The following is a 113522-nucleotide window of genomic DNA, read 5'->3' on the forward strand; positions in this document are numbered from 1 at the left end:
CTCATCCACTTGTTCTTACAGATCTGCTCCATGCTCAACCGTCTGCTGGGCTCCAGGATTAACATGTGTCTGATCAAGTACTCACAGTCTGCAATCAAACACCAACACTCACATTAAATAGGGTAATATTTACCTAAGCAACTTAACTGTCTGAAAACATGTAAAGAGACAGCAGTTTTTACCTGCTATACAAGTTTGTGTTAGAAAATAAAAATATTTTTTCCCCACTTTGTTTTCTTAATAGAGGTAGTTCTATTTTATGTTCAGGAAGTTCACTTATGTGGCCCAGCTCTTAAAGCCAGCTGTACATGGTTTGCATTTCTTTTGACATTCAAAATTAGAAGAATACTAAAACTATTTTAATGAAAAAACAGTATTTCAGAATCCAAGAAAAATTCTTAAGCCAATACACTATAATATATCTGTTTATTCAACGTGACACAGTAGGGGTTTCAATTAACTGTTTATGTATATATTTTAGGGCTGCAACTAACGATTATTTCAATAATCGATTAATCGGTCGATTATTTTTTCGATTAATCGATGAATCGGATAAAAAAAAAGAAACATTTGTAAATGCCGCATCTTTATTCAAAAACTGAACATTACTTCAAATTCACAGTGCAGACTGAAGTGTCAAAACACCAGGTTATTGCTCCAACGTCCCGGAACAATTAAAAGTAATATTAAATGATAAAAAATTAATAATAAACTTAACTGGGATAACACAAAAAAAAAACATACAATGTATGATATACATTTATACAGTATAAGGGATGTCCATGGTAAACCAGTCAACCGATAATATTTTAACCGGTAAATAGTAACGGTTAAAAAAATTAAATCATCTTAATTTCTCTCTGATGACAGGAGATCGTTAATTTGTATTGATATTGATACCATTTTCAAGACTCCTTAACGATCCAAGTCTTTATTGATATCACAATTGATAATTTTCTATTATTTTGTTGAAATAGAACTTGTATTATTGCTTTAATTGCTGGTATGATCATAGCTCAAGATAGGACATTAAACGGGTCATAATTCCATCTTTACTATCTATTTTATATTGCTGGGAAAACAAGTTTCGCCAAAATCTCAAATTTCTTTTTTTTTGTGTTGCATTTGAACACATCAATCATATTACTGAGCCGGCCTGAACACATCACAGTTGATAGGCTATGTTTGCTACTTTTTGTAAGCTAACTAGCTCTATATCCTTCCGATTTTAACATGGATTTAAAATCTGGATCACTATTTTTAACTGACGGGACTTTCTACACCATTCGGTTGTGTGATTACTGCCGCTGCTTTGAATGACTGTTGATGCGCCGATGCCGACTCTCCGAGCACGTCTGCACACCGTCTGCAGCAGCAGCAGCTGACTGAGTTTTTTTGGACTAGACCAGGGGTGGCCAACCCGCGGCTCGCGAGCCGCATGCGGCTCTTTGCCCAGCTTCGTGCGGCTCTTCAGTTCATATCAAATTATGTGATTATAATTTTTTTTTTTTTTCTTATACTTTTTTTTTGTGTGGGCCTATGTGTGTGCATGTTCGCAAACGTTTCATGCGGCTCTTACGTTCGTTTTACATGTTGTCTATTATTTCATTTTTTATTTTATTAATGTGTAGGCCCTATGTGTATGCCTGTTCGCAAATGTTTAATTGAGGACGCAACATAACGTTCACAAACGTTTGGTGCGGACGCAACATAAAACTGCCCGCTCAGCTTGGAGGGAGGTTTTCCGTGAGTAAACTATTTGTGTCAAACAGAGTGGGAGAGTTCATATTTTTTGTTGAACGTTATGGCAGGCCATTCTGCCTTATATGCCAGGTGTCATTTGCGCATTTCAAGGCTTCAAATCTTCGGCGCCTCTTCAGCTCTCTCCATGCTAAAAGTAAGTCCCACAAAGCAACATGCATAGTAAGAGAAAAACGCTATTTTAAATTGTTATATTTTTGTTTGTGGACTTGGTTGAACTGAGAGTTTGTGTGTGAGGCAGTGCACACAATGTTCATTGTTGAAAATGACTGGCCTGTCGTCTTTAGTACTGTAGGAGTCCAGTCCTGTCATTATCACAGGGGCGGCCTTAACGATCTGGGGGCCCGTTTCAAGTCCTAGTGTGGGGCCCCCTGTTTTTTTTTTTTTTTTTAATAAATAATGCTTGTGCATGCATGTGCAAGCTCCCCGCGAAAATAAAAACGCCCCCCTCCCCCCCTGAAATCTTACTGGCCACCCCAGTGCCCCCCCCCCCCCCAGTTCAAATGTTATTTTTTATTTTCATTTTATTTCTTTAATTACATTTTTTTCCTGATATGTATCCTAGTTCAGAGATTATATGTATTTTTTTTTCCTTTCTTAACTTTTTTTGATAGGTAGTTGCCAAGTTCATCACACAAACACTCCAATCCACTGATATGAGATCAGTTTGCAATTTTCAATTACTAAATTAATGGTAGGACTGTGGCCACTAGAACTGGTCTCTGGTCAGCAAAGGTCTTGAAAACAGCATAAGTGTGCTTGTGACATGCGTGCCACCCATGCATGTGTATAGGCACGTGTCCCAGCAGATTTTTGAAATCTGAATAAAAAAAATAAAGTTTTAGTTAGCGAGTGTAACATGTTCTTAGCAAGGGCAGACTTTCATAAATAAAGGTTTATTTTTTTAGCAAGATATTTGGTCAAAAGCTAGTGGTCATCCGTCCCTCTGTGCAGTTGTTAGGCATCTGGCTGCTAGCAAGTTATGTTGTCTCGCTAATTTTACTATTCATCTGAGCTGAAATAAATATTGACTTTTTCCTTTATTATCTTCGCCAGAATGCACCTGAATGCTTAGATTACATGTTAAAAACACAAAAAAATCTTCTGGGGGGGGGGATGCCCCCAGACCCCCCTTCAGGGGTTTAGTTTTCTGACAAACATTACAATGGATACTAACATGATTTGGGCATGTGGGATTATAAATCATCTTTGAATTGGTTGTACAGCATATCACATGCTATTCATTCAGGGGTGCGATGGCCACCCCACTCTAACTCTGTGGCCCACCTTGGCCACCCCCAGTCAAAATTTCCTGGAATCGCCACTGTGTGTACCCGTGTGTACGATGTGGCTCTTTGCAGTAACACAGTAAAAAATGTGGCTCTTTGTCTCTGACTGGTTGGCCACCCCTGGACTAGACGGATACTGAGTTGAAGGAGTTTTTTTTTTACCCAAAGAAAGCAAAGGTACAACACTTTTATATAGGCCTGCAGTCCAGTGTTAGATGTGACCAAAATACAAACTGTGGCCGCTCACACTATAGCTTTCCCGCACGTGAAGCGAGCCTTCACGTGCGGAAGGCTCACTGTGGGTGTGCATGAACCTGTCGGCAGCTGGATGTAAACAGTGCCGCGCCTGCAAGTGACTTATTAATCGCGCGACTCAACGAATCGATGACCAAATTCGTTGCCAACGCTTTTAGTAATCGATTTTAATCGATTTTATCGATTCGTTGTTGCAGCCCTAATATATTTTCAATGTGAAACTTGTCAATACTGGATTCAAATAAAACCAAAATAAATGTGAGTTGACTGACAGTTGAAGTCACTGTTTAAAATGGTATTCAGTATATTTTTACCATGAAGAAAGTGAGAGCCATACTTTCACTAGTGGGTCCCTATTATACATTTCTTTATCCTGCGTATGTTAACTTTGCAAATGTTTTATGAGAAAAGAACTGTACACACTTGACACATGTATTAGAGCGCCAACCAAATACATTGTGTTTTGGAGAGGAAAATTTAAAACAAAACTTTTTTATTTGTTTAAAAGAAAACTCCACCAGCCACCTTTAATGGCAACCATTCAGGCTAACTTTGGCGAGTTCTTGATACTAAATAAATGTATGTTTTTTTACGATGGTTAACTGAAGAGACAAAGGAAACAGTATGAGTGGACTGGAGTCATACCTGTGGACATGAAGAAGGGGATGCGGAACTTTCCGCTGAGGACACGCGCCCGCAAATTTTGTAGAGTGCTGCCGTCGAAAGGCAGGGCGCCGCACACCAACACATATAACACCACACCTAAGCTCTGTACAGAGAAAACACAAGAGGGAAAAAACATGAGTAAATCATTTGTGAATAGGGCTTCAATACAAAAAATGTATTTAATCCAGTTAGCTACACCCTTGTGTTGCATACCTAAAGGCCTACTCACCCATATATCTACTTTCGGCCCGTCATACTCCTTGCCCTCAAACAATTCTGGTGCCGCATAGGGAGGGCTGCCACACCATGTCTTCAACAGCTGGCCTCGGGAAAACAGGTTACTGAAACCAAAATCTGGCAGGGAGAGGCAGAGGAGAGCTTTAGTCAATCTCATCACTTTCTTCAATAGAAAACAATTCAACCAACCAGACCAAAAGCTCATGTTGACACATGCCTATGCCCACTCACCGAGACAGGCCGAAACCACTACATTCAGTGTGCCACCCAAACGTTCTTAGGAGAGTAACACACACACACACACACACACACACACACACACACACACACACACACACACACACACACACACACACACACACACACACACACACACACACACACACACACACACACACACACACACACACACACACACACACACACACACACACACACACACACACACACACACACACACACACACACACACACACACACACACACACACACACACAGACACACCTGCAATTTTGATGTTGAGGTTGTGGTCCAGCAGCAGGTTCTCAGCCTTCAGGTCTCTGTGGACGATGCTGCGGCAGTGACAGAAATGGACCGCTGCCACAATCTGCTTAAACTTCTTCCTGGCGTCCTTTTCAGCCATACGCCCATGAGCCACCAGGTGGTCTGCGCACACACACACACACACACAAACAAAGTCAAGCTTACGATTCTGTTTAGATGAATTATACATGACAACATTTGTCATCAAAGAGAAATACTCAAGGGACTGTTGTGACTCTTTAGAAACAGAGAAATGGTGACGTAGGGGACGGGACATGACTCAGAGAGCCAGAGAGACGTTTTAACTAGGAAAAATAAGTGGGACAAAAAGGAAGTGCATAATGGTAAAGCATGAAATAAGCCGTGTTTAGTTCAACTTTTTTTAAACGCTTTAATCAAATTAATTGAGATTTAGACTCGTTACTCTACTGCAACATTGCCAGAATTCATTTAAAAAAAACTGTTAGGTTTAACATTTTAAAGGGATAGTTCAGTATTTTTGAAGAGGGGTTGTATGAGGTGAGTGTGTTTTTACCTTATGGAGATGGTGGTCAGTGCAGGCATTTTAAGGTATTTGGGGGAGCATTATTTAAAATAAAATGATGGCCCCCCCTCTACAACAGTACAAAGCTGACTTCTGCCACAGTGAGCTCTCTCCCAAACTCCTTAACATGACTGCACTGAGCGCCATCTCCATAAGGTAATAGACAAAAAAAACGAAAATGAAGAGGTGATGAGAAATATATTCTTCATCAATGTAACAGTGGGCAACTCCCCTTACCGAATATCTCTCCACCGCTGGCGTATTCTGTTACCAGATAGATCATCCTCTCTGTCTCCATCACCTAAACACATTAAGAGAAGATAAGGCTGACAGGCCAACGCATATAGTGATGGGGTGGTTAGCCCGTTACACAACACAATGAGTAAGCATTGTTTGGCATTCAAACAGGAAGATTTAAATAGAACAAGAAAAAACTTGACATTTACTCGTTGAAGTGTGTGAATAATGTCAGAATCAGGTTGTAAAGTGATCAGCTTTTGTTACAACAGCTTGGGGCTGCTCTAGACAAGATGCTGTAAAACGCTGGCTCGTGACCCTTTGATGTTTTGGTGACGAAAATAAATTGCGGTAGAAGAGATTTTTCTGAGTATCACCAGTTCTTAGTATAGGCTGAAGACTGTTGTTGTGCTGGGCAGTCCCCCAGATATGTACAACAATGAAGGTGAAAGAGAACGGCCAACTTCCCCCGTGATAACTATTGCAACTGCATTTCTTTTCCAGTTTTAATACCCACAAATGGCTATAATATGCAACACCTTGGTACAGTTCACCCAGAAAGAAAAAAAACAATGGCAGGCAGTTTACATCAAATCCTGCCACACATTTTATTTGGCCATTTCCTATTGGGCCACAGGTCTCAGGTGTAAGATGTGACCAGGGTGTGTCATTGGCGCTCTCTCTCTGTGTCTGTGTGTGTGTGTGTCTGCGTGTGTGTGTGTCTGTGTGTGTGTGTGTGTGTGTGTGTGTGTGTGTGTGTGTGTGTGTGTACGTGTGCATGTGTACCTGGTATAGTCGGACAATGTGGGGGTGCTTCAGTAACTTCATGATTTGCACTTCTCGGAAGATCTTTTTCAGGTTCTCATCGTCCAGCTGGGTCTTGTCTACTATTTTTATGGCCACCTGGAGACGGAGAGATAGAGGAAGGGATGGAGGAAGAGATAAGAACCAGTGATGAGAGATGGTGAAGAGAGAGAGAGAGAAATGTAGGATAAACAGGGAGGAAGAGGGCAGGTATGGAAGACAGAAAGAGAGTGAGGAGACAAAACAAGAAATAATTCATGAGGATTACATTTGTATCTACCAGCTCCGGTGGGCTCAAACACAGACAATACATTCACATAAAATGGTATCTAGCTGACATTTAAATGATAGGCAACAATTCCAGGGCAAAGTCCCAGTGCCCTTGCAATGTTGCTGTGATGACAGTAATCATAAAACAGGGCAAAGGGCCAGGGAAATAACCAGCAGAGCAGCTAAGGTGAGGGTTCCAGTAAGACAGACTCAATATTACATGACCTGGCACAGCTCATCTAATAACACACGGAGATAATAGACATCAACACAGAGAAATATCTGACAACGGCAGGGTTCAAAAAAACAAGATTCTCCGAGGAGGCGATACTGGCAAGTGTTAAATTGATGCATGTCCAAAACGGTGTGTTATGAAACACAGGGATTCCAGCTTTGTTTGGGTAACCTGACCTAAACGGTGACCTTCCACTGCCAGCACGACTCTTGCGTAACCGCAGAGCCCCGGACAATGGCTCCGGCAGAGGGGACGGTGATGGGGTGTGACAGGAGCTTTGGCCCGCCACTTAGAAATGGGTGGACGGCTTTAATGACTTAATCAAGCAGAGATAAATGGGTTGCCCCCAAAACCCCAGTACTTTCCAAAAATAGATGAGCGGTCCTCCATTGACACTCTCACACACACACACACACACACACACACACACAGCACCTCATCATCCGTTTAATTCTGTTGAGTGCCATCCTGTACTGTCCTTTTCCTGATAACAGACATGAGGAAGATGAGGCCACCTGACTTCCTGTTGCAGACAGGAAGGGGAAGAGAGGGAGAGCGGGAAAGAGGGGGCTCCTGAGAGAACACACAACCACATCTAACACTGGCATCAGTCCAGTTCACTGAGAGTGTGTGCGGCTTCCCATCAGAGGCAATGTACAATTGTGGAAAACATGACCTTAGATGTACTTGCTTATAAAAAAAAATCGGAAAAGTCCATTTTCAAAAGTTGATGTGGTTATTTATTCATTGGTTATTCTATAACTATTGTGGATGAGCTAGGAAGTTAAGTGACTGTGATGTACCCTGTTTGGGAAATGTCTTTATAATTAAAATAGTCTTAGCGGCCTTAAGAGGCTCATAGTCCACTTTATTCAATCACACGTTTCACATTTGCTTTTTGTTGTTGAAATCTATATGCCCTGTATGAACTGAAGACTATCAACATCAGCATAGTAAGTATAAGACTCATTTGATAACACAACTCTTGCCATATATGTGTGTATGTAACGCGTCTGTTTGGAATGTGTCTATGTGGTATTTTAAGCTCTAGGAATCTATTCTTGCCATTGGCTCTCGTCCAGTTTTGTTGATGTAATGGCTCCCCTCTGCATCTTCTGGTGGGTAACGACGGGACATCTGGATCACATACACACTGACTGACTCCCACACTCAATGTGTGTGTACATCTACGCGTATCACATCATGCTCATTTTGAGGACAGTAAGCCCATGTGAAAATGGGGAAACTGGGCTACAGTTAGAATTCTAGAGGGGTTTTGGAGATTGTCCAGTGGCTAGAGGACAAGACAGAGACAGTGGAAGACACTGTGGAGTTACAAACGTTTCAGGTTGTACATAGTCGGTCAATATACTGCTGTGTATCTCAAAGCCATTGATGCTGGATGATTGTTAACATGGCAATATACTAAAGCTGCAACGATTAATCGACAAATCGATTATGAATCGATTACTAAAATAATCGCCAACTATTTTGATAATCGACGATTCATCGTTTCGAGTAATTTTTTAACAAAATGTCCAAATTCTCTGATTTCAACTTCTCAAATGTGAATATTTTCTGGTTTCTTTAATCCTCTTATGACAGTAAACTGAAATATCTGTTTGTTTTGGACATACAAATACATTTGAGGACATCAACATGGGCTTTGGAAAATTGATAAAAAAAATTCACCATTTTCTGACATTTTACGGACCAAAACACTAATAATCGATTAATCGAGAAAATAATCGACAGATTAATCGATTATCAAAATAATCGTTAGCTGCAGCCCTACAATATACAATCAGTTTCTTGAGACGTGCATCAGAGACCATGCTAGCAGGCATAGGTCACCCTAGATGATGCTAGCTGTTAAGCTGTAGTACTCCATCATCATGTGACTGATATACTGTACATCTCACAGGTTGGGTTTCCTGCTTTAGCACCAAGCCACTGTACAAGTAAATATGTTGTGAATGAGGGTCTGTATCTTAGCAGCCTCGGGGTGTTCAGTCTTCTTTGCACTAGCTACCCATGACTCTGGAATTTTCCATCAATAGATCTAGGATACCACAGACAGACACAAAGACACACACACACACACACACACACAGGCTCCTGAGTCACAAAGCCCCTCCGATCACAAGACAGTGAAAGGTCAAGGTGAAGAAAAATCCACTATATTTTCCTTCAGCTTTGAATACTTGCTGGCAATGTCACCACCACAGACCATACGAGAGGGACAAGAGCTTTGACTTTCTTCTTCCACTTTGACTTCTTCCACACTTGGCTAATTTGTGAGGGTGTGTTTAAAAAAAAAAGAAATGAATAACTGCTGTTCCAACTCTGGTCTGAAATGTTTCACTTGATTATATCAGCATAGCCACTGTGGCCTTTGCTGTGTTAATGTAGCTCATTTGCGCATTTAAATTCAATTTATTTTCAAGTGGCACACTTCAACTAAATAAATACTGCAAGAAACACAGCAATATGATAAGAAGAAGAGAACGTGCTCGAAGTTTAGCTCAAAACGGCATGGAAGTCGACCTCTCTTATCACAATGCCATATTTCATTGTACTGATTATTTGACAGGGTTTCAGTTGATAGAGATTGTATGCCAGTATACACCGATGGGGTCAGTATATAGGAGCAAGCAATACTGGGATTACTGGGAGCTTGTTAGGATCTTAGACACAAGCCAATGACACAGCAAAGGGGGCTAATTGTCCTCCTGTATCATCATACATGGACATGTGAACGCTTTGGCGGTAGGAGGTAGACACAGCAGCAGCTAGCATGGTGTGGAAAATGTGATTGTGCAACACACACCTGCCGAACTGCAAACATGTGTTTGTTCTGTGACAGGGAGGATTTCATGGTCACTGGATAGCACAAAAACACCTTAGCATTGTGATGTTTGAGAAAGATAATACAATGGCTTACCACTATATGTCAGTCAAATAGGGCACGCCACTCTCTCCTTCTAAAGAACTGTCTACACAGCAAAGCATAGGTTTGCCTTTACAAACCACTACTGCCCGTAAGCATAAGACATGTTTTTGACGATGACAGGCAAGTCATTTATCATTTAGCCTACCTCAACTAAAATAGGAAGAATATATTCTAAACATATTTTTTGCAGAGCTGCTGTATATATATGCATCCTTCTTCCGAAAAATATAAAAAATTAACTATCTGAACCCGACCATAAAGCTATAAGGTCTAAAATTATACAGCACTTAAAGGAGAAGTAAGTGATATGGTCCTTTTAGCTAACTTCCTGTCAGTGACTGCAGTTGGCAGTCCCCTCCCTCGTCCCTACGTCACCACCACATGAAGGCGCAGCCAACTTGGTCAGATAGTACCGCGATGGAGAGCAGCGAGTCATCGTTCACGGGCACAGAGACCCGCCTCTTTATAGCGCTCTGTACTGCAAAGCTGAATGACTGGGAGACCTGTGTTATGAACTGTGCATACTATTTAAGTGATTGTTGTATAAATATAGAGTGATTTAAGACAACATAAAAACATCGCTTACTTCTCCTTTAACGTTTAATTAGATTACATGTATTATGTCCATAAAAACGTCTGTGACAAGGGTGCGCGCACATACACACTAGGGATGCACCGAACATTCGGCCACCGAAAAAGTTCGGCAGAAAATGGCAAAATAAGTCATTTTCGGTTTCGGCCCGAAACAGTTAAAAAGCCGAACAACATTACCGAAAATTGGCGAACTAAATGACACTAAGGAAATATGTTTTTAAAAGAGCTGCGCGCTTGTAAACCAGGAAATGGCAGTAAAGAGAGACGTAACCGTGTATGCGAGTCCACTTCTCTTTGTGAGCGCGCAGCAGGTGCAGTTTGGTGCGTGCATGAAAATGTCAAGAGTCCAGTGTGGGAGCATTTTTTCAAACTGGATGAAACACGGCGCAGTGCAATGCTTTATGCAGCATAACGTTAAAACGCTCGTCCAAGACTGATGTTTAATCACCATAGAAACACAAAAGCCTTGCGCGAGCGAAGCAGCAATTCACCCGGTGAAACTCTGTGACAGTGTGACAGTTGGTAACGGTGTCACTCACAGTGACACCTCGCCGGTGAGGGCCACCGCGCAAAAAAAACTTTAGTTTGACAGCTAAAATGATAACGGGAGATATCCTGTCCGTTAGCGCTGTCGGGGGAAAAGGCTCCTACGGTCTGATTGCATTTCTCGAGCCTGAATACACAGAGCCATGTCGGCAAACTGACAGCGCGACTAAATATATGTCCAGCGAGCCGCCTCCCCCCGTTAGTTTCAGTCTACAGACGAAAAAGTTACAATCACCTCCTAAGCATGGACATCGTTTAAAGCCTCTCATTGTTATGATCAGGGCTTTGATGCAAATTCTGAAGTCTGAACATTACGGTGGGAGCTGTGGTGCAGTTTTTTTTAGAGCAACTCAACCTGCACTGCAAAAAATTAAAAAGGGCAATAAGTCGATCTTTTTGTAGATTCATCCTCATATAAGTCAAGGTAAAAATCAGTGAGTGGCACAAATTAATTCCTAGGAAAATATTAATTTTACTCTTAGAATTGAAGGTTTTACTGTTAATTTATTTATTTAGGGTTGCTTTTTAGTTGTAGGCTATGTTTGAGGAGAACATTGACTAAATAATAAACAAAACTGCAAAAGCCTCTTTTGGTATTCGGTTTCGGCCTTTCGGCCAACTGTTTAATTTTATTCGGTTTCGGCCAATAATTTTCATTTCGGTGCATCCCTAATACACACACACACACATTACTCTGAGGTTACCTTCATCAACAGGTGACACATATTCTGACACCCTAAGGGGCAGTAATGCTCAGGGCTTAACCCATATATGCATCATGTGAGAGTTAAACACACACACACACACACACACACACACACACACACACACACACACACACACACACACACACACACACACACACACACACACACACACACACACACACACACACACACACACACACACACACACACACACACACACACACACACACACACACACACACACACACACACACACACACACACAGGAGAAAACATGGCATCACAGCTATCTGTTAGCCAAAATGTCACTGGAAGCTGCTTAGTATGAAGCTAAAAGACCGTGCTGTGTTTGTATAACGTCACAGGCATATGGCACACTGTCATACACAAGAGAAGGTCACAGCAGGTCAGCACTATGACGGCATTATGCGCATGCACACACAGAGATGAAAGCGTACTGGCAGGATGAGTCAGCACAATGCCTTTGAGAGATGTTCTACTTGTGTGTTGTGCATGTGTATGGGTTTGGGTTTATGTGTGGAAATGACTCGGTTAAGTGTGTCAGGCTGAAAGAACAAGACTGGGAACAGTCTAACGCCTGGAGAAACTGGACATCACACATTCATCTGTCGTTTGCAGTTTTTGTTCCCCTGGCATAGCAAAAACCACACATGACTGGTGATATTCTGAGGGACATACAGAGCTTAAATCCTGCTACGAGGTACTTTTAAATGTTTATGAAACGGGTGAATTTTTCCACTGATGATTATAATGCCTCGTTTCCCCAGAGCGGAGCGGCTCGGTCAGCTTTCTATTGGCGTTTCCATTGCCAAAAGTTGGGTAGGGTCCCAAATTAAGCAAGCTGAGCCGCTCCTATTTTCAGTACACCTCGGTTGGGGTACCAAGGTGGCTGAAAGGGTGGAGCTACACACTGCAGTCCGTTGATTGGTTGAAAGAATCATTTCCGCGTTAAATCGCCGTGTGTAGTCACCTCTGCAAGCGTGAAAATGTTGGCGCAGCTCTGTTTATTGTGTGGTGTTTTACTCTTTATTCAAAGACTCACTCACTGTGTCCCACTGCTACGATGTCACCATAGTTATGTAGCTGCCACAGCCAGCGATGTTCGCTCACTGTGCCTGTCGCCTTGCACCAAACTGTCTCTGTGCATTCACTGTAAATGCGCTCACAATACGGGGGGAATACATATAAGAGCGGCCGGTTTGACCAAGCAAGAACGAGAGACAGCTGGCTTGACCGCAGTCATTCCACAGCCCGATACTTTTGACCCATATTCTCACTAGATCTTGCTTAACAGAGCTGTCCCGATCCGAGCTGACCTGAGCCGCTCTGCGGAAACGAGGCATTAATGACCTTTTACGGCAAACAAATGACGAGGTTATCATTGAACACAATGCTATTTGTATTTCCTCATTACTATCACTGCCTTTGCTCAGGTTCGATTTCGCAGGATCATAGACAAAAGCGATTTACGGCAAGCAGACCGGAACATCCCGTGTTTCACAATATACAACGTCATCGTGGTGCATCATGTGGTCTCTCTTTCACTCGCTTCCTAAACAAATGCATGCTCAATGACAACAATGACTCAGAAGCAGGAATGGGATTAATTAAAGTCATACACTGGAGGTGCTGCATGCCACACCATTACCAGCATTCCAAAGTGATTGTAGTGAACCAGCACTTCCAGTTTTGCAGTTCTGGTTCAAGATCAGGCTTTACAACATGGCAAACATAGTTTTTTTTAAGTTACGCATTATAGCTTTAATTTCTTTATGTTTTGGATTTGACAGGGTTATAGACCACTCAATGATTAATTGGGAAAATGATAAGCAGATGAATGGATTATGAAAATAAAGATTTGCCACCCCTAGTCCACGGTAAGGGTGAGAGAAATGACTATATATCATGTGCCATGGCTGAAACCATATACATTTAAAATACTTGCACCATGCAGAGCTACAACAACCAATACTAATCGCGTTGCATCCACATTAAAGCAATGGTAAAGAAAAACATCACACAATGTCCTCATGACAAACAATCAACCCAGCCGCTTGGAGAGTCGGTTCCATTACTAATTTGGTTTTTGTGAGCTTGAAACCAGAATCATCGCTACGGAAACCAGAAAGACCTAAATGGAACGACCTTTCTCATGCTAGTAGCCTTGGCAACACATGGACGCCTCTGACAACAGGCAGCACTTTTATTTTTTTTAAAGGGGCACAATCATGCTTTAGCGTACTCTTCACACAAACGGCTGTCATCGGTCTGGGACAGAAACAGTGGTGGAGATATGTTTCACAAAGCCCACGTTGTACACGCACACACATACACACACCGTGACAAACACACACACACACACACACACACACACACACACACACACACACACACACACACACACACACACACACACACACACACACACACACACACACACACACACACACACACACACACACACACACACACACACACACACACACACACACACACACACACACACACACACACACACACACACACACACACACACACACACACACACACACACACACACACACACACACAAGCTGCGTGCGTTCTACTCCTTTTGATGTCGGCTGGCTGCGGATTCACGCCAACTAAGAAGATCGCAGCAGAAGACGACTGGAGGGCAGGGAGATAAGTCGAGCAGAAACACAGCCTTTGTCATATTACTCACCCAAATGAAATCACATTGGAGTGCGAGTGTGTGTGTGTGTGTCTCTGAGAAACACAGGGAGGAGAGGGGGGGGGGTGCTGTATGTTGTTTGAGAGCTGTTTCGTGAGTGTGTGTCACTGAGCGAGTGAGTGAAATTGTTACACAGTACATTAGGCCTGTTACCTAACGCTTGCCATCCTGCCTGCCCTCTTCTTCCTCCTGCTGATCATTTAGTTTTTGTGTGTGAAAAACACATGAGAGGAAAAAGGATAGAATACGGGACAAGGAGTGAGGAAGAGAGTGGGGAGGAAAGGCCTGCTGCTTCCCCGCAGACAGGCAGGTCAGGACATGCCACACGGTGCCATCTTTTACCAATCTAGCTGTGGGCACAACAAGACAGACAGCGGCTTTTCAAAGTCTGTCTTTTTTTTGCTTGACGGCACTGTGGCCATACCTCAGTGTCTGCTCTTGCAAAACTAGCACGCACCGGCAAAAAACACACAATGGCATGTCATGTCCAGTCGCTGGATTTCAGTGGGGGTTTTCTAAACATTATACACTGTTCAAATATCCACTCTAATATACTTTTTTTTTTTTTTAAATATGACATAAAGGTGCATCACTGAATACAAAATGTGTTGTGTGCATTACTAAAACTGAAACAATTAGTCAACTATGTGGGACAGAACATTCATTTCTCCCTAGTTTTATATTATGAATTGGTCTCCAGGTCCTAGTAACCTAACCAGCAATCAATTTTTTTTTTACAATTTCAACAAATACATGCATAAGTATGAGTCAGTATGGAAGGGGAATCCTTTTCAGAGCCAGAATACAGTTGAAATATTCTATTGACTCAACCACTCAATTGTGCAGAGAAAATAAAATTCCATTAAATGGCTGATAATGGCCGTAGAAAAAGGATGTGTGCACATACGCGCTGGAAGGTGGTCAGGATGTGAAATATCATCTCTAGTAGAGTGCATTGCATAAACTACAGTACTGATTAATAGACATTTAATCAAATTGTGGTGTGGGGGGACCGGTTCCATAACCTCTGTCAACAGAAAAAAAAAACGATTCTATATGCGTCTTTGTTACCAATAAGTGATGACATTGTATGAACTGAATATTTATTTAACAGACTCTTTATAAGTCCTTCAGTAGATTTCAACTTATTTTATAACATTTTAGCATGTTTTTTTTACAATGCAGTTGTGCTTGAAACGAAGGAGAAATGAGGGGCAGAGATGAAATTTTTTTTTTTTTAAATGGCTTTGACTAGATTACAGTAAATAATACTTGACACAGACTTGACAAATAAAATTGCAACATTCTGTATTGGAAGTAGTTTCAGTGTCACTCAAGAGAGTTAGTAGAAACTGTCTGTCTTGAAAGGTCACAACCAGCGATAAAGTTTATGGATAGCAAAGTGTGGCCCAACTGCCTCCAGCACAACCCCTGAGTGTTTTGACTTCCACTTCGCTACCTGATGGTTGTCGTGAGAATACCAACTTTCACTATTACAACATCACACACAGAGGCGGCACACTGACATCAAAAGCTCTGTGATGTGTAAGCGTCTCTGTGTTACCAAGCATAATGCACAAACAACAGCTCCTTTCTCCACAAGAATTTAAAAAAAATACAGGGCCTACACGGTAGTTTGTAATTTTGCAACAAAAATGCCTGCTGAATGTTTTAGGTTTAACTAGACAAGCAAATGAGACATAAGAGGGGGGGGGGACTGTCCCTTTCTGGGCTTGTACGCAACCAAGTGTAAACAGCCAGGTCCTCTTTCTGTGTGACTGCATTGCAGGATATCATCCAGCTCCGACCAACAACGTACAGAGTTGGAAGGCTTTTTTTTTTGTCTAGTCAGCGTTTCTCATTGGATCACTACAAAACCCGGGCCGTAGAGCAAGGCTCCGAAACGTATATTTCATCTGCCGTCTGATGGTCACATCCATATTCATGCTATCCACAGGCATGGAAAAGAAAGCACACTCCTTTTCTTCTGATATTCATGAGCTACTGGGGATGCTAAGCTACCAGATGAAAAACCATGAGCTCACTGGTCTGTGAGCACCATCAACAGACAATAAACAAGGCCTGTCTTTCATTTATGTCAGTCCACTGTCATTTCTGTCCTCTGCCTGTCTCTCACACTAAGACTGCCAAACATACACACACACACACACACACACACACACACACACACACACACACACACACACACACACTAGGGCTTCATCAACAGCTCATCAAACTCTCACTAGAACGTTGCTACTGTCTTTGTGTTGTATACTCATAATAGGTTTACCACACTGCCTCCATTACCTACTAGTCTGTTAATTACATTGTAGTCATAACACAGTTTAAGTCCTTCAAGACAAATGTCTTGTGCAGTGTTGAAAAACACCACATGGCAGTCACACTGACCCAGGTTAATGTTGGCCTCATGGAACTAAATGGCAGGTTCTGGGCTATGTGGCGCAAAGCAGCCGAATGACGCGCGTCTGCCTGTCTTTGTGTATGTCTAAACAGGCATAGAGGTAAAGCTGCACATGCGGCCGCCTTGACACACCTTTATTTGCGTCATTAAAATGAAAGGCTCTTCATCGTGTTAAAAAGAAAAACAATGACATAGCAGGAGCCGTCTGTAAGCGTATGGTCATGGCTACCCCTATGTGTTGGGTATTCAACCCAGCATCCCTCATAGGGGATGTGACTACTGATCACAATAAGTCATAGCTTCAGAGGAAGGCTTCACATGTACACATATTTAAAGTTTGGTGACGAGTGGAAGCTCTTCAACAGGCTGGAAATCAAAGCTTACCATAGAAGAATTCATACTGATGCTTGCTGTTGACAAGCGCAGCAACAACTGAGACTTTCTGATGAGTTATTTGTTTTGGCCCCTTTTTGAGCTTACACAACCATGCCAGCCAAAAGGACATGAGCAACATATCTGACTGGAGTGACAACCGACTGCTCACATGCAAATAAGGCCATGGAACATTGAGAGGCATGGGGTAGGCACATGATCCAACGGGGCATATCTAGGGTCCCTTTATCATGTTATGGCCCAACGCTTAACCCTATAATTTCACTTTATACGATGAATAAAGTATATTTCTATACATCTATAATAATGATCGCAACCACCGTTTTTTTTTTTTTGTTTTTTTACAATGGTACAATGTGTCAAGATCTGTATTATAGATTTTCAGCACAGGACTGACTTGTGGGATAAGACTAAGTGTAATACATCTACTTATCAAGCATAGTGTATTGCTTGGATGTCATTTATTGATAAAAAGTGTCTGCTAGTGAACGGGTCAATAATCCAGTATACTGCAGTCCTTAGTGGCTCCCACTCAACACTCAAAGTGTATGGTGGCAGATTTGAAGCCCCTACTGTTGCCTGTCTTCTTGTTCGGGTGACTACTTGGAAACGTCATTTGGCTATTAACTGTGATGTCCAAATACCACAAGAAACCGACAACGAAGCCCAAATACAACTTTTACAAATGGGTAAAGTTACAATACCGACCAAATGGTCGTTATTTCACTAGAATGACGGGATACATTTTCCTAACGCGCACTGATACAAGCACATTCGTTTGTTTATTTAAACCCATTCCGTCAAGTTGCTAAATGAAAAATCTACTCTCTGCCATAGTTGTCGGTTGTAGTTTTCGGTGATACTTTAGGTTGTAGGCTTCACACAGAGCTACACTTGCTCGGGAAACCTACACCCAGCGAATTAATAAGTTCATCTTTCATTTGAAGTTAACCAGTAAGCTGCAGCAAACTTGCAACGGTGTGTGTTGGCATCTTTCTGAAAGATATCAGCATCTAGCCAAACAGCTAATTAGCTACGAAGCTAAGCTAGCTACCAGAGTGGGAACGTAGTGTCTCCTCTTTTTCATCTTCGTCAGTCCCCTTCCCTCCGTCCTCTGCCACACATTAACCCCGGGCCCCGCTGGCTTTCCTTCAAACGGGCATTAACCTATTTACGCGAAATTATATTTATTTAAAGGGAAATGTGGTTATATCCGGTAGCTGTAGGTGATACCCCGTGTCGAGCGGACCCCCCAACACCAAGCAGCGGTGTCACCATAGCTGGCTGGCCGCTGTATCTCCCACAGCCTGAAGGCCCCAGCGTCATCCCGAGTACATGGCTTTCAAAGGCTTGAAATTAAATAATGACAGCTTGTAATTGTTCACTTCTAACGCTCGGAGACCAGCCGTCTTACCTTTGCTTTGGTAATGATGTGTGTGGCTAGTTTAACAACGGCAAAATTTCCCTTGCCGATGGTCCGCTCGATTTCGTAGTGGCCCACTCGGGCTGGGGGGGGCCTGGTGACCGTAGTGTGGCCAGGATTGGTGATGCACCCAGCGGCCGCGCTGGTTCGACCGGGGTGGCTGATCCCGGAGGGTGGCTGGGCTCGGTTCTGGGAGGCCATGCCTGCGTGGGTCGGTCGGGCAGAGTGCGTAATCCCGGCCGCAGCGGACCCAGCAGCTCCTCCGCTTGACACGGCCGCCATCTTCTCGCCTCTCTGCGGGAACAACAAGCAGCCTTGCGCAGCGCGCATAGCGGGCACGCCCCCGCCCTGCGTCATTTTACGTGGAACGCTCCTCCGCAGCGCCCTCTCTAGGTTGTAACCATGGTAACGATCGGCGTAACAAATGACTTCATCGCATCCACAAAAACGTATTGTGGTTGCCGTGGCGACGGAGAAGTGCGCATTACCACACTGGTTCCCATGATTCAGTGATTCCCTGCAAATTGCTGCACTATGTAGGGCCTACGTTGTAGGCTATGATCAGAAGCTTTCGTTAGGGACACAACATTACAACAAGCCTACATAGCCTATAAATCATTGGATTGAGGGAAACAAACACAAGTCACAATTGTACTCCATCATCATGACATAGGCCTTTTAGGCTAAAGGATAGCCTATGGTAGTAATTATGGAAATATCTCTCCCTTTGGATTTTAGAGCTTGTTAATTTCTATAATAATAAAGTCACTCCAAAATGTGTTGTCCTACAGTGACCACAAAGTAGAGGCTAACTCTAGCCTAGATAGGTTAGGCTACTATACAACTGCAACAGCAGATGCAGTTGGAACGTATAGCAGAATGTGTCCCCCCTCAAAGCATTGCACATTTCACAGACACACGTTATTTGCATAAAGATGAAATGTCCCCTATGCAAATGTAGCAGTTTCCTTTCTTGGCCCTTCATGCTGTGCACGGCCCTATGACTGCTCTTCATTAAACTGAAATCATTCAAATAGCCTAGGCATAGGCCTATGCTATCATAGACTATTTCATTTATCAAATAAATAATTTATTGTAGGTTAAACCTGCAGTGTGTAGAATGTGGGGATTTTTTTCATAGAAAACTTGGTAGAAAATAATTATAATATCCATAAGTATGTTTAATTTAGTGCATAATAGCTACATTTTTTTTTTAGAATTATTATTTTTTCCCTTAGAAAGGGTCTTTTATCTCCGCATTTCTCCATACCACTAAGGCATGTGCGCCGCCATTTTGGAAGCGTCATAGTTGGAATGTCATCAGGTGCATTGTTTTGAATTTAGAATTGTTCTTGTCCTTGAAGGCCACTGCACCTTTTGTTATTATTCGAAAGGGGTGGGGTTACCCAGGGAGTGTATCATTCTAGAACTTTGTTGAAGATGTTATATTACACACTGCACCTTTAAGTGTCCACTGTAGAAACATAAAAGCAAATATGTGCTGAAGTTGTGAACACCAAAACACCTGATATTAAAACATGAATGATAAAAAAGGACAATGGAATCAAAAGCAGACACCAACCCCTCTAATAAATACACATAGGCCTATGTGAGTGAAAAAAAAACGTCAACATATATTAGGCAATTCAAATTTACCAAGTCCATTTATCAATTTAAACCAAAATAATTTAAGTTAAAAAAGGAGGGATTTTATATAGCCTAATGCTGCAGTGTATACTCACTGTTCTAAATGCTTTACAAGGCTGTTTTCTAGGAGGGCTGTAATATGTGAGGAAAAATAGGATTGTTCAGATTAGTATTCCTGCTTCAACAGGTTGTAGACAGCACCACTCCATGGTAGAGAGTGGTTCCTGCACCCTGTTTCTGAAAGCTGCCTTGAGTCCCCAACCACCCAGAAAGAACCCTGTCCACTATTTGTATACTTTGTTTTGTAGTGATTTTTTAAATAAAAATTTGATTTTGTTACAGGCATATTAATCATAAAATCAGCTAAAATGATGTGTCCCTTTTTGCCCAGCCTGCATTAAGCTACCTTAACTGGAGGCCCTGCATGGCTTGCAGGTCCGCCCCGTGTCCGGTAGACTACTAGTTTTGAGTAAACACAGTTCATATTCTTAAATAAACATAGGCCTATTTAACAGACCATTTGAAACACACACAGACAGAGCAAACCCGGGGGATTAGGCGGCCTATAGTGCTTTTATCAGGAAGTAAACTAAACAAAAGTGACTAGCACAGGAGTAGGAGTAGGCCTACTGGCGGATTTCAGTGGCTTTGGTTCTCATCCATATTGAACAAATGTAGAAACACATATAGCCTAGTCTATAAATAAAAGTTGGCCATAAAGGCGTGAATAAACAATATTTCTGAAACATACATTTGTAATGGGATAAACAGTAGGCCTACATCCCCTAAAAAGGGTACAATTCGAATATATAGCCTAGGCCTACGCCATATGAATAAATAGAGGATCTCGTCAAATAAAATATGCTACATTCTTGCAACAGTCTATAAAACGTTTCCTTATATAGGCCTATATATTTATCAGGAAAAGGGATTTGAGAAGGAAGGCTACATTCCACTACAAAAAGATGGAATGAGGACTGAGACTGGGAACCAAAGGATATTTGTTAATGAATGAAAACTGTAGCCTATTTTAGGCCTACTCGTCAAATTATAAAGTAGGCCTAGTAGACCTGCAGGCCTACTGACCTTTTTTTTCTTCCTTTATTCACAGTTTTGAATATACAGAGATAGGAGATCAAATCTTCTGCACATCTCCTGAGTCTACAATACCAAATTCGCCAGGGGGACGAAAGGCTTTATGGATGTAAGATTTGGTCAAAATAATAAGCGAATGCACTCATTTGAGTCTTTGCGGGCAGTTAAATGACGTCATTACGTCCACTCAGTTTGTTTACTGTCTGAGCGTGGAGCGGCGGAGGGGGCGCTAATGGCACTGCTCTTCATACTGTAAACACTGATTCTCTTCACCTCCGCGTCTCCTCGGACGCAGGCTGCTAAAGACCCGTTCACACTGGCCGGACTTGAAAAGCCCCCCGTGTCCCTGCTGTTTTATTATTGACACGGTCTGCGACAACGGACCTGAACACCGATATGAAATCATGGAGCTGCTTAACCTGCGATGCTAACGTTAGCACAGCTAACTAGAAGCCTGCCAAGCTTTCAGGTGAAGTAAAGGGGAACGGCGTGTCGTCGTCATATTGTTGTCTCAAAACGTGAGTCACTGGTTGCACAGCTGACTGCTTTGACTTGGTTGCGGATGTCAATAGGGCGAGGAGCAAGGAGCACGTCGTAAACACCTCGCTGTCTTCATTCACTTTAGCTCGCCTGTTAGCAGCTTCTGTTATTGTTGATTATTGCTTGTGGGGTGGCACAGTAATGCTAGCCAGCTTGCTCCACGAGTAAGTGGAGCTGAATGGGTTGGAGTTGTCAATAGTGCTGCCGCACAGGCTAAAATAACATTGAGGTAGGCTATCGGCTGCCCGTTTTGGGAAGACGGGGAACACAATGGTGTTGAGGAGCTGCTGGAAATCTCGACATAAAAACAGCTGTGGACCTGTGTCTGCGACTGGATCAGGACTGGCAGCCCTGCTTTGGTTATTATGTGTGAGCCAGTTTGTTTGCGGCTGCGGGGCGCAGGTGGTGACCAAGAACGTGGTCCAGAAAGATGCAGAGTTTGATGTCACCTACAACGGCACGGTTACAAGCGAGAACCAGACCATCTATGCTTTCAATCACACTGTCTCCAGAAACAAGGTGAGTGAACATATTCAGTCTTATATATCAGATATATTATTATTGATAATAAGTCATATGAATTGGGTATAGTAATGTGGCCTTATCTTTGGGTTTCAGACAGAGGGAGTGCGTGTGTCCGTGGATGTGATGCTACAGGGGTTGGAGAGTCCTATTCTGTTCGTGGTGCGACAGAAGCAAGCCGTGCTGTCTTTCCAAGTTCCTCTCATACTAAGAGGCCTGTGAGTAGTAAACTGGACTCTTCCGGAAGCAATATCTTTCCTTTCAAAATCCGCCCAAAAGAAACTCCAACATCCCACGAATCACTTCTGTTCTGATGTCCTAAAAGTGTGGGCAATATTTCTTGTCTGTAATCTGAGATAACCAGCATAATATTAGATTTTTGTTTTGTTTTGTTTTGAGTACTAGCAGCCTATTAGTAGCCTACATCCTCTGAGGTCTGCTATAACATTCTCTAAATGGTAGAGCAAGGCTGAGATTAGCCAGCAAAGTAAATTCGGTTGAAAGTGAGTCTCAGTTTTTGCCTTTTACAATTTACTATATACTCAAAAGACCGCTGACCTTTTAACCCGATGTCACAAGGTCAGGTTCGTCTACCATATATGCCGAACACACGCTAATGGCTCATGGACTGAGGTTTATGTATGGAAAAATGAGCTACTGCAGTACACATTCAGATGTTGGATATGAAAGTCTTATATGGTCTGCACTTTCCTCCCTAGAGAAAGAAAAGCAAAAACATGAGCCGTTGGTTCGGATTTATCTGCATGTCATGACATTTTTTGTCACACACCACCTGAACTATCCAAATCCACTCTGAGTGAACTGTTAGGCACGTGTTCACACCACTGAACCAAACTGTGTCTGTACAAGTTTTTATACCTGTCCACCTTATGTACATCCTTGTGACATACTGCACAACACACGCACATGTGACATAAAGTAATAATCCAAAGTTCCTCCTAGGGAGTGTCTTGTCAACAGCTCTAATAATGAGTGTCCTTGTTTCGTAACGAGAGCTGCGTATTTGCTTAATAGCTTTGTCAGAGTACAGAGAGAGAACAATTGTACTTGGACATTTGATTTGATTTGAAACCTTTATTTAGAATCTCGAGGGGGAAAAACAACATTGAGGTGTGGTCTCCCTCATGTTCAATGATACCGAGATACAATAAACAAACACATACAGATATTAAAAAAAATACTCAAGGAAAACAATTGCACACTGATGTGAAATGCCTTGAGACAATCCTCTTGAAATCTTCAAGCGTAGTAAGAGTGTCCAGCTTAAATAAATGTTGTAATGCAAGGCAAGGCAACTTTATTTCTATAGCACAATTCAGACACAAGACAATTCAAAGTGCTTTAACATACATCAAGATTAGACATTAGGAATAGCATTTAAGAGATAATTAAAAACAAAGAACAAATACCGGCAGACAAATTGCCAAAGTGTGGTAGGTGGTACCATGTCAAGCCGAATTACAGAGTTAACCTCTGGAACTCGAGCAGTTGCTGAGATTGCAAACATATCTTTCCTGGACGAAAGAATCGAGGTCAACGGTTAATGTACTGAACGTCTTAGACATGAAACGACAAATTCCACAGCCCTTTACTATGCTGGGGTTTTGTTCCTCAGTGGTGGCAGCAGGGCTCACAGCTTCTTTAACGGGCCTTAATCAGGTAGGATTTCACAACAGGTTACAAGTCCAGCTGCAATGTGATGTGTGTATCCCACACTCTGATGTACTTATGCAACAACAGAATCCTCCCCCCCCCCCACCCCTCCCCCTGCCATTAGCCCATGGCCCAGCACTTTCCAGCTAATCGCTAATGAACCTTTAGACTCTCACTTCCTTTCAGATTGGAGGAGGCCAGCTTTACTGTAAATGAGCAACTTCAAAGTCATCGGCGGGAAGTTACTTCTTCTTTCTCACTCACGTGTTTTCCTTTTTTTTGTTGGGAAAAACTCTACTTCCATGTTTTGAGCTATGCCATGTGCGTTTGGCAACATGCTTCTAGGGCCGGGGGGTCTCTCTGGGGCTTTATTGATTTTGCTTAGAGATTATTGAAGCTCCTGCATTATCTAGCGAGGTCATCGGATCCTTAAACGGCAATCCTTTAGGAATGTATTACACTCTAGAGTCAAATAGATTATTCATTATCATCAAGCAACGGGTACATTTTTTTCCGTCTTGTATTTCTGTCTTCATACAATCATTCAGATATGTAGTAAAATCAAAAATCTATGGAAAATAGCTTCAGTATGCATACTATTAAATCTAATTTATTTCCAATAAATACAAATGTAAGGCTCAGTTAAAAGCATCACTCCAACCTATCTCTCTCTCTCTGTCGCTCTCTTTTTCTGTCTCTGTCTCTCTCTCTCTCTCTCTCTCTTTCTCTCCAGCTACCAGAGGAAGTATCCTTACAACCATGTGGGGCGGACCCTGTGCCAGCCTCCGACCCGGGTCGCCCTTGAGACCCAGTACTTCTTTGTGGACGTGTCCACCCTCTCCAGCCTGGGCACCAACTACCTGCTCAGGGTCAGCCGCGTGGAAAGCTTCACCCTGCAGTGAGTCATACATCTGGGAAAAAAGCTCATATCCACAGCTTGATACATTTCTCCCGCATGCTGGGTTGATGTAGTACAAACAACAAGTAGCTTACTGGCTATGTTATGTTTTTACCTTGTCAACAGGACGGACAAGAAATTCACCTTCACGGCGTCACCATCCCAACCCCAGGTATGCGGCTCCCTTTAACACAGTGTGCTCTGTTTGTTTCTAATAAATGACACCCAACAAGTGATGGTGGAAAGCTCAAACAAGTTCTGTGAAGTACAGAAAGAGGATGTAAGAGTGAAGGGACATTTCAGATTTTCCCCTATCTTTACAGTCTGCCGAAAAAAAAAAATGCTTTCTTTCCCTTTCTCGGCCAAGTTCTGCTTTTCAACACATGAATAACACATCATAAACATTGTGATCTATCAAGTCAGCCATGGTTGTTACTAGAGATGCACGTAGCCACTCATTTCCCTAATGTTTCAACGGAGGTTTTAATTTAGACTAGTTGACTTGTCTATTTAAAAACAGTAAGAAAACCAAGCACAATGTCAAGGCTTTAGGAGCAATTCAGCCTTAACCTTCTTAGAGACAGTTACCAAGCCGTAAAGGTAAATCCTGTTGTAATGTGTGGCGAGCTGTTTTATTAATAATATAACGGCCCGTCACCAGACACACCTACCGGATGGATTTACACATCGATCGCTCCGTCAAGTTATCCAAGGCAGAGCAGGGGAAAACGTTTTGCTTTGTGCTGCTCTCTACTTTTGTATCTCTCTCCCTCTTTTACTAGCCCACACCTAGGCCTACACACACACATTCATTCTCACACATTTTATGTTGTGATTGCCAATTACTAACAGCCTAGTATATCTGGTGCCGACTAGTAAGGTAGTGGACGTTTAACCGTTTAACACACTAGTCCTGTGCATCCCTTGTTACCTAGTACTGCAGTTTATCTAACTTGCTTTTATCACGTGGTGGTGTTGTTGTTTTTTTTATCACATCATCCGACACACAGTAAACCAGATATATAGTGGAGAAGGACAGTGAATAGAAAAGTGGATAGATCTTGTCTCTGCCTGACTCCTGTATCCGTTTCCCCTCCTCTTTCTCTCAGTACTTCAAGTACGTCTTCCCAGATGGGGTGGACACTGTGATCGTCAAGGTCAACTCAGACATGACCTTTCCTTGCTCCGTCATGTCCGTCCAAGACATCCAGGTAAAATGCCTGCCCGTACCCCTTACCTCCTCCCATCCCTTCAAACCAGACGGCTGATGCTGCTGCTGTCCTCAACTGGCCCCTGTGTGCATTGACACTCTTTGGCCATATGAGGGCGTCATTTATTGCATTGCAGCATTGTCATTCTAATGCAAATTTAACCATTGTCATGTTCTTTAATGATTTAGCTTAGACTTAGCTAGTTTTTCTTTAAATTCTGTTTTGATATTACTGTTCTTTTTTTATGTGATTCTCTTCATCTCTTTTTCTGCCTTGTCTTTAATCTTTAAATGCTTAAGTCTTTCTTGCTTCATTTTTTCTCTGTCTTTTCTTCCCCCTCTCAGTGCCCTGTTTACGACCTTGACAACAACGTGGCCTTCCTTGGAATGTACCAGACTATGACCAAAAAAGGCGCAATCACCGTGCAGGTCATTTTTGACACACACACACACACAGTCACGTAAATGAAATACAAACCGTAGTGACAAAGCCTAGTATAATAAAGACTCCCCCTCCCCCTTCCCCCTCCCATCTTCCTCTTTAACCACAGGCATATAACATGTTCTAATATCTCTTTTCCCTCATCCAGAGAAAGGATTTCCCCAGCAACAGTTTCTACGTGGTGTTGGTGGTGAAGACGGAGGACGAGGCGTGTGGCGGCCCGCTGCGCTTCTACCCCCTCCGCCCCGACGAGCTGATAGACGCTGGTAACAGGACCAAGGTCATAGACGTGGTGGTCTCCCCCGCCATCAACTGTAAGTCACTTGACGCGTTAAACACATATGAACCGTGAATTATGCACCCCATCGGATTTGTGTGACAAAGAACTTGTTATTAGGGCACAGGCTGGTATGATACATTATAAAAGTATGCAAAAGTGATACACGGTATTGCAGCTCTCATACGTTTTATTTTGAAATGTCTGGGCAAAAAAATTATAATTAAAATTCTGCCTGAACTCAAATCTTTTTTATTTTTAAAACATATAGAATATTCTGAACAGTAATACACTTGTAACAATTATATAATAATTCTAAACACCATTTAAATAAAAAGCAGTCCTTCAACAAGGTTTTTTGTAAAGGCATGCTCACTTTCTACACATTTCTCTTTTACTAAAAGTGGCTATGATGCAGGACTATTTTGAACATTAATACACTTTTATGTTAACATTCTGTGTGTTCTAGTACCTTAGAACGCTATGACAGAGATAATGGTATTGAAACATTGACTTTTTCATACCGCACCGCAGTACTCCCTTGAAACCAGTTATAGTCCCATGCCTACTTCTCATACATTTTTATGCCCAAAGTCAAAAAGCTTACATACACATTCAGGTATGAATCATTAGGCTCACGATTGTGTCATTGTGTTGCTGTAGACTTTTATTTATGAGAACAAGCTTATTATTTGTGAGGTGCATTCTGCATACGCTGTAGGTTATAATGATGCTAAATCATTTCATACGGCAGTGCAGCCAGGCTTGTGCAGTAATTAGCATGTGAGAAGTAAAGGCTAGAAGGTAAATCTATCGTGTCTGGTTGTCTCCACAGCGGAGGTGTACGTGATGGGCATGCTGTTCTGTCTGGGTATCTTCCTCTCTCTGTATGTGATCACACTGCTGGTGGCCTGTCTGGAGAACAAGCGGTAAGATTTAGCTCCTGTCTGTCTGCAAGCAAAGCAACAGTTAGCCACATCTTTAGCAGATATCTGTGTGAATCTTTCCTTTGTCATGACACACATGTATTCCGCCTCAGACACAGATAAGCCTCATTACTGTGATAGTGCTACTGCAGATCCTATTAATTTAAGTGAGGGTTTCATTTGGTTAAATGCAGGCACACCATTAAACAAGCACTATCTTTTTCAATTACAATATTCAAATGTGTGTGTGTGTATATATGAGCGATCACCTCGGGTTTGCATCTCTAATCAAAGAATGTTGATATTCTCAACTGCAGTGCAAGAACACTTTGGTGAATACAAATGATTAGAATTAACATGTTTTCCTGTGTGTGTGTGTGTGTGTGTGTGTGTGTGTGTGTGTGTGTGTGTGTGTGCGTGTGCGTGTGCGTGTGCGTGTGCGTGTGCGTGTGCGTGTGCGTGCGCGTGTGCGCGTGTGTGTGTGTGCTCGCGCAGGACGAAGAAGAGAGATGCCTTTCAGATTCCTGCTGACATGTCGCCCGCTGAGACAGGTAACCCAGCAACAAGCTCTGATGGACCGGTCCATTAGGGGCTTTGTTAGAGGGGGCTTGGAACATACCATTTACTTCAAGTCACGTACCTGCACTGTAGAGCAGATGCCACAATTATATATATACAGTATATATATATATTCAGTTTCAAACTAAACTTAACACACAACACAATAATCATGATTTAAGCGATATTTGTGGAATTGTAACATAGACTGTGTTCACTAAATGTGTCTTTTACTCTCTCTCTCTCCCTCTCATGCTAATGTGTGGCTCAGCCTCTTTGCTTGGAAAGAACGGAGATGGTACAACGACAAGAGTTACTTCTGTCTTGCAATGGTGTCCTGTTGTCATACTGTGTTGCTTGTCTGCAGTTGCCCTGCATGCATTGACTCACTTATTGTTACTATCTCCATATAAACATCATAGATAGATCGGGTTGACTAGAGTGCAAACATGACACTCGTCATCCGAGACTGTTGGTTAAGCTTAAATGGCTAATGCATCGTAGAGATAAAACAGACATGACTCCCTTGGGTACTTGTTATCCAGTTATTTTGCCTCTTTTGTTACAGCTGTGTTCTTCCCAGTTTATTGGCTGAAGAAACACATTACGTTTAATACATTATAGTGGACAATGATAAATACATTATAGACCAACAAAAGCATAGAATAGATTTTCATTCTGTGAAAGTATAGTGGAGATATATGTGCACACTGCTCTCCGGCTTAAGGCTTACCTCACCACAGCTTCCACTGCAGGACACTCACACTTCCTAAACAATCCCCCCCCCCCCGCCCCCCCTCACTGCAGCAGTCACCGCTCTTCACCAGAAAAATAAGCCACTGCACCGTACTGATCAAATGTGGGTTTTTTTTCAGGCATTTTTGTGCCTAGAAAAACCATTGGATAGCCATTTCCTAACTGGATCCCTGCATGTGTTGTTTCCATCTAATCACCTGTGTGTGTTCATGTTCTAACATTTCAGTTGCAGTGGTGGTGTAGTATGCAGTGTTTAGATACTAACGAGTGCTAGTGGTAGCTGTGCTTGTTTATGTGCATGTTGGTTAACACACACTGGGAGATTTAAGAGTGTGTATGTGTGTGTGTGTGTGGGCGTGGATGTCTCCACAGGCAATGCTCCAGCCTCACCATATGAATACGGCTCCTTTGGTGAGTGTTGGACAGCACTGGTTTGGGTTAGGTCTTATATGTGTGTGTGGACATTGAGTTGAATAACCATATTTTCACCTGTATCCTTCATCTCCAGCTGATAACGGCAGCACACTCAGCTCAGACGCCATCACTGACAGCGCCACGTCGACTGACAACAACTATGGATACACTGGTACGGACAAGCAATGCACACACATGTATCTTCTGGGCCACCACCATTGCCACTCTGCAGTTATGTCTCTACACAGTCTGCCTCACAGTTGGCTCCCTGGCCCCCTCACTACCTTTCTGTGTGTCTATTGTATTTTTCCTTTAACACAAGTTGAGCTTTTTACACTCCTACGTTTTTTTGAATTTTGAACTTTCATGTATCTTATATGTTGTTTTGTATTGTATCTTGTACAGCGCTTTGGTCAACTGATGTTGTTTTTAAAATGTGCTATAGAAATACATTTGACTTTGACTTTTGTTCATCAGGACAGGAGCCTTTCAAACGTCGCCCATTCCTCAATCACCTTCACCACATAGCCATCCGCATCGGTGACGTGCTGCCACGTTATTGGCCGAAATCAGTTTCAGAGATTTACACTTAACCAATCAGCACCATGGGAATCAAAAAAAAAAAAACCCTGCCTTCCAAACCAAATACTTTGTCTTTTTACTATACCTAATATTAAAGCATGCAAGTGGATGTATTAGGGCATCCTGCTATTTTGGGACAATCATCCAATCTTTTTTCTGGCATACTAAATAGTATGGAAGTATGGGAATTGGAATTCAGGGATAGATACTTACTTGTTGATGCCAGGAAGTGACCAGATTCCTAATCTGATGACAATGAAATGAACAGCAAATCAGCAATACAATATCGATGGTACAAACAATCAAGTCTGTCAAATGTGTCAAAAATGTCAAAGTGATTCCAAAAAGGTGTGATGATGTATTAGAACACCTTTTGCATCCTTAAAAAAAAAAAAAATCTTTAAATCCAGATGTCTGTCTAATCGATCAGATCATCCCTCCAATGAATTGAAATTCTCTTTTCTTTCTGGTTTTCTTTGCGTTTATCTCTTCCTCCCCCTCCCCCTCTCTCTCTCTCTCCTCCCTCCATCAGAGCGCTCTCTGGAGAGTGTTGGGCGTAGCAGACATGAGTCTCTGAGCTCTGTGGAGGAGGACGACTATGACACGCTAGACGACATCGACTCAGACAAAAACATTGTCCGCACCAAAGTACGCCTCACGTCCCTGTCTTAATTGGTTTCTTGATATAGCACAAGATCAACTATCCTTGGAACATGATTAAGACTAGTTGCCAGCCATGTAAATGTCACCATTACTTGTTGATTCCAATTTGACTTGATGGCGATTAGTAATAACAATACCCTCTCTTTATTGCAGAAATTTCTATGTGTGTCCGACCTGGCCCGCAAAGACAGGAGGATCCTCAGCAAGAAATACCAAATCTACTTCTGGTGAGGACACTGGTTACACCCGACAATGACAAATACTTCATCTATTAGCATCTACCACAAACATTTCTTTACATCCCAGTCCAGGAAAAATACATCCACACTACATTAACACACTCCTAGTTAGTGACTTTGCGTTGGCACGTGAAATAAAAATAATGCTGTGCTGATTATTTAATTTTTTTAATCAAATCAAATCAGCTTTATTTGTATAGCCCAATATCACAGATAAAACATTTGCATCAGTGGGCTTCACATTCTGTACAATATGACACCCTCTGCCCTCAGACCCTTAGCTCGACTGAGAAATAAATCTCCTTAACAGTCAAGTAATACCGCAGTGACACTATGCCAGTTATAACTCTGGGGGGTTATTACAGTAATACAAAAGAAAGCATGATTATTTATTGGTTGAAGAGAGAAGTGAAATAATGTAACACAGCATCCATTCAACAAACCTCGCATCACATACTGTAGCATGTCTAAACGAGTCTTCGTGATCATCATCTCTCCAGGAACATTGCCACCATCGCTGTCTTCTATGCGCTGCCAGTCGTCCAGCTCGTCATCACCTATCAGACGGTACGCTGATCAGACATAAACTCTTATATGTAAAGCATGGTCCATTTAAAAAAATTTAAAAAAGCAATAAACACACTGATGCCTGTATAGATGGATGCTAAACTGTCTCTCTGTTCTTCAGGTGGTCAATGTAACAGGCAACCAGGACATCTGCTACTACAACTTCCTTTGTGCCCACCCACTGGGAGCTCTAAGGTGTGTGTGTGTGTGTGTGTGTGTGTGTGTGTGGTGCCCAAATGTATTGTACTAGCCCGCACCCATGTGTAAAGTATGGTAAGGTTGTCTGACTGTCAGCCATTGTCACACACACACAGTGCGTTCAACAACATCCTGAGCAACGTGGGCTATGTGATGCTGGGACTCCTCTTCCTCCTCATCGTCCTCAGGAAAGACATCGTACACAGCCGAGCCTTGTTCCGCAACGATCTCAATGCACATGTAAGGCACACACACACACACAGACAGACAGATGTGTAGTAAATACGTTAGCTTTCTGTGTGTGTGTGTGTGTGTGTGTGTGTGCGTGTGTCAGTTAATAAGATGATTCACAGCTCTATTCCTAAATTGAACCATCAATACCTCTTTACATCATTGTAATACAATAGCAGTTGTAATATTAATTTCCCTTTTCGCCCGCCGCCCCAGGAGTGTGGCATCCCAAAGCACTTTGGTCTGTTCTATGCCATGGGAACCGCTCTGATGATGGAGGGCTTGCTCAGTGCCTGCTACCACGTCTGCCCCAACTACACCAACTTCCAGTTCGGTAAGACGGCTTGCTTTTTTATAATCGAACCGTGTGTAAGAAATGTGATGCTGTATGTTTTCCACTGGATTTTTTATCCCCATGTTGGGAGTTGGTGGCTCACTTGTGAGGTGCAGAAATCTGAGCTGTATTTCAGTTCCAACAATCTGCAGTGATTTACCTTTTCATTGTTTGATATAATACAATTGGAAATATATGTGTGTGCCATCTTCCATTTGCAGACACCTCCTTCATGTACATGATTGCCGGACTGTGTATGTTGAAGCTGTATCAGAAGAGACACCCGGACATCAACGCCAGCGCTTACACAGCCTACGCCTGTCTGGCTGCGGTCATCTTCTTTTCTGTGCTGGGAGTGGTATGTTAAAAGACAGACAGACAGACAGACAGACAGACAGACAGACAGACAGACAGACAGACGAGTGTTCAGCGGACGGCAGAATCCATGTAGACATTTTCTTGATTGTTTGTGACTGGTGTGTTTGCAGGTGTTTGGGAAAGGAAACATGGTGTTCTGGATCGTTTTCTCTGTGATCCACATCGTGTCCACTCTCCTCCTCAGCACACAGCTCTACTACATGGGCCGATGGAGGATGGGTGAGAAAATACAGATTTATATTTAAAAATAATGAATGTGTAATGTTTAGCAGCATAGAAGTGCTTCATTGTATGACATTCCGGATTAAATGTTGACTCTAAAGACTGTATAATGATTTGACTCGTATACCATTGTATTTTAAAGCGTCTCATTGAAACGTTACTGTGTGGATTTGATCCTCACATTGGTGGACTAGTGTTTAACCGCAGCTTAACACTTGTCTCTGTCTATGTGTGTCAGACTCCGGGGTCATGCGCAGGGTCGTTTACATCGTCTACACAGACTGCATCAGACAGTGCAGCGGGCCCATGTACATTGTGAGTAGTAATCACCAGAACCAGGTCTCAATATGTTTTAAATGGGCGGAAATATAAAATGATATTTCCATAACACTACATGAAATCTACTGAATATGATCAACGTTGTTCAGTAGTTTAACATACATCTAGGTATGGTGTTACGATTGTGTCATGTATATGCTTCAACGTGTATCCAGTGCGTGATTTGTCAATATTAAGTCATCTTGAACACACACTGGTACAGTATCAAAATCACCAGCTGATCTGCTTATAAATAATCTCTCCCCATTTTCTCTGTCTTTTTAACAGGACCGGATGGTTCTCCTTGTAATGGGGAACATAGTCAACTGGTCTCTGTGAGTAAACAGTGTGTTTATTATTTTACTTGATGCTATGCTAACTATGATGTAATTGTCCTTTGTTGGTGGACCAAATGATGACGTCATCTTCGCACTCCCTTCTGCAGAGCTTCATACGGCCTCTTAGAGAGACCCAATGACTTTGCCTCCTACCTGCTGGCCATCGCCATCTGCAACCTGCTGCTCTACTTCGCCTTTTACATCATCATGAAGGTGTGTGTGTGTGTGTGTGTGTGTGTGTGTGTGTGTGTGTGTGTGTGTGTGTGTGTGTGTGTGTGTGTGTGTGTGTGTGTGTGTGTGTGTGTGTGTGTGTGTGTGTGTGTGTGTGTGTGTGTGTGTGTGTGTGTGTGGCTTTTTTTTTTAAAGCAGAAGTTACATTAAAAAACAGATGCGTTTTGTATATCTATCTAACTATCTATATTCCTCTGTGTTTGTGTTCAGCTGCGGAGCGGTGAGAGGATCAAGTTTCTGCCGCTGGTGTGTATCCTCTTCACAGCCGTGGTGTGGGGCTTTGCACTGTTCTTCTTCTTCCAGGGCCTCAGCACCTGGCAGGTCGGCACACACACACACACACACACACACACACACACACACACACACACACACACACACACACACACACACACACACGTCTACTGAAGAGTCACACAGAAAGAGCATGAGTCAGTTTGGCCACACACTGACTGTTTCTCAAAGCTCGCAATTCCAACATAATAGGGCACTTGTTCAGTGTGTGTGTGTGTGTGTGTGTGTGTGTGTGTGTGTGTGTGTGTGTGTGTGTGTGTGTGTCTCCTGATACAGAAAACTCCAGCCGAGTCCCGTGAACACAACAGGGACTGTATCCTGCTTTCCTTCTTTGACGACCACGACATCTGGCACTTCCTCTCCTCCATCGCCATGTTTGGATCCTTCATGGTATGATCCTGTATAGAAAATGGGAATACAAAGTGTTTAGAATTTGCTCAAAGGCACAATGTGAAAAGGGAATTGGCGTTTTTCAGAACAGACTTGGCAAAAAAAAAGTTGTTATTTCCTTTATGACCTTAGAATGAGTCTTTTATATCTACATAGTTGGAAGAGGAAGAAGTACTGTAGACTGAATAACTAAAATACATCTTCACCTCGTCACTTGATAGTGTAGAAAGACTTGAGATGCCATCTTTAGTAACTAGCTTCTGGTCCTAGAAAGACACCGTAGCGTCTGTACATTCTCCAAACAGGAGGGGTAGAGAGGAAGCATTGATGTAGAACTTTGAACACTAAATTACACCAAAATACAGTTTTACTACACAATGTATCTTTAACACTCATAAAACAATGAATGTTTTAGCTAACAACAGTACAACACAAAGTTGCAGTTAGACAGGACATTAAGGGCAGAGACAACCAGTTTAAAGTTGACCAGTTTAAGACTCACTTTTTTGCATTAGCCTTTAACACAAGTTCAGCTTTTGGGTAACTTCTGTCTTTTATATGTTGCTAATTGTATCTGTTGTGTTTTTTAATTATTTAAATTTTCTTAGTCGTATTTACTAGTATTTTTTTTACTATGCTTTTATCTTCTATGCACATTGTAAAGCACTTTGTGACCCTGTCTTTACTTACTTACAAATCCATCTTATCTCTCTGTCCCTGTCAGGTCCTGCTCACCATGGATGATGACCTGGACACCGTCCAAAGAGACAAGATCTTTGTCTTCTAGATCTTCTGTGATGACCTCAGCTCTTCCTCTCTGCCTTATCGCCCCTCATCTCTCTCTCCGTCTGCATCTCCTTTTGTGTTTAAAGAAAGAAAAAGAAGAGAAAAAAAGCACAGCCAGTAGCCCATTTCTCCCAGGCTGTACAGTGGGCACCTCCTCTGCCTCTCACAGCCAGCCAGCCAGCCAGCCAGTCAGGGAAGTGGCAGCGGCCCTTCCCTCCACCTATTATGGACACAAACCGTGCCAACCACGTCCAGTGATGCTGAAGTGTTTTCGTCCTCTCGCTGCCATCATCAAAACATAACTGTTGTTATCAATGTTTACCTACTGCTGACGATGTAGATAACAATGTACACGCTTAAAAGAAATATCCGAAATAACTTATTTTATACCTGCCCGCATTACATTTGACCCACAAGTCAACGATGCATTTTGAAATAACTGTTTGTATGCTGTTTATATGCGTTGTATGTGTATGCTGTTTGTATGCCGTGCGTGTGTGAATGTGCGCGTGTGTTTTCAAGCATAAATGTGAGAACATGAATTATGTCTGTCAGTGGCCTTTAATGTTCTAATCACGTTAGTCACATACTGTGCTCTGATTGGTCAGATCCTCCTCATTGGAGAAAATTGATGATGATGATTGTATTTACTTGATTGCCCTCAAGTCTGAACGCAAAGGGTTTATTTGCACTGTACTGTATGAAAAAGAAAATTGGTATTAATGTCAAACGTTTCAATGAGCGGTTACTGAATAAAAGTCTCATTTTCAGATGTCTTTTTTTGTGTAGAGGGGTGTATATTTTCTGCATTTTGTGATGGTGACTCCTTTTTAAACCTGATGAACTAGAGCATCTAGCCAATAAGTGTCAGTACGCAAGAAAGACATTTAAAATATAAAAAAGTAGATTTATTTAAAATATTTTATAGAAAAATACAGTATTTACATACACAAATACCTATGCACAAAATACATGTTTCTTGTCTATCTGCACACGTGTTAAAAGTTTACAAGACTACTGCTGCTAGAGCTGTGCTAACAGCTGGAGTTTGGAAAATTGATTAAAAAAAAGTAATGAAAGGGCTGGCTTCACATTAAGAAAACAGTTATTCTAAAAACACAAGCCGCTCACAGACCCGTGGCATAAATACAAATGTAACTTGTCATAGACTGAAGCTTGTGGACATCAGTGCAGCTGTAAACCACTGTTTAGTGTTATGTCCGGTCTGCAACAGCAAATGGCTTTCACAACATGAAGATCAGTCAAGGAGGACTTCAGTAAAACTATATAAAAAGTATGTAAAACAAGCCTTCACATATTTTTGATTGTCTTCACTAATGAGGCTCAGTTGGTATCAACCCTCTCCCTTCGTACATCAATCTAAAAAGCTTTTAAAAAAGAACCTTTGGCCAAAGTCTGGCACTGAGCTATAATCTGTAAACGTGACATTGAAGTGCTTTAAAAAAGAACAAAGAATTCCCCTGTTGCCTGCAGCCAAAACTAATGTTGGAGGGTAAAAGTCCTCAGCCCTGTGTGACACTTTGCTCCTTGAACTGCCTTGTCATCAGTAGTCAACTCGTCCTCCAATCACAGCACAGGAGGCGGGACATTCCCTGGTAAAACCTTTGCACTACACGTTTAAAAAAAAGCACCAAATCAGAGTGGACTCTGCTTGTAAACGTGCCCCCGCGCACTGCCCCGTCACAGTGGTTAATGCTCCAAAGTCCTGGGTGAAGTGGTTCATGGTACAGCGGGCTGACCTGGGATCAGTGGTGTCCTCAGTAATGGTAGACTCTGATCTGGTTGTTATCGTCCAGGCCCAGCTGCACCAGGCCGCTCTTAGAGGAGGGAGCCTGATAGCGAGTGAACAGAGGTCTGGAAGGCTTGAGTTAAAGATGATGGCAAGCACAACACTGGCTTCATAAAACAGTCTGACAAGTCATATAAGGTTATCAGACAAAAATATATGGAAATATAACGGAATACATTACGCAATACATTTAGCAACTTCCCTCTCTCAATCCCTTGATTATACATCATTCTGACGATAGAGACACACATAAACACACCCTGAACCAGCCACTGCTCTAGCCGGGACATGTATTGGAAGAAATCAGGGACATTTGAAAATGCGGGGACATTTTTTATAGATAAATGATATACGTGTACCAAGCCTTGAAAACATAACAGTACAAAATTGTGAGAGATAATTAAAAAAGTAAAATATGTGAAAATAATGTTTTCTCCTTTTTTTACTGGAAGACTAGAGGTTACTGCATTCTGTCAGTGTCAGGGTTGCGTATTTCACAGACTTGTCAATTGTAATGGTACAAACATACATTACATTGAAAAATCAATCACTAACAGGTACACCGAGATGAGGTTGAAAAGCAGACATGAGGATTGTGTGCTCTTTGTTTATATTCAACACAATACTAATATGTACAGTATGTGTATCAGTGTGTGTGTGTGTGAGAACAAAGGATACATGCTGGTGTCCTTCTTGCGTATCTCCAGCCACCTCTTGTTGCCGTCGATCAGCCCCTGCAGCCTCTGGCCGTCCACCTCCACTGACTTCTGCATGGAGCGCAGGCTGCCCCCATGTTCACTGAGACACACACACACACAAACAGCTTTTCAGAATTATTTGATCAGTTTTTAGGTACAGTGTGTAATATAGGAGTAGTTGGTACCATCTAGTGGTGAGGTTCTAGATTGCAACTTTTCGTGTCTACCCCTCCGATTCTGAGAATTTACAGAAGCTAAGGACGCCTTCTAGTTACTACTGCTTCAATTCTTTAAAGAAAATCAAGTGATGAGGTGAAGATGTATTCAGTTAATCCATTTGGTACTTTTCTGTCTTCCAACAGGTCCGTCTCTGGCAGACACCCACTAAAAAAATGTATAAGGCTGTTAGGTTTGTCCGTTCTGTGCTACTGTAGAAACAGACACATGGCTCCGCCGCTCCTATGTAGATAGAACACGCCATTCTTTTTTTTTTAAAGATATTATTTGGGCATTTTTATGCTTTATTGATAGTGCAGAGAGACAGAGGTGAAATGGGGCAGAGAGGGGAGTGACATGCAGAGAATGATCGCGGGCGGGAATCGAACCCGGGTCTGCTGCTGGGCCTGGCCCGGGGAGGGGGGGGGAGGGACGCCCTACCAACTGAGCTAAGGGCGCCCCGAACACGATCATTCTAAGGTAATAAAATACACATATTTTATTCTAAAGCTCATATACACTCATTTAAACCTACCTAGGAATATTAGATTCTAAGCGATGGCGCCACGAACGGCCGCAGTCTTTCAAGCTCCTCCAAGATATTGTTTTTTTATCTATATTTTATTGTTTTTTCTTAGTACTTTCGTCAGGCAGACGGTATCGGAGCATCAAAACCAGAACCACCAGGTTCAAGAACAGCTTTTTTCCGAGCAGCACAAGAATGTTGAACTCCGCAAGTCCCTTAACTGCTGTCTGAGACACTTATATATATGTGTATATGTATTCTTTACATACATGTTTACATGTTGTGTGTGTGTGTGTGTATGTGTATATATATATATATATATATGTATATGTATGTATATATATATGTGTGTATGTGTGTGTATATATGTGTATATATACTGTACATATATTCTAGGTTTATTTTATCTAAAATTTGGTTCTTATTGCACTATACGTTGATACTCTTTTACTCTATATACTCTATACTATTTTTACATTTTTTATTGTTGCATTATTGAGGAGAGCTTGGAACACAAAAATTTCATTGCCAGCTATGACTGCTTGCCTGTTATGTTGTGCATTTGACGAATAAACTAACTAACTAACTAACTAGATTCTATTTCTTCCAGGTCTGTTCTGAAAAACGCCAATACCTGAAACTGCCCCTTTAAGACAGCAGGGAAGTATGTCATCTATAATAACAGGTAATCACATCACAGCTTACCCAGCCGGAGTGTATGGTGGGTAAGTTGATGTTGACCTCATAGTGCTGGTGGCGGTTGGCTCCATAGCTCCTCCTGCACAGCACAGAACAGGAAATTAGTACAAACAACAATGATTACAACTAATAAAATATATATTTAGTTTATTTAATCCCCATAATTGATGTTTCTAAGTCTACAGTAAAATGATCCATCTGTTGGCATACTGGGGAATATCTGGCTCCATCGGCTGTTGATGAGGTCGTCGGAGGCCCTCAGCCCACTGCCGATGGGGGTACTGTAGTAAGGAGTGGCTGTGGAGGTGGCTTGGGGCGCCCAGCTCCAGGCTGGTTCTGAAAGCCCCAGCGGGGGAGGCGGGGCTAAGGAGCCCAGGCCCAGGTTGAGCATCTGGGGCATGGCTTGGGACGAGGAGGCAGCGGTGGTGGCGGGAGCCGGGCTGGAGTGAGGCACAGAGAAGGCTGTGTAGGGAGTGGCGCTCTGCCTCTGGGCCAGCGAACCCAACGCACCCAGCACAGTGTTGAGCTGGCCTGAGATCTGCTGCAAGGAATCTGCTAACTCCTGGACTTTGTCTGGGACAGTGTGATGACCTCCTAACGAGAGAGTGAGGGGGGAATGGCGAGAGGAACACAACCTTTACTAACAGGGATTATAGCAGCAATCGTGGTTTCTTTGGTTAAAACTGTGAATGTGTGTTACCTGTCCCGTACGGTGGGTCCGCTGTGCTGCTGAGGTCAGACTCGGTCACATCAAAGGTCACCTTCCTTTCTCCTGCCATGCGGGACAGATCCTGGAACAGCGGCTGAATGAAGCAAGAAACAAGACACAGTAGAGAGTCAATAGCTATGATTTGCCTGTATCTCCAGTATTACCTGTTGTATGATTTATTTTTTTAAACACTGGGAAAAGCAGATGAAAAATATCAGGAACACAAAAAAAATGTAGATGGCCATTCTGTATAGAAATTAGGTTTGAAGTCATGTAAGCTTATATACAAAATGTATCACTGCCATTGTGTTACACTCAAACATGCATTGTTTAATTTCATCCTAATGACCTTCAATGCAGTTTACTAGCAGCAAAAATATTCACGAGAATAGAAATAAAATAATCTCCCCACTTTGACTTTTCGAAGGTGTGACTAAAAGCGCTGTTTGACATTCGTTGAGTCCTTTGCACTGACAATATGGTAGCGCTTCACCAAAGAGACGTATCACTATAACTGAGTGTACTCTAAATGACTACAGATACAGGGCCTGACGTTATATGCTCTGACCTCTTCTGTGGCTATGGAGCTCTCCAGCTGCTGGAGCTGCTCCTCTTTCCTCCTCAGCAGAGTGTTTCCTCTCTGCACCGTCCGCTGCAGCTCCACCACGTTTCTGGCCTCCTGAACACAACCAGGAGGAAAAAAGCAACCGGCAATGCACAATTTGTCTTTCAAAAAATAATCAACTCTGGCATTCTCATTGCAGCAATTACTATTGATGTGTATCTGAGTGACAAGCCTCGTCCTCCCTACCTGCTGGAGGTTTCTGATCATCTCCTCAGTGCCCCCTCCCTCGTGGTGGGGGTCATGGGATGAGTTGACCTGGGCCGCCCGCAGAGCCGCCTGTCTCTCCATCAGCCGGCTGCTCTCCCTATCCAGGAACTGTTTGGTTTTCTGGATGGATGCACCATGCGAGGAGATGTATCGCCGGAAACTGGTCACATAAGAGGTGTGGGGGGGGGGGATAGGGGCTTGTTTTAGAGGTTTGCAATCCAGTAATTTTTTTTTGACCGCTATCAACTACCCCTTTGTCTCCACCAACACCAATGTCTCATTATTTTTCCCCTTTACCTTACATGGCATAGGCTCTATTCTTTACTTGCTGTGTTTTGGTATTCCACTATATAACAGTCCCTGGTCAGTGACTAAAGACCATGTTGCTTGTCATGACAGCCGTGGAGAGACTGATATTGGCACTAAGACATCGGGTAAGTACCTCTCACCTCGTTTGCCTATCGCCCCAAGTTTGGAGTAAAAGACGTCATAATCTACCTTCTTTAGTGAACCCATTACCACCTGAACACTATTTCCGTGCTGGGAGATGAGGTTCAAGTGGTGGAGGGCTACAAATACCAGAGAGTTCAACTGGGCCACCAACTTGACTGGAATTGTAACATGGAAGGGACAGAGCAGACTTCACTACACGAGGAAGCTTAAATAGATGATGCACACATGAAGAATGTATCAATCTGAAATGAAATAACTAAAAAACTAAAAGATAAAAAATATAATTTGTCACATCAGTTAAATCTTTAACATGACATGTGAGTTTGACATTTGAAGAAAAAAGACCAATAGTAAAAAGAAAGTGAAAATTGAAATGTTTTAATAAAAAATGTGTGTTTTTTGTTGCTTTTTGCAATATTGCTGAAGAGTTGAATTTATAGATGCAAGAGGATTATGGTTCTCAAAGGACCGTAATGAATAAGGAATCAATAGCACATTTTAAACCTGTTTGGAATGCTATTAGAGGGGCAGCCATGTTGTTTACATTTGAATAACAGGTTGTGCTCTTTTAAATGTAAAGATCAAAGGAAAAGGAACATGTGACTTTGAAGTTACATCAAAGGAATAATTATGATGTGCGTACTATGACATCATCAATGAATTCTATTTCTGCTGTTAAGCCAATCAGATGATTGCAAACCTTCCAACAAGTGACAGCACTGACAGAGAGCGAACATCTTACAAAGATAACAAAGGCAGACCACTAATACAGAAGACATCTGTTCAACAGAGAACACTTTCAACAGCAGCACTACTTTGACACATAAATAGCCAAAGAAAATGCAGCAAGTAAATGACTCCAGAGTTTACAATAGGACCTATAGACAACAGGGCACAGCTAGACCTCAGAACAACTTCAGGGAGTGTGATGAACTCCGTAGAGAAGTTAGGCAGCTTAAGGTTCAGCTGGATGAAACAATCCAAAAGTTGAATAGGCAGAAAGAACTTAAAGAGGTGTTCATCAAGAAGGAAAATGACACAAGAACAGAGCTAGAGAGGCTGCAGAAGTACAGCAATGCAGAAACTCTAAACACTGCAAAGATTGCCACTCAGGTGAGGGACACGACCAAGAGGAAGAAGAAGAAGCTCCTTCAAAATGAATACGAGGAGCTCAAAGTGGCACATATAATCAGCCAGGATAAATTCACAGCTGAGCTCCAGGGGGAGAGGGAGAAGAATAAGCTTCTCCAACAAGAACTGGATTACATCAGAGTTGCACACTATGAGATCAGCCTCATGTATGAAGCTGATGTCCTTGCTGTCAGGCAGCAAGCTCAAAACCTTCAGCGTGAACTTGAGAAAGAAATCAAGTCTCACGCAGACAAGGTTATCCAGGACTGTAACATAATCAAGAACCTGCAGGCTGAGCAGGAAGCCCTCTGCCAAACAATGGCGGAGGATATCAATGTCCTAAAACACAAAGCCCTTGAGAGGGAGAAGTGTTTTGAGAAAGAGCTAGAGGAGCAGAAAACTAAGCTCAACAGCCAGATATCTCTCAACTTTGAGCTTTTCAATGAGCTCAAGGCTAATAGAGAGGAGTCTCTCCCCTATGAACCAGCCGTTGAAGTCCTAAAAGAGGCTGAAGTCTCTAAGGAGAAACCAGAGAAGCTAGAATATTCTCTCTCTATTGGAGAAGAGGCAATGGTCAACAAGGAAGAACCATGCCAGCAACAAAAGTCCCTCCATAACCAACCAGCTCTGGAACCCCTGGAAGAACGTGAAGTTTATGAGGAGAAACCATGTTGGCAGGAAGAGTCACTTCCCCATGAGCCAGCCCTTGAACGTCTGGAGGAGACGGTAGTATCGGAGGAGAAGCCCTGCAAGCAGGATGAGTCCCTCCCTAATGGTCCAGCTATCGATCTGCTGGAAGAGGCTAAGGTCTCTGAGGAAGAGCCATGCCTAAAGGAAGTGCCCCTCCCAAACAAACCAGCTCTTGGACTTCAGGAGAAGGTTGAAGTAGATGAGGAGAAGCCCTGCAGTAAGGAAGAGCCCCTCCACAATGAACCAGTCCTGGAACGTCGGGAGGAGGCCGAACTATCGGAGAAGAAGCCCTGTAAGCAGGAAGAGTCCCTCCCTACTGGTCCAGCTATCGATCTGCTGCAAGAGGCAAAGGTCTCCGAGGAAGAGCCATGCCTAAAGGAAGAGCCCCTCCCGAACAAACAAGCTCTTGGACTTCAGGAGGAGGTGGAGAATCGATGCAGGCAGGAAGAGCACCTTGCCAACAAACCAGCCATTGAAGTCCTAAAAGAGGATGAAGACGAAAAAGCCCTGGATATTCTGGAAGTGGTCACAGTATCTGAGGTTGAGCCGTGCAGGCTGAAAGAGTCCTTAACCAAGGAACAGGCCCTAGAATGTCTGGAAGAGGCAAATGTACCTGAGGATGAGCCGTGCAGGCTGGAAGAGTCACTTCCCCATGAGCCAGCCCTTGAACGTCTGGAGGAGACGGTAGTATTGGAGGAGAAGCCCTGCAAGCAGGATGAGTCCCTCCCTGATGGTCCAGCTATCGATCTCCTGGAACAGGCTATGGTATCTGAGGAAGAGCCATGCCTAAAGAAAGGGTCCCTCCCTAACAAACCAGCTCTTGAACGTCCGAAGGAGGTTGAAGTAGATGAGGAGAAGCCCTGCAGTAAGGAAGAGCCCCTCTGCAATGAACCAGTCCTGGAATGTCTGGAGGAGGCCGAACTATCGGAGGAGAAGCCCTGTAAGCAGGAAGAGTCCCTCACTACTGGTCCAGCAATCAATCTCCTGGAAGAGGCAAAGGTCTCTGAGGAACAGCCAAGCCTAAAGGAAGGGCCCCTCCCAAACAAACCAGCCGTTGAACTTCAGGAGGAGGTGGAGAATCGATGCAGGCAGGAAGAGCACCTTGCCAACGAACCAGCCATTGAAGTCCTAGAAGAGGATGAAGACAAACAAGCCCTGGATATTCTGGAAGTGGCTGAAGTATCTGAGGACGAACCGTGCAGGCTGAAAGAGTCCTTACACAAAGAACAGGCCCTAGAATGTCTGGAAGAGGCTAATGTATCTGAGGATGAGCCGTGCAGGCTGGAAGAGTCACTTCCCCATGAGCCAGCCCTTGAACGTCTGGAGGAGACGGTAGTATCGGAGGAGAAGCCCTGCAAGCAGGATGAGTCCCTCCCTAATGGTCCAGCTATCGATCTCCTGGAAGAGGCTATGGTATCTGAGGAAGAGCCATGCCTAAAGAAAGGGTCCCTCCCAAACAAACCAGCTCATGAACTTCAGGAAGAGGTTGAAGTAGATGAGGAGAAGCCCTGCAGTAAGGAAGAGCCCCTCCACAATGAACCAGTCCTGGAACGTCTGGAGGAGGCCGAACTATCGGAGGAGAAGCTCTGCAAGCAGGAAGAGTCCCTCACTACTGGTCCAGCAATCAATCTCCTGGAAGAGGCAAAGGTCTCTGAGGAACAGCCATGCCTAAAGGAAGGGCCCCTCCCAAACAAACCAGCCGTTAAACTTCAGGATGAGGTGGAAAAACGATGCAGGCAGGAAGAGCACCTTGCCAACGAACCAGCCATTGAAGTCCTAGAAGAGGATGAAGACAAACAAGCCCTGGATATTCTGGAAGTGGCCACAGTATCTGAGGATGAGCCGTGCAGGCTGAAAGAGTCCTTAAACAAGGAACAGGCCCTAGAATGTCTGAAAGAGGCTAATGTATCTGAGGAGAAGCCGTGTAGGCTGAAAGAGTCCCTCCCTAAAGATCAGGACCTGGATACTGTGGAAGAGGCCGAAGTTAGTGAGGAGAAGCCGTGCAGGCTGGAAGAGGCCCACCACAAAAAAGAAGCCCTCAATAGTCTGGAAGAAGACGAAGAAGCTAAAGAGACGCAACATGAACTCCTCCTGTTGGAAAAGCTTCTCTTTAGCCTCCCAAATAAACCATCTGTGGAACATCTTGAGTCTGCAGTCCCTGTGGAGAATCTCCCAGAGACATCAAAGAAAGCCTCGTTCTGGAAAAGAACACGCCACTTTCTGGGGTTGCGGAAACCACAGAAGTGGAAGTAGAAAGTTTCTACATCTAACACAGGCACTTGAGCTGACTTTCCCTCCATCAGCTAATACAAGTCAACAGACCCTTTCCACAGCAGACAGTTTGACTTGCCATAGCACGACAAGACAATATTGTTGTTATGGCTAAAACCATCTGCCAATGGACTGGAGGGATTTAACATAAAAAAATAAAAACATATTAAAATAAAATTCCTTAAATATACCTGTATTTTGTAAAAGTTGTAATTTCATGTCGTATGATTATCCATAGTTAGCTCGCGATTAATTGCATATTTTTCTGTTCTAAATGTTACCTTATTGGGATACATTAAAAGTTTTTATTACTCTTATCAGGCAGTGGACAAATGTGCTTGCTTTACAAACTTAAGGACACAAGATATGTATGAACAGACAACGGAAAGAATATATTGGAGCCGAGACCTCTATGATTGTTACTTAGAGGACTGTTAAATACTAAAGACCAAAACTCCATAACAATGATGAATCCTGTCCAGAATATTCTCCAGAATAACCTTAAAGGTACTGAATGCTCAAAATATATTCTGAAAGCATTTGCCTTTGGCGAGGGGGGAAGGCTCTCTGCATCAGCTGTATGGTTGGTCAGCCAGTGTTATTTGAGAGAGATATTTGCATGGCTTAATCTGTGAAGTATAGAGGCTACAACTGAGAGGATCATACAGGTAGCCCCTCACGGCATTGTGTGGGCAGCGGTGACGCCTGCCCAACCGCTTGCAGAGGGATGTATCCTGGTTGAAACGCAACAGTAAATGCAAATAACTTTGGTGTTGTAGTGAGAACAATCTGGCAGGGCTCTGAGGCTGAACTTTCCATTCTTAAGAACCTTTACTTTATCCATTTATTTTCACAGAGGCTTAGCGACACACAACGTTACTGCTCCAGCACTTCCTGATTTACCAAATTACGGGGCGAGCAGAGGATCATAATTACAGAACACATGCTTTAATCTCCCGTTAAAAAAAATGAAGGGCGTTAAAAGACTTTGGGACAGCACTGTACGTGATATGCCAATATTAAAATAAATTATTTAGAAATCACAAAGTTCTGCAAACAAAATGACTGTAGTTACAAATATTTCTCTCCCGACTCCCAGATTTACAAAGCTTGTGTTGTGCGAGGCTACATTACGAGTCAGCAACTGCGGGAAATTATGGTGTTTTTTAGTTCCGTGGGTATTTATTCTGTGATCAGTGCAGGCAGGGTTCAACACAACTTATTTTTCCTACTGGCCCGCCGGGCCAGTGGATCCGAGTTTTACTGGCCCCTTGTACTGTATATTTTCACTGGCCCTGCACACACTTTTTTTTTCTTCATAATTTAGTGTCAATAATTATAATACCTGTATTAGAAAAATAACCATCTAAAGGGAATATCTATACTGTAACAGTATAGATATTCCCTTTAGATTTGGGTATTTTTCTTTTAGTTAATTATATGAAATGTTGAGATTGCTCATACACATAATATAAAACCAGGCAAACATATTGAATTTGAAGCCTACGACTGAAAGTATGTGGAAGGGGTGGGCCAGTATTTTAAAGTCCAGTAGTTTGATGATTGTTTTTATTCTTGAATTTGGGCAGTTTAATGAATAGTTCACCTGCAGAAATCATGATCAAACATAGGGAAAAATAAGAGATGAAGGTCTGATCAGTCTTTGTGGTGTGGTAGGCTGTTTTTATTACTTTTTCTGTATGCATTAGGGATGTGAATGTGTCGACCGAATGACCGGTTTTCCACGTGTGCTCAAGATGACTTTAAAAATAGAATAGAAATCCGAAAATTAGGGAGTTATGCCGTTTTTTAATGGGAGATTTCACTGTGTATGCGATTTCACGTCTGGTTGTGAGCGCGCTGCAGGAGCGTCACTTCAGCATGAAGTGTCAGCTTCACATTAGGAGTCTGGTGTGGGACCATTTTTTCAAACTATTGATAAAAAACAATGCAGTGCAAAATATGCAGCATAAGTTAAACGCTCGTCTAAGACTATGACGTTAAATCACATTAGAAACAGATAATGCCTTCGTCCGAGCATAGCAGCGTTTCACCGTGAGATCTCGCCAGTGAGTGAGCGAGTGAGCCGCCGCGCAGAAGAACTGTGGTTTGTGGCTAAAATAATAACCGGGGATATTCCCCCCGTTAGCGATTTCAATGGGAAAGACTTCCGCGATCTGATTGTATGTCTCGAGCCTGAAAACACAGAGCCATGTCGGCAGACACACTGCCCGACTAAAGGAACTGTCCAGTGAGCAGAGTCCCTCCGTTAGTTTCTGTCTACACCCGACACAATCACCGGAGACGCATTCACAGCGGTTAAAAAAAGCCTCTCATTTGTATTACCATTACGGCTTTGATGCAAATACTGTAACATTACGGCGGCAGCTAAAGGAAAAGCACAGTTATCACTTCATTTTCTGCACCTCAACCTCTGCTGTGGGAAGAAAGAAAGGGGGCAAAGTAAGTCGATTGATTTGTCGACTCGCAGGTGGACGGTAGGCAGCTCTGCCAACGGAGCGAGAGTGCGCCCGCTTGTTTCTCCGCCTGTCAAAACGCCCACGCATCGTTTGTCCACTGGCCTTTCATTAAAAAATATATTTTATATTATCTTTATTATATTGATAAACACTGCTTTCATTCCGACTCTCAACGCGCATTTCAATGATCCATGATGTAGTCTACAAAAAGATACTGAACTGTGATTGGCCGTTACTGGCCCGGGCGGGAAAGTGACTGGCCAATCAACTTGCCCTGCATATGATTTTACTGGCCCCGGGCCAGCGGGCCATTGGTTATGTCGAACCCTGCAGTGCAACGCCATTTCATGTTTACATACTACCAATAGAATTCCAGGGGAAGGACTGCTGTCCTTGTTATTGTACCTCTCACCTAACAGTTTGCCTATCGCCCCAAGGTTGGAGTAGAAGACGTCATAATCTACCTTCTTTAGTGAACCCATTCCCAAATTAACACTATTTCTGTGCTGGGAGATGAGGTTCAAGTGGTGGAGGGCTACAAATACCAGAGATTTAAACTGGGCCACCAACTTGACTGGAAATGTAACATGGAAGGGACAGAGCAGACTTCACTACACAAGAAGCTTAAATAGATGATGCACACATGAAGAATTTATCAATCTGAAATGAAATAACTAAAAAACTAAAAGATAAAAAATATAATGTGTCACATCAGTTAAATCTTTAACATGACATGTGAGTTTGACATTTGAAGAAAAAAGACCAATAGTAAAAAGAAAGTGAAAATTGAAATGTTTTAATAAAAAATGTGTTTTTTGTTGCTTTTTGCAATATTGCTGAAGAGTTGAATTTATAGATGCAAGAGGATTATGGTTCTCAAAGGACCGTAATGAATAAGGAATCAATAGCACATTTTAAACCTGTTTGGAATGCTATTAGTGGGGCAGCCATGTTGTTTACATTTGAATAACAGGTTGTGCTCTTTTAAATGTAAAGATCAAAGGGAAAGGAACATGTGTCTTTGAAGTTACATCAAAGGAATAATTCCATGACATGCGTACTATGACATCATCAATGAATTCTATTTGTGCTGTTAAGCCAGTCAGATGATTGCAAACCTTCCAACAAGTGACAGCACTGACAGAGAGCGAACATCTTACAAAGATAACAAAGGCAGACCACTGATACAGAAGACATCTGTTCAACAGAGAACACTTTCAACAGCAGCACTACTTTGACACATAAATAGCCAAAGAAAATGCAGCAAGTAAATGACTCCAGAGTTTACAATAGGACCTATAGACAACAGGGCACAGCTAGACCTCAGAACAACTTGAGGGAGTGTGATGAACTCCGTAGAGAAGTAAGGCAGCTTAAGGTTCAGCTGGATGAAACAATCCAAAAGTTGAATAGGCAGAAAGAACTTAAAGAGGTGTTCATCAGGAAGGAAAAGGACACAAGAACAGAGCTAGAGAGGCTGCAGAAGTACAGCAATGCAGACACTCTAAACACTGCAAAGATTGCCACTCAGGTGAGGGACATGACCAAGAGGAAGAAGAAGAAGCTCCTTCAAAATGAATACGAGGAGCTCAAAGTGGCACATATAATCAGCCAGGATAAATTCACAGCTGAGCTCCAGGGGGAGAGGGAGAAGAACAAGCTTCTCCAAGAAGAACTGGATTACATCAGAGTTGCACACTATGAGATCAGCCTCATGTATGAAGCTGATGTCCTTGCTGTCAGGCAGCAAGCTCAAAACCTTCAGCGTGAACTTGAGAAAGAAATCAAGTCTCACGCAGACAAGGTTATCCAGGACTGTAACATAATCAAGAACCTGCAGGCTGAGCAGGAAGCCCTCTGCCAAACAATGGCGGAGGATATCAATGTCCTAAAACACAAAGCCCTTGAGAGGGAGAAGTGTTTTGAAAAAGAGCTGGATGAGCAGAAAACTAAGCTCAACAGCCAGATATCTCTCAACTTTGAGCTTTCCAATGAGCTCAAGGCTAATAGAGAGGAGTCTCTCCCCTATGAACCAGCCGTTGAAGTCCTAAAAGAGGCTGAAGTCTCTAAGGAGAAACCAGAGAAGCTAGAATATTCTCTCTCTATTGGAGAAGAGGCAATGGTCAACAAGGAAGAACCATGCCAGCAACAAGAGTCCCTCCATAACCAACCAGCTCTGGAACCCCTGGAAGAACATGAAGTTTATGAGGAGAAACCATGTTGGCAGGAAGAGTCACTTCCCCATGAGCCAGCCCTTGAACGTCTGGAGGAGACGGTAGTATCGGAGGAGAAGCCCTGCAAGCAGGATGAGTCCCTCCCTAATGGTCCAGCTATCGATCTCCTGGAAGAGGCTAAGGTCTCTGAGGAAGAGCCATGCCTAAAGGAAGTGCCCCTCCCAAACAAACCAGCTCTTGGACTTCAGGAGAAGGTTGAAGTAGATGAGGAGAAGCCCTGCAGTAAGGAAGAGCCCCTCCACAATGAACCAGTCCTGGAACGTCGGGAGGAGGCCGAACTATCGGAGAAGAAGCCCTGCAAGCAGGAAGAGTCCCTCCCTACTGGTCCAGCTATCGATCTGCTGCAAGAGGCTAAGGTCTCCGAGGAAGAGCCATGCCTAAAGGAAGAGCCCCTCCCGAACAAACCAGCTCTTGGACTTCAGGAGGAGGTGGAGAATCGATGCAGGCAGGAAGAGCACCTTGCCAACAAACCAGCCATTGAAGTCCTAAAAGAGGATGAAGACGAAAAAGCCCTGGATATTCTGGAAGTGGCCACAGTATCTGAGGATGAGCTGTGCAGGCTGAAAGAGTCCTTAACCAAGGAACAGGCCCTAGAATGTCTGGAAGAGGCAAATGTATCTGAGGATGGGCCGTGCAGGCTGGAAGAGTCACTTCCCCATGAGCCAGCCCTTGAACGTCTGGAGGAGACGGTAGTATTGGAGGAGAAGCCCTGCAAGCAGGATGAGTCCCTCCCTAATGGTCCAGCTATCGATCTCCTGGAAGAGGCTATGGTATCTGAGGAAGAGCCATGCCTAAAGAAAGGGTCCCTCCCTAGCAAACCAGCTCTTGAACGTCCGAAGGAGGTTGAAGTAGATGAGGAGAAGCCCTGCAGTAAGGAAGAGCCCCTCTGCAATGAACCAGTCCTGGAATGTCTGGAGGAGGCCGAACTATTGGAGGAGAAGCCCTGTAAGCAGGAAGAGTCCCTCACTACTGGTTCAGCAATCAATCTCCTGGAAGATGCAAAGGTCTCTGAGGAACAGCCATGTCTAAAGGAAGGGCCCCTCCCAAACAAACCAGCCGTTGAACTTCAGGAGGAGGTGGAGAATCGATGCAGGCAGGAAGAGCACCTTGCCAACGAACCAGCCATTGAAGTCCTAGAAGAGGATGAAGACAAACAAGCCCTGGATATTCTGGAAGTGGCCACAGTATCTGAGGATGAGCCGTGCAGGCTGAAAGAGTCCTTAAACAAGGAACAGGCCCTAGAATGTCTGAAAGAGGCTAATGTATCTGAGGAGAAGCCGTGTAGGCTGAAAGAGTCCCTCCCTAAAGATCAGGACCTGGATACTGTGGAAGAGGCCGAAGTTAGTGAGGAGAAGCCGTGCAGGCTGGAAGAGGCCCACCACAAAAAAGAAGCCCTCAATAGTCTGGAAGAAGACGAAGAAGCTAAAGAGACGCAACAGGAACTCCTCCTGTTGGAAAAGCTTCTCTTTATCCTCCCAAATAAACCACCTGTGGAACATCTTGAGTCTGCAGTCCCTGGGGAGAATCTCCCAGAGACATCAAAGAAAGCCTCGTTCTGGAAAAGAACACGCCACTTTCTGGGGTTGCGGAAACCACAGAAGTGGAAGTAGAAAGTTTCTACATCTAACACAGGCACTTGAGCTGACTTTCCCTCCATCAGCTAATACAAGTCAACAGACCCTTTCCACAGCAGACAGTTTGACTTGCCATAGCACGACAAGACAATATTGTTGTTATGGCTAAAACCATCTGCCAATGGACTGGAGGGATTTAACATAAAAAAATAAAAAACAATTCAAATAAAATTCCTTAAATATACCGGTATTTTGTAAAAGTTGTAATTTCATGTCGTATGATTATCCATAGTTAGCTCGCGATTAATTGCATATTTTTCTGTTCTAAATATTACCTTATTGGGATACATTAAAAGTTTTTATTACTCTTATCAGGCAGTGGACAAATGTGCTTGCTTTACAAACTTAAGGACACAAGATATGTATGAACAGACAACGGAAAGAATATATTGGAGCTGAGACCTCTATGATTGTTACTTAGAGGACTGTTAAATACTAAAGACCAAAACTCCATAACAATGATGAATCCTGTCCAGAATATTCTCCAGAATAACCTTAAAGGTACTGAATGCTCCAAATATATTCTGAAAGCATTTGCCTTTGGCGAGGGGGGAAGGCTCTCTGCATCAGCTGTATGCTTGGTCAGCCAGTGTTATTTGAGAGAGATATTTGCATGGCTTAATCTGTGAAGTATAGAGGCTACAACTGAGAGAATCATACAGGTAGCCCCTCACGGCATGGTGTGGGCAGCGGTGACGCCTGCCCAACCGGATTTAGAAATCACAAAGTTCTGCAAATAAAATGACTGTAGTTCCAAATGTTTCTCTCCCGACTCCCAGATTTACTAAGCTTGCGCTGTGCGAGGCTACATTACGACAGTTGGCAACTGTGTGAGGTTATGGTGTTTTTGAGTTTTGTAGGTATTTATTCGGTGATCAGTGCATAGCCATTTCAGGTTTACATGCTAACAAGAACAGAATTCCAGGGGAAGGACTGCTGTACTTGTTATTGTGGCACGAAAATCACATAAAAGAAGATGCATTCTTTAATGGCGCATTAGCTACCAATAGTATATTTAAATCAGCATTCAGTAAAAATTAGGGCTGTCAAAATTATCGCGTTAACGCGGGGTGATTAATTTCTTGAATTAACGCGTTCATTTTTTTATCGCAATTAACGCAATGATCCGCCCCGTGCATCCCACCGGCTCTGTACTACAGTCACTCTAAGTTGTGGCTGACCCAGGATCAGTAGCTGCGCGCAGCCAAACATAACAGCACGCTAGCCCATGCCGTGTTTTAAACTGCTAACGGTCACGTCTGTGTCGGGGGCATAGATAGTATATAAAATCAACTGCCGCGGGTGACAGTTGATGTCGAAGCAACAGGAGGAGAAACATTGTCCGCTCTGTTCAGAGCCCGAGAGGACACAAACGTCTGCAGTTTTCAGAGGTGTGTGTGAGTAGACATCAACATAACGTCAGCTTCCTGGTACAAATGAACAGTCCCTACGACGTGGTCACGCTTACACACACACACACACACACACACACACACACACACACACCGCAGACTGTAATCAAGTTGTATTCAAGAATGCACAACCTATAGATTCACAAAGTAAATGCCATTATATAGCCTATATTTGCCCAAAGACATAGTAAAGAGACAGACCAATTGAATTATGGTGTGGTAGGTATATATTTTAGTTTGATTTAAATGTATTTTCAGTATTAAAACTATCGTTTGGATTTATAATTGTAGGCCTACATATCTACCTTCTGTCCTTTATCTTTCCGTTCATACAACAATATACAGAGAAAATTAGAATTTTTCGGGCATATTTCGAATGGTAAAATTAATCGTGATTAATCCACAGAATCCTGTGATTAATCTGATTAAAAATTGTAATCGTTTGACAGCCCTAGTAAAAATATTAGGACCAATAAGGATTGCCAACTTTGCAATGCTTAAGAGTTCTAAAAAAAACGAATTACACATCTTCCTCTGTTAGTATCAAATAGCCAAAAGGTTGGCTGTGATAGTAAAACCACACATTTTGCTCTGGTTCTATATGACTGTCTGTCCTTACTCGTCCACGCTGCTGTGGCTGTCAGGTACGGGGGATAGCGGTGACTCGTCCAGGTCTTCCACATGTAGCGGTGAGTCTCTCCTGACACTGGAGGGCGCCGTCACCTCGGCTTTCTCTGTCTTCTTTCTGTCCTGCTTAGGTTCCGCTCTAGGGGAGGCACTCGCTCCTTCACCTTGTTCCAGCTCACTGATTAGACAAAATAAGACAATAATCCTTTTTAAAACCTAGCAACAGGAACACTAGAAATCAATGCATCAGCCTCCGTTAAAGGTGCAGTCAGCGATTCAGGAGAGCAAGTTTTAATACACAGCCTAGGTTTTGTAAATGGGCATTTTGCTAGCTACGATGGGCCCCTTTGTTTGCGTACCCTTTGTTTACATACCACTTTACAGAGCCTAGGCCGCGTACTAAAATACTTTTCTTCAGCGTACAAACAGTACCGAGAGGTATATCAAAATCAGTGTATTTCTCCTCACGATACGCTACCTGTCTGTACTATGTGTGCGCTGGAAAAAAAAACAAGTGTTAATACACAGCCTAGGCTCTCTAAAAATGGCCATGTAAACAAAGGGGCTAAGACAGACCCACCGTAGCTGGCAACATGCCCGTTTACAGAGCACAGACTGTGTATTATTTATAACACTGGATATTTTATCAGAGCACACGCAGTTTGTACAGGTGAGGTAGAGAATCATGTGGACATATTCACTGATTGTGACAAATAGTGATCTTGTCAACAAGCATGCTCCAGACCAGAATCGCTAACTCAACCTTTAAATATGTTCCATTGGCTTACTCACTGAACTAAAGCAAAGGCAATGTGTGTGTGTGTGTGTGTGTGTGTGTGTGTGTGTGTGTGTGTGTGTGTGTGTGTGTGTGTGTGTGTGTGTGTGTGTGTGTGTGTGTGTGTGTGTGTGTGTGTGTGGAAAGATGTCCTGTTATGTAACCTTTACCTGACTCTGCGGCTGAGACGGTCACACCTGTCCTGCAGCATAGCCACCTTGGTCTCTAGTCTCTCCTTGTCCTCCCTGGCCCTCCTGCTCTCCTCCCTGGCTGTGTCTCTCTCCTCCCTCACCCTGCCCTCCTCCTCCCTGGCCTGACTCCTCTCCTCCCTCCCTCTCTGGAGCAGCTCTCTGGCGTGACGTATCTCCTCTCTCAGCCTCTCCAGCTCCTCCTTCAGCTGGTCTCTCTCCTGGATCAGCCGGGGGAAAGCCTGGACACACACACAGACACACACACACACACACACTTATACACTGTATGTGGGGAAATGGGTGGTTGTCGACAGATGGACAGGTGGATGAAGACAGGCTTCTTATTAAAAAAATAAAATTAAAAAAATGGGTGGTGTTAGCAAGTTTTGTATACATAGGTATATGTGTGTAAATATTGTTTATAATATATATATGTAAATTGTACATTGCAATTGTATGCCATTTGGAAAGTGGGGTCATTCTCTTTTATTCATAGAAAATGAGTGGGATGTCCCACCTCTAGTTGTCTGTCCACTTCGTCCTCTTCCTCCCCAAGCTTCTTCCTCCTCCTCTTCAAATCTAGAGCCTAGAAAGAGACAACAACCATCAGTTCACGTGATTCAGGTTCCTGTTTATAGTTATAGTAATAGAAGAAACGATGTGGACCTTGGTCTGCAGCATGGCCTCCTGGCTCTTCAGCTCTTTGGCTCTCAGCTCCATCTGATCAGCCAGATCCCGCAGTTCTGACTCCTAAAAGAAGAAATAAAAGGGATGCTTTTTATTCGTATAATGGAGACATGTTTAATAATATAATTTATTTAAAGGGCAGACACACATTGACAACAGGAGGAAGGGAAGACCTGTGAGCCTTTGGTTTCAGACTTTGAAGGGCAATGTATTGACACACGTTAGGGTTGGGCCAGTGTAAAACAATTTCAAACCAGTTTGACATTTAGACTAAACCGAACTGGTATACCAATCTTTACCACTAGGTGTCACTGTCGCACTTGACTCATGTGCAGCCACATTGGCATGATATTTTCGCAGATGGGAATGCAAAATTAAATGTATTCCAAAAAACCTTTCGACATCACTTATTTCATGCAGTGTTTACTTGGGCCTTATATTTGTTTTTCGGCTACGTTGTTATGCTCATGCGCAGGACTGGACCGCCGAAACCAGAAACTGACCCAAGTGCAAATGCAGCGTGTCTGTCTGTCTGTCTGTCTGTCTGTCTGTCTGTCTGTCTGTCTGTCTGTCTGTCTGTCTGTCTGTCTGTCTGTCTGTCTGTCTGTCTGTCTGTCTATCTGGCCTCACCTTGCGCGAGTGTGTCAGTTGTGTCTTCTGTAGCTGTGTGTCGAGTTGCAGGCGGAGTTTCTCCAGTTGGACGGCGTGCGTGGCCTGGAGACGCTCTCTGTCTTCCTGCAGAGTGGACAGCAAGCGCTCGCTCTGAACAGTCTCCTGCAGCACGCACGCACACGCACGCACACACACACACACACACACACACACACACACACACACACACAAACAGAATGTTATAATGGCCTCAAAACACACCCATGCTTTTGCTTAACAACTATTGTGAAAAAAAACATGAAAATGCACAGGCTTAATGAGACACATAGAATCCCTGTAGTCTGACCTCATCCAGGTATTTCTCTCTGATGCTGTTCATCTCTCTGCGGTGGTCCTCCTTCAGCTGCTCCAGCTTCCTCTCGTGATCACGCTGCACTTCCTCCCTCACCTCCTGCAGAACCTCACCCAGCTGAAAGGGAACGTGGATTTACAGCAACGGAAAAGGGCACATTCCGGTGAAAAATGTCATTTAAGACATAACCAACACAGTACTGATGATGCTGATGTCATTCTGTACACAATCCGTGTGTGGGTGTGTGACCTCTGACCTCTCGGTGGTACTCTGCCAGTTGCAGTTCGGGCCGTGGACTCATGAGCTCCCTCCTACGCTCCGTGATTCTGACCTTTATACAGACAAAACAAACAGTCCAATGCCACCGTGTACCAGCAAAACAAGCTGTTTGTTCTCGTGCTGTTTCCCAGTTTGTGTCTGGTGTTTACACAAACATAAACTCCATGAACACTATGTGCGGTCAGATTGCTGGACAGTTTTAAACCTTGACAGTCTCTGAATGTTTTAAAGTTCACAGAAAAAAACATTAAAAGCATTATCACAACCAAGAATTCACGCTTTAGACTAGAGTTTTAATGGTCAGGGTGTGTTTTAGCAACAGAATATGTAGCTGACCTTTGCCCTACATATGAAAAATGGTAGCCAGGTTAGTACCTGCTAACATATAGCATGTCGAGAAGCTCTATGCATGCTGCCATTTTCTTTCTGCATTCCTTAAACAGTGAAACTATTGGAATTTTGCCATTTATTAAACTTAAATGACATTGATTTCTTCCAAGTCCGCAGGTGTTTATCGAGCTACTTGCTAGTATTGCTGTTCTGCAATATCTGTGTTCAATTTATTGTGGAATGAAATATCCTAAATCAGAAAAAAAAGCAGTCTTGAGGAGTTCACGGCATGTGCAAATTGGCAATTTTAAATGGAAAAATTTGACCGACTAAATGATGCTGAAATGAGCTTGGCACATATGCAGACTAGCAGTCACCTCCTGTTTGAGAGAGTTGAGCTTCTCCTCCCTGTCTGCCCGGAGTCTCCTCTTCTCTGTCTCCAGCTCTGCCTCTGACTCCGCCTTCAGACGCTCTATGTCCCGCCTCCTCTGGGCCTCCAGCCTATCACGCTCCGCCGCTCGCTCTTCCTCCAGAGTGATGCGCAGGCCCTTCAGCGTCACTTCACTCTCCTCCCTGAGCACAGGACACAGGCATCACTTCAATTTCATTTAACCTTTATTAATACTCCAGAGATCAATTGAGGGGGTGACACTCATTTGCAATGATGTCGAGTCAAACAAATGCAAAGCGAAAACAATAGTACATACACAATATACACAATGCAAATACATCAAATACACAACAAGCTGATAAAGAGACAAAACAATTGAAACCTTAAGACAGTGATTAGAATGGCTGCAATTAAAATGAAATGGGCGAAAGTACAATATAGCCCAATTAAAGCTGGGGTGGAGGATTTGGGGAGGAAATGGCAGTTGGGATAGAGATTCGAATCCAAATACCTCAACCGCTCCACTTGTTCTCTTTGGTCCCTCCCCTATGGTCCCTCCCTGACACACTCTACACCAACAACGTCGTGCCAAAGTGAATGGACAGTCCCAACAGCCAATAAGAAGAGAGAATCGGAGCCTCGCTCTGATTGGTCAAAGTGTCAGCTCATGTTAACTTTGACCAATCAGAAATCATATACCCCAGCTTTAAAGCAGTTACAGGTAGAGTTTCGGCAGATTTAAGCTAATTTAAAGATAAAAAATGTGTGTTAGTAAGGTCATTACAACTCATCAACTGTGGGGGTCTTATTTTATAAAACAGGGGTTTTCCAAGTGTATCAGAAGTAACAAGTGAAAATCAAACGTATGTCGTCCGCCTATCTTGTGCTCAGATGTTGTGTCCAAGATATTATTATCTGGAATATGTGCAATGCAGATGTAGGCTGGCGTTGAGAGCCACTGCTTAACTGTATGTGTATCTGACCTGAGTTTGAGCTGCTGCCTTTCCCTCTCCCTGTGTGTAGACTCTCTGAGCTCCTCCAGGGTCCCCTCAGACTCCTCATTCAGCCTGGCCTCCTCCTCCCTCCGGTTGGACAGGAGACGCTGCCGCAGAGCCCTGCACACACGCATTTAGGAGTTCAGAAATTGGTCTTTTCTGTAATGGACTGCTGCAATGCAAAACAAATTTCCAACTTGCTCTGACAATAGAGTAATATCGTATCATATCGTATTGTATCGAATCGTATGTTTCTGGTAAAAATTGAATACCGATACATCATATTAAAAAGTAGTATTAGAGTGCACTAGACTGTGACTTGACAGGGGGCTGTAATGTAATAAGTCAGTAGGACATGTTTGTACCTCAGTCTTTCCTTGCTGTCCTCTTTAAGCTTCCTCTCTTCTTCCTCCTCCTCTCTCCTCAGCTCATCACGCAGGAGACGCATTCTCTTCTCCCTCTCCTTCGTCACACGCTCTCTCTCCTCCTCTACCTTTCCGTCAGTCTTCCTTCTCTCCCTCTCTCTCTCCTCCTCCTCTCTCTCCCGCTCTCTCTCCTCCTCCTCTTTCTCCCTCTCTCTCTCCTCCTCCTCCTCTTTCTCCCTCTCTTTCTCCTCCTCTCTCTCCTTCTCTTTCTTATCCCTGTCTCTCTGGATTCTCGGGCTCTGCTTCTCTTCCATTGGGCTCTCTTGCTTTCGCGAGGCTGGTCTGGTGTCTTCCAGTTGGGTGTTGGGAGTGCGGACCAGCCGACCTCTGGAGGTGTCGGGCCTCTGCAGCCCCGGTGACGGACAGGGGGCTTGGGATTTTAGACGGAGCCCTGCGCCTGCCTCAGAGTGGGACAGAGAGCCTGAGAGGGAGGCCGAGGGGCTGGACTGGTGGAGGACCAGTCGCTCAACTTTCTGGAGGGTTGGAGCTGGAGGGTTGTTTTTGCCAGCAGCCGGCAAAGGCCTGGGGAGATAGAGAGGTATTATATACTACTACAAGGGGTAAACAATGCTGAAAAAATGCAGAGAGACAGAGGTGAAATGGGGCAGAGAGGGGAGTGACATGCAGAGAACGACCGCGGGTGGAAATCGAACTCGGGTCTGCTGCTGGGCCCGGCCCGGGAGGGGGACGCCTTACCAACTGAGCTAAAGGCGCCCCCAAAAGTATTCTTAATGAATCTTAGGACTTCCAATTCCTTTTGAGACATTTTGAGACCTAATGAAAAACACATTCACCTGGTCTGAGCAGTTTGAAATGGTTCATGTTTTCCAGTAACAATATCACAACAACAACAAACCTCTTGGCAGCCTCTGCCTTCTTTGTCGTTGCCCCCTCCTCACTCTCTTCTCTGGTTTCCTCTTTGTCATCTTTCTCCATTGAGCTGACACTGCCGGACAGGTCGTGGATGTCCAGAACTTTCTCTGACAGCTGTAGGACAGAGCCATAACAGAACAGGTTGACAAAGAACTGGGGAATGAAGGAGTGAAAGGCGGTGTACAGGCGTCACACTGCGTGATAACAGTACCTTGATGGAGGACGACGCGTCTTCAACGTTCTTAATGGCATCGGACTCCTGTAAGAACACACCAGTGAGAGCACTCAGTGACTGACCATGGGCCAAAACAGCTGTGAATGAGCTTTCACGTGCAAACATTTGCGCAAACTAAATTGCACAAGCAACACTGAACATCAAAGCGCGCTGTCGTTTCCAAAAAGACACACAAAACACACACAACATGAGGCAAAAAGCAAAGTGAACATGCAAACAAAGGCCAAGGTCGGCGAGCTGGCAAGCGCACTGTAACCTAAGTAAAGTCAAGCCATCTGTAATGGAAGCAAGTAGACTCTGGAAATATGGGGCAGGGTGGGGGGAGGGATCATCCACCTAGGTCTAAATGGCCAGAGCTGCCAACAGGAGAAGGGATCAGAACTATCCAGTCCAGTCCTCAGGGGCTCCGATGGATTGTACCAGTAGTGACATCCAGCCTCGGGAGTCACAGAGGATGAGATAGCCCCTAAGGCAGTGGAGTTGGATTCTGGGAGCTACATGCAGTGGTCAGGAAGGTTGTGTGTAGTGAATGTGGTGCTGGTGGTGGGTTAGCCTCTTGAGCCTCACATTCGCTTCTCCACCGCCAATCAGTCTGGACTTGCTCCAATCTCTGTGGGGAGGAACCAGGCCCTGTCTGTCATTGGAAGACAGCCCCTGATTGGTGCATGTAGTCATCAACCTAGCCTCGAGTCAGACTGGGCCCTCCCCACTTTCTGTCCGTTCCTGGAAAACAACCCCTGATTGGTTCTTGTAGCCGTCAGCGTGGATTCGATGAATAATCTGGTGACATATGGCTGGTCTCACACGGCTATATTGACGACTATATGAACCAATCGGAAGCTGCTTTCCACTTTAGGGGACAATCGTTGAGGTTTAGAACTCGGCCCCGGATTGGCCCAGTCATTTCTTGACCGGACACTCCCTACCCCACAGAGACTGGGGGGGAGTCAAGACTGATCGGACGAGAGAGAGACGAATGCCAAGCTCACGAGATCAGGCTGGTCTCACCAGGCTAGTGGGAGGTGTGAGCAAACACAGAGGCAAACACCGAAGCCCTACCTCTGCCGGAAGGGGGCATTGTTTTGTCAGGCTCTTCGTCGACTTTCCCTGAGGAGCGAGGCGCGTTTTGAGTTCGCTCAGCAGCATCGTAGCCTTCTCCTCTTTGCTTAGCTGTGCTGGTCCGACCTGAGCCGTTCCAGTCTCAAAGCCCTCCACCTCTTCCTCCTCCTCCTCTTCCTCATCCTCAATGTACTCACTCCCAGATGCATTGTGGGGCTTTGGGACGTCTGACTTCTCATCTACCCGGGTTCCCTCCCCCTCTGTTTCTCCTCCTTCGCTCAGTGAACATCTCTCTACCACTTCCTCTTCTTCCCCATGGCTCTCTGTGGGTACCCTCTGGCTTAGGGAGCATCTCTCCAGAGCCTCGTCGCTCTCCTCCTCCTCCATCTCCTCCTCCGCCCCCTTCTCTTGCTCTCTTTGGCTTTCTACCCCTTCCTCCTCCTCCTCCTCATCTTCCTCATTCCTGCTTTGGACACATCTCTCCACAACTCCATCGCTCTCACCCTCCTCCTCCACCTCCCCCTCTTTCCCCTTCTCTTGCTCTCCTTGGCTTTCTACCCCTACCTCGTCTTCCCCTCTATCATCCTGCCCTCCTTCGTTATCTATGCTTCTCTCTCCATCTTTGACACGTTTGTCCTCCTCCCCCTCTTCCTCATTCTCGCTTTGGACACATCTCTCCACAACTCCATCGCTCTCACCCTCCTCCACCTCTTTCCCCTTCTCTTGCTCTCTCTGGCTTTCTACCCCTTCTTCCTCCTCCTCCTCCTCCTCCTTCACACTCTCATCCTGCCCTCCTTCATTATTTACCCTTCTCTCTCCCTCTTTCTCACTCTTGTCTTCCTCCCCCTCTTCCTCATTCACGCTTTGGACACATCTCTCCACAACTCCATCGCTCTCTCCCTCCTCCTCCTCTTCTTGTTCCTCCTCCTCTCTCTTCTCCTCGGTCACACTCTGGGCGGCCTTGTAGCTTCCTGCTTTCTTTTCTCTACTGCCTTTGCTTTGGTCACTGTGGCCACTCTCTCCTTCCTGCTCACTGCCGGCACTTCCCTCTCCCTCGTTGCTGCCGCTGTGCCTGGCCTTTTCCCAAACTCCGCCAGCCCCCTCGTCTCTGTCCTCGTCTTCCCCTTCCCAGCATTCCTCCTCTACCTCGTACTCGCTCTCTCCCTGCTCCTCCTTTTCCTTGCTGTGTGCAGCAGACCATTGACTTCCTCCCTGCTCTTCCTCCTCCAGCTTATCCACCTCTTCTTTGCCATCTCTTTTACTTGTTACCTCGTCCTTTTCCAGTTCGTTTCCCACCTTTACCTGCTCCTCTGTGTCCTCCTTCTCGTCTTCCTCTGGACTATCCAGTTCATTCCCTAAATCTACTTTCTCTTCAATGTCTTCCTTCTCTGCTTCCTCTTCCAGTTCATTCTCTACCTCTACATTCTCCTCCTCCACCTCATCCTTTCCTGCTTCCTCTCCATCTTTTAAACCATTTCCTTCCTCTACTCTGGCCTTGGTCTCTTCCTGCTCTGCTTTCTCTTCCTCTTCCAGTCCATTTCCTACTTCTCCCGTTCCCCCCTTCTCCTCTCCCTTCCCTCTCTCAACATATTTTTCTTCCAACTCATTCCCTCCCTCCTCCATGTCCTCCTCCACCACCTCCTCTAACTCCTCTGCTACCTCCTGATCAGCAGTGTGTTCAGGTTCAGGGCTAATAGGTCCTGCCTCCTCTTCCTCACTGACACGGTGTGTACTGCCAGCCAGTGGGGCCAAGCGGAGGTGGCGGCCCCTCAATGAGTCCTTGTATTGGTGAGAGGGGCAAGTGGAGGAACGGTCCATCCGTCCGTCCCAAACAGAGGCAACAGAGGAAGGCGTGCAGAGAGACACATGGGAGATAAAAAGAAAATGGAAGGAGGGCAGGTGAGGGACGGAGGTAGACAAGAGGATTGTTGGGGGTGGGGGGGTCTTGATACGAACCGCATGCGAAACGAACGGACAGATTGTGCAATTTTGCAGGGACAAAGTTAGTCGTGTTAAGACAACTGACGCATGCGATGTGAATTCAGAACATGCATGTAATGCGTAGAAAGATATACTGTACAAATGCCTCACACTCAGACACAGTCACACACAGACAAACAAACAAACAAACAAACAGGGGCAGGTCCATTTGGTAAATGTAACTCGCTAGCTTCAGTGTCTCTCCAAAAAACAGTTTTTTCTGGGAAGAAATAACTGAATCTATACACATTAACTCTAAACCATTTGCACTAATAGTCTTGTACGGTACACCGGTTCTGATAAAGTACCGTGGTACTAAGGTATTTAGCTACCATACTGCATTTGAAGAAAATAAAAGTTCCGTTTTTTAAATATTATCCATAATGTAACATAACCTTGTCTTATCACGGGCTATATCAAATCAGTCTCATCAAAATGTGTTTTGTGTTTTAGTATCTCAAACATATTAGGGCTTTTGCTAGTATGACAAATATTTTTTTTCTTTTTTTTCCTCATTGTTCTAGAAGTTTCTGCTTCAAAATAAAGAACAATAATGACATTTGACGGTGTTTCCCCGTTTCTTTGGAAAAGTATCGAAATTCATATTGGTACCAGTATCAAAACAAACATTTTTAGTATCGTGACAAGACTAGTTTGCACATTGTGTCATTTCAAGGCAAAATTTAAAGAATGCATTACGAAATGTCTTTACTGGGTAGAGTAAAGAATGTGAAAGATTCATAAATTAGGACAGACAAGTTCTCCAAATCTAATGGCAGCGATTTGGAGTTGAATTGGTCTGTCCCCGATAGGAATTAGCACATACGTCAGAGGGGAAATAATCGAAGTATTGTTTGGACGGCGATGACGCATGCTCCTGATAGATTACTGTCAGACAGCAAAGCAGTAGCAGTGACAGTAGGAAGAGAGCAGGACAAAGAGGAAGACACAGGAGCAGCCAGGGCTGTAGGACAGATCCCAGCAGCACAGCAGCTATGTGAACACACCACAGCCCGGGTCATGGGGCAAAGGTGACAGGTTCAAAGAGGTCACACACAATAAAAGAGAAGGAACAACACACCGTTTAGAATCACAGTTGCACCAGACAACCTAAAAACATGAGTCCACCATGGTAGTTACACACTGACAATGTGTAGAAATAGGGCATCAATACTGATGCCACATTATTAAGCTACTAACTAAGAGGAACTTTTAAAGTCTCATTGTTCCTCTGATGATCATGAATGACATGTAACATCAAACGAGAACATGAGTGCAAGGAATACTGTTTTTCTATACTTTTTCGTAATGCCTTTGTCATTGGTACGCACACCCAGGAACAACAGCTGTCGTAGTAGGAACACTACTGCTTTTGTCCAAAGGGGGTGTAAGAATTGACACAACTGAAAGTTCCTCGGAGCAACTTTCTGAAAAAAATTCTGAAAAAAATATTCAAAGACGTCAACGGTTGCATCTAGGTTTTAGAAAATCTGTAGTGAACACTTGTCCAATTGCTGTGAAAAAAATGCAGCGGGCCTTCAAAGAATATGGCACACACAGCTGTCCATACAGGACACAGAAATGACAGCAAGAAAGGACAGACGAAACAAACGCGAGAAATGGGCATTATAAAATGTTTGTGTATGTGTGTGTGCGTGTGTGTGCGCGCGTGTGTGTGTGTGTGTGTGTCTGTCTGTCTGTACCTGCTGGGATGGTGGTTCAGGGCTGTGGTCTCCAGATAAGGCCAAGTCCTGCAGCTCTGGCTCTGTCCTCTCCTCAGCTGGAGCTCCACCACTAGCGTCACTGTCCTAGATATATATATTCATATGTTCATACCTTAAAAGCCTTCTGGAAATAATATGGAAAAAAAAATCTACCAAAGGGAATTTATGGGCCTGGAAAATGTCCAAATGTTCTCTCATGGTAAAGAAAGGTTGTTGAGCCTGTCTACCTCATACTGTAGGCCTCCTCCGAGAGCATCCAGGTCCAGATGAAGGTTCTTCAATAACCGGTCTGAACCACGAGGACTCTGCCGAAATAGCAACAATGGTTTTGATAGGGTCCTGAAGAAGTACACATTTAAGAGCCATAGCCAGCCTAAAACCAACTGCTTCTATCACCTGGCATGTGTCATGAGTGTCCTTGTGTGCTGTACCTGGTTTATGGAGATGTTCCCATCTTCATCATCTTCATCATCTGTAAAGCCAGGCAGAGCGAGGGAAACCCTCTCATCCTGCCTGCTGCCCAGAACACTGGACGCTCCACCGCTCCGAGGGCCCTGAAAATGTAACACAGCGCTTACTGGTGTGGGGTTGGGGAGAGGCTATGAGAATTCAAAAAAGGCATATGACGTGGTTATTCATGTCACACTAGGCTCTTACACCAAGGGGTTTCTTTAGGGGCTCCAGTCCCCCAGAGCTGCCCAGGGAGCGTCGGAGAGCAGGGGCAGGACCAGGGAGTGGACCGGGAGCATCCAGACCTCTGAGAGGAGCCAGGCTGCCCAGCGGGCCCGGGAGGGGCGCCAAGACAGAACTCAGGGGCTGGAGGAAAAGAGACACAAACAGGGAAGTAAGCACCCAGAAAATATAATTAAAACAGTGGGAAAATATTTTTAAAAAACACTCACTCCAGGAGTCTTTAGCAGCTCATTTTTCTTCTTCTTCTCTTTCTTCTCCTTCTTTCCCTCCTTTTTCTTCTTCTTGTCTTTGTCCTTCTTGGCGCCCGGGCCTCCTGCGCCTGCGGTGGGGTAGATCTGGGCGCGCTCTCGCTCCTCGGCCACCAGGCGGCGGTAGTGCTCGTCACAGGGGTGGTCCCAGGTGGACTGGCCCGAGGAGAAGTTGAAGTAGTAGATGTCCCCCGTCACGTCCTGGCTGTGAGGGAGGAGGAGGAGGGGGCAGAGGGCCGGGGTCACTTTAGCATCTCCACACAGGGAAGGGACAGAGGTGGCAGGGTGGGTGGGCAGGTGAACAGTAAAGATGTCATCAGAGGCTGGCCTGTTGTCATCTGAAAACTGACCGCTGCTCCAAATGAATCTATAAAGTTCTATTCTAAACCCACCTCAGAAATGTCTTGGGCCTTTAATACTTTATCAAAAACAGGAGAAGGGGGACGGGTAATTCATTTGCTTGTGTAATATAAAATAAAGGTTAATTTACAGAGAAAGAAAAGGCTGCTAGTTTGTTAAGATGTTGTTCAATTACTTTATAAATCTCACACAAGCCCTTAAAACTATGCACTAAATCCTGTCCTATGATTCTTTCTTGCATATGCCTAATATTGCTGTGTTGTAAAATGTAAGAGGGAGTTTAAAATCTCATTACAGCTGACAGCTCCCTAGAGATGTTGCCAAGAGACGGTTGTTATACCACCTCCACCTTCAGATGTCAGGAACAGACCTACACTCTTGACTCTTTGCAAGGACAAACACTCCACTTGCGTTACTGTCATACACACTCAGATAAATCAGATTGCCGCTGGGTCAGCTTGTGTCTCTATAAGGACCAACAAGCCTTTTCTCATGACAAATTTCAACTCTACTCAAGAGACCCACAAACAAGTTAAATGTGATTGAAAAAAAAAATACACATAATCCAGCGCCACATATTCAAATGAGCTCTGGGCGGCCATGCTAGGTGAGGATCCTCTCCCCTGACTCACCATGGCTTCCACTCGGCGGGCAGGGGGGCAACGATGCCTTCCCTGGCCAGCCACAGGAGCTCCGGCTCACGGTCGGGATCAATGCCGATCTCTCTTGCGTACTCTTGGATCTCTGATGAGAGAGAAAAGAACGATATGAGGCAAGCCCGATGTGATGGTAGTATGTTATGTTACGCAGGTAGATTTCAACAGTAGCTCATTGAGGCAAAGTGGGGCCCCCTGTAACCAATCATGACAGAATAGAATGTTAGAAGAGACTATTTAGATATAAAGCTCTGGAAAACAATTAAGAGACCCATCCAAATATTCAGTGTCTCTTGTTTTACTATGTACACTCACCGGCCACTTTATTGGGTACAGCGGTTCATTTTCTTGTTAACACATATAACTAATCAGCCAATCACATGTCAGCAACTCAATGCATTTAGGCATGTAGACCTGAAGAAAGGGGTTTTAAGTGACTTTGAACATGGCAATGTTGAGGGTGCCAGGAGGGCTGGTATGAGTATCTCAGAAACTGCTGATCTACTGGGATGTTCACTCTAAACCATCTAGGGTTTACAGAGAATGGTCCGAAAAAGAAAAAATATCCAGTGAGCGGCATTTGTGTGGACGTAAAATGCCTTGTGGGCATACTGGTTTGAGATGATAGAAAGGCAACAGTAACTCAAATAACCATTCGTTACAACCAGGGTATGCAGAATACCATCTCTAACACAACCAACCTTGAAGCAGATGGGCTACAGCAACAGAAGACCCCACCGGGTGCCACTCCTGTCAGCTAAAAACAGGAAAATGAGGCTACAATTCTCACAGGATCACCAATATTAAACAATAGAAGATTGAAAAATCATGCCTGGTCTGATGAGTCTCGATTTCAGTTGCGACATTCAGATGGCAGGTTCAGAATTTGGCGTAAATAACATTAAAGTATGGATCCATCCTGCCGTGCACCATCAACCACGCCATGTTCAAAGTCACCTAAACCCCCTTTCTTCCCCATTCTGATGCTTGGTTTGACTTCAGTACATTGTCTTGACCAGGTCTAAATACATAAATGCATTAAATTGCTGCCATATGATTGGCTGATTAGCTTTTTTGTTTTTATAAGCCATTGAACAGGTGTACCTAATAAAGTGGCCGGTGAGTGTATATGCATATGTTGAAAAACCATTGAGAAGTGCATTTTACATAATAGTTAACCCCTAAATGAATGATTTACTAAAACAAATCTTTTTCAACATGATTTTTTTCAAAACACACGATGTTCTAAGGTGTTTTATCAATGTTATATATGAAAATCAATTCTTAAACCTATATTTAATGTGAAAACTATCATATAAAATGTACACATATTACAATAATAATAGAAAACCCCATGTGGTTGCTGATGTGCAACTATACTAACTATAACCTCATGCATTAAAAAAAACTGTAAACCCGAGTCAACCATAGTGTTGCCTGCTACCATACCCAGGTTATAACCCTCACCCGAGTGTACCTTGTTCAGCGGGTGAATAGTTTTCATCATAGTCCTCTTCAAGGATCAGCTGGTCTCCTATGAGAGCAGCTGCAGTCATGGTTACTGCAGGGGGAAACGCAAAAGAAAGGGAAACATAACTGCACTGTATACAACCTTTTATATACTATTGTAATCTTATAATTTACATTGTTTTTATTATTTAATTCTCATTTAAATTACATTGCAGATTATTAAGTATTTTATTATTATTTCATTTATGCATGGGCAGGAAACATTAGTTCCGGCCCACGTCTTGTTTAGGGGGGGACACATTAATGTGTGGGATTCAGTTTATGACTGTCGAGCACATGCGAGAGTATTGTGTTGCCGTTTTGGCTATCATTAAAGAAGAAATCAACGCCGAGAGCAATTGTATCTGTTGTTTATTTGTAACCCGAGTGTTCCCACCATTCCGAGGAGACCGGACGCTACCACATAAAAATAAGGGTCTCAGATTGGTGGCAGCGGTGTTTTTTTCCCATCTTCGTCTTAATTAGCCAAGGCATTCAACTAGCAAGGAGGCGAAAGGTGACGGTTGCTGCCGCACCCCGTAAGTTTTTTTGTTTGTTACTTGAAGAACAAGTGTCTACTCTGGACAGTTTTATAAGTGGACGAGGATTTATTTTTTTCGCCTGGCCGTTTAAGTTGGACAGTACTTTTCGACATGTCGCTACAGTCATTAGAGGACGTTATTGAGGAACTTGAGGACAACGAAGCGCTCGCTAATGATGCCGGCGCGCGCAGCACGGCCCAGCCAGAGAAAACAAAGACTGTCGTTCACTACCGAGTGGAATTGCCGCCATGTTTCCACGGAGATGGTAAGGACAAAGAAAGTTTTTCTCTGTGGAAAAAGAGGTTGGAGTTGGCAGTTAAAGCATGTGCAGACGGGCGTCAGCTTGATATTGCTACAATACTCCCCACTCGCCTCAGTGGAGATGCACTAGCTTATTGGCTGTCCTTATCACCAAATGTGCAGCAGGACTATGAAGAATGTACAGCTAAGCTCCATGATGTTTTTGGGAGGAAGGAATTTTTGCTGCACTTCCAGACATTCGTAAATGCCCGACAGCGCTTGCCCAAGGAACCGTTAGAGGTTTTTGCTGCTGAAACCACAAGACTGGTGCTGGAGGCATTCCCCAACTATGGTGATGCAGCTATTGCCATGGAACGCTTCAGAAGATTTGTTGCTGGTTTAGACCCCAATCTTGGAGCGAAATGTCATGAGCATGGCGCCACTACACTGGAGGAGGCGTTAGCCGTTGCATGTAAATGGGAACGTGCACAGGAAGCATTGAAACTCCTTTCCCCACCGGCTTCATCATATGCAACTACACAGCGTGCCACTTCTCCTACCCCACAAGGTGAGCCACTTCTAGCTATGGTTTCCAGCACACATGAAAACCCTCGCTCAGATCCATCTGCTGGCATAATGAATGCTGTCTCGCAACTCTCAAAAGATGTTCAAGCACTCAGACTTCAAGTTACTCACTTGAGACAAGACTATAGCCGTACTCCTCGTACTGAATCCTCCAAACATGAGTACCGCCCTCCAGCTGAACAGAGGGGTGAGCGTGGCAGAGACAGATATCGCCGCTCTCCATCTTTTTCTCCTGACCGTGGATCCTACTCCTCTACAGCCGACCATCAGAGATCCAACAGATCGCACAGTGATCATCCCCATCAAAGATACTCGTCTGGTCAACGCGACAGGCACTACTCACCTACTCCTCCATCTTCACCACATCGTCGACAGCATCGTCATACTAACAGCAGTCAAGATTATTCTAGGCACCACAGCCCAGGCGGGCGCTACTCCTCTGCGCCTTCGTCTTCACCAAATCGTCGCCATGACCCCTATTCTACAGGCAGCCAGGAGCGCTTCAGGCACTACAGCCCAGACAGGCGTCACTCTTCTGACCGCTTCGATTCAAGACAAATTCACCAAAATGACTCCCGCCAGCACACCTCCTACTCTTCCCCATATGGTTCGACTGTGCCCAGGTATGACTCACGCCAAGCCTACTCAGCTAGAGAGAGACAACCATCGCACAGAGAGAGGAGCCATCATGTGAGCTTTGGCGAAGACACTCATGAGCAGGGAAACGACTGGTAGCAGATGCTGAGGGCCAAGTGTTTGCTGCTACTGGTGATGAGGCCCCACAGCCGATGATGCCAGCTGCACATAAAAAACCCACACGCTATGTGATGGCTGTCATTGAGAACATTGCTACAAAAGTTTACCTAGATACAGGGTCAGATATATCGCTTATCAGTGAAGCCTTTAGGATGTCTATTCCATCTTTGAGAACAAAAGCTATGCAACACTCTGGTGTTCTTCCTAGAGCAGTAACTGGTGACTATCTAGACGTTCTAGGCACACTTCCTATTAACATCAGACTAGGTAGTGAGCTATTTACCCATACTGTTCATGTTGTCAGAAACGTTAAGCAACCTGTAATCTTAGGTTGGGACTTTCTACTTACACACTACGCAGTTGTAGATTTGAGGGAAGGTGTTTTTAAGGTAGGCAGCTCAACTAGCGTCCCACTCATGCGTGTTACTGAGACTGCCCCTCTAAGTTGTAACGCCTGTACTTTATCTCCTGTTGTTGTCCCTGCTATGTCACAGATGACTGTTTTGGCGAAAGTGCAGCCCACAGTTGGGGTACCAGATCTTGAAGCCGACTACACGGGTATCCTAGAGCCAGGTCCCCCTACCTTTCAGGGTTTGTTAGCCGCACGCACACTTGCTCCTGTACAAGCAGGGCTGACTTATGTCAGAGTAATGAACCCGACAACAGCTGACATACAGGTCCCATGTGACACTATGCTGGGTGATTTTCACCCTGTGGGCAACACAAGTGAGGATGACTACTCCATAGCAGAAGCAGATGTAGCCACAGTTACTACGTTAGTTGACTCCGCCCCTCAGCAGAAATTACCTAATGTTGACCTAAGTCAGTTAACACTTACTGACGAACAGCAACAAAAGCTCAAAGCTTTGCTGTTGACTTACAGTGACGTTTTTAGTGCTCATGACCAAGACTACGGACGTACTAACCTAGTCAGACACAGCGTCAGGACCACAGATACTCCCCCTATCAAACAAAGAGCATACAGAACATCACCTAACATCAGAGCAGAGATTGACAGACAAGTACAACAGCTCCTTTCTAACGATGTAATTGAAGAAAGTTGTAGCCCCTGGTCGTCCCCTGTTGTATTAGTGAGAAAGAAAGATGGCAGCTATAGGTTCTGTATTGATTATAGGAAACTTAATGCAGCCACCATCAAAGACTCATACCCTTTGCCACACCCTGCCGCGGCCCTTGACAGCCTGTCAGGTGCATGCTGGTTCAGTACAATGGACTTATCCAGTGGGTATTGGCAGGTTGAGCTCGAGCCACAAGACAAGGAGAAAACAGCATTCAGCACAGGCAGCGCTCTGTACCAGTTCAAAGTAATGCCTATGGGCTTAACCAACGCCCCACCCACGTTTCAAAGGCTCATGGAACTAGTGCTCCATGGCTTACACTGGAAGGAATGCTTAATTTACCTTGATGATGTCCTTGTGTTCAGTCGCTCCTTTGCAGATCATCTACAGAGCCTTGAGGAGGTTTTCAGCCGGTTCCGTGCAGCTGGACTCAAGTTAAAACCCCAAAAGTGCCAACTCGCTAGAACACAAGTGACTTTTCTTGGACATGTCATCTCAAACAATGGGCTTCAACCGGATGCAAAGAATCTTGAAAAGGTGCGTGGATGGCCAACACCCAGAACAACCACGCAGGTGAGAGCTTTCATTGGACTGTGCTCCTACTACCGTAGGTTTATCAAAAACTTTTCTGTCATGGCAGCTCCCCTACACGCGCTCACACAGAAAGGAGCACTATTCACATGGACTGATGTATGTGAGGATGCATTTCAGTCAATGAAACATGCTCTTACGCACCCTCCTATTATGGCACACCCCATCTTCACACAACCTTTCCTGCTGTACACGGATGCTTCACAGGGTGGCATTGGCTCTGTGCTTGCTCAACGACAAGACAACAAAGAACGTGTTATAGCCTATGCGAGCCACACACTCAGACCCCCAGAAAGAAAATGGTCTACCTTTGACCGTGAGCTATGGGCAGTTGTTTGGTCTGTGAGACATTTTAAACATTTCCTGTCTGGCAGTTTTTTCACAGTGGTCACAGATCACAAGCCCCTCATGAATCTGAGGAAAGCCCCGGTGGATAATGACCCTACTGGCAGACGTAGCCGCTGGATACTGGAGCTTGATGTGTATGACTACAACCTCCAGCACAGAGAAGGTAAACAACATGCCAACGCAGACGCCATGTCCAGACGTCCAGGCCCCGAGACCCACAACAAGGCTGTTCAGTGTGTCATCTCTTCTATCACCTCGACAGACAGGGATGATAACGCCACCTCAGATATCCCTGAAATCACTCACACACTGTCTATTGACTCAGGAAAACTACAGGAACAGCAAGGTGAGGATGAGTGCCTGAGTGCAGTAATTTCATGGCTGGCGGACAATGCTCAGAGACCACCAATAGGTCGTCTGAAATACTCGTCCCCCATACTGAGAAAACTCTGGCATGAGTTTCCCAGATTGACTATGCGACATGGTATCCTCTGCAGGAAGGTAAAGAAAAGCCCACTCACACCCGCAACCTTTCAAGTTGTCCTGCCTGCAGCTCTTGTTTCCACAGCATTGTCAGGATTGCATGGTAATACATTCAGTGGACATTTGAGTGCAGAGCGCACACTGCAAAGGGCCAGACGCATTTGTTATTGGCCATACATGAACAGTGACATTACCAAGTTTTGTGCTGAGTGCTTACCATGTCAAACACGCAGTTCCCCAACTCCACACGAAAGAGCCCCTTTGCAGCCAATCCAAGTAGAGAGGCCATTTCAAAAGATTGCTGCAGACATCACTGAACTACCTATCACTACGCAAGGCAACAGGTATGCTTTAGTTGTAATGGACTATTTCACACGCTATGTTAACCTTTTTCCACTGAAAGACCAGCGTGCTACAACTGTTTCAAAGTGCATTTTTGAGGACTATATAAGGCAACATGGTTTACCAGAGTCAATTCATACAGACCAAGGCCGCCAGTTTGAGTCAGACCTCGTTAAGCATCTTTGCAGTTTGCTTGGCATTGACAAAACACGTACTTCACCATACCATGCCCAGTCAGACGGTATGGTGGAACGACTAAACAGGACATTGAAAGATCAGCTTTGTAAATACATCACACAAAGTGGAGGTGAATGGGACCAGTACTTACCACAGTTTGAGCTTGCCTATAACTCCAGTGTCCATTCAAGTACAGGTTTTTCTCCTTTCTTCCTGGTGCATGGGAGAGAACCAAACTTGCCTCTGGATGTCATGTTGAACTGCAGTCCAGCTGTGACGACTTCAACACCTGGAACGCCAGCAGCGTATGCCCAAGACCTCAACTCACGCTTGTCACATGCCTTCAGGGATGCAGCCCTCAAATCTGATGCCTCCAAACAGCATCAAAAGACTCAATATGACAAAAAGACTGTGTTCCACCCTCACCAGCCAGGGGACCTTGTTCTATTGGATGATCCAGCACAAAGGATGAACAAGCTTGCACCCCGATGGAAGGGCCCTTTTGTGGTCAGAAGGAGAATGGACAGAGACGGACAACCCGGTGTCACCTATGAGATCACAGATCCAAGGAGTGAACGCTCACGGACATGGATTGTTCACCATAATAGACTAAAACCATACAAAGGGACTCTTCCAACTACCCCTGTCCAAAGCCAGTCGCCCTCAAGGCCAGCTGATACGGCCACCTCAGAGACATCAGTCCCTCCCCTCACTGCTTTGTCAGGTGCATTGCCTTTTCGCCCTCCTACCCCTCCTTATGTGCCTTCGAGAGCCAGGAAAGAGCTTCTACCTGCTACTGACAGTGCTGCCCCACAGTGCAGTGCTCTCCCTTCCCCTCGTCCCCCCAGTCTTCCGCCCCTTTCCCCCTCCACACCTGATGGACATTCCATGTCTCCTCAGGAGCCTCAGCCTGTCACGTCGCGTTGTGGCCGCACAGTTAGGCAACCACAAAAGTACAGAGACTTTGTTACTTAGAGTTATTTAGGAGTTTGATACTTATATGTTGTGTTTACTGTAGGGGTACTAAGAAAGTTGCTTTGTTTATATGTACCTACCTTGGTTTAAAACATTTAGTTTTCAACTCCACCTGAGTGATTTAATTAACAGGGATGTTGTGTATTTCTAACACTGTTTTATTGCCAGCGTATTCAGTTTCCTGTTTGCTATAATACTTTCCTTGATAGGTGATGTAATAGTGGTACTCTGTTTATACGGGTTGATTGAAATGGGGACATTTCTATTTGTAGCAGGGGAAAACTGTAATCTTATAATTTACATTGTTTTTATTATTTAATTCTCATTTAAATTACATTGCAGATTATTAAGTATTTTATTATTATTTCATTTATGCATGGGCAGGAAACATTAGTTCCGGCCCACGTCTTGTTTAGGGGGGGACACATTAATGTGTGGGATTCAGTTTATGACTGTCGAGCACATGCGAGAGTATTGTGTTGCCGTTTTGGCTATCATTAAAGAAGAAATCAACGCCGAGAGCAATTGTATCTGTTGTTTATTTGTAACCCGAGTGTTCCCACCATTCCGAGGAGACCGGACGCTACCACATAAAAATAAGGGTTACACTATCTATGTATACAACACAGGGGCAGACAGCAACTACTGTTATACAGACGCGCTGCTTTATGAGAGGAAACTGGATCGTATACCTTTAGCTAATAAGATTAACAAATCAGCGTTTTGAATGTAGCCGCTGGATTGTTGTACAAAAGAGACAGAAGGGGCTTAGTATGAAGCGCATGCGCACGCCTGTGGTAAAACGGTGACACATGAACACCTCCATAAACGAAATAAACAAAATATCGATATTTTCAGGATAGTAGAAGTGTGTGATGACAGTTAGGAAAGGGATGAGCAGAGCTAATTAAGCTAGCGTCTCAGCTAACTTTAAGCTGGGCGCCATCTAGCTACTAGACGTTAGCTCAGCCGGTGCTAAGCAGCTGGAGGGACAACTTATTCGTGATGAGTGATTTACCTTCCAAACTTTTAATCGCTTTCTCATTAGCCCCTGTGGCGATATCGAGCGGTTGTCAGTTGTTTAACGCGGACATTGTGGACTCAGAGGGGAGAGAGGTGCGAAAGTTACAGCACAATTAGTAACAACATCTCCAAGGACGCTTCCCCCGTTTCCTGTTGACGATGGATACGTGGCTCTGACTGGCTGAGCCACGGGAGGCGTTCAAGGGCCCTCGTACGTTCCTAATTTGTGAACATATTCTTGTGATAGCCTACATATCACACTCGAATCAGTTCAAAATGAAAGTTGTGGTTGGGGCCTTTTGTCTATTTTTAAATTTTTAAATTCCAACGCATTTGGATCGACAAGACGAGAGAGAAATGACAACATGAATTGCACATTTCAACTAGATGTTTATGTGTTTACCATGGAAATAGAAAAATGTGAAATACAACAATAACCTATTATAAAGCACATTTTGTGTAGCCATACTAGGCGTATGACATTATATCCTCCTCAAATGTATTCTCCAGGGGCCTCATTTATAAACGTTGCGTACGCCCAGAAGAGGGCGCACGCCAATTTCTAAGCAAATATTGGGATTTATAAAAACCAAACTTGACGGGAGATGTGCGGTCCTCCACGCAAACTCTGACCCATGCGTACGCACAGAAAGTGGAGAAAGGAGAAACGGCGACTCCGTCGGCACATGTATGAAGTGCGAGAACGAATGTGTTTGTGTAAAATGTATCCAGATAGGCCTATTATAAGCCATGTAGGTCTATCATATATTGGGAGTTCCTTTGCAAAACGGATGAAGCCATTCTTACAACTAATGAACAAATGCCTCCACGGATTTTTCCATGGAGTGATACCAACAAAAACAAAACGAATTAGGATCTTAAATAGCCTACAAACGGAGACATATGAGTGCAAATAAAAACGAAATTGCAACGTTCGAATAAGCTCTGCAGTTATTAAAGAATAACCTATCTGCATGTTGTGGAATTAATTCTGATAATATTGAGGTGGAATACAGCCTATTACTTTTACACTGACGCTGTTCTCGATGCCTCAGTCAGGCAGACAGGAGTGCACCTTTTCATACACTAATGATAAGCCTACTGTACATCACATAGGCTACTGTGATTTTTTTCACGGCTTTTAGTCCGTTTTATCTATGTGTTTTTCTTTGTGTTTAAGCACGTCGCAATTGTGTTTTGAAAGGGACTGTGAAGTTTATTATTAACCCTCCGCCGCCCGTCACTGCCCCGGGATGAATTCTCCGAATCTGTATCTCATGGGGGGTCTCAGTGCCCCCCGCTCGTGGCACAAACACTGTTGTGTGAGGATATGCACTTGTTTGCGTCCACTTTTATGTCGGATCACTTCTTTTTATTTCGGCCACAGCGTTCACAGAGATCGCCACAGGCTGCACTCTATCGCCTTTACGCTCACACTGCCACCAAACCAGTGGCGGCTGGTGAATTTTTTTTTAGGTGGGGCTGAAATTTTATAAACCAAAACCATGTAGGGGGGTCTGGGGGGATCCTCCCCCAGAAGATTTTTTGGTGATTTTCACATACAAATTAAGCATTCTGGTGCATTCTGACAAAATAATAAAGACAAAATAGAAAATTTCCTTACAAAGACAAATGGGGCAGGGGAACTAGGGTTTAACTTAATTTATTTGCCTTGTAGAATTCAGCAAGATTAAAAGTGCAAATAACAATTGAGAATTATACACAAGTTAACATTCTCTCTCTCTCTCTGGCGTTAATCGGTATCACACCCAGAAGTACAAGCCTTCAAAGACTGAATAAGAGATAATAAAAGTTGAAATTTAAATCATCAGCAAGTGCTGGGAAACAAGTGATTATGATCACTGATAAAATTAATACATAAACACAAATTGTGACCATATGTCTTGTGTGCGTCACACCACCATAGGTTTGCAGAGAACTATATATATATATACAATATGCACACTAAAGGCAGGATGCCAACATAGGTTTGCAGAGAACTATATACAATATGCACACTAAAAGCATGATGCAAACTTAGGCAATAGGTGAGGTTCTAGTGTGTTATGAACGTGACAATCGCATAAACAACGTGATAATGGTAAGTCTAGTAATCATATCATACATGCTCAAAGTTTAAAAAAGCACTGCATAATATTTTGAGTTGCACTACTCATAGACTGTAGAAGAGGGAGGGGGGGGGAAGCTGCTACTACAACTGCTAATAGGGATGCTAACGGAACATGAGCAGAGAGGTGTGTGTCTCATGCTCTGACCGCAGCTGAGAGGGACTGGTGCGCAAGGACCGGGCCGCCGCCTATCAGTGCTCTGTGACGGGGAGGGGCCGGGGAGTCTCTCGCTGCTCGTTGAGAACAGTGAAAAGTGATACTTGCCTTGGCGAAAAAGTCCCAAATAACACCAGAACAAAGCTAGATTTGTCGCTTGTCGCTGTTTTGAAAAAAAAGTCGCCAGGGGGGTAGAAAAGTCACTAAATATAGCGACAAAATCACTAAGTTGGCAACACTGCACGCGACTCCGCAAGCAACCGGTAGTAGATCCGAATGTTGTTGTTTTTGTTGCCAGGTAACCAGTTACAGGGCGCCAATGCCTAGCGCCCCAAACCCTCCGTTAAAACTGAATGGTAATAGAAATTGATAGGGCCACTCTGAGTGAACGAGGGTTTGGGGCGCCGTGAACTGGCGCCCGTAGAAGTCAAATTAGTCAGTTTCGAGCTTGAATTTCGCCATGAAATGTAAATACAGTGCCATAATATAAATTCAGTGTGCATTCTTAAGTAAAATTAAATAGTTTAGTTGCCTCAAATTAATAAAAAAATAATAATTTTATTTTTTATTTTTTTTGGGGTCGGAGGAGGGGGGCGGCGCCCCAGCGCCCTCTATGGGCCAGCCGCGCCTGCACCAAACTATATTTTCCCTGTTCGCCACTTCTCCAACGGGTACTTCGGGGTGACCGCAGTGATCCACACCGTGTGGAGTTTATTTTTCCATTTCCCTTTCAGTCGGCGATTGCCACTACCGCCTTCATGCACTCAGTAAATGATATTAGGCTCGTTCGACCTGTCGCCGTCTTGCTAAGACCTGCGCAATTATGACGCTCGTCTTGCTGAGCGCACTGCATTATGGTTAGACTTTTTGTCCCACTTGCACCCGTGGCTGGCTGCGGCTCGGCTGCTTGAGACTTTGAAGTCCCGCGGTATCAAGACGGACACAGACACTGGAGCAAGTCGCTGCAGTTGCTCCCCACGGGCTGCGGGAGCGAAATGTCTGATGGGAAACGTCTTGCTGACAGGCGGAGCTGAGCGCTAATTGGGAGTTTAAACCTCGTGCCTTTGATGCGTTTCCCCAATTGGTTAGGCAAAAGTCTGACATCACCGCTCAAAATTAAATTACGATCCATTCTTTTTGATTTTAATTTATGTTTAATCATTAGGCCGCCACAATATGCATTTAAGCAGAAATGTACTTAATCAGAGTTAAACCTCTGAACCCTTGACATAGAAATAATTTGGATGTGTAACTCTCCTGTATAGATATATTTAAAAGTGAACACAAACTTGAGTCACATAAGATCTTGGTGAAGTGATTTTTATACCATTAAGATTAAATCATAGGCTTATTTCAAGTGATCTAAATGGTCTGGGAATTGTATTTTACATGTAGTGTCGCAAAGCCAGACCAAAACTACAACAAGTAGTTTGTTTGTTACACATCATAATACAGTTCATCATATCCATCTCTACAATAATAATAAGGGATCTTTTCTTAGACCTTCTTTATTTAGGCCGATCATATTCGTTATGTGAAGGGAGAAATACTAAACCTCCTTTATTTGGATTTGTAAATTATTCTTGTAAATTATTCTTTATCACTTAAAAGTAGGTGTTCTAGTAAAGTAACAAGAAAGATAAAGATGTGTGGGGAATGGGGATATTAGCTTATATCTCGTTTCTTGTTTTGAAAATGCCCCTCGCTTTTAAAGTGTTTACTCGTCTTTGTGTTGTGTTCTGCTTCTAATCGGTTGTAGCATGTGTAGTCTGGCATGACCACTTCCGCCAGCGTCTATTCGCTTGCGTCGAAAAGCTACGCAGCCCCCGGTTGCTGGCTTTCCCCTATTGTGATCCCCCTCAAATTCGGAAACAATTCGCTCAGTCAACCCGTGTGCTTATGTGCAGCGCTCTCTCTCTCTCTCTCACACACACACACACACACACACACACACACACACACACACACACACACACAGGGTGTGAGAAGTCACATTACTGTAGACAGATATAAAGTGTGGCGATACTTCGGGATAATAATATTGGCGGCGGCGGTCCGGGATGCATCCTAGCTTAGCCTAGCTGTCCAACTTCATTGTACAACTACCCCCGGGCAGAAATACCCTCATAAACTCTGGAAAATGAAGCGTGGGGGTTTGAATTGAGCACCGGACCTTATAACCAGCTAGATTAAGATCCGCCGTTCCCTTTCTTTGGTGAATTAGGGACTATGCAGCGGTGTTTTAGCGACGGGGAAAGATTCCAACGGCTTCCACTATCACCTAGCAACTCTTACGGCTACTTGCTGCAGTTGGTGTAGCGCTCACAACGTCAAAACCCTGTTCTGCCTGTAAACAGACGGACTACGGCTCTGACTACAGCGATAGGAGGTGGTGACATAAGTTCTCGAATGCTAAAAATTCTACTCGACCGCCGTAGCCGTCCTCTCAACCGCCGATGATAATGTTACCAGAGATAACACTACGTGGGTGGCTAGTTAACTCCGGTTAAGTTATCCCGTGAGCTCCTCGGGGGCTAAAGTGTATGGTGTCTTGACATGCTGGTTAGAAAGCAACACACTATGTATATTCCTTTTGTCTTTAATAGTTTTTGTGTGGCGTTTGCGGGTTTAGCCATTTCTCTGACAGTCTCTGGACGTAAAGACGTTCCATCAAAATAAGTCCTCCCCCGGCACTATTTTGCAGGACACCGCTGCTGCTTCCCGGGGTTAGCCCCGCCCTAGATGATTGTGATTGGTTTAAACAAATACAAACAGGCTAGCCCAGTTTCCCCGGTTTCCCCATCCGAATAGACGGCTCTAAACAGAGTGCTTCCAGACCCTACTACTTGCTGTAGTTTGGTCTGGCTTTGCGAGACTATAGCATGTGTGACTCTCCTGCGAATATGTTTCTAATAGGCCTTCAAAATAAAACTAGAAAACGAACTGCATCCGTAACAAGGACGCTACTTCCGACTCGGAGCTGTCCGGCTTCAGTCCATGGACCTATAAAGAGAGAGACCTTCAGTCAGGCATTTTCGTCACTCCCCCGACTGCACTCGGCTACTCTCGTCTACTTTCCAGACGAGCTGAAAGTTAGGTCGAACGAGCCTATTAATTCGGGCGTGTCGATGACTATGTATGGGTAAATATGGGCGGTACGTGAAGCCCGCAAAGGCTGCGCCACATTTAGAGTAGATTGTGATTTATAAAGGGAAACAGGCGTAGGACGTGAGTGCGCACTGTTTTATAAATCCGAATATTTTTGTTCGCACGTACATCCTACATTTCTTCCGTACGCCAGCTTCCACGTGAATCCCACGCAAAGCTTTATAAATGAGGCCCCTGGTGATTAGATCCTCTCTAGCTATGCATGGGCGTACTGTTTTTACTGCACTGAAAGCGTTGATCGCTGTCCTATATGGCTCATGACATAAATAGCGTCATATCTGGGTACATTTGTTGAGGAATTTGGGCTTTTGAAGCTTCTGAGTGTGGTGTATGTTCCATTTTATACACATCTCTCACTTTGTGTTATTAACCAATATGGGGGTGTTGGGCTTTAAACAGTTCAAAGTAATACATTTCAAAGCTATCATGATATGGAGGACAACAATACAAAATATCATAACAATATAAAATACAAGAGGTAATTAACAACAATGGGAGGATATTTTTCAAGAAAGCAACTATTTAACCAATAACCTTTGGCCTATCTCACCTCAAAAGCAAAACTAATTTAAACCTAGACGGGCAGTTCACATACTGTAATACTTTAGCAGGTACCTTTTCCTATAATTCCTTACTAACTGTATCATAATTTCTTACATTCAAACAGGACATGATACTCAATCTCGAAAACAATTGTCAACCCAAAGGTTTAGGATCCTATCTGTCTTAATAGTATAGTAATAGTCTAATATTCTGTATGTTGTCCTCTCATTTAAAGGCATTAAACATTCAACTATGACTTTGTGCTTAAACAGCTCAGATGCAGTGGGTTTATTTCTACAAAGAGAAAGCTGACGTGTTTTGCATTTGTATTTTTCAGGGGAAGTTGATCGTAAGGATCCCTGCGGTGTAGCAAATGCCACCCTTTTATGTCCCTGAGCCTCTCAATCACAGCTGGGGGGGGGGGGGGGGGTGCATTTACACTGTGTTGCCAAATGATGCCTGGAGACTGGGTGTGATGTCCGACTGTCTTGCAATCCCTTATTGACTGTTGAGAATGTTAACTTCTCAGACTTTACATAGTGCACCTTTAACGACAGAATTTTCAGTTTCTGTATTGATGTGCCATATGTACAGGGTGAGATAGCTTCACAGAGATAACACTATTGACTTGTGCCCTGATTTCTTTAGTCAGGGTTTGTACCACAAGGGGGCAGGCAAGGGGGGAAAGATGTAGCTGGTTGAGTGGGCAACTAGTCTCCATCTTGATTTCTCTGGCTCAATGTGGTGGCTCACAGTGGTGCCAAAAATGCAGTAAATTGCAATTATCATCTGCTGCTCCTTTTCTCTCTAATTTGACTTTCTCTTTTTTTTGGTACAAAAAAAATAAATGATACAGATGCTGATAATATATTGGTAACATGAGATATGAGGTACTAATGAATGGGGATCCCATATCGCTGAACTGCATGGGTTTATGTAAAAACTAACTTTTCTCTCCATCCTGTGTTTGTAGAGTGGGCGTCCTAGTCACACAGTGAATGACCTCCACATCTTGGGCAATGCTAGCTTTAGCATTACAAACAGGCCTTGAAACTTAGATGATCAACTCGACACCTACGCACAAAACACAGATGGCATCCCTCTTTTCATTCAAATAGGGTAACATCTCCCATTTCACAACATTTACATTTGTAATGAAGGAAAGCGCCGCAACAAGTGTAGTCTCTTTCAGCAATAACTTCCTGGGTTCTATCGGCCTTGTTCGGCTGTCGTTAAAAACCACTGCTGGGAAGAAAAAAAAACATTAAAATAATTCACGTCATGGTCAATACGTTTCAAATACTCACAAGAAAAAATAACTATTATGAATTCTACATCAAGCAGTAAAGTATAGTCCTTCTGGAGAAGCCAAAATACTACTCATGTGCAATATTAATCTGCATACTTGTAGCCTCCGTAGCCATCATGTTTTTTCTAATGTCACTCTAACATTTAACAGTGCACTTCAATAAAAGGCATTATCTTTGGAACAGTCTCGAAGGCAGCACATGGCTAATGAGGCTCATAAAAGGAGAAGATAATATTCCCTATCAGCAGTGGTACAGATGAGCCTAAGTGCGTCCTCATCATTCTTTCTTGACTACATGAGCGTTGGTCAGTGTTTGTTAGTGTGTGGATTATTTCATTACAGTTTTATCTCAATTGCTTAGAAACACTTCATGTGACTGGAATCCATTGTATTTTCACTATCACCTTCTTAACACAGCAAAGTTATTTTTTTTTGCAAACGTGTTGACACGGTTTCATTGGTTTCACTCATAGTCCACACTCTTTGCCAAACCAGTTAACACAGATCACGTTGAAAGACATTAAACTTGATTTGGTTTACTGAAAACATATATTTACAGCTGATAGAAATGATTTGTATGATGGTGAATGTCCACTGCACCTTTTTGAAACTCATTTGCACACAGCTATCAGTCCTTCTCCACCTATAACAGATGACACTCATGTGCTGCTTTTTACAAGGATTAAAGAGGCTTGTAAAAAGAGTCGGTTTTCTATATTTTCACGAAATAGCATGCTTTTACATTTTATACATTGTAGCCTATATATAAACCAGTACAAAAGCTATGATATCATGTAGCCTATGTAGAGTTTTGTGTGGTTTGTTGTATTGTGAATCATCATATGTTGAGAAAAATAATCCAATGGAAGTCTGTATTGAGTATTTTGTTAGTGTATTGTTTGATGAATATATTGATTTGACAACACGTTGTGTTGTTTGAAGGACATATTTGATTGTGTTGCATGTGTTAAATTATTTTTTAATGTGAGAGCATTCTGCTATTAGTGGAGGTGCTGGGAAAGTTTTGTATGCGCTTCATTTAGCGGAGAATATCTCAACTGTTATAGACTAATATGACCCCAGTGAACAACGTGGGATGTGTGACAGAATCTCTATCCAGGGCTAAAGTCCTGAAATTGACCACAATAGGTGACACTAGTATCACACTACGTGGTGAATGGGACTTTTTTTTCCCTTTATAGATATCCTCGTACTTTTTTACCAGATTAATCTTCATATTAAGAGAAATACTTTTTGTATTACACTTTGTCTAAAAAATGTAATAAAATATGCAAATGAGGCAATATCTCATTCAATATGCGTAGCCAATAAACCCTAGAGGTCCTGGATAAGATTGGGATGCACTTCATTTAGCAAAGAATATCTCAACTGTTATAGACTAATATGACCCCAGTGAACAACGTGGGATGTGTGACAGAATCTCTATCCGGGGCGAAAGTCCTGAAATTGACAACAATAGGTGACACTAGTATCACACTAGGGAATGGGACTTTTTTTCCCTTTATAGATATCTTCATAAATTTCTACCAGATTAATCTTCATATTAACAGAAATACTTTTTGTATTACACTTTGTCTAAAAATGTAATAACATATGCAAATGAGGCAATATCTCATTCAATGAATATGCGTACATATAAACCCTCGAAGTTACAGATTTTCTGAGGGGATCACAATGTTCACAATGACAATGATTATTAGGTCATAGAAGAGTGTAAACATTCTGATTTGATATATAATGAAAATGGCTAAAAAACAGCCAACCTATTACGTACAGTATGTACGCATATTGAATGAGATATTGCCTAATTTGCATATTTTATTAAATGTTTTAGACTAAGTGTAATACAAAAAGTATTTTTCATAATATGAAGATTAATCTGGTAAAAAAGTATGAGGATATCTATAAAGGAAAAAAAAGTCCCATTCACCACGTAGTGTGATAGTGTAACCTGTTGTGGTCATTTTCAGGGCTTTCGTCCCGGTTAGAGATGTTGTCACACATCCCTCGTTGTTCACTGGGGTCATATTAGTCTATAACAGTTGAGATATTCTTCGCTAAATGAAGTGCATACAAATCGTATCCAGGAATTCTACTAAATGGTTTATATGTAGGCTACGCATATTTAATGAGATATTGCCTAATTTGCATATTTAATTTAACTTTTTAGACAAAGTGTAATACAAAAAGTATTTCTCTTAATATGAAGATTAATCTGGTAAAAAAGTATGAGGATATCTATAACGGAAAAAAAAAGTCCCATTCACCACGTAGTGTGATACTAGTGTAACCTGTTGTGGTCATCTTCAGGACTTTCGCCCCGGATAGAGATTTTGTCACACATCCCAAGTTGTTCACTGGGGTCATATTAGTCTATAACAGTTGAGATATTCTCCGCTAAATGAAGCGCATACAAAACTTTCCCAGCACCTAGACTATATGAAAAATGTTTCACCTTAATCCTGTGTCGACTAATTTGAAAACGTATGGACAACCTTGTTCAAGCAACTGCTATAAAACTGTTAAAAACAATATTCCTTGTTGACTGTGTGTCACCTGCATTGTGCTTCCCCAATGATTTAGGTTATCCGAGTTCAGGGTGGATTTTTAAGTCAAGCTGTACACAACCCACATGGGCCATGCAACCTACAGTGACACTTTGCCTGGGTGTATGTTGGAGAAAATAACAGCCGGAGAGACGGAGAGCGCCGCATTGTTGCTCACAGCTGAGATAACCTCCCCTGCTGCCTGGAGAACAGTGCTCCATCATGGAGGCAGCTGGAACAATGACGTGACCTCTGAACCTCAGCCAGGGCCTGGTCAAATGCTGGATGATTTTCTGATTCAATATTTGTCAGCTCCAGGCAATTACCCCACATCTGTTTGGCCTGTCTGATGGTCACTGTAAAAGAAAAAGTGACTGTTGATCATCAGCAAAGAATTTCCCTTTCTTGGTAGAGCGTCAATAAATCCCATCACGCGGGATGGCCTTGAAAATCAGTTGACTTCTTCTGCTTGCCTTAATTAGTGTAATCAACATTTAATATGAAAATAGTTCATCTCACATCCCAGCAGCAGACCCGGGTTTGATTCCTTCCCGCCCGCGGTCGTTCTCTGCATGTCACTCCCCTCTCTGCCCCATTTCACCTCTGTCTCTCTGAACTGTCAATAAAGCATAAAAATGCCCAAAAAATATCTTAAAAAAAAAAAAAACATAATAAAGACAGTTCCGGGGCCCACTAGGATGGCAGTGACTCGTGTGACTGACATCAAGTCAGCTTTTGAGCTGGTCATGCCAGATTCAATACAGAAAATCATTCTGGAAACGACTAATCTGGGAGGCGTGTTTTTGGGGAAAAGTGGAAGGAGCTGGACAAAACACATTTAGATGCGTGTTTGGGGCTCCTTATCCTGGCTGGGGTCCAAAAGTCAAATGATGAATTGACAGCCAGTCTGTGGGATGCAGAGACAGGCAGGGCAAAACAATGAGCCATAATGTCTCTGGTCTGGAGACTTTTCACATATTCTCCAGAGTTTCAAAAGGTATAAAGTTGTGAAACATTTAAAAAAAAGTTTGAACATGTATTTTCTTTTATTAAAAACTAGTGAATTATCCTAATTGAACCATTACCTGTTAGAGGTAAGGAACACCATTGCACTAAATGTTGATAGAATAGTTAGTAATGGAGTTAGTAATGAAATGTTCACACTGCTTGTTAGGATTTTTTGGTTTAGGACATCTTTTGGATAAATAAACATGCACCGGGTCAAATTGACCCGGGAACACCATTGCTGTTCCTGACAAATGAACATAACAGGAGGGTTAAAACCAAGCATCAGAATGGGGAAGAAAGGGGTTTTAAGTGACTTTGAACATGGCAATGTTGATGGTGCCATAAGGGCTGGTCTGAGTATTTCAGAAACTGCTGATCTACTGGGATTTTCACGCACAACCATCTCTAGGGCTTACAGAGAATGGCCAGAAAAAGAAAAAATATCCAGTGAGCGGCATTTGTATGGAAGAAAATGCCTTGTTGAAGTCAGAGTTCAGAGGAGGATGGGCAGACTGGTTTGAGATGATAGAAAGGCAACAGTAAGGTATGCAGAATACCATCTCTGAACGCAAAACATGACCAACCTTGAAGCAGATGGTCTACAGCAGCAGAACACCAAAACAGGCAACTGAGGTTACAATATGCACAGGCTCATCAAAATTGCACAATACAAGATTGGAAAGTCTTGCCTGGTCTGATGAGTCTCGATTTCAGTTGTGAAAGTCAGATGGTAGGGTCAGAATTTGGCGTAAACAACATGAAAGCATGGCTCCATCCTGCCGTGGACCATCAACCATGCCATGTTAAAAGTTGCTTAAATCCCCTTTCTTCTCCATTCTGATGCTCCGTTTTAACTTCACCATGGTGTCTTGACCTACATACATGCCTAAATGCATTGAGTTGCTGCCATGTGATTGGAAGATTAACTTTTTTTTTATATAAGCAATTGAACAGGTGTACCTAATAAAGTAGCCGGTGAGTGTATATACTGTAAATGTTAACCTTAAAATGTAACTGGAAGCTACATGTAGATTGTATTTACTGCTTTAGACTGCTTGCACTATTTTTGAGTAGATCGGCCATGTATTACTATGCCAACTCACACCGGTGCAGTGCAGCGTATCACTCCGCCAATCAGCTGTTCAACTCGGAGCAACTGAACTGCTTAATCAAGAGACAGTTTTTCTTTTATATACTCTGGTTCATAAAGGTGTCTTCTTATGTCCACAGTGAATGGCATGTCGTTGTCACTTTCATAATCATTTCATTTGTGTTTTATCTTGTCTCTTGAATAAGCAGCGTGAGTTGGCTTAGTAATAGAATGGCTGAACTGAACTACGCTTAAAAGAAAAGGTGCAAAAATAAACTGCTGTCTGGGGGAAAACTAAAGCAGTGACAAATTTACAAAATAATTAAACAGATATCTATTTTTTTTGTAAGCATTTATCTACGTGGCAAAAAAGCATTTTTCTGCCGGCCCCCTATATGGAAAAGTACAATGATGACTTCCACTGTAGCGACAATCCCCCAAAACTCTTTATAGTTACTGCACTGATCTACATCTCCATAAGGTAACAGACCAAATACATAAGTACATCATATATGATCCTACTTCAAAAATAATGAACTACCCCTTTAAATAAGCTCACATTTTCCTAGTTATCCAGCTTGGTCCCAGTAGTGGCAGTGGCACTACTTAAATTATGTGATTGTGATCATTCGAAAAATAGTAATCAGTCAGGAATTAATTCAATCTGAACAATTCTGGAAATGTCTTTAATCTTTCAATTACCCATGATAAACGTTTAGCTCCCTTATGTTCAAGCTGTCCTTCACAATAATTGAGTGTTCAACTGCATTAACCGTATTACGTAACATGAAACCTTAGCAATGGCCTCGTCAGCTTGGTGTTCTGGGTTCGTATTGATAACTTTTACGACGTTGGTAATCGAGATAGATGGCACACTGTGGATGCAGGCAGTCTCAAAGGTTGATGTTCCAGATAAGAGCAATTCTTCTGACAAGGCATGTTTCACCCAGCAGCTCTGAACTCAGAGCATCTGATATGTAGGACACCCTTATCTCACAGGCCAGGGCAAATGTGCCCTAAAGAATTCTGAACGTGAATGTACATGCTGCGGCTATCGACTGGGGTCATGTGCTTGGATCTATTCAGCCCTTTACTGTTCAGGGTGGGTGTATTGTGGAGGCAATCGTGTCAATAATTTCTCTTGGCTGCTAGGTATTTAGAAAAATACCAGGGAATAGTGAAAGTGCTCCTCACAATTACCCAAGGTAGCCAACATTGAGATAGCCTGAATTATTCCCTCCTCCACCAGAAACAAAGACGTATACATTATTGGTTGGCAACTACAAAGCTTCCTTTGTTACACTTTGGAACTGTCTTCTGTATTTTGCTAATTGGTGTTAGGCAAAGGGCTGGGGATGATAACATCAGTCGGAGCCTGGCAGGCGTCGATGTGGCTCTCACAGGCAATAGCTCTGACACACATACTGTCTTCAAAGCATTGTCAAGCTCAGCTTGGCTCCTGTCTTTAGAATGTAAAGTGAATTAGTTTGGAAGTCATGGGGGTGAGAGCATTTATATCAAAGGCAAATGAAAGGAGAAAAAGAAAGAGAAGGCTCCGATGTCATTTGGCCTGAAAATGGGTAATGATGAATAGCACAGAAACGTTGATGCAGAGATATACTCAAACTATCACAAAGGTTTATTTGTTTTGTGGTTCTCACTACTGAAAACCAGAAAAACTACATAAATGTAATACAATCAAACAAAACAGTGCTTCATCATACGCAATAAATTCATTTAGTTGAGCTTCTGTGGAGGATATGGAGAGTGAAGGACTGGTAAACACGCTCAAAAATCAACAGTCGAATTAAACACGTTTGAACAGATCATATTTACTTTCAAATCCATTTCACCCAATTGAATTGTTAACGCCAGTTACAGCAGAAGGGAGCCCCTGTGTGATCGACCTGATTCACTTTCAATTAGACTATTAGAAAAGCTCATCAGCTGCATTCTTACAAACGGCCATTCATTTGAGTCAACTCCTAACACACATTAAGATTTTAAGGTCATATTCATCACAAGGTTGATTTCAAAACACGGTACTGGAGTTCCTATATTCCTCATTTAGGAGTATTGCTGTTGGGGTTTCCCATTTTACAGAACCTTTTCTGTTATGAATGTTGTGTATAATGTGAGTGTATAAGGTTTGAATTATTGCTGCAATGTTCTGCCAAATGTTGCCCAACATGTGTACTGAACATGTTGCGACAGCTCAGAACACTTATCGACCGTAAGAGAATTCGAGAGTAATGGTATTCGGAGAAATACTTATTGACTATATAGGCTGCCATTATATTAAGCAAAAAACAGACCAGTATCTTGGTTGCCATGACCACCATTGATAATCATTAACCTTGCACCCAAGCACCCTGCACTATTTGACTATTGGACTTGCTTTCAGTCTCCCTTACGCCTGCAAGGCAACATGTTTGATCTACTATGGTAAACCCATCAGTTGCTCGCGCAGAAATATTACTACCTCACAATAAAACACAAGGGTTGATTGAACAAGTATGACTGAACACTTGTACATTATGTCACGTTTCTTTGTGTCACGTTTCTTTGTTTCAAGTAAAACTCGTATGTTGCCTATTGCTAATCTGAAAAAGAAACAGGTATGAACCTGCCATGTTATTGATCAAAAGAAGACATTATAGTACCAATGATAACACATGCATGGCTACAATTTGAGACAAATGTCTCTTTACTTGGATCATTCCTACTACGCCACATTGACAAAGTCCACTGGTGATAGAACAACAAACAACAGCACTGCACACACACACCACTCTTTGACCTATTAATCATCGCACATATACCAGCCACACACTTTGTTATTCGTAAACTGAGATAAGTCTGTCTTGATACTGTGCTCCTTCTAGATTAATGTGCCAAGTGGCTCTGTATGAATATGATGGAACGCATTAAAATGATTGGGGATACATTTGGTATTCAAAATGTAGAGACTGCAGACTAAATGGGAATACATCTCAGAGAGTAGATCGCAACCTGGCCCCTGTCTTTTTTTGTTTGCTCTGTTTTGTTTCTCTTGGCAGCCTATTGGCAGCTCTGGGACTGTAAATAATGTGGCCTTCCTCTCTAACACACTATTCCCGTAGCAAATGGTATGCAAATAAAGCCATATGGGTGCCGCAAAAAAGTATAAAATAAAATGGAACCCAGTACGGAGCCATGCAACACCCCTGTAACCTCTTTGCTATTTGCTTGAACACAAACTTATTCCCCATTCTATCCACCAATGTTTCTCCCCCTCCAGTTCTCCTGTCACTCTATAATTTCTTTTCATAATATAATATCAAATAAAACTAAACTTTCTTTCACGTCAGCTGCCTCCCCCCTTTGCCATATTCACACTTATTTAACTGTCTTTGTGGCTCCGTCTTCACACCTAGTTCCCTTTTGATAATGTCAGCCTTTCATGTCATTTACAAAACAAGAGAGGCTTTTTGCCATGGAACAAATGACAAAGGCCTTCATCAAGCATTAAAAGTGCTCCAGTCCATCCCAGTAGAATGTCCTAAAGAAATGGGGTGGATTTACAGTAGACGATTGTTAATGTTGTTGCTAAGAAATGTCTGCATCTCTGTTCAGGTTACAGTACATGTATTTTACTGATAATGTATGGCATATCTGTGACGTTGTGTGTGTGTGTGTGTGTGTGTGTGTGTGTGTGTGTGTGTGTGTGTGTGTGTGTGTGTGTGTGTGTGTGTGTGTGTGTGTGCCGAATGATCTCCTCCACACAGCAGGTGACCATTGAACTCCCAACCCAGTCCCCCCGCTGAGGCAGACGGCTGGGGGGTGAGGTCCACCTCCACGGAGACACTCAGCCCTCACACCTCCACCCCTCCACCCCCTCCTCCTCCTCCTCCTCGCATGGACACATCCCTCGGCCGAGACCTATAAAAAGTCTGCCCTCGCTGGAGAAAGTCAGTCTCATCAGAAACTCCACCAGGTAAGCAAACAAGCAACTGCTGCTGTGGCTCGAACTGGGAGAAAGAAGGGGAACTTTTTTGGGGGGGTCGACTTTATTCATTTGCCAGAGCGAGCTTTCTTTACTGCACAACCTGTAAACCACGAAGAGGACTTTAGGAAAAATAAGTTGTGACTTATTTCATTCTGATCATTCTAAACTAACTTTCTGGGAGAATGCTGTTCAGCCCGTGGGGATATTTTAGCAGCTATAGATGTTTTAAGGATATGAAGAGATCTCTGGGGTTTGTGTGCCTCTGGATTGACATTGCCTTACACTGAAGAGAGACGTCTAGCTAATTCTACAACTGTGTCTTATTGTAAAGCCTATCCTGGATCAGGCTCACATAGCAGCCAGGAGATAATCTGTTTGAGCTGTCTCTCTAAATTCTGTAGCTATCCCTAATCTACCTAGATTACGGGTTCTTTTAATCGGCAGCCATATGTTTAAGTAGAACTCATTCGGGGCCAATGCAGGGATGAGTGTGTAGCTTACTTTTAAGGCCTTTCCTCTCTCGGCATACACATTGCTTTAGGTGGGATATTCACAATTTACAGGATCAATGGGGTTTCCATTTTTTTTCAAATTGGGTTTTTGTTAGCTTCTTTGTGTACACATTTGACTGAAAATCCTTTAACTGTTGTAATGAGTGTGGCATGTGTGATAATAATGAACAATGCCTGTTTTTTTCCCCCACTCTAGACCACCATCATGAAATTCCTTGCTCTTGCTCTCGCTCTGCTGCTGGCTGTCGGTGAGTACTGAAATGCACTTTTCTTTTTCTGTAGTCTAGCTAACCAACTTTGCTCAGTTGGTGGATATTACACCCAAGTATTGCATTTTCCTGACGTTTGATTTATGTTTTCTTTTCCCCGTTCAGGCTCTAATGCCGCATCCCTCCAGGCTGATGCCCCCTCTGAGCTGGCACACATCCGTAGTGCCATGAACATGTACATGACCCAGGTTAAGGATAGCGCCAACAAAGCCCTGTCCCAGCTGGATGACACCGAGTACAAGGAGCTCAAGTAAGGCCACATATCATTCACCTCAATCACTCCAACTTCTTGAAATGGAAACTTTCTCCCTCAAGCCTATATATCAAACTTTTATACAGTTCCCTTGTCACTATTTAATGTGTGTATTAAGGCTGTACTAAGTAACGATGTAACAGGAATTTGTAGCCCTCTTTATTAACTGCTCAGCCATGTCTAAATAATTAGCCCAATAGTTGGCCACGTTACTTCCTGAGTGCCTGTGTGATTCTGGTGGAAATGTAGGGGGCAGACAGTAGAGATAAAAAGTATTTAGAGAAGAAGTCACAGTTTAGTCACAGTCTAATTTAAATGGTAATGTTATTGTGGACAAAATGCCAGGGAAAATAATATTAAAAACACTACTTTTTGAAATTGAAAATGTTACATTGTGCAGCTTTTACTTTAGCTAATTCTTGCTTCCCCTTTCCTCTGTTCTTTCTCAAAGGGAGAGAATCTCTGCCCGCCTGGATTCCATGCACGCCCAGATCGTTGCTCTGCAGGAGACCGTTTCCCCCATGACCGACAGCGTTGTCTCCACCATTGCTGATGCCACCGCTGACCTGCGTACCTCTGTGATGAATGACATCGAGACCCTGAAGACCGACATGGAGCCCCAGCGCGCCAAGCTGAGGGAGGTGGTCGAGAAGCACATCGCTGAATACCGCGCCCAGATGGACCCCATCATCAGCGAGTACCACGCCAAGCACACCGCTGAGATCGAGGCCTTCAGAGCCAAGATGGAGCCCATCGTGGCTGACATGCAGGCCAAGGTGGCCACCAACGTGGAGGAGACCAAGGCCGCCCTGATGCCCCTGGTTGATGCCGTCCGTGCCAAGGCATCTGAGCGTCTGGAGACCCTGAAGGAGATGGCTGCACCATACGTCCAGGAATACAAGGACCAGCTGAAGCAGGCTTACAGCCAGGCCCAAGGCATCAACACCGAGGAGGTCATGGCCCTGAAGGCCAAGATCGAGCCCCTCGCCGAGGACGTCAAGGTCAAGCTCCAAGCTATCTTCGAGGCCATCTCCGGTTCTTTCACCAAGAACTAGATGCCTCATCTACCTTGTTCCTGTAACTTAACCTTACCTACCCATCCGTCCTAGAAGCATTCCACTGCTCCTTACATTCCCCTTTCCCTCCCCACGCAAACACACACACACCAGCTCCCAAAACAAAGCCGATGCCTTACTGGTGCAATTCTGTGCAACAGAACGGCAGGACTCTTGCTCTCGTATATCTCCAGCGCAAACAACTTGCTTCACGCGCATACGCTCAAGCACCCACAAGCAGAGATGTACACAGACACATACATACTTAGCACACAAATATGCTTCGTTCCGCACACGCTACTGCCAACTGCTTACATTTTGTGTAGGAATTGTATGTGAATTATCACGACTATACCTGAACCTCTGTGTAATGATGCTTGTCAATGAAAACTGTGCTCTGATGAAATACAGCTCAATAAACATCTGACTGTTAATACCACTCTGCTCTCTGAGTCCAACTTGAACAGTTTCCAATGCCAGTAAGATATTGAAATAATATTATTTCCCCCTCAAGTGACCTGTCTGTATAGTCTCTATTACAATCAACAACAGGCTGCCATTAACTTTAGTACATCCAGTTATACCCCGTCTGAAGCCAACATTAGAATATGGCTCATTTGATCTTAGCTGTTAACAGATATAATGAAGTCTAGATCGATTGGGGTACTTTTGACCTCAGTGAGCCTCTGAGGTCACATCATCACACAGACAGCATTTTGAGGGGTCATCATTGATCCCAAGGTCCTTCGAAAAAAGGACAATATAAATATCATCAGTTCTACTTAACAGAGACATCCAATAACATATGAGATATTTCTGACTGTGGTCCTGAAGGTTGTGATTAATGACCTGATCCTAGGCCTATTGACAAACCTATAGTCTTGTTGTGCTCTTATTAGAGAAATGTCTTGGTCTCTGCTTTGCATCCCTCAGGCGGGAAGCCTTCAACACTATCCCATCATAGAGCCACATGAGGCTAAACCCACCTATACACTACAACCACACCAGTAAAGACGTACTGTATATTCACACTTATGATAAGACAACTTTGATTTATCAGGATCATATACATATGTCATACAATGTGTGCCTCACTTTGAGAGACGCAAAACGTTGCATGGCACACACACACACACACACACACACACACACACACACACACACACACACACACACACACACACACACACACACACACACACACACACACACACACACACACACACACACACACACACACACAGTGACATAAAGACACTTCTCGGTGACCTTACAACAGGGTAAAGACGGAAATAAGTCCAGGGCTCTATCATTGTATCCCCGACACAATCCGATATGTTGCATTTTCTTAATACGCCACGAGACTGTGGAAATAGGGAATAACTGATTCTCCAATTAGTATGGTGTTGAAAATCTGCCCCAAGAAAATAGGCTATGAATAATAAAAGAAGTTTGTTGCTGTCTTCGTCCGTCCACACCCAGTAACACTGGGCTGATTAGGATGTTATTAATGTCCTACTGGTGGGGCAAGACAAGCTCCACTTAGGCCTTTAGGCTATGAGAAACAATAGGAAGTGCCAGCAGGGATTTCAAGATGCTCCAAAAAAGGTTGTGTGTGTGTATGTGTGTGTGTGTGTGTGTGTGTGTGTGTGTGTGTGTGTGTGTGTGTATGTGTTCGTGCGTGCGTGCGTGCGTGCGTGCGGGTGTGCATGCGTGTACATCAGGGTAGTCACAATTGTTGGGGCTAAACACGCGTGCATGCGCGTGCAGCTTTGATTAGTGCATGTCAGTGGCACTATGAGTATTGTAATGGATGAGACAGGCATTGAGGTCCCAAGTGAGAGTCTCATGGTGTATAAAACCAGCTTGTTCCTGCACACACTCCAGCCTTTCCTAACCCTTGGATGTACATCCACCACAGCACCTGGCACTGCGCAGTCGGGGAGGAAGATTTTTTGCCGTCAGTTCTACGTTGAAGAACAAATGTGTGGGATCCGGTTCTCCACTGGTCTAATTGTAATGAAGTTGATAGAAGGATAGGATCGATACTTATGGTCAAAAGTGGAAGACATATCAAAGGGAGAGGCAAAATCATTCTAATAAGTTTACTTGTAGAGCTGTATATAATGGATGGTAAGTGTTTATTTTAGGATCAAAACTATATAAGCTCAATGGGTTGGATATATTTTTGTGTTTTTTTTATTATAGACAATATCAATTATTCCGAATGTTCCCACGCATTTTTTCCCCCCTCTCCTCAGGTCCTCATCAGTCTCAGAGCTACGAACTGTCTCTGCCCTGCTGTGCAGATGGGGGGCCACTGTCCAGCGCCAAGGCCCCCCAAGTCAGCGGGGTCAGGGTTCAGCTGGAGATGCATGCACTGTGGCAGCAGTTTGACCAGCTGGGCACGGAGATGATTGTGACCAAAGCCGGGAGGTAACAGTAACACTTCTCATCATGTCTTCACAATACCTAATCTTACACTCTTCTTTTCTCTGGTGCCTCTAACTACATCATGCTCACTAACATCTTTAAATGGACCTGCAGGAGGATGTTTCCAACGTTCCAGGTGCAGATCTCCGGGATGGATCCTGCTGCTGAATATGTCCTGCTCATGGACTTTATCCCCGTGGACGATAAAAGATACAGGTCAGAAGCAGACAGTGCTGCAGTGTGAAGCCTGTGCAACGGAATGTAACATAGCTGACTTCTGATCCGTTGTATAGTATTTCTGTCACTTTATTCAAGAAAGTAATTAATTGTCCACTTGGAACCTACTGTTGATACGTGATTTTTTTTCTGTGCCCTTGTGCTAGCTTCATCTTACATTGCAAGTGCTTAGTACACATTCGAAACGTGTGTGTGTGTGTGTGTGCGTGTGTGCGCGCGTGTGTATGTATTTGTGTGTTTGCGCGTGTGTGTATCAGATATGCGTTCCACAGCTCGTCCTGGTTGGTGGCCGGGCGAGGGGATGTTGTGGCCCCCAGCAGGATGCATTTCCACCCGGACTCACCTGCCTGTGGCTCCCAGTGGATGAAGCAGACCGTCTCCTTGGACACTCTCAAGCTCACCAACAACCTGCTGGATGACAACGGGCATGTCAGTCAATGGGCTCGTACTGTGACTTCCACATGCTTTTATTTTGGAGGGCAAGAAAAAAGAGAAAAGTATATTATTTTGATGGGTCTCTTTTCTGACTTGAGCTTGTTGTGTGTTGTCTCCTAATTTCCATCCCTGCCAGATGATATTGAACTCCATGCATCGCTACCAGCCACGCTTCCATGTGGTGTACGTGGATACAACCCCCAACAGTCTCCTAAATGCATACAGGAACTTCAGCTCTTTTTCCTTCCCCGAGACACGCTTTATGGCAGTCACAGCCTATCAGAACCACCGGGTAAGAAAAAACCCACTTTAGGTATATAGGCTTTAAACTAAATAAGACCCAGGCACATGACACATCTGTTTGACACTGAGAATATGTGTGACAACTTTCTACTACAATTTAATTGTGTCTTATCTATAGAACTATTAGTGTGTGTTTGAGCAGTGAATGGAAACAAACAGTTTTTTTTTAACAGGAGACAGCAAATGTGGTTGTATGCAAACAGGAAATGACAACTCATTAATTCAAAGATTCGGATTTCTTTGCATTGTATCTTATTTGTCTTGCTCATCCTCTCTTTCTCAGATCACCAAGCTAAAAATTGCCAGCAACCCGTTTGCGAAAGGCTTCAGGACGACAGACGCCCAGGACCGGTGAGTGTCTATCAGTCATTCGGTCCACTCTGAATACACTATGCCGGATTATTAAGAAACACATCTTATCCGTGGAAAGGCCAGCTGACATCATTACCAGATCATAGTGCATCTGTACCGCTGTTATCAGCCGGTACACAGTGATAAGGCAGCAGCCCCGATGATAGCTAATCTTTGACCTTTGAGGTTCACACATGGCAAGTTCTAGGCCATATATGGTTAAACAGTCAGGGACATAATTATGGTGGTTTATGGGAGTTTGCATAATACATGTAGGGGCATGTATAAGTCCGTATTTTCGGCTGTTGTGACTACATACTGTGTGTGTGTGTGTGTGTGTGTGTGTGTGTGTGTGTGTGTGTGTGTGTGTGTGTGTGTCTGTGTGTGTGTGTGTGTGTGTGTGTGTGTGTGTGTGTGTGTGTGTTTGTGCATAGGATGAGTAATTCTGGACTCCTGGCAGTGTGGGGTCCACCAGAGGGCAGAGCTGAGTCCCTCGCCACTAAACCTGGAGATCAGAGAATCTGGGACTCAAGCACTTCAACCAGTGAGTAATATGTCTGTATATTACAGTATGTATATATACACTATACAGTCCAGGTGCAACAACTCATTCACAAGTTCCAATAGATTCAGATATGAAGCTGAATGTGTTAATAGTCACTGCCTGATGTTGTGTTTTATGTTTTGTAACTGATTTTTATTCTTATTTACAGTAGCCCATGTTGATTGTTCGAGTTGAATAGCAAACATCTAATCTAATCAAATTGACTGTGCTCTCCTGCATCCCTTTAGGACAGGAGCAGCAGCCCTCGTTGCTGATGGAGCAGTGTGGGCTGTACCGACACTGTAAGGACACTATGGGACTCACCATGGAGAGGAAAGACGGGGACAGTATATTAGCACCCGCCGGTTCCTTCCTCCCCATGCCTTCCTTCTGGGACTGTCCGGGGTCATCTCAGGAGGACAGAGGCAGCCTGCCATAAGGAGAGAGAGAGAGAGAGAGAGAGAGAGAGAGAGAGAGAAAGAGAGAGAGAGAGAGAGAGAGGCAAACTGACTGAGCTCTGAATTGAATTTGACCTGTACTGTTTGTTTCCTCGTTTGATATTCTACAGCTTTATGCATTATGCAAGTGTTCCATCCAAAACTATAATGTCCATGGCAATCTGTAAAATGGGTGGCAATGCAAAATGTTAAGAAAATGTATCATATCAATTATACAATAGCATCCAATAAGAGCACTAAAAAGATTCCAAGTTAAGTGATATCAATTATAGAAACAATACAGAGACATCATAGGAATATTAATACAAAGAAAACAAGCTCAGCACTGAAACAACAAGTCTCCCTGGGCCTATTATTAAAATCATATGGTGATCTCCTGTATAACATAGCTTAAGTGCAAGTGCAATACATTAAATGTTTTCTGAGGTAATAAAATTACATTAAAAAAATATTGGTCTCTGATTATTTTCTATTATAGGCCATGTTGAAATAATAGCTGTTTAGAAAGTGCAATAATGTGGACGGTTTGGGTGGGCGCAATTAGGAACGCAAAATGCAAATGAGATCCTGTCTGGGATGTGATCCGCAAAGCAGTCGCGATGAAAACGTCAATACCCAGAATGCCAAGAGAGAGTCTCCGGATTTAGATTATTTCACGAAGAAGCTGCGAGATGCACGATAAGTGCGAGAGCCCACACGCGACGGCAAATCCGCCTTCAAAGTAAAATACGTTAGGGGAAACAGATAATATGGTGTGTGCATGTACTGTGTTGTTTAGCCATACATAGTGTATATCCTGCAAAAAAAGAAGCAAAATTTTGTTTCAAATAAGCAAAAATTAGAAGAAAAAAATCTAGAAAACAAGGGACATCTATAGGTCTAGTGCAATTTGATCACAACTACACAACAACATGATTATCATTTAAATCTCCCTGAGGCCAACTAAGGCTTGCATTATGATGAAGCTATTAGGCATATCTGTGTAGGCTTCTTGTTATTGTGTTCTCCATAGGCTAGTAGGCCGATTGCAATTTGCCTTTACAGCGGGCATTCATGGAAAAGTGAACTAGCCTCGACTAATATGCACAATTCTGTTCAAATGTGAATGTTTTACAAATCTTTCATTTCATTTTTGGTTTGGGTGATTGTCATACTGGGTTGCGCGACGCTTAATACTTCAGTTATTTATTCTTAATTATAAGGACTAGGCCTACTCTTATTTGGAAAATGCCAACCGGAGGTGGCGTGGTTTTGTTTGGTACCTTGACAGTGGTGCTGCTCGCTTGCGCTCCCCGCAGCTTTTAAGGGATGCAGCGGGGTGGATGGAGGAGGAGGCGGAGGTGAAAGACTGGGAGGCGGAGAACAGAATGAACGGCTCTGGAAAGGGGATGGATGCGGATTACGGTAGCCCGCCGGCCAGCCTGTTTACCGACGGTGGCTTCGGCCGTTTGACATGATGATGCGCGGAGAAAAGCACACGGGCCTGCGGGTTGAAGATTCACCGAGCACGGAGGAGGGAGAGCCTGCATTTTACTCGTCTCCTTATATTATCTGTGACAGCGACGGTTTCTTTGCTTAGCTTAATTATGAGGGTGATATCAGTTCCAGTCTAGACTAGTTTGTGTTAGGTTTGTTGTTTTGGTCTGAAATTGCTTTCTTTCCCTAACGTCAAATGAACCTGTCCCTCTTCATATCTGTGGTTCAACTGCCATCATGGTTGTAGTCGTCCTTTTAGCATCAACGCCACCTGATCTCTTATCCTGTGCCACTTCAGACCGGATGTCAAATTGACTGAGCGTCGTAAAGTCAAAGCCAAAACACGTCAACAAATTACAACTCAACAGAGTAGCCTATAACATGGAGGCTTCGACATTACTTCCTCGCTTGCTCGCAAGTATTTTCATATGGATGACGTTGTGTGTGCTCAACAGCGGTCAATCCGCGCCCGACGCCCCGGGCCTGCTGCCTCAAGCCATCCGCGTGCCACTGCGGCAAGGCGCTCGCGACGAGGCGCCAGCGCCGCCTCTACCACCTGCCGCTGTGAACCGCGAGAGCGACAACGCGGGGAGACGAGCGGCGCGCAGGCGGAGGGGAGCGGCAGCGGGCGGCATCAGCTTCGTGGACATGATTGATAACTTGCGTGGGAAGTCCGGCCAGGGATACTACGTGGAGATGGCCGTGGGCTCTCCTCCGCAGAAGGTAGGCTAAAGGTTTTTGTTTTGCTACACGGCGTGATTGAAGCACTCCTGAACGTAGGCTACAGCCTGGAGGTTATTAATGTAATCACAATTGTATGGCATTCAGAACAGATATAGCCTACAATAAGAACATCAAATTAATTAAACCCATATCCCCTAGAAAATGGATCCATACATCTTTATTAAATGATAACATTAATTGTGACTGGTCAGTATTATTTATGACCCCATACCATGGCTCTCCTTGCAACATGCCATTTTCATCTTTGGTGTTCCACTCCATGCCTCTGTGTTCTCACTTCAATTGATTCTGCTTAGATTATTAGTTATACTGAACAAAACAAACTATTGCCAGAGCAATACAGACATACAATGTATGATGCATTTTTCAGTCTTGCAACATCATGTCAGTTAAAGTGTCTGTGCATGGATCTGTTTAAGACCAACTACACAAGCTATACAATTATGAATAAAATAACAGGTACATTTAGGTGCAACACACACACACACACACACACACACACACACACACACACACACACACACACACAAGCTCATACTACAGAAGATACAATGGAAATTTAATGGGAGTTGATATCAAAATAAGTATATTACAAACCTTGATGGCACACTTACTGTATAACCATATGATCTAATAAGATTTCTAAATTGGGAATACAAAATTAAAAGCCTTTTGACAGTAAGATAATATCTGATTGTCCTATACTTAAAGTTTAGACGATGCCCTGCATTGACAGATGGTGCGTACGTGTCTCTGTGTGTGTGCGCGAGTGTGTGTGAAAGGACCGAATGATACAGACAGATAATGGAAGCATTAATTCTGCAGAGTGAGGAGTGCCAGCTGGGTGCAGCTGCAGTGTACAGGCTGGCACACAGAGGGCGATGGATATGGGGAGGGCGAGAAAGTGATGAGCTGGTAGAAGAGGAGGAGAAGCAGAGAGGGTGAAGGTGATCGAGGGAAGGATAGAGGAAAGGGGAGAGAGACAGAGAAAAGTTTGACACAAAGAGGGAGTTTGAACAAAAACTTGAGAATAAATGGACCATGTCAGTTGAAAACCATTCAATGCTGTTGGTATGGAAACATTTTCACACAAAACATATTCATTTAATTTAACACAAAAAGCCAAACTTCCAAAATGTAAATGTGTGTATAAAATCAACAAGTCCTGCAGGATTTTGACCTAAAATAAGATTCTAGAAAATTTACGATCATTTGAAAAAAATCTGGGAGTTCTCAGTGCCACCTTTCGATACTCGACACGCAGGCTTTGTTGTAACTTGCTACAGAAAGCAATTTGGTTGCTAGCGTAGCGGTACCAAAAAAGTATAGTGACATTTGAGCCCCAGCCTCACCACAAGCAGGACACTGACTATATATATATATACAGTATGCATTACATGGACATACGGAATGAGGTATAGAAATAATAAAGGGGGGGGGGGCTTTAATTCCATTGGAAGTTGCATCTAAACATGTGTATCACTTTCCATTTTAATTCCCAACACTCTTTCTCCTGCCACCACCTTGCTGCTTGCTGCATAGTGAACATACGTTATGTCTGTTGCTAAGGTTTCAAATGGTGTTACTAGGAGAGCCTTGATTAACCCTGTCTGTGTGATGCTTTCTTCAAAACATCTTGGTGTGTAAAGGCCAGGACACACCAGCCCGATAATCGCCGTCGTCAAAAAAAATGGAGTCGGCCGTTTCAGGAAGCTCCAGCTTCCCGTCGCTGCTAAAGAACACACCGAGACGACTGTTTATTTTCCGTACGCTCGCGGGACGTAATGTCTCCATAACAGCAGGCGGCGCTAATCTGTATTGTGGCCCGAAAAAATACGAAAGCCGGAAATGATTGGACATCTCTCTAGTGCATAAACATAGATAGAAATACGTATTTATATTTATGGACCATAAGAGCACAATTTTTAGCAGAGAGTGTCGAGCATGGTGTCGAGCAGTCAACAAGGGTTGATGCATGTGAGTACTCTCAAAACGAAACGAACAAACACATTAAAACGATGGCTAGCTGTTGTTAGCTGTTTGTGCTACCCGCCTCACTTCCGGGCTTCACTGATTCGCTAGCCCTCCACCAATCAAATTGCTCCAAATGAAAGACGGTCGGCCGCCGATTGAACATGTTCAATCGGCGGCCGACAGGCTCAAAACAAGCCCGACGACCTCTACGTCGGCCGACGTCACGGGCTCACGGCACACACCAAACAGATTCGTCTTTTTTTTTGACGACGGCGATTATCGGGCTGGTGTGTCCTGGCCTTAATGGATATCTGTTTGATGTAAAAGTCTGTATGGGCCAGAGGATGCCAAAACATCACAGCATGACCTCTGACCTAAAGACAATCAAAAAGCTAATTTAAATTGTAAAGGATCTGGTTGCTTTCTAATTATTTCAGTTATCTACTGCTGTAAAACTTACATCACCAAAGCACATCTGGTATTGTATAAATGTTTGCCAAATGTATTCCAAATATACTGTTAATACAGCAATCAGGAAAAACCCAAGTATGTGTTTTTAGTTTTGACATGTTAAGATAAATAATACTTTATGCATGCATTAAATGCTCTGAACACGTATTGGATATTTATGACTAGCTAATTAACCATCACATTTAAAGCCAATCCACATTTTGATTGAAATTTTGCTGCGTCTTCATTGGTGCAAGTTGGAACCCTTTCCTGTTCTGTTCGGGCAACCGCAATATGATTTCTCCTCCACATCTGAGGTGGAAGGGCAAATATAATGGCTGGAACAGACAGGCACTCTGCCAGGGAGGACAGGAAGATGGAGAGAGAGAGAGAGAGAGAGAGAGAGAGAGAGAGAGAGAGAGAGAGAGAGAGAGACGGCAGGGAAAGACACAAGGTCTCAGTGTGTCAGAATGCAGCCTTTAGTTTGTGTGTGTGTGTGAGTGCGTGTGTGTAAGAGAGAGAGAGAGAGAGAGAGAGAGAGAGAGAGAGAGAGAGAGGCTGTGCATGGCAGAAACACATCAATCCTGAGCAGTCAGCATCTGTGGCCAAGAGAGGAAGATAGAGTGTGTACAGCGTCATAACTGACAGTAGTGGTGCCTGTGGAGACACTACCTGCAGGTGTGTGTGTGTGTGTGTGTGTGTGTGTGTGTGTGTGTGTGTATGCGTTTATGTGTGTGTGAATCACTGACATGGATGTATGTGTGTGTGGTAGAAAAGACAGATTGAAGTAGACAAAGTCAGTATTTATTCTGGGCTTTCAGGCCAAGCCCTTGAGACAGTGGCACTTCTCTGGATATTTAAAGAGCCGATCCATTATTGAACAGCATGCTGTGGGTTCTCTGTTTGAGTGTGTGTGTCATACTGTCTGTGTGTTTTCTCTCTACCAAGGAGTTAAGTATGTATCAAATCAGTAACAATTGTACAGTGCTTGCCTTTGCCTACGCTTCACTCACTGTAACAAAGGGACCTTTAACGCATGAATCAAACCTACACAACCACAGCACGGCATCAATGGCTAGAAACAATGAATCAAAAAATGCATTCATTGACAAACATTACAATTGAATTATAATACTACTCGCATTCAAATCTGCAGGTGTATCTCAGACAACATGCGTGCAGTGTGTATTACAGCAGCAAAGTGTAAAGTATCATTTAAAATGCATCACACAGTAGGTATATTTGGATCCTTCATTCAGTCTTCATCGCCAGCTGCCATTGTGCTCCATTCATACATTCACACATTCACTTACTGTTTTGACTGCGCAAAATATGATACTCACAAAGAGATGCAGACAGATGAGGACGAGGTGGGGGGAGGGGGGAGTAGAAGGAAGAGAGAGAGTGAGAGGCAGAGAGAGAGTAGAAGGGACAGAGAGAGAGAGAGAGGGAGAGAGTGGAAGGGAGAGAGGGGACGGGGAGGGACGTTTTAGTGGCAACAGGAAACAGCACATGATACTATACCAGGAAGAGATATATACAGAGTGGGTGACTGAGAGATGGCGTAATCGCAGAGGTGTGGCTGCTGAGACTTAGTTATTAGAGGAAGTGACCCCCACCCCCCTCCCCCAATAAAACAATAATGATAAAGCTTTCAAACAGCCTGTAAGACCTTCACAGTATAAAGAAATGAGAGATATTGATAGCGCACGTCAAAAAGCCCACACAGTAAATACTTTGACAAATGACCACGTCAGTATCCAAGGCAAGAGAGATATAAATTAAACGTGCCCTTCCGAGATAATCGATTTCACAATGTAACCCCAGCAGCGTCAGTTTAACAAACCTATTGATTTTTTTTTTGCAAAACGCACACAGCTGTATACTTAATAAATCTCTCTCTCTTCCTCTCTCTCTCTCTCTCTCTCTCTCTCTCTGTCTGTCTCTTTCTCTCTCTCTCTCTCTCTCTGTCTCTCTCTCTATGTCGGTCTTCTTCTCATTAGTTGAACATCCTGGTGGACACAGGAAGCAGTAACTTTGCTGTCGGGGCGGCCGCTCATCCCTTCCTGCGCAGATACTACCATCGCTCACTGTGAGTATAGAGACATGAGCGCTCAATGCTACCACCGCAGCTGGCTCAAATACACATTCATTTTGAGCAATTTTGTATTTTTGACATTACAAGTCATACATTTCAGATGACGCACCTGTCGCTTGATTAGCTGTCGCCACATTCATTCCCTAACATGATTTACCAAGCAATATACTGGCAATGGCTTTGTTATTATTTTCAATTATCTGAGTCAAATCTCATTTGTTTCGTTTAGTATTAAAACTATCAAATCATAGTCTCAAAAGTCTACATCTTATTTATGTAGCTACTACTTTTTTTTTTCAAATGACAAAAAACTGAAATAAATGTTTTTCTACTTTTGTTTATATTGTTCACAATAACCTTATGATCCCTGACTGGTAAACCATAAAGTAGTAAAAATATGTTTCCTTGATATCACAACATCAAACTTCCCTACCCCTCTATTCTATTTCTTATCATCTTTCCCCCTCTCTCTCTCTCTCTTTCCCTCCCTGCCTCTCATAGCTCCAGTTCGTACCGGGACCAGGGCCGCAGTGTGTACGTGCCCTACACCCAGGGTCGATGGGAGGGGGAGCTGGGCACAGACCTGGTCTCTGTCCCACACGGTCCTAACTCCACTCTGCGCGCTAACATCGCTGCCATCACCCAATCAGATCGCTTCTTCATCAACGGATCCAACTGGGAGGGAATCCTGGGGCTGGCCTACGCAGACATAGCCCGGGTACGAGCAGCGGATATCTCGCTCCCTCAAAATACATGCTCGCATACTGTACATGCGCCTAACTGGGAATATCAGTAGTGCCCAGATATGATATGATGCTGTGCTCTCTTTCAGTCTCATTTATAAACTGATGGCTCTATTTTTTTAACCTTCCCTTAAATCTTACCTGCCTACTACATTATTGAGGGCATAAAAGTAATATGAGTATTACAGTGAAGGAATTAGAGTAGAATAGATATTTCTAATTCAATCAGATATTTGGAGGGTGTGATAAGAAAAAAAACGCCTTTTTATGTAACTACTGTTGGAGTTGCAACAGCAATTTACTGTTTTTTTAATTTTTTTATATAGCTATATACCTATATTTGTTTAGGTATTTTAACCTTTTTTATTGATAGTTGAAAGGAGTGAGTACAGAGTGGAAATGGGGAGATAGAGGGGGATGACGTGCAGTAAAGGTCCCCTGGTCTGGATTCAAACCTATATGGTCCGCGCTCTTCCCACTATGCTACGAGTGCCCCCTTTTTTACCTTCATGTACTCACCGGGAAGGAGAGCGGCCGGATGAGATTTAGTTAATCTTTTTGGATATGAGAAGTCAAAGGCCAAAAATAAAGCAGCTTGGTTTTGACCATTTAAAAACAAAGCTATCCTACTTATCTCTCTCTCCCCCTCTCTCTCTCTCTCACCCTCTCTCCCACCCTCTCTCTCCCCCTCTCTCTCTCTCTGTCTCTCTCACCCTCTCTCTCTCTCTCTCTCTCTCTCCCTCCAGCCTGACGAGACACTGGAGCCTTTCTTTGACTCCCTGGTTCGCCAGACGACTGTGCCAAACCTCTTCTCTCTGCAGTTGTGTGGAGCCGGCTTCACCCAGAACTACTCCCTGGGCAGCGCTACTGTCGGTGGCAGCATGGTAACTCACGCATAGACACACTCTCTCACACACACACACACACACACACCATTTAAATCATTTAAAAGCATTTTTGAGCTAGTGCCGGGATTATATTATTTCCCCTGTGCTCTCAGATCATCGGAGGAGTGGACCCCTCGCTCTACGTAGGGGAGCTTTGGTACACGCCCATCCGCAGGGAGTGGTACTATGAGGTCATCATCGTACGTATCGAGGTGAACGGACAGGACCTCAACATGGACTGTAAAGAGGTGAGATCTGACAGAGGGGAGAGCCATGGCTGTAGCAACTAAAATAAAATGATGTAATGGTCAATCTTTGAAATATAAATGTATATGTAAGGTGACTGTTTAATGTGTGTCTTTTACAGTACAACTATGACAAGAGCATTGTGGACAGTGGCACCACCAACCTGCGACTGCCCAGAAAGGTCTTCCAGGCTGCAGTCAAGGCTATTGAAGCAGCCTCTTCGGTCAGTCCTTACTGTTATATATATAGATACAGTATAACTCTGTATTCTATATCCTTAGAAGGATCTATATTAACATTGTTGTTTCAATACCCTCCTGAGAAAGCAGATGCTATTTTACCCCATGTTCCACTTACTTTTTTAAATTCCATTTGTTGTAATCACTTATCACCATGTTCTCAGAGCAAAAGCTTAACATGCAGTGTGTGGTTTGGCTACTTTTTTAATGGCCGTAATGCACCAATAAGCTGGATGCCAACCATTGTAAAACTCAAAAAAATATTTAGAGGCTGACTAATTGGTGAAGAAGATTGGGGCTGTATAAAGCCTGGAAAGAATACCTTAATAGTGACTACAATAGTTTTACTTAACGTGAATATTATTCCTGAAAAGACACTATTCTTACAACTTTACAATGATTTATCTTAAGGTATCAGAAAGAAAACATTGTAGGTAGGGCTGTGCTTACGTTACAAAAGCACAGGTTGAGGACTTAACACACTATTTACATTTATGGTCTACTACTATTATTATAAAAATACGCAATAACATATTTCATCATTCACTTGTGTCAGTGTGCAACAGTCAATAACAGTTATGCTAACTGGTCTCGATGTTGGTCACTGTCTGACATCTTTCAAAAGAGCATAGGAAATGTGTGGGAGTGGGCACTTTTTTATTTCAAATTAATAACTGCAGTAATGTGGAAGACAATTACAGCCCCCTGTCTGAACATGAATAATAAAAGGAAAGTGAGTATTACTGCACACCCACAGTGGCTAGATGTATTTTGTTGTTCTTGAATACGGGAGAAAAAAAAGGCCTGCTGAGCTGCTACTAACATTATTAATGTCCACTGCAGTGGAGATCAACCTTTTCTGCTATAACACTAGTACTAGGGGGAAAAACACAGTGCAATGCAGAATCTGTGAGGTGAAACTGGCCCAGATACTTAGTTTGACTGATCAGAGTTTTTCCTTTTCTTCAATTTGCGCAGTTCCCATTGTCTAAGATGAGCCATTATACATCTGTAGTGCCTGTGTGGTTTACACTGTGTGGGTGGGTGCTGCTCTGTGTGCCTGTAGTAAGGTGTATCCTTAACGTTATTAACAACCTTCAAAGATCGTTAAATGGACTCTGGGAGTTGATTAAGGATCTTAGAAAACGATATCGACTTGTACTGTATGTGTATGGACTTTTTCCCCCCAACAACTATTGGATAAGCTCCAGCTTTGAATCGTGACCAAAAGTATGGGACAGACTCTAACGCATGTCCTACTTGCCCTGTGTTTTCAGACAGAACAGTTCCCCTCTGGGTTCTGGCTGGGGGAGCAGCTGGTGTGTTGGCAGGCCGGGACTACGCCCTGGCACATCTTCCCAGTCATCTCCCTCTACCTGATGAGTGAGAACCACAACCAGTCCTTCAGAATCTCCATCCTACCCCAGGTAATACACAGGCTCTCTTAAGGGAGTTCTCAGGTCAGCTCTCTGATAACATTTGGGATCCTAGAGAACGATTATTGTCAAAATAATAAGTGTGCGCTGAAAAAAAATCCAGTGATAATACACAGCCTAGGCTCTGTAAACGGGAATGTAAATAAAAAAGGGGGCCCACCGTAACTAGCGACATGCCCGTTTACAGGGCCTGGGCTTTTCAGCACACACAGCACCAAAGAAGATAGTAGATCATAGAGGACATAGTCAATGATTTTGACAAAAACGTGATTTTGACAACAACCATTTTCCAGAATCTCTGACTCCACCTTTAAGTGATACCACTAAAGCCTAAAGTTATGTCCAAAAGACCCATATCCACTATATTTACCTTCAAAAGGACGTTTAAAAAGTTATAATACTTAGAAGTAGAATAAGTTTGTCGTTACCGTGCGTCACATACATCTTTTGTTATTGAGGGTGATTTCACTGCCTTTGATCCTGAATAAAGCGCAGAGTTTTAGTTTTTTCCTGTGCACTCTCACAGTAAGTCTGGTCACAATAAGTCATCCTTTGTGCGTACTCTTTTTAAAAGTCCTCAAAAGATGAAAGCCTGGCGTAGGTAACTTGATGGAAAAATAATTTTCTGTAAAGCCCTGACAAGCCATTAAGGTGGCTTTATTCAAAGCACCTCAGGGGGGCCTTGACGTCAGTGGAATGAATAAGATTTGTCATTGAGATTTAGAGGCGAGGTTCAGTGCAGTAAACCTGTGGGAGGCTCGTGTCCTTGATGCTGCTGCTGACAGCAGAGTGAAAACGCTTTTTACTTTCTCTGCCTACTGCTTTCATTTCTATTGCAACAGTACATCACCATATATAGAGTGTACAGAGACCCCACTTACATACAGCACCAAGGAAAACCATATGATTTGAGGCTGATAGTTTAACCTAAATTAGTTTAAGGAGTCTAACTGTCATATGTGTAGAACAAACACACAAAATGAATCCTTTATTTGACTATACAGAATTGGGACAAAGCTCTGTACAGAGCATAGACTGTAAAAAAACAAAACAGGTACAGATTGGGACATTTTACAGATGATAAATAAACCAGTAAGCAAGTCAGTGCTCTCTGGTGGACAACATATGTAACAACAGCACTTTGTCTATAATATATTTGGCATTTATCCACAGTTCCTTGTTAGCTCTGTGAAAAACTAAATATGAAAATAAGTTACCAAAACTCGTTATTCCTGCTAGATATATAACAGCAAAAAATAACCATGCATAAACCCAAAGGTTTGCAAATATAAAGAAAGTAATCCTTTACCATCTCTCTTTTTATAAATAACCTGTTATACTATGAACAGAGTCACTGAATGCCATAGACAACACAACATGGTCACAACAATATCCTCTAGTGTCGCAACACATGTTAAAACCCGGAACATTCTCTAGGCGAGTGTGTGAAATTCTATATTACAACATATTTACTATCATGAAGAGGGGACTATAACTCTGTGTTTTACTTTTTCATTATTTGTTTCTGCAGCAATACCTGCGTCCAGTAGAAGACGTGGCCTCTGCCCAGGAGGACTGCTATAAGTTTGCTGTGTCCCAGTCCAGCACCGGTACAGTGATGGGGGCTGTCATCATGGAAGGCTTCTATGTGGTGTTCGACAGAGAGAAGAAACGCATCGGCTTTGCTGTCAGCACATGCCATGGTGAGGAGGAGGGAGGGAGGGAAGAAACATTTTCACTAAAGATATATTAGGATGGATGAACTACCCAAAAACAAAAGAAAGTCTAACATAGTAAAAGCAGGGTTTTTTTCAATGGTATCTTAATTAAGACCATGGCTGCGTTCCAATACCCATACTTTCTGCTATTTAGTATGGTAGAAAAAAAGATTTCGATTTAGCATGCTTAAAAATATGTCCACTAGATCCGGCCGTGATTTTTAGTGTTTGGGCGATATTACTCTTATTTACAGTACTAGAAACATAGAGTATCTATTACCCTTATCTTTGTGTTTTTCTCAAATACCTCCATTCCTATCCTGCCTCATCCGTAGTGCATGACGAGTTCCGCACAGCCTCGGTGAAGGGCCCGTTCCATGGTGTGGACCTGGAGGACTGTGGCTACAACATCCCCCAGACAGACGAGTCCACCCTCATGACCATCGCATACATCATGGCGGGGATCTGTGCTCTCTTCATGCTGCCTCTCTGTCTCATGGTGTGCCAGTGGCGCTTCGCCCGCTGCCTGCACCCACACGGAGACTTTGCTGACGACATATCCCTGCTCAAGTGAAAGAGTCTAATAAATCCTACACGGGAAACAAAGGGCAAATATGTACTGTGGTGGAAAGGAGATACGGTGTTACAAAATGTTGGTGCTGCTATATAAACAGAGCTTTGAAAGTTTTTTTGAGGTACAGTATATAATATGTGAAGTAAAGAGAATGATGACATGCAGTGAGTACACAGTTGCCGTCAAATTGGACGGTATTTGAAGATAACTTGAGCCATTACTATACTCAAGAACAAACAAGAGAGAGTTGGTGTCAATAAGTGTCAACTTTAAGCCTGTTTAAGCTACCTATGCATATCAGCATGGCTAGGGGGAACTGAGGATGAAAGCAAAAAAAAAGCCTCTCTTTCTTATAAATAGTGTATAAACAGACCATGAAGATGGATCGGATTGGGCAATTTTGAAATATCTGTCTCTTAAAGCGATTGTTCGTAACTTCTGTGGCCCCCTTGAGGAATTCTGAACTACAACTACAACAACACTGTCGGTGCATCTACATATGGTAAGCCGTCGGTGACCGCGCATGGATTTTATACCTTCTGCTGTACGCACTATAGCTTTAGCATTTCAGAGAGATTTTTGAAAAGACAAAACAGATACTTGACTAAACATGGCTAAATGAAGAAACTCACAACCTGGCAGTGAACACAAGATGGCCTACTGTTTGTGGCTTACAAGTGAATGAAAAATGGTTGATGTGTGTGAGCATGCCTGTTTGTGTGCACAGATGTACTGTAAGTGAAGAGTATACAGAAGGATTTAATGAAAATGATACTACTGAGTATAAAAAGCATCTATGAAATGACACTATTTTACAAATGCCAGCAATGAATTCTGCAATGCAAGTTAAGAGAGCAAAAAGAGGCATATTTGAATGAAATATTTGTTTGTAATAGCATTTACTTCATCAAATGAGTTTAGCTTGATGTCAAACTGGGATTACCGAACACACTCGATATCAGATGTCACTTTTTCTTCTTATAGCTTGAATAATATATATCTATTGTACACACAATTTGAGCATTCCAGATCTTCTATATGCGCAGACAGACAGACACACACACGCACACACACAAAAAAACACACTGCTTATCCTGCTGCTGCACCATCAAATGATTTGCACATGTAAGTTGTAACAACATTACCTGTAAACAAACCAAGACTTAATAGGGCTTCTCTCGCAGACACAGAAACAGCATACTTAACCACATCTTTCAACAGGGACCATACATGCTTGGACAAGAAAACCAGCCCAAAATATTATACACTTAAGACCACTATGTATGTCTACAAGGGACGGTTTGTGTTGTCTCTCTGCAAGCTGTAAATATATCAAAGTCAGAACTGTATATTTATGTGTCAGGTGCTGCTGACAGCACTGTTGAACCAATAAAGTACTTATTGTAACTGTCCCATGTCACGTTATTTTCTTTTTTTTACGCAAAACATTAACCACTCACTCAAACTAACAACCAAGAAACTCAACAATAATTCAATTAAAATGTGGGCATTGTGGAGCTGTTTTGCACTATAAGTTAAAGTGGGCCTAATAACACCAACCCTTTTAAAATGACTTAACTTTTCAACATTTGCCCGTTTATCTTCAACCCTACTTCTGCTGAAGGCTTGCTTGGGATATGAATAGCTGGGTTTTAGTTTAAAAGTACAAACTGAATGCAAGTATATGGATACTAAGCTGGGTACTGAGTTTAGTTAACTATTTGTTTGCTTTATCCTTTAACCTTTGGATACAAACACCTGGTGGGAACAATGTCAGTGCATTCCTACAGAGAACAACATGAAACAAATATGGTCATAAGCCTAATTAAAAATGATAAGTAAAAAAAACAGGTTACTTAATTTAAATTAAGGTCCATACATTAAAGATAGTAGATAGATACATTTAAATAGGTTGTATAGGGCGTTTAGGATTGACATGTTAAAAACACTGCACCCAAGAGACCAAGGGAAATTCCTTGTAGGCCTATGTGTAAACTTACCTGGAATTAAACCCAATTCTGATTCTGGATCGTCGGGGTTTCGAGTTTTGGCTAGGTTTAGTTGAATAAACACCTCAAATGAATCAATGCATAATGAACTATGATTCTGAATTAGTTTTACCCGTTTTATCATGGGCGCAGTACCTGCATGTATTTCACGAATGGCCATGGCCTGGACCAATCAGGTGGTACGCACAAGCATTGCTCATCAACCATGTGACGTAGTACGTTAGTGACTTATGTGTTACGGAAATGAGATGACAAGCTCAACGTTACTCTACAATTTCATCAGGAACAGATGAGAACAACGGATTCAGTTACACGGTAAGATCGTATATTGAAAGTCAACTATTAATATGTCATGGTCGCTGATTAGTTATGTGTTATTTCACGTAATAGCAGCGAGCCAACTAGTTAGCATGAGGACACTAGCTAAACTTACTATGACAACAACGCTCCGGTTGAAACTCGAGTCTCCCGTTCAACTTGTTCCGAAATTATCCTGTCTTTTTAATAGTCTATTCTGGTTAATCAATTGCTATTATAGGCTGTGACATTAGAGTGTCATATTCGCAGTTCATTAAATGACCAACCTCCTCTGCTAGCTGTCCTATTAGCTAGCTTACCTGCTTGCACAATAACAAAAACAAAGCAATCAGCAAAAGTGAAAGCTAACGTTAGCCCCAGACAGGTGTGAATAAACAAAGACAATATGCTGCTGCTAAATTCACTGTGTGACACATACAAGGGCGCTGGATTGAAGCAGCTAGATGTCATTCAAATCCGAGTTATTGTTGTTAATGTTAATGCCATTCAAATATTTAAAGTGGGTTGATGTTGATGCCT

At 43.3% G+C, this 113522-nt stretch overlaps 6 protein-coding genes across 8 annotated transcripts in view; 4 read left to right on the plus strand and 2 right to left on the minus strand.

Annotated features, from left to right (window-relative positions):
• Nucleotides 1-18927, minus strand: part of sik3 (SIK family kinase 3) — a 37922-nt gene extending 18995 nt beyond the window's left edge. For all 3 annotated transcript variants that reach the window (XM_080053979.1, XM_080053978.1, XM_080053977.1), the window contains exons 1-7: nucleotides 18608-18927; nucleotides 6319-6435; nucleotides 5533-5596; nucleotides 4713-4874; nucleotides 4201-4325; nucleotides 3951-4074; nucleotides 1-88 (exon numbers count right to left, since the gene is read on the minus strand). The exon at nucleotides 1-88 is cut by the window's left edge and continues 31 nt beyond it. In XM_080053979.1, the coding sequence (XP_079910105.1) occupies nucleotides 1-88; nucleotides 3951-4074; nucleotides 4201-4325; nucleotides 4713-4874; nucleotides 5533-5596; nucleotides 6319-6435; nucleotides 18608-18898 (971 nt within the window). In that variant the 5' untranslated portion in view covers nucleotides 18899-18927. The remainder of the gene's footprint in view (nucleotides 89-3950; nucleotides 4075-4200; nucleotides 4326-4712; nucleotides 4875-5532; nucleotides 5597-6318; nucleotides 6436-18607) is intronic.
• Nucleotides 18928-21602: 2675 nt separating this feature from the next.
• sidt2 (SID1 transmembrane family, member 2) lies at nucleotides 21603-36109 on the plus strand. The gene is made up of 26 exons (XM_080053402.1): nucleotides 21603-22417; nucleotides 22517-22638; nucleotides 24828-24992; nucleotides 25119-25164; nucleotides 26102-26203; nucleotides 26548-26631; nucleotides 26793-26958; nucleotides 27757-27850; nucleotides 28343-28398; nucleotides 28677-28703; nucleotides 29534-29572; nucleotides 29670-29747; nucleotides 30690-30805; nucleotides 30974-31047; nucleotides 31560-31626; nucleotides 31748-31821; nucleotides 31941-32064; nucleotides 32272-32389; nucleotides 32611-32747; nucleotides 32878-32986; nucleotides 33228-33304; nucleotides 33596-33642; nucleotides 33753-33858; nucleotides 34087-34197; nucleotides 34447-34560; nucleotides 35285-36109. Exons 1-26 carry the CDS (start codon nucleotides 22169-22171, stop codon nucleotides 35345-35347), a joined length of 2565 nt encoding a protein of 854 aa, XP_079909528.1. The 5' UTR covers nucleotides 21603-22168; the 3' UTR covers nucleotides 35348-36109.
• Nucleotides 36110-36330: 221 nt separating this feature from the next.
• Nucleotides 36331-75356, minus strand: cep164 (centrosomal protein 164). The gene is made up of 27 exons (XM_080053905.1): nucleotides 75279-75356; nucleotides 68111-68194; nucleotides 66610-66721; nucleotides 65579-65822; nucleotides 65334-65492; nucleotides 65108-65230; nucleotides 64904-64981; nucleotides 64656-64760; nucleotides 59890-59937; nucleotides 59662-59792; nucleotides 58746-59327; nucleotides 58369-58500; nucleotides 57372-57567; nucleotides 56642-56716; nucleotides 56380-56502; nucleotides 56052-56195; nucleotides 55401-55484; nucleotides 55252-55320; nucleotides 54714-54973; nucleotides 53761-53946; nucleotides 40816-40996; nucleotides 40573-40683; nucleotides 39996-40098; nucleotides 39506-39889; nucleotides 39302-39374; nucleotides 37835-37954; nucleotides 36331-37221 (listed from the first exon to the last, which is right to left on the minus strand). The coding sequence occupies exons 2-27, from the start codon at nucleotides 68187-68189 to the stop codon at nucleotides 37125-37127; spliced, it is 3999 nt and encodes a 1332-aa protein (XP_079910031.1). The 5' UTR covers nucleotides 68190-68194; nucleotides 75279-75356; the 3' UTR covers nucleotides 36331-37124.
• A 15816-nt stretch (nucleotides 75357-91172) lies between these two features.
• LOC307271335 (apolipoprotein A-I-like) lies at nucleotides 91173-93748 on the plus strand. The gene is made up of 4 exons (XM_080053753.1): nucleotides 91173-91229; nucleotides 91950-92001; nucleotides 92128-92272; nucleotides 92727-93748. The coding sequence occupies exons 2-4, from the start codon at nucleotides 91959-91961 to the stop codon at nucleotides 93328-93330; spliced, it is 792 nt and encodes a 263-aa protein (XP_079909879.1). The 5' UTR covers nucleotides 91173-91229; nucleotides 91950-91958; the 3' UTR covers nucleotides 93331-93748.
• A 1391-nt stretch (nucleotides 93749-95139) lies between these two features.
• Nucleotides 95140-97093, plus strand: LOC307271288 (T-box transcription factor TBX1-like; the record flags this gene model as incomplete). The annotated part of the gene is made up of 6 exons (XM_080053697.1): nucleotides 95140-95167; nucleotides 95592-95766; nucleotides 95878-95979; nucleotides 96258-96429; nucleotides 96572-96727; nucleotides 97022-97093. The coding sequence occupies 6 exons, from the start codon at nucleotides 95140-95142 to the stop codon at nucleotides 97091-97093; spliced, it is 705 nt and encodes a 234-aa protein (XP_079909823.1).
• A 2398-nt stretch (nucleotides 97094-99491) lies between these two features.
• bace1 (beta-secretase 1) lies at nucleotides 99492-112015 on the plus strand. Its single transcript, XM_080025182.1, has 9 exons — nucleotides 99492-100290; nucleotides 104739-104827; nucleotides 105335-105551; nucleotides 106323-106460; nucleotides 106577-106711; nucleotides 106831-106932; nucleotides 108226-108375; nucleotides 109916-110087; nucleotides 110438-112015. Exons 1-9 carry the CDS (start codon nucleotides 99949-99951, stop codon nucleotides 110674-110676), a joined length of 1584 nt encoding a protein of 527 aa, XP_079881308.1. The 5' UTR covers nucleotides 99492-99948; the 3' UTR covers nucleotides 110677-112015.
• Nucleotides 112016-113522: the final 1507 nt, after the last annotated feature.

The sequence above is a fragment of the Ammodytes marinus genome, assembly GCF_949987685.1.
Source record: "Ammodytes marinus genome assembly, chromosome: 3".
Taxonomy (NCBI): domain Eukaryota; kingdom Metazoa; phylum Chordata; class Actinopteri; order Uranoscopiformes; family Ammodytidae; genus Ammodytes; species Ammodytes marinus.

What these genes read in the sequence shown, in the direction of transcription:
- LOC307271335 (XM_080053753.1), top strand. Translation starts at nt 91,959, where the DNA reads ATGAAATTCCTTGCTCTTGCTCTCGCTCTGCTGCTGGCTGTCG. An exon ending in CGCTCTGCTGCTGGCTGTCG is followed by an intron (nt 92,002 to 92,127) that starts GTGAGTACTGAA and finishes TTCCCCGTTCAG; the next exon opens with GCTCTAATGCCGCATCCCTC. An exon ending in ACCGAGTACAAGGAGCTCAA is followed by an intron (nt 92,273 to 92,726) that starts GTAAGGCCACAT and finishes TCTTTCTCAAAG; the next exon opens with GGAGAGAATCTCTGCCCGCC.
- cep164 (XM_080053905.1), bottom strand. Translation starts at nt 68,189, where the DNA reads ATGACTGCAGCTGCTCTCATAGGAGACCAGCTGATCCTTGAAGAGGAC. An exon ending in ACGCGTCGTCCTCCATCAAG is followed by an intron (nt 59,793 to 59,889) that starts GTACTGTTATCA and finishes TCTGTCCTACAG; the next exon opens with CTGTCAGAGAAAGTTCTGGA. An exon ending in AAGTGGACAGACAACTAGAG is followed by an intron (nt 54,974 to 55,251) that starts GTGGGACATCCC and finishes GTGTGTGTCCAG; the next exon opens with GCTTTCCCCCGGCTGATCCA.
- sidt2 (XM_080053402.1), top strand. Translation starts at nt 22,169, where the DNA reads ATGGTGTTGAGGAGCTGCTGGAAATCTCGACATAAAAACAGCTGTGGA. An exon ending in CTACACCAACTTCCAGTTCG is followed by an intron (nt 32,390 to 32,610) that starts GTAAGACGGCTT and finishes TTCCATTTGCAG; the next exon opens with ACACCTCCTTCATGTACATG. An exon ending in GCAGCGGGCCCATGTACATT is followed by an intron (nt 33,305 to 33,595) that starts GTGAGTAGTAAT and finishes TCTTTTTAACAG; the next exon opens with GACCGGATGGTTCTCCTTGT.
- bace1 (XM_080025182.1), top strand. Translation starts at nt 99,949, where the DNA reads ATGGAGGCTTCGACATTACTTCCTCGCTTGCTCGCAAGTATTTTCATA. An exon ending in CCTACGCAGACATAGCCCGG is followed by an intron (nt 105,552 to 106,322) that starts GTACGAGCAGCG and finishes CTCTCCCTCCAG; the next exon opens with CCTGACGAGACACTGGAGCC. An exon ending in CTATTGAAGCAGCCTCTTCG is followed by an intron (nt 106,933 to 108,225) that starts GTCAGTCCTTAC and finishes CTGTGTTTTCAG; the next exon opens with ACAGAACAGTTCCCCTCTGG.